Here is a 144,179-nt window from a genome sequence, read left to right on the forward strand (position 1 = left end):
GCTCTAGATTGGTTCCGCTCAAGTTCCGCCTCGTGGCGGCGGCGATTCCTCCCGAAAGCCTCCTCCTGATTTTTCTGGCACGAAACCCTTCTTGTAGCAAAAGAGGGGGCCCACCAGGGTGCCCACAAGCCCCCTAGGCGCAGCCAGGTGGGCGCGCCTAGCAGGCTTGTGGCCTCCTGCTTGCTCCCCTCTCGTACTTCTTCGGCCCAGTATTTTTTATAAATTCCAAAATAAATCCTCGTTGATTTTCACGGATTTTGGAGTTGGACAGCATAGGTATCTCAAACTTGCTCCTTTTTCAGGACAGAATTCCAGCTGCCGGCATTCTCCCTCTTCATGTAAACCTTGCAAAATAAGAGAGAAAAGGCATAAGTATTATACCGTGAAGTGCAATAACATCCCATAAAAGCGATAAATAACAACATGAAAGCATGATGCAAAATGGACGTATCAACTCCCCCAAGCTTAGACCTCGCTTGTCCTCAACCGAAAGCCGAGATCAATAAATATGCCCAAATGTTTAGAGAGAGAGATATTGAAAACAAGATACGGACATGCAGCCATCATGATCATATTCAGAACAGCAATACCATCATATGAACTCTTATGCCAAAGTGATAATTCCTTCACAAGATAAAGTATGGATCAAGAACCTTTCTGACAATTAACAACCGATAGCCTTTAGTCATTGAAACAATTGCAATTTATCATAACATCGGAAAGAGTCAAATAAGAGATTGTAAAGCAAATCCACATACTCAATCATCCTTTCGTCTTCTACAATTGCTGCAACTCACATGGTACTCATGAGATCAAAGTTTCAGTTGGACACAGAGAAAGATAGGGGCTTATAGTTTTGCCTCCCAACTATTTACCTCAAGGGTAATGTCAACAATAATAGTTCATGAATACTTACTTCCAAGTTGACATACGAATATAGATCTTTCCCTAGCATATGACGTTAGCCAAGATAAAGGCGAAATAAGGAATTAGTGTAGATCAACATGTCTCTTACAAGGAAAAAGTAAAGGTACAAGAAAGGCCCTTCGCAGAGGGAAGCAGAGGTTGTCATGCGCTTTTGAGGTTTGGATGTGTGTCCTCTTAGTGCGAAGGAACGTCACTTTATATTGCCTCCTGTGATAAAGAACTTTATTATGCAGTATGTCGCTTTTATGTCTTCCTCATCACAGGTTCGTACAAAGCTTATTTTCCACACACTAATAGATCATACATATTTAGGGAGCAATTTTTATTGCTTGCACCGATGACAACTTACTTGAGGGATCTTATTCACTCCATAGGTAGGCATGTTGGACTCTGAAGGCAAAACTGGGTTGAAGGTTTATGGATGCACAAGTAGTATCTCTACTTAGTGCGGAAGTTTTGGCTAATAAGAGGTGGAAGCAATCGTCACATGCTAAGGGATCTCTAGTCATATAATCATTGTTCAGAACCAAGAAACACAATTCATTATGTTGTCTTCCTTGTCCAACATCTACTTCTAAGCATGTAATAGTTTAGTGAGTTCTCACAATCATAGATGGTGTTAAAGGTGATATATTTATATGTGAACCTCTCCTTCCTTATCACTTCCTATTAATTGCAACAATGACCAAGGTCTACGTTTGACCACCCTTGCTACTTCTCAAACAACAACGCCAGAAATTGACACGTTGACGGAGACTTGCTTGCGTTGGTTTTTCCCTTGAAGAGGAAAGGGTGATGCAGCAAAGGAGAAGTAAGTATTTCCCTCAGTTTGAGAAACAAGGTATCGATCCAGTAGCAGGGTCTCGTCAAGTCCGGAGTACGTGTGCAAACACAAACGAGCTTGCACCCAACGCTTCAAAGGGGTTGTCAATCCCTTCAATATTGTTTGCAAAGTGGGATCTGAAGGCGGAAAGTGCAACGAAGTAAAAAGTGTAAGGCTGAAAATATGGTGTGGAGTAGACCCGGGGGCCATAGTGAACAAATTACTATCGAGCAATTGATAGAACCGCGCAAAGTCATGACGATATATAAGGCAATGATCATATATATATGCATCACGTCCGAGACAAGTAGACCGATACTTTCTGCATCTACTACTATTACTCCACACATCGACCGCTATCCAGCATGCATCTAGTGTATTGACTTCATGACAAACAGAGTAACGCCTTAAGCAAGATGACATGATGTAGAGGGATAATCTCAAACCAATGATGAAAACCCCATCTTTTTACCATTGATGGCAACAACACGATCCATGCTTCGTTACCCCTTCTATCACTGGGTGAGGTCACCGCACGGTATGTACCCAAAACCAAGCACTTATCCCATTGCAAGAGTCATAGATCTAGTTGGCCAAACAAAACCCACAACTCGAAGAGAATTACAAGGATATGAAATCATGCATAAGAGAGATCAGAAGAAACTCAAATAAGATTCATAGATAATCTGATCATAAATCCACAATTCATCGGATCTCGACAGACACACTGTAAAAGAAGATTACATCGGATAGATCTCCATGAAGATCATGGAGAACTTTGTATTGAAGATCCAAGAGAGAGAAGAAGCCATCTAGTTACTAGCTATGGACCCGTAGGTCTATGGTGAACTACTCACGCATCATCGGAGAGGTCATGGTGTTGATGAAGAAGCCCTCCGTATCCGAATCCCCCCTCCGGCAGGGCACCAGAACGTGCCCCAGATGGGTTCTTGCGGAGACAGAAGCTTGCGGCGGCGAAAAAGTACTTTCAATGATCTCCTCCTTTTTTGTGGAATTTTTGGGGATATATAGGCGCAAAACCTAGGGCAAAGGGGCCTCAGGGAGCCCACAAGCCAGGGGGCCGCGGCCTCCCCCCTGTCCGCGCCATGAGGGCTTGTGGGGTCCCTGGTGGGCCCCAGCCCTGATTCTCCGGCTCTCCGATCTTTTTCTGTTCCAGAAAAAATCTTTTTGGCAGTTTCATTCTGTTTGGACTCAGTTCAAAATCCTCCTCTGAAAGGGGTCAAAAACATGGAAAAAACAGGAACTGGCACTTGGCACTGAGTTAATAAGTTAGTCCCAAAAAATATATAAAAGGCATACAAAACATCCAAAGTTTGACAAGATAATAGCATGAAACCATCAAAAATTATAGATACGTTGGAGACCTATCAAGCATCCCAAAGCTTAACTCGTGCTCGTCCTCGAGTAGGGAAGTGATAAAGAATGAATTTTTGATGTGGAATGCTACCTAGCATAGTTGTCCTTTGCAACTTCTTTCACGTGACATGAATGTTCAGATCCGTAAGATTCGAAACAGTAGTTTGCTATTGACATGAAAACAATAATACTTTAAGCAAAATAGCAAGGTAATCATGAACTTTCAAAATAACAAGGCCAAGGAAAGTTATCCCTACAAAATCATATAGTCTGGCTATGCTCCATTATCCTCACACAACTAATGTAAATCATGCACAACCCCGGTATTGGCCAAGTAATTTTTTTCGCACTCTTACTTTCTTAAACTTTTTATAACTATCACGCAATACATGAGGGTGAGCCATGGATATAGCACTATAGGTGGAATAGAGTGTGGTGGTGGTGGTGAGACAAAAAGGAGGAGATGGTCACATTGACTCGGCGTATCAAAGGGCTATGGAGATGCCCATTAATAGATATCAATGTGAATGAGTAGGGATTGCCATACAAGAGATGCACTAGAGCTAAAAGTATGTGAAAGCTCAAAAGTAGAACTAGTGGGTGTGCATCCAACTTGCTTGCTCACGAAGAGCTAGGGCAATTTTGAGGAAGCCCATCATTGGAATATACAAGCCAAGTCATATAATGAAGATTCCCACTAGTATATGGTAGTGACAAAGCAAGAAGCTCTCAATCATGAAGAACATGGTGCTATTATGAAGCACAAGTGTGGAAAAATATAGTAGCATTGTCCCTTCTCTCTTTTTCTCTCTTTATTTATTTATTTATTTGGGCACTTGGGCCTCTTTTTTTCTCTTTTCTTCCCTTTTTTTATTTGGGCTATTTGGCCCCTTTTTTTTATTTCCTCACATGGGACAATGCTCTAATAATGATGATCATCACACTTTTATTTACTCACAGCTCAAAGCTTAGAACGATGATGACTCTATAGGAAATGCCTCCGGCAGTGTACTGGGATGTGCAACGATCTAACATGGCGTATGACGTTGAAACATCTCGCTAGCTATCTTACGATCATGCAATGGCAATATGAGAGTGACAGCACAAGTCATGAGACGGAACGGTGGGAGTTGCATGGCAATATATCTCGGAATGGCTATGAAAATGCCATAGTAGGTAGGTATGGTGGCTGTTTTGAGGAAGGCATGTGGTGGGTTTGTGCACCGGCGAGAATTGCGCGGCACTAGAGAGGCTAGCAATGGTGGAAAGTGAAAGTGCATCTATACCATGGACTCACATTAGTCATGAAGAACTCACATACTTGTTGAGAAAGTTTTTATTAGTAATCGAAACAAAGTGCTAAACGCATACTCCTAGGGGAAGGGTTGGTAGGTGTTAACCATCGCGCGATCCCAGCCTCAACACAAAGGATGACAATCAATAGATCAATTATCCTCCGACTTCCTAACATAGCGGTTCACCATACGTGCATGCTACGGGAATCACTAACTTCAACACAAGTATTTCTAGATTCACAAAACCCTACTAACATCGATCTTAATATTACCAAATCCATGTCTCAAAACTAATTGAGAGGAATCAAGACTTCTCTTTCTACTCAATGCACATGAAGATGGAGGTTTTTGCATCCTCTTTGGGTACCTATCACCTTTGGGACTACTTTCATAGCATAAGCCAACTACCAAGTCACACACCACCGTGCTCTAAAAGATATAAGTGAAGCACATAGAGCAAAAGTATCTAGCTCAAAAGATATAAGTGAGGCACTATGAGCAATCTAGCAAAATCACGATGAGTGCATGTCTCTCTCTCTCTCAAAAAGGTGTGCATCAAGGATGATTGTGACACAACAAAAATAAAAGACTCCTAAGATACAAGACGCAACAAGCAAAACACATATCATGTGGTGAATAAAAATATAGCTCCAAGTAATGTTACCGATGGGTTGAAGACGAAAGAGGGGATGCCTTCCCGGGGCATCCCCAAGCTTAGGCTTTTTGGTGTCCTTGAATTTGGCTTGGGATGCCTTGGGCATCCCCAAGCTTGAGCTCTTTCCACTCCTTATCTCTTTGTCCATGAGAACATCACCCAAAACTTGAAAACTTCACAACACAAAACTTAAACAGAAACTCGTGATAACATTAGCACAAGAAAACAAACTACCACTTCTTTTGGTACTATAGAAAACTTGAATTCTATCTATATTGGTGTTGGGCTACCGTATTCTCACTTTTCCATGGCTAATAGCCCCCGATACTAACCATAGTTTCATCAAAACATGCAACCAACTCAACAAAAACAGAATCTGTCAAAAACAGACCAGTCTGTAGAAATCTGTATAATTCGTATACATCTGGTACCTCAAAATATCTAAAAAATTACGACTGCCTGGGCAAAAGGCACATTAACCAGCAGCGAAAAGAATCAACTCAAAAGCTCTTTCTGAATAAAAATGAAAAATCATCTCGTGAGCAAAATGTTTCTGTCTTTTTCCAGCAGGATCAAACAACCATTACCAAGACTAGTCATAAAGGTTTTGCTTGGCTCAAACACAAAAAACACAATCACAACAGAACTATGATGGTGTGGACGCAACAAAACAGAAAGAAAAAGATGAGTTCATTGGGTTGCCTCCCAACAAGCGCTATTGTTTAACGCCCCTAGCTAGGCATAAAAGCGATAGAATCACGTATCATCGTCTTTGGTGCTCAAACCATAACTGGCCGTCATCATGGATTCATAAGGAAATCTTATTTTTATTTCTAGGAAAGTGTTCCATGCCCTTCATTAAAGGAAATTGAAATCTAATATTTCGTTCCTTCATATCGATGATAGCACCGATAGTCCTTAGGAAAGGTCTACCAAGAATAATAGGGCATGTAAGATTGCAATCAATGTCAAGCACAATGAAATCCACGGGTACATAGTTCCTACTTGCAATAATAAGAACATCACTGATCCTTCCCATGGGTTTCTTGACAGTAGAATTAGCAAGATGCAAATTAAGAGAACACTCTTCAATCTCATTAAAACCCAGAACATCACATAAAGACTTTGGAATTGTGGAAACACTAGCACCCAAATCACACAAAGCATTGCATTCATAGTTTTTGATTTTGATTTTGACAGTAGGTTCCCACTCATCATGAAGCTTTCTAGGGATAGAGACTTCAAATTCAAGTTTCTCTTCAAGAGATTTTATCATAGCTTCGACGATATGATCGGTAAAGGCCTTGTTTTGGCTATAAGCGTGTGGAGAGTTTAACATAGATTGCATCAAGGAAATGCATTCAATCAAGGAGCAACTATCATAATTGAATTCCTTGAAATCCATAGTAGTAATTTCATTACTACTCAAAGTTTTAATATCTTCTACTCCACTTTCAATGCTTTTAGCATCAAGGTAGATGGACTCCGAATCATTGGGGCACTTTTCCAAAGTGGATCCATATCCAGCCCCATAATCATTAGGTTTGACACAAGAAAACAAAGATTCAATGGGAGTCACACCAAGCACTTTAATATCTTCGTGATTCTTATCACGAGAACACGCCTTTTTAAGCCATTCATGTCTAGCACGAATTTGGGCAGTGCTTTCTTTGCTCTCAATCATGGAAACACGCATAGCCTTCAAAGTTTCATCCATAATGATCTTGGGAGGAGCACATCTAACTTTCAAAGCATCAATATCACTAGACATTATATCAACGCTCTTAGCCAAATCGTCAATTTTGAGTAGTTTTTCCTCTATGGACGCGTTGAAATTTTTTTGTGAGTTGATGAACTCTTTGAAATTACTCTCGAGATCAGAGGGTAACCTATTGTTATTTCCATGAGTATTGTTGTAGGAGTTGCCAAAGTTATTAGAGGAGTTACTAGGAAAAGCCTAGGAACATAGTTTCCTCTAAAAGCATTGTTGTTGCCAAAATAATTCCTACCAAAAAAATTAACGTCCAAGCTAGCGTTGCTACTCTCAATCAAAGAAGACAAGGGCATATCAATAGGATCTAAAGGGGCACTTCTACACTACTGAAATTCAGAAATTTGCCGTCTGCCAAAGCGTACGGCAAAGGGTGCAACCACGGACGGCAAAGGCTTTGCCGTCGGTCAGCTGACGGCAAAGGCTTTGCCGTCGGTCAGCTGACGGCAAAGTAGACGGTAAAAAAAAATCCGGTGAAGAGGTTCTTTGCCGTCTGCTTTCCCAAAGCGGACGGCAAAGAATCTTTGCCATGAGGGGGCAGGCGGCAAATTAACTGGGACGGCATATATTGCAACGTCCCCGTTAAGTGTTAACGGCAGGTCTCCTCCCTTTGCCGTCTGCCTCCCCCCCTTTGCCATGTGGGGGCAGACGGCAAAGAGGGGAGAGAGAGGGGGTAGATTCCCCCTTTGCCGTCTGCCTCCCCCCTTTGCCATGTGGGGGCAGACGGCAAAGAGGGGAGAGAGAGGGGGCAGATTCCCCCCTTTGTCGTCTGCCTCCCCCCCTTTGCCATATGGGGGCAAACGGCAAAGAGCGGAGAGAGGGGGGCAGATTCCCCCCTTTGCCGTCTGCCTCCCCCCCTTTGCCATGTGGGGGCAGACGGCAAAGAGGGGAACCAGCCCCTTTTTTATTTATTTTTTCTTATATCCAGCATTTTTAACAATAATCAGGGTATATATATATATATTTGACATAAATAAATTTCTTTCCGTACTCATAACCATATTAAAATAACCTCGTATATCCAACTTTCAAGTTGCATCCACGTGCATACAAAGTTTCATATATTACACCAGTTTCATCCACGTGCATACAAAGTTTCATATATTCATATACTACAATAGTTTTAATAGAACCCATGGTACAAGAAATCATCTTCAAGCATTCCATCAATATTTTCCAAGATTCCCGTGAAGTGAAGGTAATCTGCAAAATGACAAATAAGAAAGTTAGAAGAATAATACTAGATGAAGTAGTGCATATATAGGTTATTTCAGAGAGAAATTAGCTAAGTATAAACCATTTAGGAGCTAACTAAGCTAATTATGTCATTTAGGTGGAACCCTAGCTAACTATAGGTCGTTTCGGAGCTAACTTGGGTAAAATAGGTCATTCTGGAGCAAACTATGCTTATTATAGACCATTTAGGAGCTAACTAAGCTAATTATGTCATTTCGTAGGATAATTAGCCAAGTATAGGTCATTTTTTATTAAATAGGTCATTTTTGAGCTAACTAAGCTAATTATGTCATTTAGATGGATAATTAGCCAATTTAGGCTTTCTTGGATGAGTCTAAGCTACGTAGAAGAAGAGAAAGAGAAGAAGAAGTAAAAGAAGGAGGAGGAGGAGGAGGAGGAGGAGGAGAAGGAGAAGGAAGAGGAGAAGAAGAAGAAAAGAAGAAGGAGAAGAAGAAGGAGGAAGAAGGAGGAAGAAGAAGGAGAAGGAGGAGCTCCTTCTCCTTCTTCTCCTCCTTCTTCTCCTTCTTCTTATCCTCCTCCCTCTCCTTCTTCTTCTTCTCCTCTTCTTCTTCTTCCTTCCTTTCATTTTTCCTCTTTCTTCTCCTCTTGTCCCCTTCTTCAGGTTAAATTGGCTAAGAATGCCTTTTTGGAGCTAATTATGTCATTTCGAGGGTAATTAGCTAAGTATAGGTCATTTTTTATTAAATAGGTCATTTTGGAGCTAACTAAGCTAATTATGTCATTTAGATGGATAATTAGCCAATTTAGCCTTTCTTGGATGAGTCTAAGCTACGTAGAAGAAGAGAAAGAGAAGAAGAAGTAAAAGAAGGAGGAGGAGGAGGAGGAGGAGGAGGAGGGGAAGGAGAAGGAGAGGAGAAAAAGAAGAAAAGAAGAAGGAGAAGGAGAAGGAGGAACAAGGAGGAAGAAGAAGGAGAAGGAGGAGCTCCTTCTCCTTCTTCTCCTCTTGTTCCCTTCTTCGGGCTAAGTTGGCTAAGAATGCCTTTTTGGAGCTAATTATGTCATTTCGAGGATAATTAGCTAAGTATAGGTCATTTTTTATTAAATAGGTCATTTTGGAGCTAACTAAGCTAATTATGTCATTTAGATGGATAATTAGCCAATTTAGGCTTTGTTGGATGAGTCTAAGCGACGTAGAAGAAGAGAAAGAGAAGAAGAAGTAAAAGAAGGAGGAGGAGGAGGAGGAGGAGGAGAAGGAGAAGGAAGAGGAGGAGGAGAAGGAGAAGGAAGAGGAGAAGAAGAAGAAAAGAAGAAGGAGAAGGAGAAGGAGGAAGAAGGAGGAAGAAGAAGGAGAAGGAGGAGCTCCTTCTCCTTCTTCTCCTCCTTCTTCTCCTTCTTCTTATCCTCCTCCCTCTCCTTCTTCTTCTTCTCCTCTTCTTCTTCTTCCTTCCTTTCATTTTTCCTCTTTCTTCTCCTCTCGTCCCCTTCTTCGGGCTAAATTGGCTAAGAATGCCTTTTTGGAGCTAATTATGTCATTTCGAGGATAATTAGCTAAGTATAGGTCATTTTTTATTAAATAGGTCATTTTGGAGCTAACTAAGCTAATTATGTCATTTAGATGGATAATTAGCCAATTTAGGCTTTGTTGGATGAGTCTAAGCTACGTAGAAGAAGAGAAAGATAAGAAGAAGTAAAAGAAGGAGGAGGAGGAGGAGGAGAAGGAGAAGGAAGAGGAGAAGAAGAAGAAAAGAAGAAGGAGAGGAAGAAGGAGGAAGAAGAAGGAGAAGGAGGAGCTCCTTCTCCTTCTTCTCCTCCTTCTTCTCCTTCTTCTTATCCTCCTCCCTCTCCTTCTTCTTCTTCTCCTTTTCTTCTTCTTCCTTCCTTTCATTTTTCCTCTTTCTTCTCCTCTTGTCCCCTTCTTCGGGCTAAATTGGCTAAGAATGCCTTTTCGGAGCTAATTATGTCATTTCGAGGATAATTAGCTAAGTATAGATCATTTTTTATTAAATAGGTCATTTTGGAGCTAACTAAGCCAGTTATGTCATCTAGCTATCTTTTATAAAACACTATAAATAACATACCTAAGTTAGGGTCAAGCACGGTGGCTCTGGCTTGTTTCACCTGGAGAAGGCTGCCCTGGAGAAGGCTCGACTGTAGAAGGGTCGTGCGATGCGTTTCGGGACATATTCTGCACCAAACATCGTTTGCAATGTGTAGTTTGCATGAGGACACTCTTAAGATCACTCCACTGAAATGAAACTCACCGTCCCCGCCACGTTAGTGACTGGCATCGGTGGAGGGACTTGGCCATTCTTCTCGCACATAGACTGTACATTTGGTTTCGACAAGTCAAACTTTTTATTTATTAATGAAACGGACATTCAAATGCAAGATTTGAAGTAACATGAAGAAGAAACTTACCATGAAGAGCTCGTATATGGCCCTGGTAGACGCATCATTCCGTGCCCTCTCCGCCTCCACCAATGCAGTCGTCCTCTCCTCCAGCTCCCTAATTTCCTTATCCTTCGCCGCCATAGCCGCCTGCATTGCCTCTCTCTCTTTCTGAATAGCAGCCTACAACACAACTCATTGTTAGCAATGTAATCATATTGGTTCCAACGCACAACATAATGCGGAAAGATAGTTGAGTCCATTAAACTAACTTCGATGGCGAGCTCGACTGGCCGTGGACGACGTGTTATCTCCGGACAAGAGCTCGTTTGGCGTGCCTTCATCTACCAGAGAGAGCTAGGACAACGTATAAGGCCGTCTCCAATGGCGATCGAGCCATGGGGCCTCCCGTTGCCAGCTATCATCACCAGCTCTGGATCAATAGGCCCCTCGCTCGGGTTAAAGTCCTCCCCTTTCCTCGCCTTCCCGTGATCTCTGTACTTCACGAGCTTGTCGTGGGAGGAGATGTTGGTGAAGTTTTCTGGATGCTCGAGGTCAGACTCAGAGAATGCCTTGACCTTCTTGTACGAGGCAGTATGGGCCATCGCATACAGGTCGTACATCTGTGGCGCCTCCGTCTTATTGTGACACGCCAAAAAGAGAGAGAGAGAGGAAAATTGTATTGGTAAAGGGCTCAAGATAGCATTAAGAATGAATTGCATGAGGCATGAAGCAAACCACATACCCAGTTCTCGCCAAATTGGATTAAGTTGACGCTCCCTTGATGGTGTGGCACGCCAACCATTTTGCAACGCCTCTCCTTGGCGTTGTTGTGGCTGGCCTCCCACGTTTCGGAGCACCACTGATCCACGAAGGCCTCCCAACAATCCATCTTATCCACACACCATCTCGGGGGCACCTAAGTTAATAAAGAGAAATTTGAGCGCGTAAGAACCAAATCAAGGAAACTAACTACAAAGCCTTAATAATATGTAATTACCTTCATGTAATGCTCCTTCTCCATCTTAGCATCACGGCACTTCTCCTTGTCAAGCCTAATACGCCGCGTGGCATAGTAGTCTCGAACAGCCTGCACCCGAGCCTCGTGCCGAAAGTTTTGAAGTAGGCGGCGACATTCGGTTTCGATAACCTTTGTCGCGTCCTCCTCGTATCCCTCCTCACACCTGTAGTAGGTATGCAAACGAGACAACACCGATTAGTACAATAAATAGCTATGGTTGATTTATAATTGTGTGAAAGAGAAATTACCCAGAACTTTCGGATCACCATGTCCGCCCTCGTGTCACACAAAACACCGTCGATCTCCACCTCCGGCGGGGCCGGGGCACCCAAGTAGTGCTCCCAGGTCATTCCTACCTCTCGCTCCCGACCGGGCAACGTAACAAACCCTGAGAAGTTTTGACGGCAAAGAACACCAAGGACGCTGTTGGGCTTGCGGACACCCTTGGCAACAATCCAACCCCTACAGTATGACAAATTAAAGCCAAAACATTAGATATTTGAGAAAACACGAAGGCAAAAGGTTAAATAAGAGTAAATTAACTTACTTGTCCCCATTTGGCCTAATCGACCACCTCTGCTTGGGGGTCGCTAGCACGAGCGGGAGCCCCGAACTACCACGCTGGTAGACGGTAGCCCCCTCACCCAGCTCCTCGTCGCTACCAGCATGGCCACTTGCCTCAGGTCAGGTATCCCACTGGGTCTCTTAGGACGTACCCTCATCCCTGCTTTGCTCCAGAGTCGCCTGGAAGGAAGCCTCTAGGACACGAGTCTCGTGGGCCGAAGGCTCGTCGACCCGAGGCTCATGAACCGGAGACCGTGTAGCCTCCACCTCACACGAATCCACCCTAGAAGTCCTGTGCTCAGGTGAATCAGCTTGGGGTGGTGGCGCAGACCGTGTAGCCCTACCTCTCCCGCGGCCACGTGTACCTTTAGTACAACATAAATACCAACATGAGTAATAAAATGTATATAAATACCAATATGCATACAACATGAGTACAACATAAATACCAACATGAATACAACGTATACCTTTAGTGCCTCTCGGCTTCGCGGGGGGTCGACCTCCTCTCACGGGGGGCGCTCCTTGCAAAGTAGAGAGCAACACTCTCTGAAGAGGCGAGGCAGGAATGGAAGTACCCATCCCATCACCCGCCGACGAAGAAGCAGCCGCGGAGTGCTTTCGACCCTTTCCCACCATCTTTCAACACCTGTCATAACAAAGAGTAAATGAAATTAGTACAACATAAATACCAACAGGAGTAATAAAATGTATATAATTTAAGTGTATCATCGTCATAAATACCAACATGACTAATAAAAATTGAATACCTAACATGAACTCAAAATTTATATATAGTATAATAGTTGAATACCTGACATGAACTAATAACAATCATCCTCGTCTATATATGCTTCGGGGTCAATAAATGCATCATGATCATCACTAGCATCAATAAATGCATCATCATCATCACTATCACGAAGAACATGTGGAAGGCCACCATTATGTAATCGGTCAAGAAGTGACAGGTCATCCGCAGCAGTAACCTCTTCTTCTTCCACCTCTTCCTGTTCGGGCTTAGGGGTTAAGACGGATTCACTGTCGCTGTCTACTTCAATGTTCTGGGGTGAAGTAGAGCGGTTCTTGAAACGTTTCTTGGACATACGTGTTTCTTGGAAGAATTCTCCTTCATATGTGTCTGGGTTAATGTGAGGTTCGTAATCCTCTTCATTGAGGGTAGGTGGTCTAAAATGTGGTGGCACTTCATAAACGACATCCCAACCTTTGAGATTTGGATCAGTTTGGCAGGCCCACGGTAGATAGAAAACTTGTGTCGCCTGTTGAGCCGTAATATAGACATCGGGAACATCTAAGTGGGTGTTTTGGTTGATTTCGACTAGTCCTATATTTTCATGAGTCCTTCTAGTCTCGCTCGGCTCAAACCAATAACATTTGAAGACTACGACGGTCGGTGGGTTTTCACCATAGAATAGAAGTTCATAAATTGCTTCAACTCTTCCATAATACAAGGTGTCTCCTTCGCCGATAGCAGAGACAGAACAATTTGTAGTCTTTAGGTCGGGCATAGATAGCTCTTTGCCAAAGGTACGAAAGTGATACCCGTTCATGTTGTATTTGTCAAATGAACGGACCTTATAGTCAAAACCATTAGCGACTTGTCTCAACTTGGCGTCCATTGACTCTGCATCAGCCTACAAGTTTAATACGAAAGAATGGATGCATTAGCCGCAAATTAGAGCAATAAATCAAGTGGGCCCTTAATGGTAATTAATTACCCTTTGTTTGAACCAAGAGATGAAACCGGGATAGTCGCCTCCATGCTTTGCGAGAAGTTCATACTCTTCGACGGAATCCTTTTCGATGACCGCTCCATCCGAGAATTCGGCGACGTATCGACTATATCAAATATCCGGGAATAAGAGTAGTTCAAAGCAATTAGAAGTTGCGGAACAATAAATTACCGAGAACTTACTCGATGTACGGCCGCACTTCTGTTAGGTTGGTGAAGATATACAATGAAATGGTCTGCCATTCTTCGACATCCAACGATTTCCCTTTCGAAGCACCGGATGGTGCGAGCTTACCTTTGAATAGGCTGAGGTTGGATTGAACTTTTTCTCGATCGCCATCATTGTACCGAGGCTTCGGGTTATGCAAATGATGATTTTTGGCTTCGTAGTGTGCTGTCACGAAGTTTGCCGCCTCCTCAGTAATGAATGCCTCGGCCATCGATGCTTCAATTCTACGTTTATTTTTACACTTAGCTCGAAGCGTCTTCTGCATCCTCTCAGTTGAGTAGCACCATCGATTTTGAACGCCCCCCCCCCCCCATTCTTGCCTCGGTCGGGAGATGCAAAATCAAATGTTGCATTGGATTAAAGAAGCCCGATGGAAAGATCTTTTCTAATTTGTAGATCAACTCCGGCGCCAACTCTTCCATTTCATCTAGCACGCTAGGCGATAGTTCTTCTGCACAAAGAGAACGGAAGAAATAGCTCAGCTCTGCCAGTACTAGCCATTCATCCTCAGGGATAAAGCCACGCAACATCATCGGCATTACCCGCTCAATCCATATGTGCCAATCATGACTCTTGAGCCCAAATATTTTCAATTTCTCAAGACTCGCTCCCCTCTTTAGATTCGCAGCATACCCATCGGGGAACATCAACCGCATTTTCACCCACAATAGCATTTCCCTCATAGTTGGCCTTTCAAGATTTAACCATGCCTTTGGCTTCGCTATGCTTTGCTTTCCTTTCCGTTTGTCGTAAGTTTTGCAACGGTCTATCACATAGAGCCTCCAGGCCGATTCTAGCCTTAGGATTATCTTTTGACTTCCCCTCTATGCCGAACAATGTACCAAAAATGGCCTCCGCAATATTCTTTTCAGTGTGCAACACGTCAATGTTGTGTGGGCAAAGGAGGTCTTTGAAGTAAGGGAGATCCCATAAGCATGACTTGTGAGTCCAGGCGTGTTCCGTATTATACCCTTTGAAGTATCCTGGACGCAAAGGATCAGGCTCGAGAGCGTTTAACTGATCAAGGGTCTGTTGGCCTGTCAACGCAGCTGGTGCAGTGTTTTTGACAACTCTACCTTTGATGAAATTCTTCTTGTCTTTTCTGAACTTATGGTCAGGATCCAGGAATTGTCTATGCATGTCGAAGCAAGAATACTTGCGACCAGCCTGCAGCCAACGGAACTGAAGAGCTGCCTTGCATGTGGTGCACGGGAACCTTCCATGCACACACCAGCCAGCGAATAGCCCAAACGTCGGATAATCATGCGTCGAGTACATGTACCACACCTGCATTTTGAAATTTGTTTTGGTAGCCGCGTCGTAGGTCTTGATCCCATTATCCCAGGCTTCTTGCAACTCATCCTTAAGCGGCTGCATGTACACATTCATATTCTTCCGCGGATAGTTGGGCCCTGGAATTATCAACGTCAGGAAAATCTTCTTTCTTTTCATAATCTCTCCGGGTGGCAAATTTAGTGGAATGACAAATACAGGCCAACAACTGTATTGTGCTGCCGTCATACCATACACATTGAAACCATCCGCGTTGATGGCAATTCTAGGTTGCCTTGGATCTTCCGATTTATCCTTATGTAATGCATCGAAGTGCCTCCACGCAAAACCATCTGAAGTGTGTACCAGCATCTTGTTCCCATCCGCATCTAGTTTGGTTCTTTTGCCCAATTTGTGCCATGTCATCTGTCTGGCCGTATCTTCGACCATGAAAAGACGTTGAAGTCTTGGTACGATTGGCAGATATCGAAGAAAACTAATGGGGATTTTGGTCTGATTCTTCTCACCCATGCCGTTGTCTACCACAATATACCTGGAAGAATTGCAAATGGGGCAATAGTTCAAGGCCGCATACTCAAGCCTAAATAAGGCACATCCATTCTCATAGGCATGTATCTTCTCATAGGGCATCCTAAGTACACGGAGGATTTTCTCTGATCGGTACAGGTTTGCAGGCAGTACATGGCCTTTGGGTAGAAAGCGTCCAAATATCGTCATCATCGCGTCGTCGCATTCTCTGCCTAGGTTGAATTGAGCCTTCAGAGCCATTACTTGCGCGATGGCATCCAGCTGACAAAGCTCAGTCTGCTCGTGGAGAGGACGTTTTGAAGACTCCAGCATTTCATAGAAGGCCTTTGCAGATTCCTCCATCTCATCGTTCGAATCACGAGCATCATCAAAGTCTTGCACCATGTCTTCAATCCCAGTACCATGCTCGTCGGTGCGACGACGAATCACCTCAGCTCTGGCACGTTGGTCAGACTCACCATGAAAAGTCCACACCGTATAATTAGGCGTAAAACCCCACTTCTGCAGGTGTTTACCCATTTCAAACTCTGTCTGCTTTTTCCAGTTGTCGAAGTTGGGACAGGGGCACCAAGTTTTTATGCTGGCCATTTGCAAATGCGGCTCTCACAAACCCCCTGGTTTTTGTTAACCATTCATGGGTCATGTCTTTCTGACTAGGGTGACGAGTGTACATCCAAGCACGATCACTCATGTTGCCTAGCTACCTATGGGGGCACAAGAAATAAATATATAATTCATCATCTATATTCATACGCTAATCAAGTTTGTCAGTTTTATTACATCCATGCAACCTACACGCTAATAGGTAAAGATAGGTCCTAATCCCACCTGGGTATGTGTAGACTGGGTTCGTTTTCCCATGCTCTGCTCCAGATGCAACGCAGAATTTCGGCAGCACCTCCCCGCTGTTCTCCTGATACATGTCTCGCAATAAGCAGAGAGGATGTGTACCCGGAGAACAACAGGGGAGGCACTGACGAAATTCCGCATCGGATCCGGAGCGCAGCATACGGGAAACAAACCCAATCTACACATACTCGGGCTGTCCATGGATAATGTTGGACAATTCGAAAGGATGGCGGTTATAAATATGCAAAGAAATGCATATTTATAGATGTCGCCCTTTCTAACGGGAGATGCATACTGGTCACGCATACTCATGATTGAAGAAACCTATAGCTAGCAAGTTTCATCGGCACGAAGACCGGGACAGAGAAAATTAAGGGGGTAGGAGGAGAAGCCATTTTTGCTCACCAACAAATGCAAGGGCGGAGCTCGTCCAAGGCACGTGGAGGTCGTCGAACAACTGCACATTGAAATTCACCCGATCAACACAAATATGATGTTTTTATAATTAACATAATCGGAAAATATGTGACCTAACTCATAATTTACAAAATTATGACCCCGTCGGCTTAGTGGCGTCGATGGTCGGTGGTGTCGGGTGTCGGTGGCGTCGATGGTCGGTGGTGTTGGGTGTCGGTGGCGTCGGCGGTCGGGGGTTAGTTGTGTCGGGGGTCGAGGGTTAGTGTTGTCGGGGGTCGAGGATCACTGGCGTCGGGGGTTGGGGTCTCTTTGGTCAACAAGAGGCCGAAGAGGTGTCGGGGGTCGGGGGTTGGGGGTCAATGGTGTCGGGGGTCGTGGGTAGGGGGCCGGGGGTCGAGGGTCAGGGGCGTCGGGGGTCGGGAGTCGAGGGTCAGTGGCGTCGGGAGTCGAGGGTCAGTGACGTCGGGCGTTGGGGGTCGAGGGTCGAGGGTCAGTGGCTTCTGTAGTCGAGGGTCAATGGCGTCAGGCATCGGGGGTCGGGGGTTAGTGGAGTCGGGGGTCAGGAGTCGGGGGTCGGGGGTCAGTGGTGTCGGGCGTCGGGGGTCGGGAGTCGGGTCTCAGTGGCGTCGGAGGTCGGGGGTCGAGGATCGGGGGTTGGTGGCGTCGGGGGTCGTGGGCCGGGGGTCGGGGGTCGGGGTCCTTTTCTTTCTTCTTCTCCTCTCTCCTCTTCTTCTTCTTCTTCTTGATCATCATATTATTATTATTCTTCTTCTTCCTCCTCCTCCTCCTCCTCTTCTTCTTCTTCTTTCTTTTATCTTTCTCCTCCTTTCCTCTTTCTTCTTCTTCTTCTTCTTCTTCCTTTTTCTTCTAGTTTATTATTCTCTTATTTTCTTCTAAGTTTTTTTTCTATCTATTGTTTTCTTCTCTATCTAATTTTTATAATGTTGTTGCTGCTACCTTTATTTTTTATTTTTTATCTTTCATATTTTTCATTGTGACAACCTCTTAATATTTTCAGCCATCTCTTCATAGGTACTACTAACTTGGAGGTCTTTATTATGTAGTCCAGTTTCTTCATGCTTGAATTTGTCCATATTTCTCTTTTATTTTCACCATTGAGAAGTTAAGATGCTGGTTTGGACGATATTCTGATCTTGGTTAGTAAGAGTAGGATATTCTGATGTAGTTGATCGTTTCCACGCTAGAGTTCATTGGAAAATATATATTGGAACTACCATCTGTGATGTTAGACGATGATAATGGTTTATTCTGTTTGACGTGAGATGAGCTAATCCGGGTGCTTGGTCTACAAGGTTAAGATGGTAGATGATGAAAATGATTCTTTTGAACATAAAAGTACACCAGAGATTCTCTCCTGACAATTGGAACACCACATTACCAAATGTTTTGGTCATCTTGGTTTCGATTTTTTAGTGATATTACTGTCTGTACTTTTCTCTCCATGATGATTAGCGCTGGTTTACGAGTACGGCGGCTCGATCATTGTCTGTTCATAGTCATTCAGGCATATTTTTGAAAAGAAAAAGAATCATGTGAAGCCTAAACATGACATGTGAAGCCTAAATAAATGACACACTATTGTCTATACTATCTATTGTGCACGTGCAAGGCTACTAGTTTAAAAGAAAACACAGGAAATAAAGAAAAAAAACAAAAAAAACTTACCTGCAGTGGGAGGAGGGCAGTGGGAGGAGGGCAGTGGGAGGAGGGGAGGGCGAGCTCCGGCCCTGGGCAGCGGGGAGGAGGGGCGTGGGGAGGACGTGTGCCGGGAGGAGGGGAGGGCGAGCTCCGGCCGTGGGGGTGGCGCCCCTTTGCAGGGAGGAGGGGAGCGGGGAGCTTCAGTCGTGGGCGGCGGGGAGGAGGGCCGCGGGGAGGAGGGCCGCAGGGAGGATGGACGTGGGGAGGAGGGGAGCGGGGAGCTCCGGTCGTGGGCGGCGGCGGTGGGCCGGAGCAGCGCAGGTGGTGGTGGCGGCGGCGCTGGAGTGGGTAGGGGCGCGCGCGAGAGAGGCAGGAGATCGAGGGGAGCGGGGGTGGAGCGTGCCGTTAGGGTAGCGGGGGTGGGGGCTGGGTGCCGTTAGGGGGAGCCCGCCTTTGCCGTCTGCAGAAGCTGGGAGGCAGACGGCAAAGGGGTGGGTGGGGTGGGGCGGGCTTCGGCAGTTAGGGTGGCGCCCCTTTGCCGTCTGGGTGCTCTTTGCCGTCCGCCTCTGGGGCCTTTGCCATGCGTCAGCAGACGGCAAAGAGGTGGCCGACGGCAAATAAAACCTTTGCCATCAGCAACCTCTTTGCCGTCTGCTTTGTGTTAGCTGACGGCAAAGAGGATCTTTGCCATGCGTCAGCTGACGGCAAAGGCATGGCAGATGGCAAATTTCTCAATTCCAGTAGTGCTACTAGCAACCAAATTCATTAACTCATCCATCTTAGCACTCAACGAGTTAATTTCTTCTATAGCGTGTACATTCTTACTAGTAGGTGACCTTTCAGTGTGCCACTGAGAGTAGTTCGTCATGATGTTATCTAGGAGCTTTCTAGCTTCCCCTAACGTGATTTCCATGAACATTCCACGTGAGGCGGAGTCCAAGATATTTCTAGAAGCGAAATTCAAGCCATCGTAAAAGATTTGAATAATCATCCAAAGACTCAAGCCATGAACGAACAATTTCTAATCATTAATTTCATTCTCTCCCAAGATTGTGCAACATGTTCATGATCAAGTTTCTTTAAATTCATGATATCATTACGGAGAGAGTTGATCTTAGCCCACGGAAAATACTTGGATATATAAGCATCTTTGCACTTATCCCAAGAATCAATACTATTTTTGGGCAAAGAAGAAAACCAAGTTTTTGCGCGATCTCGCAACGAGAAAGGAAAAAAGCTTCAATTTAATATCGTCATTATCCACATCTTTCTTCTTTTGCATATCGCAAAGCTCAATGAAGGTATTGAGATGGGATGGGCATCTTCACTAGGAAGGCCGGAGAATTGCTCTTTCTTAACAAGTTTCAGCAAAGCGGCATTGATTTCGTTTGACTACGCACTAGTGGCGGGACCAATCGAAGTACTAATAAAATCATTATTATTAGTATTCGAGAAGTCACAAAGTTTGGTGTTTTCATTCATGGTGACTTCGGCAAGCAAACAAGCACACAAGCGAACAAAGAGCAAGCGAGAAAAAGGGCGAATGAAAAGGCAAACGAAAAAGGCATATTGGTGAAGTGGGGGAGAGGAAAATGAGAGGCAACTGGCAAACAAAGTAAATGCAAGAGATGAGTTTGCGACACCTACTTGGATGAGTTCTTGACTTGATCTTCCTCCCCGGCAACGGCGCCAGAAATTCTTCTTGCTACTTCTCAAACAACAGCGCCAGAAATTGACACATTTACGGAGACTTGCTTGCGTTGGTTTTCCCCTTGAAGAGGAAAGGGTGATGCAGCAAAGGAGCAGTAAGTATTTCCCTCAGTTTGAGAACCAAGGTATCAATCTAGTAGGAGGGTCTCGTCAAGTCCAGAGTACCTGCACAAACACAAACGAGCTTGAACCCAACGGTTCAAAGGGGTTGTCTATCCCTTCAAGATTGTTTGCAAAGTGAGATATGAATGCGGAAAGTGCAACGAAGTAAGAAGTGTAAGGCTGAAAATATGGTGTGGAGTAGACCCAGGGGCCGTAGTGTTCACTAGAGGCTTCTCTCAAAATATCAAATATCACGGTGGGTGAACAAATTACTGTCGAGAAATTGATAGAACCGCGCAAAGTCATGACGATATCTAAGGCAATGATCATACATATAGGCATCACGTCCGAGACAAGTAGACCGATACTTTCTGCATCTACTACTATTACTCCACACATCGACCACTATCCAGCATGCATCTAGTGTATTGAGTTCATGACGAACAGAGTAATGCCTTAAGCAAGATGACATGATGTTGAGGGATAATCTCAAACCAATGATGAAAACCCCATCTTTTTACCCTTGATGGAAACAACACGATGCGTGCCTCGCTACCCCTTCTATCACTGGGTGAGGTCACCGCACGGTATGAACCCAAAACCAAGCACTTCTCCCATTGCAAGAATCATAGATCTAGTTGGCCAAACAAAACCCACAACTCGAAGAGAATTACAAGGATATGAAATCATGCATAAGAGAGATCAGAAGAAACTCAAATAAGATTCATAGATAATCTGATCATCAATCCACAATTCATCGGATCGACAAACACGTCGCAAAAGAAGATTACATCGGATAGATCTCCATGAAGATCATGGAGAACTTTGTATTGAAGATCCAAGAGAGAGAAGAAGCCATCTAGTTACTAGCTATGGAACCGTAGGTCTATGATGAACTACTCACGCATCATCGGAGAGGTCATGGTGTTGATGAAGAAGCCCTCCGTATCCGAATCCCCCCTCCAGCAGGGCACGAGAACGTGCCCCAGACGGGATCTTGCGGAGACAGAAGCTTGCGGCGGCGGAAAAGTACTTTCGATGATCTCCTGATTTTTTGTGGAATTTTTGGGGATATATAGGCACAAAACCTAGGGCAAAGGGGCCTCAGGGATCCCACAAGCTAGGGGGCCAAGGCCGCCCCCCTGGCCGTGCCATAAGGGCTTGTGGGGTCCCTAGTGGGCCCCTTCCCTGATTCTCCGGCTCTGTGATCTTTTTCTGTTCCGGAAAAAAATCTTTTTGGCAGTTTCATTCCGTTTGGACTCCGTTCAAAATCCTCCTCTGAAAGGGGTCAAAAACATGGAAAATACAGGAACTGGCACTTGGCACTGAGTTAATAAGTTAGTCCCAAAAATTTTATAAAAGGTATACAAAACATCCAAAGTTTGACAAGATAATAGCATGAAACTATCAAAAATTATCGATACGTTGGAGACGTATCAACCCTCAACAAGTTTCAATCAACATTCTTTTTATATGTGAAGCCATCACTTCCCATAAGATCATTACATGATTTTTCTTGCTTTTGTTCTTTTCTCATTCTTTTGATCATGGCTCACGAGCTCGAATACATTGGGGGTGACACAAAGCAAAACTCAAGCCTAAAACACTAAGAACTTTCTTCTACTAGAGAAAGATAAAACCAGAAAGGAATGAACTAAGAAAAGGTAAAGGCAAAAGATGTGATGGTGATACGATACCGGGGAAACTCCCCCAAGCTTGGGACAAGCCAAGGGGATTGCCCATACCCATGCTTAGTTGTCTTCCTTGTTGAGCACAGATTGCCCTTCGTCCAATGCCGGATTCTTCTCCTTACGTTTGCCCTTAGTTTCTTTAGGTAGCCTTTCCTTGGCCTCCATGACCTCCATTCTTTTCAGATCAGCATTTACTTCTTCATAGACTTGAGGGAGATCGTTCTCCCCCACAGATTCCTGAGACGACATCTTGCTCTAAATCTGCGGCAAAAAACAGACTCGAAACGAAAACAAAGGAAATTTGCGTGATACGAGGGTCAGACCTTTCAGGAGAATATATGATGATTTTTTTCTGACCAGAAGGAGTACTCGCAAGAAAACGGAGTCCGGGAGGCACACGAGGTGGTCACAATTCCCCCAGGCGTGGCTAGGGGGTGGCCCGCGCCTGGCAGGCTTGTTGCCTCCTCGTGCGCTTTCCGGACTACTTCAATTTTTTCTATCTTTCTAAAAATTCCAAAACGGAGAAAATACCTACTGGAAAAGTTTTGGAGTCGGTTTACTTACCGAATCACATACCTCTTCGTTTTCGGAGTGTGAAACAGGCTGATAAATATGCCTTATGTACTCCTCCGGAGTTATGGTATTGATAATATTGCTTTCAACATTTATGGGAGTACCTGAGATATAATGCTTGATTCTTTGCCCGTTTACCACTCTCGGAAAATTACCTTTCGTGTTGTTGGTCTTGATGGCACCGGAACGATATACTTCCTCAACGATGTAAGGACCTTCCCATTTAGAGAGAAGCTTGCCTGCAAAAAATCTTAAACGAGAATTATATAGCAAGACATAATCACCTACATTGAACTCACGTTTCTGTATCCTTTTATCATGCCACCTCTTAACCTTTTCTTTGAACAACTTGGCATTTTCATATGCCTGAGTTCTCCATTCATCTAGCGAGCTAATATCAAATAACCTCTTCTCACCAGCAAGTTTGAAATCAAAGTTGAGATCTTTGATTGCCCAATAAGCCTTATGCTCTAGCTCAAGAGGTAGATGACATGTTTTACCGTAAACCATTTTGTATGGAGACATGCCCATGGGATTCTTATAAGCAGTTCTATAAGCCCATAGTGCATCATCAAGCTTCTTAGACCAATTCTTTCTAGACCTATTAATAGTCTTTTGCAGAATTAGTTTAATCTCTCTATTACTTAGCTCTACTTGACCACTTGACTGAGGGTGATAGGGAGATGGAATTATATGATTGACATCGTACTTAGCGAGCGTCTTACGGAAAGCACCATGAATGAAATGTGAACCACCATCAGTCATCAGATATCTAGGGACTCCAAATCTAGGGAAAATAACTTCTTTAAGCATCCTGATAGAGGTGTTGTGATCAACACTACTAGTCGGGATAGCTTCTACCCACTTAGTAACGTAATCAACAGCAACTAGGGTATGAGTATACCCATTGGATTTTGGAAAAGGTCCATATAATCAAAGCCCCAAACATCAAATGGTTCAATGACAAGTGAATAATTCATAGGCATTTCCTCACGTTTACCGATATTACCTATTCTTTGACATTCGTCACAAGACAAGACAAACTTACGGGCATCCTTGAAGAGAGTGGGCCAATAGAAACCTGATTGCAATACCTTGTGTGCAGTTCTATCTCCCGCATGGTGTCCTTCGTAGGCCTCGGAGTGACACTTCTGTAGGATATGTCCCTGTTGATGTTCAGGTACATAACGTCTAATAACACCATCTACTCCTTCCTTATAAAGGTGAGGATCATCCCAAAAGTAATGTCTCAAATCAAAGAAGAATTTCTTCTTTTGCTGGTATGTGAAACTAGGTGGTATATATTTGGCAATGATATAATTTGCATAATCAGCATACCACGGTGCACTATGTGAATTATTGATGACATTCAATTGCTCATCGGGAAAGTTATCATCAATAGGTTATGGGTCATCAAGAACGTTCTCCAACCTAGACAAGTTATCTGTTACTCGGTTCTCAGCACCCTTCCTATCGACAACATGCAAACCAAATTCTTGTAGCAAGAGAGCCCATCTAATAAGTCTAGGTTTAGCGTCTTTCTTTTCCATAAGGTACTTAATAGCAGCGTGATTAGTGTGAATAGCGACTTTGGAATCAACTATGTAAGATCTGAACTTTTCACATGCAAACACGACTGCCAAAAATTCCTTTTCAGTAGTAGCATAGTTTCTTTGGGCAGTGTCCAGAGTTTTACTAGCATAGTGAATAACATTCAACTTCTTATCAACTCTTTGTCCTAGGACAGCACCAAGAGCATAATCACTAGCGTCACACATGATTTCAAATGGTAAGTTCCAATCAGGTGGTTGAACAATAGGTGCAGTTATCAAAGCCTTCTTAAGTATTTCGAAGGCTTCCTCACAATCATCGTCGAAAACAAAAGGAATATCCTTTTGCAAGATATTGGTAAGAGGCCTAAAATCTTAGAGAAGTCTTTAATGAACCTTCTATAGAAACCAGCATGACCAAGGAAACTTCTTATACCTTTGATATCTGTGGGGCATGGCATTTTCTCGATTGCATCAACCTTAGCCTTATCGACTTCAATACCTCTTTCAGAAATTTTATGTCCTAAGACGATGCCTTCATTAACCATAAAGTGGCACTTCTCCCAATTCAAGACAAGGTTGGTGTCTTTACATCTCTGCAAGACTCGATCAAGGTTGCTGAGGCAATCATCAAAAGAAGACATGTAAACAGAGAAGTCATCCATGAAAACCTCAACAATCTTTTCACAAAAGTTAGAGAATATAGCCATTATACATCTTTGAAAAGTGGCAGGTGCTTTATGATGACCCACAAGTATAGGGGATCAATCGTAGTCCTTTCAATAAGTAAGAGTGTCGAACCCAACGAGGAACAGAAGGCTCTGGTAAACAGTTTTCAGCAAGGTAATAACTGCAAGCACTAAAAGTAGCGGTAACAAGTGATTGTGTAGCGAGGTGAAATGTAGCAAACAAAAAGTAACAAGTAACAAGTAGTAGCAACGGTGCAGCAAGTGGCCCAATCCCTTTTGTAGCAAGGGACAAGCCTGAACAAAGTCTTCTAGGAGGAAAAACGCTCCCAAGGACACACGGGAATTTCTGTCATGCTAGTTTCATCATGTTCATATGATTCACGTTCGTTACTTTGATAGTTTGATATGTGGGTGGACCGGCGCTTGGGTACTGCCCTTACTTGGACAAGCATCCCACTTATGATTAACCTCTCTCACAAGCATCCACAACTACAAAAGAAGAATTAAGACAACGTCTAACCATAGCATTAAACTAGTGGATCCAAATCAGCCCCTTACGAAGCAACGCATAGACTGGGGTTTAATCTTCTGTCACTCCAGCAACCCATCATCTACTTACTACTCCCCAATGCCTTCCTCTAGGCCCAAATATGGTGAAGTGTTATGTAGTCGACGTTCACATAACACCACTAGAGTAAAAGACAACATACAACATATCAAAATACCGAACGGATATCAAATTCACATGACTATTATTAACATGACTTATCCCATGTCCTCAGGAAAAAAAGTAACTACTCACAAAGAATAATCATAATTATGATCAGAGGTGTAATGAATAGCATCAAGAATCTGAACATAAACTCTTCCACCAAGTAATCCAACTAGCATCAACTACAAAGAGTAATCAACACTACAAGTAACCTTACAAGTACCAATCGGAGTCGTGATACGGAGATTGGTTACAAGAGATGAACTAGGGATTGGAGAGGAGATGGTGCTGATGAAGATGTTGATGAAGATGCCTCCCCTCCGACGAGAGTAGTGTTGGTGATGACGATGGCCACGATTTCCCCCTCTGGGAGAGAAGTTTCCCCGGCAGGATCGTCCTGCCGGAGCTCTAGAATGGATCAGCTCAAGTTCCGCCTCGTGGCGGCGGCGAAACCACGAAAAAGCTCTCGATTGATTTTTTTTCTGGAACGAAACCCTTCATATAGCAAAAGAGGGGGGCTAGTGGGCCGTCAGGGAGCCCACAAGCTTGCCCTCCGCCACCAGGGGGGTGGCAGTGGCAGGGCTTGTGGTGCCCTGGCAGCCCTCCTCTGGTACTTCTTTTGCCCAGTATTTTTTATAGAATCCCAAAAAATTCCACATAACTTTTCAGGGCATTTGGAGATGTGCAGAATAGTGGACTAAGATTTGCTCCTTTTCCAGTCCAGAATTCCAGCTGCCTGAATTCTCCCTCTTCAAATAAACCTTGCAAAATAAGAGAGAAAAGGCATAAATATGGTACCACAAAGTAATATAACAGCCCATAAAGCAATAAATATCAACATGAAAGCATGATGCAAAATGGACGTATCAACTCCCCCAAGCTTAGACCTCGCTTGTCCCCGAGCGAAAACCAAGTTCCATAAACATGTCCACATGTTGAGGGACGAAGGTGTCGATAAAACCTAATACGGACATGAGGGCATCTTGATCACACATAGGACAGCAATACATCATAAAGATTCTTATGAGAAAGTAACAATTCCTTCACAAAGCAAAGCATGAAGCAAAAAACCTTACCGAGAAGTAACCAACAACAATCCAAAGTCATTGAAGCAATTGCAATTTATCACAACATCAGAAAGAGTCAAATAAGAGCTTGTAAGGCAGATCCACATACTTAATCATCTCTTTTGTTTTCCACAATTGTTACAACTCACGTGGTACTCATGGTGTCAAAGTTTCAGCTGGACACAGAGGAAGATAGGGGCTTATAGTTTTGCCTCCCAACGATTTACCTCAAGGGTAAAGTCAACAATAATAAATCATAAGTACTCAACTCCAAGTTGATATATGAATATAGATCTTTCCCAAGCATGTGACGGTAGCCAAGACAAAGGCAAAATAGGGAATTGGTGAAGATCACCATGACTCTTACAAGGGCAAAACGTAAATGTACAAGATAGGCCCTTCGCAGAGGGAAGCAGAGGTAGTCATGCGCTTTTGAGGTTTGAATGCGTGTCCTCTTAGTGCGGAGGAACGTCACTTTATATTGCCTCCTATGATAAAGAACTTTATTATGCAGTCTGTCAATTTTATGTCTTCCTCATCACAGGTTCGTACAAAGCTTATTTTCCACACACTAATAGATCATACATATTAGAGAGCAATTTTTATTGCTTGCACCGATGACAACTTACTTGAAGGACCTTATTCAATCCATAGGTAGGTATGGTGGACTCTCATGGCAAAACTGGGTTGAAGGTTTATGGATGCATGATGACCCACAAGTATAGGGGATCAACCGTAATCCTTTCGATAAGTAAGAGTGTCGAATCCAACGAGGAGCAGAAGGCTCTGATAAACGGATTTCAGCAAGGTAATAACTGCAAGCACTCAAAGAAGCGGTAACAAGTGATTGTGTAGCGAGGTGAAACGTAGCAAGCAAAAAGTAACAAGTAACAAGTAGTAGCAACGGTGCAGCAAGTGGCCCAATCCCTTTTGTAGCAAGGGACAAGCCTGAACAAAGTCTTATAGGAGGAAAAACGCTCCCGAGGACACACGGGAATTTCTGTCATGCTAGTTTCATCATGTTCATATGATTCGCGTTCGTTACTTTGATAGTTTGATATGTGGGTGGACCGGCACTTGGGTACTGCCCTTACTTGGACAAGCATCCCACTTATGATTAACCTCTCTCGCAAGCATCCGCAACTACAAAAGAGAAATTAAGACAAAGTCTAACCATAGCATTAAACTAGTGGATCCAAATCAGCCCCTCACGAAGCAACGCATAGACTGGGGTTTAAGCTTCTGTCACTCCAGCAACCCATCATCTACTTAGTACTCTCCAATGCCTTCCTCTAGGCCCAAATATGGTGAATTGTTATGTAGTAGACGTTCACATAACACCACTAGAGGAAAAACAACATACATCATATCAAAATACCGAACGAATATCAAATTCACATGACTATTATCAGCATTACTTATCCCATGTCCTCAGGAAAAAAGTAACTACTCACAAAACATAATCATAATTATGATCAGAGGCGTAATGAATAGCATCAAGGATCTGAACATAAACTCTTCCACCAAGTAATCCAACTAGCATCAACTACAAAGAGTAATCAACACTACTAGTAACCTTACAAGTACCAATCGGAGTCGTGAGACGAAGATTGGTTACAAGAGATGAACTAGGGATTGGAGAGGAGATGGTGCTGATGAAGATGCTGATGAAGATGCCTCCCCTTTGACGAGAGGAGAGTTGGTGATGACGATGGCGACGATTTCCCCCTCCAGGAGGGAAGTTTCCCGGCAGGATCGTCCTGCCGGAGCTCTAGATTGGACCTGCTCAAGTTCCGCCTCGTGGCGGCGGTGAAACCACGAAAAAGCTCCCGAATGTTTTTTCTGGACCAAAACCCTTCATATAGCAAAAGAGGGGACTAGTAGGCCGTCAGGGAGCCCAAAAGCCCCCACTCCGCCACGAGGGGGGTGGCGGTGGCAGGGCTAGTGGAGCCGTGGCAGCCCCCCTCCGGTACTTCTTTCGCCCAGTATTTTTTATATAATCCCAAAAAATCCACGTAACTTTTCAGGGCATTTGGAGATGTGCAGAATAGTGGACAAAGATTAGCTTCTTTTCCAGTCCAGAATTCCAGCTGCCTGAATTCTCCCTCTTCAAATAAACCTTGCAAAATAAGAGAGAAAAGGCATAAATATGGTAGCACAAGTAATATAACAGCCCATAAAGCAATAAATGTCAACATGAAAGCATGATGCAAAATGGACGTATCAACTCCCCCAAGCTTAGACCTCGCTTGTCCTCAAGCGAAAACCAAATTCCATAAACATGTCCACATGTTGAGGGACGAAGGTGTCGATAAAACATAATACAGACATGAGGGCATCATGATCACACATAGAACAACAATACATCAGAAAGATTATTATGGGAAAGTAACAATTCCTTCACAAAGCAAAGCATGAAGCAAAAACCTTACCGAGAAGTAACCAACAATAAACCATAGTCATTGAAGCAATTGCAATTTATCGAAACATTAGAAAGAGTCAAATAAGAGCTTGTAAAGCAAATCCACATACTCAATCATCTCTTTTGTTTTCCACAATTGTTACAACTCACGTGGTACTCATGGTGTCGAAGTTTCAGCTAGACACAGAGGAAGATAGGTGCTTATAGTTTTGCCTCCCAACGATTTACCTCAAGGGTAAAGTCAACAATAATAAAGCATAATTACTCAACTCCAAGTTGATATATGAATATAGATCTTTCCCAAGCATGTGACGGTACCCAAGACAAAGGCAAAAATAGGGAATTGGTGAAGATCACCATGACTCTTACAAGGGAAAAAAGTAAAAGTACAAGATAGGCCCTTCGCAGAGGGAAGCAAAGGTTGTCATGCGCTTTTGAGGTTTTTAATGTGTGTCCTCTTAGTGCGGAAGAACGTCACTTTATATTGCCTCCTGTGATAAAGAACTTTATTATGCAGTCTGTCGCTTTTATGTCTTCCTCATCACAGGTTCGTACAAAGCTTATTTTCCACACACTAATAGATCATACATATTAGAGAGCAATTTTTATTGCTTGCACCGATGACAACTTACTTGAAGGATCTTATTTAATCCATAGGTAGGTATGGTGGACTCTCATGGCAAAACTGGGTTGAAGGTTTATGGATGCACAAGTAGTATCTCTACTTGGTGCGGGAGTTTTGGCTGATATGAGGTGGAAGCAATCGTCACATGCTAAGGATCTCTAATCATATAACATTGTTTGGAACCAAGCAAACACAATTCATTATGTTGTCTTCCTTGTCCAACATCTACTATTAAGCATGTAATAGTTTGGTGAGTGCTCACAATTGTAAAAAGTGTCTAAGATGATATATTTATATGTGAACCTCTCTTTCCTTATTACTTCTTATTAATTATAACAATGGCTGAGTTCTATGTTTATTTATTCTCAACAAGTTTCAATCATCATACGTGTCATAAGTGAAGCTATCACTTTCCATAAGATCGTCTCATGATCTTTCACGTTATCGTTCTTTTCATACTTTTGATCATGGCACAAAGCAAAGCCCTTGACTAAGATACTCTTTATTATATAGCTCGCGAGCTCGAATACATCAGGGGAGAGACAAAAGCAAAAGACTCAAGCTAAACACTAATGACTTATTCCTGTAAGAGAATAAATAAAAACTGAAAAGGAAAGAACTAAAACAAAGGTAAAAGCAAAATATATAAAGGTGATACGATACCAGGGCAACTCCCCCAAGCTTGGCAGAAGCCAAGGGGATTTCCCATAGCAATGCTTAGTTGTCTTCCTTTGGTGGTGATGGTGGTGTTGTTGGAACAGTCTTGAGCTTGTCTAATTTCCACTTGAGCAAAAAGTTCTGCTCCCTTAGATCGTCATTTTCTTCGTCAAGTTTCAACACTCTATGGCAAAGTTCCTGCTTACTCTCCTGCAAGAAACGAGAAGGGATAAACAAGGTCTTAGGATTCTTCCTATGGTCAGGGAGGCTTAACTTCTTGAACTCCACATGGGTGTTTGCAGTTGAGGTAGAGGAGCCTCCTCTTCATCGGAACTCGTTTGCTCCTTCCCTTTGGGCTCATAGTCCTCTTCCTCATCAGTGGTCCAGCCATATGGTTCCAAATCCCCATAGACCTTGGGGTTAGCAAGGTAGTCAGCCACATAGCTCTCCCCCTCTGAATCCTGAGAAGACATCTTGACCTAGATCTGCGGCAGAAACAAGCTTGAAACGAAAATAGAGGAAAACTACGCGATACAGAGATCAAGACCTTCGGGCGAGTATATATTGATTTTTTTCTAGGCCAGAAGGATTCCTCCTCAAGAAAACGGAGTCCGGGAGGCACACGAGATGACCACAAGCTTGCCCTCCGCCACCAGGGGGTAGGGGAGGTGGCAGGGCTTGTGGCCGCCTCGTGCGCTCTCGGGACTACTTTTTATTTTTCTAATTTTCCAAAAATTCCAAAACAGAGGAAATTTCCTATTGGAAAAGCATCGGAGTCCAATTTCTTACCGAAACAGATACCTCTTCGTTTTCAGGGTCTGAAACGGGCTGATAAACATCCCTTATGTACTCCTTTGGAGTTATGACATTAATGATATTGGTCTCAACATTTATGGGAGTACCAGAGATGTAATGCTTGATTCTTTGCCCGTTTACCACTCTAGGAAAATTTCCTTCCGTGTTATTGATTTTGATTGCACCGGAAAGATATACTTCCTCGATAACATAGGGACCTTCCCATTTAGAGAGCAGCTTGCCTGCAAAAAATCTCAAACGAGAATTGTATAGCAGGACATAATCACCTACATTGAACTCTCGTTTCTGTATTCGTTTGTCATGCCATCTCTTAACTTTTTCCTTGAACAACCTGGCATTCTGATATGCCTGGGCCCTCCATTCATCTAACGAGCTGATATCAAACAACCGCTTCTCACCGGCAAGTTTGAAATAAGAGTTGAGCTCTTTGATTGCCCAATAAGCTTTGTGTTCTAGCTCAAGAGGTAAATGACATGCCTTACCATAAACCATTTTATACGGTGACATGCCCATGGGATTATTATAAGCAGTCCTATAAGCCCATAGTGCATCGTCAAGTTTGCTATACCAATTCTTTCAAGATCTATTTACGGTATTTTGTAGGATCAACTTGATCTCCCTATTACTCAACTCCACTTGACCACTAGACTGAGGATGATAAGGAGATGCAACTCTATGGTTGACATCATACTTAGCGAGCATCTTGCGGAAAACACCATGAATGAAGTGTGAACCGCCATCAGTCATCAAATATCTAGGGACTCCAAATCTTGGGAAAATGACTTCTTTAAGCATCTTAATAGAGGTGTGGTGATCACCATTTTTAGTGGCGATAGCTTCTACCCACTTAATAACGTAATCCACAGCAAATAAGATGTGAGTGTACCCATTGGAACTCGGGAAAGGTCCCATATAATCAAAGCCCCAGACATCAAATGGTTCAATGACAAGTGAATAGTTCATAGGCATTTCCTGACGCTTACTGATGTTCCCTATTCTTTGGCATTCATCACAAGACAAGACAAACTTACGGGCATCCTTGAAGAGAGTGGGCCAATAGAAACCTGATTGCAATACCTTATGGGCAGTTCTATCTCCACCATGGTGTCCTCCGTAGGCTTCGGAATGACACTTCTGCAAGATTTGTCCCTGTTCATGTTCAGGCACACAACGTCTAATAACACCATCTACTCCTTCCTTATAAAGGTCGGGATCATCCCAAAAGTAGTGTCTCAAATGAAAGAAGAACTTCTTCTTTTGCTGATAGGTGAAACTGGGTGGTATGTATTTGGCTACGATATAATTTGCATAACCGGCATACCACGGTGCACTATGTGAAGTGCGGATGACATTTAATTGCTCATCAGGAAAGTTGTCATCAATAGGTAGTGGGTCATCAAGGACATTCTCTAGCCTAGACAAGTTATCTGCTACAGGGTTATCAGCACCCTTTCGGTCAACGACGTGCAAATCAAATTCCTGTAGCAGGAGAACCCATCTGATTAGCCTAGGCTTATCGTCCTTCTTCTCCATAAGGTACTTAATAGCAGCATGATCAGAGTGAATAGTGACTTTGGAGTCAACTATGTAAGATCTGAAATTTTCACATGCAAACACGACTACTAAAAAGTCCTTCTCCATAGTGGCATAGTTTCTTTGGACACTGTCCAGAGTTTTACTAGCGTAGTGAATAACATTCAACTTCTTGTCAACTCTTTGTCTTAGAACAACACCAAGAGCATAATCACTAGCATCACACATGATTTCAAAGGGCAAGTTCCAGTTAGGTGGTTGAACAATAGGTGCGGTTATCAAAGCCTTCTTAAGTATTTCGAAGGCTTCCTCACAATCCTCATCAAAAACAAAAGGAACATCCGTCTGCAAGAGGTTGGTAAGAGGCCTAGAAATATTACAAAAGTCTTTAATGAACCTTCTATAGAAACCAGCATGACCTAGGAAACTTCGTATACCTTTGATATCTGTGGGGCAAGGCATTTTCTCAATTGCATCAACCTTAGCCTCATCAACTTCAATGCCTCTTTCAGAGATTTTGTGCCCTAAGACGATACCTTCATTAACCATAAAGTGGCACTTCTCCCAATTCAAGACGAGGTTGGTTTCTTCGCATCTTTGTAAGACTCGATCAAGGTTGCTGAGGCAATCATCAAAGGATGACCTGTAAACGGATAAGTCATCCATGAAAACCTCGACAATATTTTCACAAAAGTCAGAGAATATAGCCATCATACATCTTTGGAAGGTGGCACGTGCATTGCATAAGCCAAAAGGCATACGTCTATAGGCAAAGGTACCGAAAGGGCAGGTGAAAGTGGTTTTCTCCTGATCAGATTGTGCAACAGGTATTTGCGACAAACCTGAATAACCGTCTAGAAAGCAGAAATGTGTGTGTTTTGATAGCCTTTCTAGCATTTGGTCGATGAATGGCAAAGGATAATGATCTTTCCTGGTTTCCTTGTTCAATTTCCGGAAGTCTATCACTATCCTATAGCCGGTAATAATCTTGTGTGGGATTAGTTCATCCTTATCATTTGGAACGACGGTGATACATCCCTTCTTAGGTACGCAATGTACTGGACTTACCCAATCACTATGAGAAATAGGATAAATGATTCCTGCCTCCAGAAGTTTTAATATTTATTTTCTAATGACCTCTTTCATCTTAGGATTTAATCTCCTTTGATGATCAGCAACTGGTTTAAAGTCAGGATCAGTTTTAATCTTGTGCTGACATAGAGTAGGACTAATACCCTTAAGATCATCAAGAGTATATCCAATAGCAGCCCGGTGCTTCCTCAGAGTTCTTAGTAACTTATTCTCTTCGTGCTCTGAGAGGAGGGCACTAATAATGACACGATATATCTCCTTCTCATCAAGATAGGCATACTTAAGAGTATCAGGCAACTGTTTAAGCTCGAACACATGATCACCCTTTGGTGGGGGAGGATCCCCAAGCAGTTCAACAGGCAGATTATTCTTGAGAATAGGATATTGTTCTAAGACAATTTTATCTATCTCATCTCTCTCCTCCATATGCATATCATTTTCATGCTCAAGCAGATATTGCTCTAAAGGATCTGTAGGAGGTACGGCAATAGAGGCAAGAGCAATGATTTCATCCCTACCAGACGACTCTCTTTCATGGGGTTGTCTTCCAAACTTGGAGAAGTTAAATTCATGAGACACACCCTCGAAACTAACTGTGACAGTCTGCTTAATGCAATCAATGTGAGCATTGACAGTGTTGAGAAAGGGTCTACCAAATATGATGGGACAAAAGCTATCTTGTGCAGTACCAAGGACAAGGAAATTAGTAGGATACTTCGTCTTACCACACAGGACTTCTACATCTCTCACAATTCCCAGAGGGTAGATAGTGTCTCTATTAGCTAGCGTAATAGTGACATCAATGGGTTCTAACTCAACAGGTGCAATCTCATCTTTGATTTCATCATATAGAGAACGGGGTATTGCACTAACACTAGCTCCCATATCACATAAACCATGGGAACAGTGATCTCCTATCTTGACAGAAACAACGGGCAGGCCAACTACAGGTCCGTGTTTGTCTTTCGCGTGAGGCTTAGCAATTCTAGCGGAGTCTATGTCTTCGGCTAAGAGATCTTTGATAATAGCCACACTAGGTTCAACTCTAATCTCCTCAGGGGGTGCAAGTGGTCTAATGTAACCCCTAAGTGTCACACTTGGAGCTTTAGAATAATCCTTTATCCTAGAAGGGTATGGTGGTTACTCAGTGTAAGCACAAGGAACAACAGGATCACTAAAAGCAATGACTTTCTCCTCAACTAGATTGGTTTTGGCTATGTTGCTTTCTACAGGAGGATGATATTTAAACCACTTCTCTTTGGGAAGATCAACATGAGCAGCAAAAGATTCACATAGAGAAGCTACTATCTCAGAGTCAAGTCCATACTTAGCGCTAAAATCTCTAGAAGTGTTTGTCTCAACAAAATATTTAACGCAATCAAACTGGAAATTCATACCTGACTCCTTACCTTCCTCCAGCTCCCAATCTTCAGAGTTGCATTTGATTCTCTCCAATAAATTCCACTTGTGATCAATATCCTTCTTCATAAAAGAACCGGTACAAGAAGTGTCAAGCATGGTACGATCTTCATGAGAAAGCCGAGCATAAAATTTTTGAGTGATGATTTCTCTCGAGAGCTCATGATTGGGGCATGAATATAGCATTGATTTAAGCCTCCCCCAAGCTTGAGCTATGCTTTCCCTGTCACGAGGCCAAAAGTTATAAATAAAGTTCCGATCATGATGTACTAAATGCATAGGATAGAACTTTTGATGAAATTCCAATTTCAACCGATTGTACCCCATGGTCCAGTATCATCACATAGCCTATACCATGCCAACACCTTATCCTTCAAAGATAAAGGAAAGACTTTCTTCTTTACCTCATCCTCGGTCAAACCTGCAAGCTTAAATAAACCACAAACTTCATCTACATAGATCAGATGCAAGTCTGGATGTGAAGATCCATCTCCTGTGAAAGGATTAGCCAGCAGTTTCTCCAGCATACCCGAAGGAATTTCATAATAGATATTTTCAGTAGGTACCTCAGGTTGAGGAACAACTCCTCGTGCTTCCGTTCGTGGTGAAGATACCCCCAAACAAACTCCTCAAAGGAACAGTTTCCATAGTCACAAGTGACAAAAAAATTCAGCATAGTATAAAAATGTTTCCTTACCAATTTCCACTTACCAGGGGCGCTACACTCCCCGGCAACGGCGCCAGAAAAGAGTCTTGATGACCCACAAGTATAGGGGATCAATTGTAGTCCTTTCTATAAGTAAGAGTGTCGAACCCAACGAGGAGCAGAAGGCTCTGATAAACGGATTTCAGCAAGGTAATAACTGCAAGCACTCAAAGAAGCGGTAACAAGTGATTGTGTAGCGAGGTGAAACGTAGCAAGCAAAAACTAACAAGTAACAAGTAGTAGCAACGGTGCAGCAAGTGGCCCAATCCCTTTTGTAGCAAGGGACAAGCCTGACCAAAGTCTTATAGGAGGAAAAACGCTCCCGAGGACACACGGGAATTTCTGTCATGTTAGTTTCATCATGTTCATATGATTCGCGTTCGTTACTTTGATAGTTTGATATGTGGGTGGACCGGCGCTTGGGTACTGCCCTTACTTGGACAAGCATCCCACTTATGATTAACCTCTCTCGCAAGCATCGGCAACTACAAAAGAAGAATTAATACAAAGTCTAACCATAGCATTAAACTAGTGGATCCAAATCAGCCCCTCACGAAGCAACGCATAGACTGGGGTTTAAGCTTCTATCACTCCAGCAACCCATCATCTACTTACTACTCCCCAATGCCTTCCTCTAGGCCCAAATATGGTGAAGTGTTATGTAATTGACGTTCACATAACACCACTAGAGGAAAAACAACATACAGCATATCAAAATACCGAACGAATATCAAATTCACATGACTATTATCAGCATGACTTATCCCATGTCCTCAGGAACAAAAGTAACTACTCACAAAACATAATCATAATCATGATCAGAGGTGTAATGAATAGCAACAAGGATCTGAACATAAACTCTTCCACCAAGTAATCCAACTAGCATCAACTACAAAGAGTAATCAACACTACTAGTAACCTTACAAGTACCTATCGGAGTCGTGAGACGAAGATTGGTTACAAGAGATGAACTAGGGATTGGAGAGGAGATGGTGCTGATGAAGATGTTGATGAAGATGCCTCCCCTCTGACGATGGGAGTGTTGGTAATGACGATGGCGACGATTTCCCTCTCCGGGAGGGAAGTTTCCCCGGCAGGATCGTCCTCCCCGAGCTCGAGATTGGATTTGCTCAAGTTCCGCCTCGTGGCGGCGGCGAAACCACGAAAAAGCTCCTGAATGATTTTTTTTGGACCAAAACCCTTCATATAGCAAGAGAGAGGGCTAGTGGGTCGTCAGGGAGCCCATAATCCCCCACTCCCCCACCAGGGGGTGGCGGTGGAAGGGCTTGTGGAGCCTTGGCAGCCCCCCTCCGGTACTTCTTTCGCCCAGTATTTTTTATATAATCCCAAAAAAATCCACGTAACTTTTCAGGGAATTTGGAGATGTGTAGAATAGTGGACTAAGATTTGCTCCTTTTCCAGTCCAGAATTCCAGCTGCCTGAATTCTCCCTCTTCAAATAAACCTTGCAAAATAAGAGAGAAAAGGCATAAATATGGTACCACAAGTAATATAACAGCCCATAAAGCAATAAGTATCAACATGAAAGCATGATGCAAAATGGACGTATCAATGCACAAGTAGTATCTCTACTTGGTGCGGGAGTTTTGGCTAATATGAGGTGGAAGCAATCGTCACATCCTAAGGGATCTCTAATCATATAACATTGTCTAGAACCAAGCAAACACAATTCATTATGTTGTCTTCCTTGTCCAACATCTACTCCTAAGCATGTAATAGTTTGGTGAGTGCTCACAATTGTAAAAACTGTCTAAGATGATATATTTATATGTGAACCTCTCTTTCCTTATTACTTCTTATTAATTGCAACAATGACTGAGGTCTATATTGATTTATTCTCAACAAGTTTCAGTCATCATACTTGTCATATGTGAAGCTATTACTTTCTATAAGATCATCTCATGATCTTTCATGCTATCATTCTTTTCATACTATTGATCATGGCACAAAGCAAAGCCCTTGACTAAGATACTCTTTATTATATAGCTTGTAAGCTCGAATACATCGGGGGAGAGACAAAAGCAAAAGACTCAAACTAAACACTAAAGACTTATTCCTCTAAGAGAAGAAATAAAAACTGAAAAGGAAAGAACTAAAACAAAGGTAAAAGCAAAAGATATAAATGCGATACGATACCAGGGCAACTCCCCCAAGCTTGGCAGAAGCCAAGGGGATTGCCCATACCAATGCTTAGTTGTCTTCCTTTGGTGGTGATGGTGGTGGAGTAGTTCGAGTAGTCTTGAGCTTGTCTAATTTCCACTTGAGCAAAAAGTTCTGCTCCCTCAGATCGTCATTTTCCTCCTCAAGCTTCAACACTCTATGGCAAAGTTCCTGCTTACTCTCCTGCAAGAAACGAGAAGGGATAAACAAGGTCTTAGGCTTATTCCTTTGGTCAGGGAGGCTTGACTTCTTGAACTCCACATGAGTGCGTCCAGGTTGAGGTAGAGGAGCCTCCTCTTCATCGGAACTCGTTTGTTCCTTCCCCTTGGGCTCATAGTCCTCTTCTTCATCAGTGGTCCAGCCATCTGGTTCCAAGTCCCCATAGACCTTGGGGTAAGCAAGGTAGTCAGCCACATAGCTCTCCCCCTCTGAATCCTGAGAAGACATCTTCACCTAGATCTGTGGCAGAAATAAGCTCGAAACGAAAACAGAGGAAAATTGTGCGATACGGAGATCAAAACCTTCGGCCGAATATATATTGATTTTTTCTGGACCAGAAGGAGTGCTCCGCAAGAAAACGGAGTCCGGGAGGCACACGAGGTGCCCACAAGCTTGCCCTCCGCCACCAGGGGGTGGCGGTGGCAGGGCTTGTGGCCGCCTCGTGCGTCCTCCGGACTGCTCTTTATTTTTCTAATTTTCCAAAAATTCCAAAACGGAGGAAATTTCCTATTGGGAAAGCGTCGGAGTCCAATTTGTTACCGAAACAGATACCTCTTCGTTTTCAGGGTCTGAAACAGGCTGATAAACATCCCTTATGTACTCCTGTGGAGTTATGACAATGATGATATTGGTCTCAACATTTATGGGAGTACCAGAGATGTAATGCTTGATTATTTGCCCATTTACCACTCTAGGAAAATTTCCTTCCGTGTTATTGATTTTGATGGCATCGGAATGATATACTTCCTCGGTAACATAGGGACCTTCCAGTTTAGAGAGAAGCTTGCCTGCAAAGAATCTCAAACGAGAATTGTATAGCAGGACATAATCACCTACATTGAACTCTCATTTATGTATTCGTTTATCGTGCCATCGCTTAACCTTTTCCTTGAACAACTTGGCATTCTCATATGCATGGGCCCTCCATTCATCTAACGAGCTGATATCAAACAACCGCTTCTCACCGGCAAGTTTGAAATCGAATTTGAGCTCTTTGATTGCCCAATAAGCTTTGTGTTCCAGCTCAAGAGGTAAATGACAAGCCTTATCGTAAACCATTTTCTACGGTGACATGCCCGTGGGATTCTTATAAGCAGTCATATAAGCCCATAGTGCATCGTCAAGTTTGCATGACCAGTTCTTTCGAGATCTATTGACGGTCTTTTGTAGGATCAACTTGATCTCCCTATTACTCAAATCCACTTGACCACTAGACTGGGGATGATAAGGAGATGCAACTCTATGGTTGACATCATACTTAGCGAGCATCTTGCGGAAAACACCATGAATGAAGTGTGAACCGCCATCAGTCATCAGATATCTAGGGATACCAAATCTTGGGAAAATGACTTCTTTAAGCATCTTAATACAGGTGTGGTGATCAGCATTTTTAGTGGGGATAGCTTCTACCCACTTAGTGACGTAATCCACAGCCACTAAGATGTGAGTGTACCCATTGGAACTCGGGAAGGGCCCCATATAATCAAAGCCCAGACATCAAATGGTTCAATGACAAGTGAATAGTTCATAGGCATTTCCTAATGCTTACTAATGTTCCCTATTCTTTGGCATTCTTCACAAGACAAGACAAACTTACGGGCATCCTTGAAGAAAGTGGGCCAATAGAAACCTGATTGCAATACCTTATGGGCAGTTCTATCTCTAGCATGGTGTCCTCCGTAGGCTTCGGAATGACACTTCTGCAAGATATGTCCCTGTTCATGTTCATGCACACAACGTCTAATAACACCATCTACTCCTTCCTTATAAAGGTGAGGATCATCCCAATAGTAGTGTCTCAAATCAAAGAAGAATTTCTTCTTTTGCTGATAGGTGAAACTGGGTGGTATGTATTTGGCAACGATATAGTTTGCGTAATCAGCATACCACAGTAAACAATATGTGAAGTGCGGATGACATTTCATTGCTCATCAGGAAAGTTGTCATCAATAGGTAGTGGGTCATCAAGGACATTCTCTAGCCTAGACAAGTTATCTGCTACAGGGTTATCAGCACCCTTTTGGTCAACGACGTGCAAATCAAATTCGTGTAGTAGGAGAACCCATCTGATCAGCCTAGGCTTAGCGTCCTTCTTCTCCATAAGGTACTTAATAGCAGTAAGATCAGAGTGAATAGTGACTTTGGAGTCAACTATATAAGATCTGAACTTTTCACATGCAAACACGACTACTAAAAATTCCTTCTCCGTAGTGGCATAGTTTCTTTGGGCACTATCTAGAGTTTTACTAGCATAGTGAATAACATTCAACTTCTTGTCAACTCTCTGTCCTAGAATAGCACCAACAGCATAATCAGTAGCATCGCACATGATTTCAAAGGGCAAGTTCCAGTCAGGTGGTTGAATAATAGGTGCGGTTATCAAGGCCTTCTTAAGTATTTCGAAAGCTTCCTCACAATCCTCATCAAAAACAAAAGGAACATCCTTTTGCAAGAGGTTGGTAAGAGGCCTAGAAATCTTAGAGAAGACTTTAATGAACCTTCTATAGAAACCAGCATGACCTAGGAAACTTCGTATACCTCTGATATCTGTGGGCAAGGCATTTTCTCAATTGCATCAACCTTAGCCTTATCAACTTCAATGCCTCTCTCAGAAATTTTGTGTCCTAAGTCGATACCTTCATTAACCATGAAGTGGCACTTCTTCCAATTCAAGACAAGGTTGGTATCTTTGCATCTCTGTAAGACTCGATCAAGGTTGCTGAGGCAATCGTCAAAGGAAGAACCGTAGACGGATAAATCATCCATGAAAACCTCAACAATCTTTTCACAAAAGTCAGAGAATATAGCCATCATACATCTTTGAAAGGTGGCTGGTGCATCGCATAAGCCAAAAGGCATGCGTCTATAAGCAAAGGTACCGAAGGGGCATGTGAAGGTGGTTTTATCTTGATTAGATTGTGCAACAGGTATTTGCGAGAAACTTGAATAACCGTCTAGAAAGCAGAAGTGTGTGTGTTTAGATAGCCTTTCTAGCATCTGGTCAATAAACGGCAAAGGATAATGATCTTTCCTGGTTACCTTGTTCAGTTTTCGGAAGTATATCACCATCCTATAGCTAGTAATAATCCTCTGCGGGATTAGTTCATCCTTATCATTAGGAACGACGGTAATACCTCCCTTCTTAGGTACGCAATGTACTGGACTTACCCAATCACTATGAGCAACAGGATAGATGATTCCTGCTTCCAGAAGCTTTAATATTTCTTTCCTAACGACCTCTTTCATCTTAGGATTTAATCTCCTTTGATGATCAGCAACTGGTTTAAAGTCAGGATCAGTTTTAATCTTGTGCTGACATAGAGTATGACTAATACCCTTAAGATCATCAAGAGTATATCCAATAGCAGTCCGCTGCTTCCTCAGAGTTCTTAGTAACTTCTTCTCTTCGTGCTCTGAAAGGAGGGCTCTAACAATAACAGGATATATCTCCTTCTCATCAAGATAGGCATACTTAAGAGTATCAGGCAACTGTTTAAGCTCGAACACAGGATCACCCTTTGGTGGGGGAGGATCCCCAAGCAGTTCAACAGGCAGATTATTCTTGAGAATAGGATATTGTTCTAAGAAAATTTTATCTATCTCATCTCTCTCCTCCATATGCATATCATTTTCATGCCCAAGCAGATATTGCTCTAAAGGATCCGTAGGAGGTACGGCAATAGAGGCAAGAGCAATGATTTCATCCCTACCAGACGACTCTTTTTCATGGGGTTGTCTTCCAAACTTGGAGAAGTTAAATTCATGAGACACACCCTCGAAACTAACTGTGACAGTCTGCTTAATGCAATCAATGTGAGCATTGACAGTGTTGAGAAAGGGTCTACCAAATATGATGGGACAAAAGCTATCTTGTGCAGTACCAAGGACGAGGAAATCAGTAGGATACTTCATCTTACCACACAGGACTTCTACGTCTCTCACAATTCCCAGAGGGCAGATAGTGTCTCTGTTAGCTAGCGTAATAGTGACATCAATGGGTTCAAACTCAGCAGGTGCAATCTCAGCTTTGATTTCAGCATATAGAGAACGGGGTATTGCACTAACACTAGCTCCCATATCACATAAACCAGGGTAACAGTGATCTCCTATCTTGACAGAAACAACGGGCAGGCCAACTACAGGTCCGTATTTGTCCTTCTCGTGAGGTTTAGCAATTCTAGCGGAGTCCTCACAGAATTTGATAACATGCACGTCTACGTCTTCGGCTAAGAGATCTTTGACAATAGCAACACTAGGTTCAACTCTAATCTCCTCAGGGGGTGCAAGTGGTTTAATGTAACCCCTACGTATCACAGCTGGAGCTTTAGAATAATCCTTTATCCTAGCAGGGTATGGTGGTTACTCAGTGTAAGCACAAGCAACAATAGGATCACTAATAGCAATGACTTTCTCCTCAACTAGATTGGTTTTGGCGATGTTGCTTTCTATGGGAGGATGATATTTAAACCAGTTCTCTTTGGGAAGATCAACATGAGCAGCAAAAAATTCACATAGAGAAGCTACTATCTCAGAGTCAAGTCCATACTTAGCACTAAAATCTCTAGAAGTGTTTGTCTCAACAAAAGATTTAACGCAATCAAACTGGAAATTCATACCTGGCTCCTTACCTTCCTCCAGCTCCCAATCTTCAGAGTTACGTTTGATTTTCTCCAATAAATTCCACTTGTGGTCAATATCCTTCTTCATAAAAGAACCGGTACAAGAAGTGTCTAGCATGGTCGATCTTCATGAGAAAGCCGAGCATAAAAGTTTTGAGTGATGATTTCTCTCGAGAGCTCATGATTGGGGCATGAATATAGCATTGATTTAAGCCTCCCCCAAGCTTGAGCTATGCTTTCCCTGTCACGAGGCCAAAAGTTATAAATAAAGTTCCGATCACGATGTACCAAATGCATGGATAGACCTTTTGATGAAATTCCAATTTCAACCGATTGTAGCCCCATGATCCAGTATCATCACATAGCCTATACCATGTCAACGCCTTATCCTCAAAAGATAAAGGAAATAATTTCTTCTTGACCTCATCCTCGGGCAAACCAGCAAGCTTAAATAAACCACAAACTTCATCTACATAGATCAGATGCAAGTCTCGATGTGAAGATCCATCTCCTGTGAAAGGATTAGCCAGCAGTCTCAAGCATACCCGAAGGAATTTCATAAAAGATATTTTCAGTAGGTACCTCAGGTTGAGGAACAACTCCTCGTGCTTCCGTTCGTGGTGAAGATACCCTGAAGAAACTCCTCAAAGGAACAGTTTCCATAGTGACAAGTGACAATAAATTTCAGCACAGTATAAAAAAGTTTCCTTACCAAATTCCACTTACCAAAGGCGCTTCACTCCCCGGCAACGGCGCCAGAAAAGAGTCTTGATGACCCACAAGTATAGGGGATCAATCGTAGTCCTTTCGACAAGTGAGAGTGTCGAACCCAACGAGGAGCAGAAGGCTCTGGTAAACAGTTTTCAGCAAGGTAATAACTGCAAGCACTGAAAGTAGCGGTAACAAGTGATTGTGTAGCGAGGTGAAACATAGCAAGCAAAAAGTAACAAGTAAGAAGTAGTAGCAACGATGCAGCAAGTGGCACAATCCCTTTTGTAGCAAGGGACAAGCCTGAACAAAGTCTTACTGGAAGAAAAATGCTCCCGAGGACACACGGGAATTTCTGTCATGCCAGTTTCATCATGTTCATATGATTCAAGTTCGTTACTTTGATAGTTTGATATGTGGGTGGACCGGCGCTTGGGTACTGGCCTTACTTGGACAAGCATCCCACTTATGATTAACCTCTCTCGCAAGCATCCGCAACTACAAAATAAGAATTAAGACAACGTCTAACCATCGCATTAAACTAGTGGATCCAAATCAGCCCCTTACGACGCAACGCATAGACTGGGGTTTAAGCTTCTGTCACTCCAGCAACCCATCATCTACTTACTACTCCCCAATGCCTTCCTCTAGGCCCAAATATGGTGAAGTGTTATGTAGTCGACGTTCACATAACACCACTAGAGGAAAAGACAACATACAGCATATCAAAATACCGAACGGATATCAAATTCACATGACTATTGTTAACATGACTTATCCCATGTCCTCGGGAACAAAAGTAACTACTCACAAAGCATAATCATAATCATGATCAGAGGTGTAATGAATAGCATCAAGGATCTGAACATAAACTCTTCCACCAACTAATCCAACTAGCATCAACTACAAAGAGTAATCAACACTACTAGTAACCTTACAAGTACCAATCGGAATCGTGAGACGAAGATTGGTTACAAGAGATGAACTAGGGATTGGAGAGGAGATGGTGCTGATGAAGATGCCTCCCCTCCGACGAGAGGAGTGTTGGTGATGACGATGGCGACGATTTCCCCCTCTGGGAGGGAAGTTTCCCCGGCAGGATCGTCCTGCCGGAGCTCTAGATTGGATCTGCTCAAGTTCCGCCTCGTGGCGGCGCGAAACCACAAAAAAGCTCCCGATTGATTTTTTGTGGAACGAAACCCTTCATATAGCAAAAGAGGGGGGCTAGTGAGCCGTCACGGAGCCCACAAGCTTGGCCTCCGCCACCAGGGGTGGCGGTGGCAGCGCTTGTGGCGCCCTGGCAGCCCCCCTCTGGTACTTCTTTCGCCCAGTATTTTTTATATAATCCCAAAAAATTCCACGTAACTTTTCATGGCATTTGGAGATGTGCAGAATAGTGGACTAAGATTTTCTCCTTTTCCAGTCCAGAATTCCAACTGCCTGAATTCTCCCTCTTCAAATAAACCTTGCATAATAAGAGAGAAAAGGCATAAATATGGTACCACAAAGTAATATAACAGCCCATAAAGCAATAAATATCAACATGAAAGCATGATGCAAAATGGACGTATCACATTACATAAGCCAAAAGGCATACGTCTGTAAGCTAAGGTACCGAAAGGGCAGGTGAAAGTGGTTTTCTCCTGATCGGATTGCGCAACACGTATTTGGGAGAAACCAGAATAACCATCTAGAAAGCAGAAGTGTGTGTGTTTAGACAGTCTTTCTAGCATTTGGTCGATAAAAGGCAAAGGGTAATGATCTTTCCTAGTGGACTTATTCAATTTCCTAAAATCAATCACCATCCTATAGCCAGTAATAATCCTCTGAGGGATCAATTCATCCTTATCATTAGGGGCAACGGCAATACCTGCCTTCTTAGGGACGCAATGCACCGGACTCACACAATCACTATGAGCTACTGGATAGATAATACCTGCTTCCAGGAGCTTTAGTATTTCTTTTCTTACCACCTCTTTCATCTTAGGATTTAATCTCCGTTAATGATCAGCAACTGGTTTGGAATCAGGATCAGTTTTAATCTTGTGATGGCATAGAGTGGGACTAATGCCCTTAAGATCATCAAGAGTATATCCAATAGCAGCACGGTGCTTCCTCAGAGTTTTTAATAACTTCTTTTCTTCATGCTCTGAGAGGATAGCACTAATAACAACATGATATATCTCTTTTTCATCAAGATAAGCATACTTAAGAGTATCAGGCAACTATTTAAGTTCGAACACAGGATCACCCTTTGGTGGGGGTGGATCTCCGAGCAGTTCAACATGCAAATTATTCTTAAGGATAGGATATTGTTCAAAGACAACTCTATCTATCTCATCCCTTTCATCGATATGCATATCATTTTCATGCTCAAGCAAGTATTGCTCTAACGGATCAGTAGGAGGCACAACAATAGAAGCTAGGGAAATAGTTTCATCCTTACTAGGCAACTCTTTTTCATGAGGTTGTCTACCAAACTTGGAGAAATTGAACTCATGTGACACACCTTCAAAGCCAACAGTGACAGATTGCTTCTCACAGTCAATATGAGCATTGACGGTATTGAGGAAGGGTCTGCCAAATATGATGGGACAAAAGCTATCTTGCGTGGTAGAAAGAACGAGGAAATCAGCAGGATACTTCGTTTTACCACAAAAAGACTTCAACATCTCTAACAATTCCCACAGGGCAGATAGTATCTCTATTGGCAAGCTGAATAGTGACATTAATGGGTTCTATCTCGACAGGTGCAATCTCGTCTTTGATATCATCATATAAGGATCGAGGTATTGCACTAACACTAGTACCCACGTCACATAAACCATGATAACAATGATCTCCTATCTTGACAGAAACAACAGGCGTGCCAACAACAGGCCTATGTTTGTCTCTAGCATGAGGTTTAGCAATTCTAGCAGCATTTTCACAGAAGTGAATATCATGCCCTCGACATTGTCGGATAGAAGATTTTTGATAATAGAAATGCTAGGTTCAACTCTAATTTTCTCAGGGCGTGTAGGTGTTCTAATGTAGCCCCTGCGTATCATAGTTGAAGCTTTAAAATGATCCTTAATCCTAACAGGGAAAGGTGGTTTCTCAATGTAAGCACTAGGGACAATAGGATCATTATAGGCAATGACTTTCTCTTCAACTAGATTGGGTTTAACTACATTGACTTCTAAGGGAGGATGATATTTAAACCACTTCTCTTTAGGGAGATCAATATGAGCAGCAAATGATTCACACAATGAAGCTACTATCTCAGAGTCAAGTCCATACTTAGCGCTAAAATCACAAAAAGTATTTGTTTCAACAAAGGATTTAACGCAATCAAACTTGAAATTCATACCTGACTCCTTACCTTCATCAAGCTCCCAATCTTCAGAGTGGCGTTTAATTCTTTCCATTAAATTCCATTTGAAGTCAACATCTCTCTTCATAAAAGAACTGGTACAAGAAGTATCAAGCATGGTGCGATCATCATGAGAAAGCCGAGCGTAGAAGTTCTGAATGATAATTTCTCTCTCGAGCTCATGGTTGGGGAATGAATGTAACATTGATTTAAGCCTCCCCCAAGCTTGAGCGATGCTTTTTCTGTCACGAGGCCAAAAATTATAAGTATAATTCCGATCACGATCTACTAGATGCATAGGATAAAACTTTTGATGAAATTCCAATTTCAACAGGTTGTAGTTCCATGATCCAGTATCATCACATAGTCTATACCATGTCAATGCTTTATCCCTCAAAGATAAGGGAAAGACCTTCTTCTTGACGTCATCCTCGGGCAAACCTGCAAGCTTAAATAAACCACAAACTTCATCTACATAGATTAGATGCAAGTCTGGATGTGATGCCATCTCCTGTAAAAGGATTAGCCAACAGTTTCTCAAGCATACCCGAAGGAAATTCATAGCAAATATTTTCAGTAGGTGCAGCAGGTTGAGGAGCAACTCCTTGTGCTTCCGTTCGAGGTGAAGATACCCCGAACAAGCTCCTCAAAGGATTAGTTTCCATAGAAACAAGTGACAACAAATTTCAGCACACTATGTAAATGTTTCCTTACCAAATTCCACTTACCAAAGGCGCTTCACTCCCCGGCAACGGCGCCAGAAAAGAGTCTTGATGACCCACAAGTATAGGGGATCTATCATAGTCCTTTCGATCAGTAAGAGTGTCGAACCCAACGAGGAGCAGAAGGATCTGACAAGTGGTTTTCAGCAAGGTAATCTCTGCAAGCACTGAAATTATCGGTAACAGATAGTTGTGTGACAAGATGATTCGTAGCAAGTAGAAAGTAACAATAGTAACAAAGGTGCAGCAAAGTGGCCCAATCCCTTTTGTAGCAAGGGACAAGCCTAGACAAACTCTTATAGGAGGTAAAGCGCTCCCGAGGACACATGGGAATTTCTGTCAAGCTAGTTTTCATCATGTTCATATGATTCGCGTTCGGTACTTTGATAGTTTGATATGTGGGTGGACCGGCGCTTGGGTACTGCCCTTACTTGGACAAGCATCCCACTTATGATTAACCCCTCTCGCAAGCATCCGCAACTACGAAAGAAGAATTAAGACAAAGTCTAACCATAGCATTAAACTAATGGATCCAAATCTGGCCCTTAGGAAGCAACGCATAAACTAGGGTTTAAGCTTCTGTCACTCTAGCAACCCATCATCTATTTACTACTTCCCAATGCCTTCCTCTAGGCCCAAATAATGGTGAAGTGTTATGTAGTAGACGTTCACATAACACCACTAGAGGAAAAAACAAGATACAACACATCAAAATATCGAACGAATACCAAATTCACATGACTACTTATAGCAAGACTTATCCCATGTCCTCGGGAACAAAAGTAACTAGTCACAAAAAATAATCATATTCATGACCAGAGAGGTAATGAATAGCATCAAGGATCTGAACATATAATCTTCCACCAAGTAAACCAACTAGCATCAACTGCAAAGAGTAATTAACACTACTAGCAACCTTACAGGTACCAATCGGAGTCGCGAGACGGAGATTGGTTACAAGAGATGAACTAGGGTTTGGAGATGAGATGGTGCTGATGAAGATGTTGATGGTGATGAGTCCCCTCCGATGAGAGGAGTGTTGGTGATGACGATGGCAACGATTTCCCCCTCCGAGAGGGAAGTTTCCCCGGCAGGACGACCCTGCCGGAGCTCTAGATTGGTTCTGCTCAAGTTCCGCCTCGTGGTGGCGGCGATTCCTCCCGAAAGCCTCCTCCTGATTTTTTCTGGAACGAAACCCTTCTTGTAGCAATAGAGGGGGCCAGAGGGCCACCAGGGTGCCCACAAGCCCCCTAGGCACGGCCAGGGGCGCGCCTAGCACGCTTGTGGCCTCCTGCTGGCTCTCCTCTCGTACTTCTTTGGCCCAGTATTTTTTATAAATTCCAAAATAAATCCTCGTTGATTTTCATGGCTTTTGGAGTTGCGCAGAATAGGTATCTCAAACTTGCTCCTTTTCCAGGCCAGAATTCCAGCTGCCGGCATTCTCCCTCTTCATGTAAACCTTGCAAAATAAGAGAGAAAAGGCATAAGTATTGTACCGTGAAGTGTAATAACAGCCCATAAAGCGATAAATAACAACATGAAAGCATGATGCAAAATGGACGTATCACGCCGCTATGACACGTTATCAGTTCCTTGAGAGGGATAATGAATCCCTCCTATACCGGTTAATATTTAACCGACAACGTGTTTTCCATATTACCTTTCCTGCTCCGGCCTTCTTTGATTTTCAGGTAAAACGGAGATATTATATAACCAGAGGAAAGGCAGAGGAGTATGAGAGGGAGGCAAAGGCTGCTCGCCTCCGTGAGGCAGCTATTCAGGCGGTAACTGCCGCGATCCCGTACAACCCCAATCATGATTTTGGATATCATCCTAACCAGCCGTGGGAGTAGACCAACTTAGGCCAAAACCTAAGCTTGGGGTAGTACGTGTTTCTCATCGACTTTATATTCATGCTTACACTTTCTCTTTGATAGTCGGTGTTCACACCTTGCCATTGTATCATCCATGCTAGTTTATTTCTTTTTCTCGCTTTTTTATCGTGTGTTTGTTTAGACTGAGAAAAAAAAACAAAAAATAGTTTTAAGTTTACTTTTCTGCTTGCTTAGTAGTGTTTTAAAAAGAAAACCCAAAAAGATTTCCCTTTCTTTTTTTGCTTGTTGGGAGCTTTCCCGTGTAAATAGTTTTCTTTTTCTTTGGGTCAAGGTAGAAGACCATGGTTACAATGTTTAGTGGCTCTCGCATGCATATTTGTTTATCTGTCAAAGAGCCATATTATTTTGTCTTCCCCTCTATGTTTGCTTGCAGATTCCAGCTTAGTCGAATGCACGAACACTCTCATTATTATTCACATCCTTCGGTCGTGCAAGTGAAAGGTGATAATGACGATATATGATGAAGTGACTGAGCCTGGAAAAGCTGGTATGAACTCGATCTATTTTGTTTTTGTAAATATGACTAGCTCATCGTTCTTAATCCAGCTTTGTTATCAGAGAAACATGTTTGCAATGACAACTTAGAGATCATATTTTCTGATGCCATGCTTAATTAGCTAGGAGCTTATAATGGTTTGTCTTGGATGCCAACTTGAACTTCAGGATGATTATGATTTAGTATGATAGGATGGTATCCTCCTTTGAATGATTCAAGTGGCTTGACTTGGCACATGTTCACGCATGTAGTTGAAACAAAATCAACATAGCGTCTATGATATTCATGGTCATGGTGATTTATATCCTACTCATGCTTGCACTCAATGTTGGTTAATTTCAATGCATATTGATGACTGTTGTCGCTCTCTAGTTGGTCGCTTCCTAGTCTTTTGCTAGCCTTCACCCGTACTAAGAGGGAATACTGCTTGTGCATCCACTTCCATAAACCCAAAGTTGTTCCATATGAGTCCACTATACCTACCTATACGCGGTATCTACCTGCCGTTCCAAGTAAATTTGCATGTGCCACTCTCTAAATCTTCAAGTAATAATCTGTTTTGTATGCCCGAACCGCTCATGTGGTGACAAGGGGCGATCAGTATCTTCCATGTTAGGCGTGTTATCCTCGATACGTGTTTATTCACTATCACTCACGAGAAAGGGGCCGGTAATTGGAACGTCGGATGCTCAATTCGAAAAGATAATTGCAAACAAAACTCCCCCCTGGATTGTTGTTGGTATGGACGGCACCCGAGGATTCGGCTAGCCATAGAGTGTGATTGCTTGGTGGGGGAGTCAAAACTTTACTTTTCTGTTTGGGAACCGCCTATAGTATGTGTAGCATGGAAGATGGTAAAAACTCTTGGTCATCGCGTTGACAATGAAAGCATGCCATCCAAAATTATTTATCTCTCTTTTAAAAGCCTGAGCAGTGGCACCTCTGCAAATCAATGATTCCCTTTGCGAAGGGCCTATCTATTTACATTTCTGTTGACTCATCCTCTTCTTATAAAAGGCACCAATTAAAGAGCACCTCTGTCATTTTCATGCTTTGCTATTAATTGATATTGAGTATGACTGTGACTGGATCTTCTTTGCCATGAATTACAATGTTCGGTCAGCCCTTGGTCTTTGAAGGTGCTCTGCATTTATGTTTTGCGGTCTCACAAAGAGCTAGCGAGATACCACCTGTTCATATTGCTTCATGATTGTTTTGTTTGAAGTGTTGATGTTTGAAACTTATTATTATTGCTCGCCAGTTGGTTATGCCATTGATATGAGTACTTCATGAGACCTATATGTCATTCTTACATGGGTAGCTTATGATCTTGCTGAGAAGCTGAATATGAGTTAGACATAATTACAACAACAAGATCAAACAGAGTTTGTAAAAGTTTTTCTTTTGTCTCTTTCAGTTTGTCAACTTAATTGCTTGAGGACAAGCAAGCCTTTAAGCTTGGGGGAGTTGATACGTCTCCATCGTATCTACTTTTCCAAACCCTTTTGCCCTTGTTTTGGTCTCTAATTTGCATGATTTGAATGGAACTAACCCGGACTGACGTTGTTTTCAGAAGAATTGCCATGGTGTTGTTTTTGCGCAGAAATAAAAGTTCCCGGAATGACCTGGAAATTTACGGGGATTTTTTGTGGAATATATAAAAAAACTGGCGCAAGAATCAATTGGAGGGACGAAGCCAGGAGCTCACAAGCCCACCAGCCCCCCCCCTGGCCGGGCCTGGCAAGCTTGTGATCCCCTCGGGGCTCCGCCGCCTCCAATATCAGCTCTATATATTCTCCTTCGACCGGAAAAAATCAAGGAGAAGAGTTCATCACGTTTTACGATACGGAGGCGCTGCCACCATTTGTTCTTCCTCTGGAGGGCAGATCTGGAGTCTGTTCTGGGCTCCGGAGAGGGGAGATCGTCACTGTCGTCATCACCAACCTTCCTTCATCGCCAATTTCATGATCCTCTTCACCGTTCGTGAGTAATCTCATCGTAGGCTTGCTGGACGGTGATGGGTTGGATGAGATCTATCATGTAATCGAGTTAGTTTTGATGGGGATTGATCCCTAGTATCCACTATGTTCTGAGATTGATGTTGCTACTACTTTGCCATGCTTAATGCTTGTCACTTGGGCCCGAGTGCCATGATTTCAGATCTGAACCTATTATGTTTCCATCAATATATGTGTGTCCTTGATCCTATCTTGCAAGTTGTAGTCACCTACTATGTGTTATGACCCGGCAACCCCGTAGTGACAATAGCCGGAACAACTCCCGGAGATGACCATAGTATGCATGTATTCACTATGTGCTAATGATTTGTTCCGGTTCTCTATTAAAAGGAGAACCTTAATATCCCGTAGTTTCCATTAGGACCCCGCTGCCACGGGAGGGATGGACAATAGATGTCATGCAAGTTCTTTTCATAAGCACGTATGACTATATACGGAATGCATGCCTACATTACATTGACGAACTGGAGCTAGTTACATATCTCCCAATGTTATAACTGTTGCATGATGAATGTCATCCGGCATAATTATCCATCACCGATCCAATGCCTACGAGTTTTTCCTGCTGGTCCTTGCTACGTTACTTTGCCGCTACTGCTGTCACTGCTGCTACTGTTACTGCTACTGTTGTTACTGCTGCTACTGTTACCGTTGCTACCGTTGCTATCACGCTACTTTTGCTACTGAAACTTTGTTGCAGATACTAAATCTTTCAGGTGTGGTTGAATTGACAACTCAGCTGCTAATACTCAAGAATATTTTTTGGCTTCCCCTTGTGTCGAATCAACAAATTTGGGTTGAATACTCTAGCCTCAAAAACTGTTGCGATCCCCTATACTTGTGGGTTATCAGTCTTCATGTTATATGTGGGAACCAATATGGGCATGCAGATCCCACTATTGTTTATTGACCTGCGAGGTGTCTCGGTCATGTCCACATGATTCTCGAACCCATAGGGTCCGCACACTTAACGCTCGATTGAGGCTAGAGTAGTATTGGGATATGTACGTTGGTGACCGAATGTTGTTCGGAGTCCCGGATGAAATCCCGTATTTCACTAGAAGTTCCATAATGGTCCGTAGGTAAAGATTTATACATGGGAAGTCCTATTTTGCCTACCGAAAAAGTTTCGGGCAATGCCGGTAGTGTACCGGGGTGCCAAAAGGGTTCTGGGGGTCCACCTGCCATGTGGGCCCACATGGGATGTAGGGGTGACACCCTAGGCACCCTAGGCAAGGGGCACCATCCCCTAGAGGCGAATTGGCCTTGGGGGCAAGAGTCCAAAAGGGACAAGGCACCCCGGAAGTGCCTTGGAGGAGGGGGACTCCTCCCTTCCTTGTGGAGGGAGGACTCCACCCTAGCCGCCAACCCTCCTTGGAGGAGGGGCCAAGGGCTGCGATCTAACCCTCCCCTTACCTCCCTATATATAGTAGAGGAGAGGGGGAGGGCTGGACACTACAATTCCCATGCCCTACGGCCTCCCCTCTCTCACGTTCTTCCTCGTTCGCAATTCTGGAGGCGCTTGGCGAAGCCTTGCTGGGATTTCTCCACACCATCTCCACCATGTCGTCGTGCTGGTTGAGATCACATCTACTTCTCCTTCCTATCTTGCAGGATCAAGAAGGAGGATACGTCATCGAGCCGCACGTGTGTTGAGCGTGAAGGTGTTGTCCGTTCAGTGCTAGATCGGATCGGATCGCGATTGGATCGTGACGAGTGCGACTACATCAACTGTGTTATATACGCTTGTGCTTAGCGATCTACAAGGGCATGTAGATGCACTCCCCCTCTCGTAGTTGTTGTTCTCCATAGATAGATCTTGGGTGCGCGTAGGAAATTTTTTGTTTCCCGTGCAACGTTCCCCAACATTAATTTCACAATATCATTCTCCATGTCCTTTTTGTTTTGCATATCACAAAGTTCAACAAAGATATTAAGATGAGCACTAGGATCCTCATTAGGGCTTCCTGAAAATTGTTCGTTCATGACAAGATCCAGAAATGCAACATTAATATCAAAAGCCTCCGCACTAGTGGCGGGTGGTATAGGAGTACTAATAAAATCATTGTTGTTAGTATTTGAGATGCCGCACAACTTAATAGTATCTTGAGACATGATGACCAAGCAAGCAAAGTAACAAGCAGGACAAGTAAACTAGCGAGCAAAAAAGTAAAGTAGTGACAAGCAAACATAAATATTTTTGTATTTTTGATTTTTATGAAACAAGCAAAATACAAGTGAATTATAATTTTTGTGAAGGTACTTCATAGTTGGTGATGATATTCCCCGACACGGCGCCAAAAATCCTTCCTTATACTTGTGATTTGCGTTGGGTTTTCCGTGAAGAGGAATGGGTAATTGCACCATAATACATGTAAGTATTTCCCTCAGTAAAGAAACCAAGATTAATAGAATCAATAGGAATATCAATCGTCAACCGTCTCAGCGGCTGCACACAAAAGAGCAAACAACTTGCATCCAACGCACGCAAGAGGTTTGTCAACCCCCTTGATCTCATTATTTGCAAGAGAATGAGGTGTGTAGATAATTGTAGATAATTTTAAATTGAAGAATAAAATAAAGGACAAATAAAGGCGGCAAGGTAAAGATAAGTTCTGTAAATATAGAAGTGAATAGACTCGGGGGCCATAGTGTTCCCTAATGGCATCTTTCATGAAAGCAACATACGGTGGGTAAACAAATTACCGTTGGGCAATTTCAGAAACACACATAGAAATGCAATTTTCACGGCAATGATCATGTGTATATAGGCATGACGTCCGTAAGCAAAAAGGCCGACTCCTGCGTGTACCTACTACTATTACTCCACTTCAAGAGCGCTTCTATGCTTGCCTCTCTATGTATTAAGTTCATGACAAACAGAGTAATGCTTGGAGAAAAATGAGATGATGTAGACAAAGTAAACTCAATAAATATCAATAAACCACATGGTTTATCCTTAGTAGCAACAACACAAAGACGTACCTTGTCCTCCTCTGTCACTTGGATATGGAAACCCGTTAGGTTGAACCCACTACAACACACCTCTCTAACTGCATAACTTTCAAGCTAGTTGGCCAAAGCAATTCGATAGATCAGAGAGATTTATGAAGCTACGATGATCATGCAATTAAGAATCATAATAATCAGAGGTGACTCAAATACTTTTTATGAATAATCTGAACATAAACCCACCATTCATCGGATTCCAACAGACGCACCATACAAAAGTATTACATCAGATGGATCAAAACGGAGATGCGATGATCATTGTATTGAAGATCAGAGAGAAAGAGAGAGAGACATCTAGGTAGTAACTATGGACCCGTAGGTCTGTGGTGAACTATCCCACATCATCATGAGGGCAACAAGGTTGATGACGAGGCCCTCCGTGATCCATCCCCTCTGGCACGGTGCTGGAACGGAGCTCCAGATAAGATCGTCACAAAACAGAGACTTGTGATGGTGAAAAAAGTGTTTCGCGATCTTCTTGAGGGTTTTTGGAATCTATGTGAATTTATAGGCCAAAGAACGAAGGTAGGAGGGCCACCATGAAGGGGCAAGACAACAGGGCACGCCGACCCCCCTAGCCTCCGGTCTTCTCCCGAGGCTTCCAGGTCTTCTTTTGGTCCACAAAAAATCATAAAAACGTTTTGGGGAAGTTATACTTTGTTTGGTACTATAAATCTGAAAAGTAAAAAAACACGCAAGAAACAACAACTGGCACTAGGCACCAGGTTAATATTTTAGTGCTCAAAAATAATATAAATTGGTAAATTATTACTCAAAAACTATCCTAGAATAATAGTATAATAGCATGAAACAATCAAAAAATTATCCTGGAATGATAGTATAATATCACTAGGCATTGGGTAGATGTTGATTCACGTCTAAGCCGACGGTACTAATTCCATTTGTTATGATGGAACCAGAAAATTATCCTAGAATGATAGTATAATATCACTAGGCATTGGTCGATGTTGATTCACGTCTAAGCCGACGGTACTAATTCCATTTGTTATGATGGAACCAGACGATCCCAATTCCAAGTTCCCGCTATTATGAAACGAGATCCCGCTAAATGAATCAAGCAGAAAATAATTACCTATTATTCTTCTATTTACATTTAGAAAGAAGGACCCACCAACATTTACTGTGACACCGAGACTTGTCGCAGAAAATGAACATGCCTAATGACGGCCCAATACGTCGCCAAAAATCAGCTTGAAACATCGCCAAAGTTATCGAGGGCGCTCCCTCGGGGTAAAAACCTCGTGACGGTGGACCATCACTGGAAATGAACTTTGACGATGTTTCATGTTTCGTCACTAGTATTTTTGTCACTGAATAAAGCATATTTTGTAGTGCAAGTACTTGCAACATTCGATGCGGCAAAACAAAGGACGATTGAGACACTAAGAATTTGTAAATTGTCCCTCAGTACCACCATACTTCCTATGGTTAGACAAAATCTAGGGTCTCGAGGAAAAAAGACATGATACTACAAGGATCCTATCTAGATCGAGGTAATTATCACCCCTTATAGAATCACAAATGATCGTACAAGAAAAGACGTACAAATGGAAAGAAGAAACCAAATAGGTGCATAATGGTTGACAAAAATACTACGATGTTGACGATTACCATGAGGCGGCATACATTTTAACATGACACTCATGTCCACAACATAGATACCTCCACTTGATGTGTCATTTCCACACTAACACGTGAGTATTTGCTACTAGTTGGAAGGTTATGTGAAATAAACAGGCGTTTTTCCTCACGAGAAATGTCTCATTGCCTTAGAAATCAGAAGGATAATATGGATTTTTTAACTCCAAAATTGCTTTATAGCAAGAAAATAAGTTGAATCAAACCTTTGGGCAAATCTTTGTACCATTTGACAAAAATAAAGATTTTCCTTTCAAGGTGATGACCACTAATTGCTATTTTAGTGCGACAGGCATCATTGTTTTCCTAATATGGTAGAGTCGATGGGATATAATCCATTTGTTTCGTACTCGCTTTCTTGCCCCCAAGATATATTGTGCGTTGTCATCTTTACATAAGAACAAGCGTTGTCAATATTGGTTCATTTGAGGCACCTAGTTCCGTTTATGTGATTAGTTTTTTTTCTCGATACATTAGCCAACATTTTCCCAACTTACAAAACCATAATGATAAGAATAAAAGACGCGTGGCCACTGAATAAGACCCAATATGATTTTTGGGCCAAAATTCCACGTAACAACAATAGAAATGAGTGCTGCCGCCGGCCCTTCACTCACTTACAAACCCTAACCCTATAAGAGAACATATGTCAACCCTTGGATCCAATCCAACGGTTCTCATTATCTACACCCTCATATATATACCTTCTCTATCTCTAATCCTAGACTCCAAACCGATGGACCGCCGCCACCCACATCTTCTTCTAGTTGAAAACCTAGCCTACAATTCACTCGTCGTGCTCACCTCGATGCTAGCAACAATACCATACCACTCAAGTGAGCCTCCTCTCCGATATTGCCGTCACATCTTCTTTCATGACTCGTCAATTTCCCTCCCATTGATCGGATCTGGTGCCAAACTCTTTGGAGAAGTTGGCATACCCCTTACGGAGTCCCTTTAAAATTGTCGATATGTTGGGCTCTAGCGAACCCTAAAGATCCGTCGATGCGTTGACGTTCACGGTTCTATCAAATCAGCAGAGGTACCCACGAAATCCCCTTTCCATTTGTGACAATGAACAACCCATTTCATTTGTTTTATTTGCTATAATTCCAACACGGGTGGTGACCCGATATCAAATCAAATCCGAAACAAGCGATTTCAAAAAGGAAAGGAAACCCTTGATGCGGAAAGAACCAGTCCATTTCACCACCATGACAAAGAAGGAATTTAGAAAGACAAGGAACAGAGCAAATATACACACACCACCATCAAATCCTTGTGTGGTAGTGATAGTAGTAGTAGAAAAGGAAAAAAAATCCCCTTTCTCCAAGAGCCGCAGGGGAGTGATCGGACGAGGCATGCCGCTGCGCCGCGCCGAGGAGAGGAGAGGAGCGGCGCACATGCCTGTGCTGCGGGCGCGGGCCCACCTACCCCGCCCTAATATGCTCGCCCGAATCCCCACCTCCCCCAGCCCAGCTATAAAGCCCGCGCCCCTCCTCCTCTCCCCTTCCACGCAGCGACCAGTCGCCGTAGGTAGCACGCCCCCCCACCCCACCCGCAAAGTCCACCGCCGGCCCGCCGGATCGGGATCGGTCGACCGATCGTCTCCTCCTCCGCGCCCGTCCGTCGCCGCCGCCTCGGGCTCGCTTGGTGCAGATCGGGACCCTCCGCCCGCCCCGAAGGGCCGGATCCCGCCTTGCACCAAGTGAATCGGAGCCGGCGCAGCGACCACCGCCACCGCTTTCGCTCCCTCCCCGCGCCCGCCCGAATTGGTCGGTGCTCTGGCGCCTGCCTGGTTCGATCGGTCGGAGGCTGGTGGCTGATTGCTGCTACTCGCTGCCGATTTCTATGCGCGATCCCGTTTTTTTGCTCGAGGCGTCCTGATGTTTGCCTGGATTAGGAAATTCGCTAGATCCAGATCCGGCGCCCAGCTTTAATTGTTGTTGCTTGTGCGATCTAACGGAATTCGGCGATGTGCCTGACCGATCTAATCCTCTCTTTTTGTGTGTGTCAGGATTCGTTCCAGGTTGTAGTGCAAGTTGAGCCGACCCAAATCGAAGGATTCGTTCCAGGTTGCGGTGCAAATTGAGCCCCCCAAAATAATTGTGCTGTATGGGATGCTACGAGATGGTTCGAATAATCTAGCCATGACGCGAATTTCGATTTGGATCGTGGGGCGGGTCTCGTGCACATGTAAATAGTAGATTCAGTATTTGGCCTGATACCCTGATTGAAGTGTGCACAACATTTATTGATGTAGATGGATGCTGCTATCATTTTACTACATGTAGTAGGGGGGCTAGCAGCTCTCTGCTCTGCAGATAGATACTGGGAATTGTGGACGACTTCTTCTGGGAGGATACATGGGCTGCATGTGTCTCCATATGCTTTATTTAGCACATTTGCTGTACTCTGCTCTGAATTGCCTTCAGGACAGATTCTAATTCCAGATATTTGAAACATGTAATGTGTAGAGCCCTGTTCTTTTCTTTGGCAGAATTTCAGCCTTTTGATTCCAGACCTATCATATTCGTTGAAGAGCTTATGACCTGTAAGGTGCAATGATGAAGTGAATGGGCACAAGTATCAAAGTGTACATAGGGATAGGAGTGTAGGGAGCTCTTTTTTGTATGCTTCTTTTGACCACTACACTGCACAGGATGTAGCGGGCTAATCTCGATCCTATCTGTGATCCAATTTTTCTTTTTGAAATTGTGCCAGGTTTGTGCTCTTCTGTTGCTTCCTGGATATTTCGATAGTTGTGTTGTACCATGTGGTTGTATCAGAATGAACTTGCAACCTGGTTTTGTGCAAACAGTTGACTGTAGCAAAACAGACAAGTGAGTTTGTAACAGTAAACTGGTCGAATCCAAAGTGACTCTTCCGTTGTATGCAACTTCAGATTAGATGTTCATAATCATTTCCTGGCTCGTCAACAGTATTTCCTCTGTGGGTTGAATTGACAGTGTGCATCTGATTGTTGGGACGTGAGTCTTCCTGAATGGCCGTCATATTTTCTGAATAGCGATTGATTATGACATGTGCTGTTGATATGAATAGTGAATCTAGTGATATGAACCATTGTTAAGCAAATAATTGCCTATTTTTAGTTGGAATCTTTCACCATTCAATGAGCTAGTTTTGTACTAGGTGACTCCTTTTGCCCCATAAACCAGGGCGGATTTAACGGGACAATTGTTTGTTTTGACCTTTTGGCCTAACAAAATTCAAAATTGATCTTACTTTTAATAAAATTCCGAATCTGACCTACCCGCGTCTGGTACCGACTTGCATGTTCAACTGATCTGTTAAGTCTCTGACGCGTCAAAGGGTTGACGCCAAGGACCCTATGTGCCTTTGATGTTTGGTACTAGATGCCAGAGTCCCGACGTCTCGCTAAGGTCCTTGATGTTTGGTACTAGACGCTAGAGTCCCGGCGTCTCGCTCGCCCTTTGACACATCGAAGACTCAACGGATCAGCCGGTCATGCAAGCCCGTACCACATGCAAACCAGACGTCAGAGGTGTTGGCGTCAGCAAAAGAGACCAGACTCAATAATAATAATTAAAAGTGACGTTGATTTCAGAATTTGTTAGCATAAAATGTCAAAACCAAAAAACTTGTCCGATTTAACCAACCTTTGCTGTCATCTACAATGACTTAGGCCCTGTTTGGAACCATAATAGATTATGATAATCTGGATTATGAAGATAAATTATATAATCTGGTTTATAAAAATAATTTAGGTGAACATGTTTGGAGGCCTATCTACCCTCTGTTTTTTTAAAAGAGGAGGGTAGCGGTGGTAGAAATGTTATTATCTCCAACTTTACAAGGGTAATGGGTCATTAGCAATCCATAATCTGATTTTAGCTAGTATAGAGTAGATTATGAGTTTTTAATAATCTATCCATCTAGTTTTTATAATCTACACTATAAGTTATCCTGTTTGAAAACATAATAGATTATAAAAACTGAATTATATAATCTAGGTGGTTTCAAACAGGGCCTTAGCTATCGGCAATCATTCTGAATGAAACCTGAAGACCATGCTTTTGTTTGGCTACTCGGGCGCTCTTTTCACTGTACAAACATGCAAAGTTCCCAGGCATCACTGTACAAACACGAATAAAACTCGATCGTTTTCGTTGTACCGCGCATGCCAAGTTTCCGGACATGGCTTTCGCCGTCGCCGCGATCTGACCCCAAACTCAATTAGCTGAGTAGACACTCACATAGGAGCTAAAAAGCGGGCCGGCATTAGGCTCCTCCTCTCCTCTCCTTTCCTCGTTGTTTTGCATGCCAAAAGACTGGGTGAGTGGTGATCACTGATTAGGTGTCGAGGAATATATGCTCCTCCCTCCTGGATCGAGATTCTTTGGTGGATCGGCAAGCGAGCGAGGAGAAGAGACAAGGAGCCGATTGGCACTAAGCAGCTGGTCGACCTTGTGAAAGCGGATTCCCTCTCCCGCTGGTGCTGATCGCAGTGTATGCGATCCTTTTTAGCGGTTAGAATATGGTGGCAGCCTTGATGAGAACGTGTCCTGCAAAGCTGTCACGGAATATAAATTTTACCTGACGTCGTGGAGTTGAATGGATGAGGCAGGCGGAGCAGGCGGAGAATGGTGGAATTCCAGCTCTGGTCGGACTGGTGGTGCTGCCGGTGGCAAAAGATTTTGAGGCCGTTTGGTTTGTGATTAATTTGACCAGGCTAAAGCGTGGCAAACCCATAAAAATAGGGCGCTGAGGGCAACTCTAACCGGTCGAACCAGACGGACGGTCATTTTGTTCGTTATTTGTCTGTTTGGGTCGTCCGCCGGCTCTGTGTCGGCCAGTTTATGATTTGGGTCGGCAGCGCGTCCAACGCGTTGATCCATATTTGTCTACGTAGCCGGCTAGCCGTCGGTTTTCAACAAATACAAATGTTTTGCATGTTTTCAAAAACAAATGATATAGCATAGTTTCATAATCAAAAATAAAATATAGCAAAGTTTTACAAGTCCAATAAAAATTAAGTTGTCTACAAGATACACCTATTGATTGTCAACATGATCCCACATGTGCTCAATTTAATCATCTTGCAACTGCATATGAGTTTTGAAATCACGCATTTCCTGATGAAATTAGATGAACTGTGCAAACAACGCCGCTTCTTTGCCATGCTGAGGCACCACATTGTCATCCTGAAACTCAAACCCTTGATTGCGGAGATGTTTCGGACGCTCATCCTCTACTATCATATTGTGCATGATCACACAAGCAATCATCACTTTCCACAACTTCTTGGTGCTTCAAGTTCTAACACGATACCGAACTATATATGCTCCATCGAGATTGCAGAACATCAAAGGCACGCTCGACATCCTTCCTAGCACTCTCTTGCTCTTCGGCAAATCTTTTCCTATTCTCTTCGACGGGGTTGGAGATTCTCTTCACAATAGTGGTCCACTGTGAATAGATTCCATCAGCTAGATAGTATCATTTGTTGTAGTTGTGACCGTTGATGTTAACATTGACCAGCGGGGTGTTGCCTTCGGCAAGCCTTGCAAACACCGGCGAACGTTGAAGCACGCTTGATATCATTTTGTGATCCGGCCATGTCAAAGAAAGAGTGCCTGATCCAAAGATCTTGAGGGGGCACGACCTCAAGTATGAGAGTGCAAGCCTTGACATGAACCTTGTACTGGCCTTGCCAAGTAGAAGGGTAGTTCTTCCACTCCAAGTTCATGCAATCTATGCTGCCAAGGATCCCTGGGAAGCGCCGGCTGGCATTGGTCGCCAACAAACGGGTTGTGTCTGCAGCAGTCGACTCTCTCAAGTACTCAGGGCCAAACACTGCAACCACAGCCTTGCAGAATCTATACAATGACTCTAGGCATGTAGACTCACTCATACAAACGTACTCATCGATAAGATCACCGGGTACTCCGTAAGCAAGCATCCGGATGCCTGCAGTGCATTTTTGATAAGATGAGAAGCCAATTTTTCCAATGGCATCCTCTTTGCACTCGAAGTAGTCATCGTATCCAACCACCCCCTCTCGAATCCGGTTGAAAACATGCATAGCCATACGGAAACGATGCCGGAATTTCTGATATTTTAATAGCGGGTTGCTTGTGTCAAAGTAATCCTTCCATAGAAGGAAGTGGTCGCTCTATCGATTCGATTCAACACCGGAACATGCTCCGGAATCGAGCCTAGAATAACAGCCGCTGCCTATTAAGGTGATCATGGACCAACACGGCAAGCAGCATCTCCTCATCGTCGGATGAGGAATCGTCGGAGTCGCACATAATATTATGGAAAAAGAACTCGTCGACGCAGTCCATTTGTACCTTGAGGAAAACGGTCGAACAACTTGCGGGCATGGACGTCGAAGCAGACCGGCGACGGCGGATTGGGGTTGGGAAAGCTGTGGTGGCTCGGGTGACTATGCGGCCGTCAGCGTGGGTAGGCGCTGGTACGGGTGGAGGCACCGGAACTGGGCGGCGCCGACGATGGGGTTGGAAGCGAGGCGAGGGCTAGCTGTCGGCGCTGTCAGTAGGGGTGGAGAACGACCAATGTGCTATTGACTGGCGGGCAAGGGATGGAGAAAGCGTGCGTTGTCTGCGTTCGCTTTGTGTCCGCACCGACCCAAATCAGGCTCAAAATTGGGCTGGGAATGGACCGGCACGCGAACGAAAAGCGGACGCGCGTCCATTTGGGTCGGCGCGTTGGGCCAACTTTTTGTATGCGCGGACCCAAACGGACGTCGGCGGACGAAATGGGTCACCCCATTGGACTTGCTACAATAACGGCCACACGTGTGGTGTCGGCAACATCCACCCACACACCTATAACACATAGATTGCAGTCACGTCACAGCATGTATACATGTGGGAATCTTTTTGCACTCCTAGTTTTTAAAATGTTTTATCTTTTAAATAAAAAATCTGATTGAAGATCCGTTTTCACCATTAAATCCATCGCAACGAGATCTTCGAAACTAGATCTCATATCAATATGTTTCGATGACTTTTTTTTGTTAAAAGCTGCCATGTCTATTGCACATGAATTGTCATGATGTTTACACTCAAGTTGTCATGATATGTTTCAGCTATTTTTTCTTCTACCTTTAAAAGTAATTTTGACATATTATGAAACGGGGTATTAAGAAAATAGACTTACCATGAACAATAAAGTAAAATCGCCATGGTGAATTATTTTTTTAACACAGTACAGATGCGAGCGCTTATACATACACACATTGCTACCTCTTGAGCTTGCGTTGGTTTTTTCCCTTGAAGAGGAAAGGGTGATGCATGACAGTAGCAGTAAGTATTTCCCTCAGTTTTGAGAACCAATGTATCAATCCAGTAGGAGTATCAAGATGAAGTACCGATGTACCTGCGCAAAAACAGCAAACTTGCACCCAACGCTACAAAAGGGTTGTCAATCCCTTCACGATTGATTGCAAGGTGAGATATGAAGGCGGAAATTGCAACAAAGTAAAAGTGTAGGGCTGAAAATATGATGTGAAGAAGACCTGGGGGCCATAGTGTTCACTAGAGGCTTCTCTCAAAATAGCAAATATCACGGTGGGTGAACGAATTACTATCGAGCAATTGATAGAACCGCGCAAAGTCATGACGATATCTATGGCAATGATCATACATATAGGCATCACGTCCGAGACAAGTAGACCGATACTTTCTGCATCTACTACTATAACTCCACACATCGACCGCTATCCAGCATGCATCTAGTGTATTGAGTTCATGACGAACAGAGTAACACCTTAAGCAAGATGACATGATGTAGAGGGATAAATTCATGCAATAGATATAAACCCCATCTTTTTACCCTTGATGGCAACAACATCATGCGTGCCTCGCTACCGCTTCTGTCACTGGGTGAGGTCACCTCACGGTATGAACCCAAAACCAAGCACTTCTCCCATTGCAAGAATCATAGATCAAGTTGGCCAAACAAAACCCACAACTCGAAGAGAATTACAAGGATATGAAATCATGCATATAAGAGATCATAAGAAACTCAAATAAGATTCATAGATAATCTAATCATAAATCCGCAATTCATCGGATCTCGACAAACACACCGCAAAATAAGATTACATCGGGCAGATCTCCATGAAGATCATGGAGAACTTTGTATTGAAGATCCAAGAGAGAGAAGAAGCCATCTAGCTACTAGCTATGGACCCGAAGGTCTATGGTGAACTACCCACGCGCACATCATCGGAGAGGTCATGGTGTTGATGAAGAAGCCCTCCGTATCTGAATCCCCCCTCCGGTAGGGCACCAGAACGTGCACCAGATGAGATCTTGCGGAGACAGAAGCTTGCGGCGGCGGAAAAGTATTTTTGTGGATCTCTCCCGTGATTTTGGATTTTTTGGGGATTTATAGGCGGAAGAAGTAAGGCAGACGAGCCACAGGGGGCCCACAAGCCTGCTAGGCGCGGCCCCCCTGGCCACGCCTAGGGGGCTTGTGGCCTCCCCTGGTGGGCTCTGCCTTGGTTCTCACACTCCCTGCATATCTTCTGTTCCAGAAAAAATCTTTTCGGAGGTTTTATTCCGTTTGGACTCCGTTTAATATTCTCCTGTGAAAAGGGTCAAAAACACGGGAAAACAGGAACTGGCACTTGGCACTGAGTTAATAAGTTAGTCCCGAAAAAAGATATAATAGGCATACAAAACATCCAAAGTTTGACAATATAATAGCATGGAACCATAAAAAATTATAGATACGTTGGAGACATATCAAGCATCCCCAAGCTTAACTCCTGCTCGTCCTCGAGTAGGGAAGTGATAAAGACTGAATTTTTGATGTGGAATGCTACCTAGAATATTTGTCCTTTATAACTTCTTTCAGGTGACATGAATGTTCAGATCCGTAAGATTCAAAACAATAGTTTGCTATTGACATGAAAACAATAATACTTCAAGCAAACTAGCAAGGTAATCATGAACTTTCGAAATAACAAGGCCAAATAAATTTATCCCTACAAAATCATATAGTTTGGCTATGCTCCATCATCCCCACACAACTAATTTAAATCATGCACAACCCCGGTATTGGCCAAGTAATTGTTTTCGCACTCTTACTTTCTCAAACTTTTTCAACTCTCACGCAATACATGAGCGTGAGCCATGGATATAGCACTATAGGTGGAATAGAGTGTGGTGGAGGTTGTGAGACAAAAAGGAGGAGATGGTCACATCGACTCGGCATATCAAAGGGCTATGGAGATGCCCATTAATAGATATCAATGTGAAAGAGTAGGGATTACCATGCAATGGATGCACTTAGAGCTATAAGTATGTGAAAGCTCAAAAGGAGAACTAGTGGGTGTGCATCCAACTTGCTTGCTCACGAAGACCTAGGGCAATTTTGAGGAAGCCCATCATTGGAATATACAAGCCAAGTTATATAATGAAGATTCCCACTAGCATATGGTGGTGACAAAACAAGAAACTCTCAATCATGAAGAACATGGTGCTATTATGAAGCACAAGTGTGGAAAAGATAGTAGCATTGTCCCTTTTCTCTTTTTCTCTCTCTTTTTTTCTGTTTGGGCTCTTTGGCTTCTTTCAATATCTCTTTTTTCGTGGGCAACTTTGGCCTCTTTTTTTATTTCCTCACATGGGACAATGCTCTAATAATGATGATCATCACACTTTAATTTACTCACAGCTCAATGCTTAGAACGATGATGACTCTATAGGGAATGGCTCCGGCAGTGTACCGGGATGTGCAACGATCTAGCTTGGCGTATGACGTTGAAACATCTCGCTAGCTGTCTTACGATCATGCAATGGCAATATGAAAGTGACGACACATGTCATGAGATGGAACGGTGGGAGTTGCATGGCAATATATCTCGGAATGGCTATGAAAAATGTCGTAGTAGGTAGGTATGGTGGCTGTTTTGAGGAAGGCATATGGTGGGTTTGTGCACCGACGAAAGTTGCGCGGCACTAGAGAGGCTAGCGATGGTGAAAAGTGAAAGTGCATCTTACCATGGACTCACTTTAGTCATGAAGAACTCACATACTTATTGCGAAAGTTTTTATTAGTAATCGAAACAAAGTGCTAAACGCATACTCCTAGGGGAAGGGCTGGTAGGTGTTAACCATCGTGCGATCCCGACCGCAACACAAAGGATGACAATTAATAAATCAATTTTTCTCCGACTTCCTAACATAACGGTTCACCATATGTGCATGTTACGGGAATCACTAACTTTAACACAAGTATTTCAAGATTCACAACAGCCTACTAACATAACTCTTAATATTACCAAATCCATGTCTCAAAACTATTTGAGAGGAATCAAACTTCTCTTTCTAATCAATGCACATGAAGATGGAAGTTTTATTGTATCCTCTTTGGGTGCCTATCACCTTTGGGACTACTTTCATAGCACAAGCCAACTACCAAGTTACTCAGGGAGATCACTCTCAAAAAGATATAACTGAAGATCGAGAGTTCTTATTTCTCCAAAATATGACACCGCCGTGCTCTAAAAAGATCGAAGTGAAGCACTAGAGCAAAGTTATCTAGCTCAAAAGATATAAGCGAAGCACATGTGAGCTAAATTGCCTAACTCAAAAGATATAAGCGAAGCTCAAAGAGTATTCTAGAAAATTCACTATGAGTGCATGGCTCTCTCAAAATGTGTGCAGCAAGGATGATTGTGACACAACAAAAGAAAAGACTCCTACGATACAAGACGCTCCAAGAAAAACACATATCATGTGGTGAATAAAATATAGCTCCAAGTAATGTTACCGATGGATTGAAGACGAAAGAGGGGATGCCTTCCCGGGGCATCCCCAAGCTTAGGCTTTTTGGTGTCCTGGAATTTGGCTTGGGATGCCTTGGGCATCCCCAAGCTTGAGCTCTTTCCACTCTTTATCCCTTTGTCCATGAGAACATCACCCAAAACTTGAAAACTTCACAACACAAAACTTAAACAGAAACTCGTGATATCATTAGCACAAGAAAACAAACTACCACCTCTTTAGGTACTGTGGAAAACTTGATTTCTATTTATATTGGTGTTATATTACTGTATTCTCACTTTTCCATGGCTAGTACCCCCTGATACTATCCATTGTTTCATCAAAATAAGCAATCAACACAACAAAAACAGAATCTGTCAAAAACAGACCAGTCTGTAGCAATCTGTATACTTCGTATACTTCTGGTATCTCAAAAATTCTGAAACATTACGACAGTTTGGAAAATTGGCATATCAACCAGAAGCAAAAAGAATCAACTCAAAATCTCTTTCTGGATAAAAATGAAAAATAATTTCGTGGGAGAAAAGTTTCTGTCCTTTTCCATCAGGATCAAACAACCATCACCAAACTAGTCATAAAGGTTTTACTTGGCTCAAACACAAAAAGAAACACAAAAGACACAATCATAACATAATTATGATGGTGTGGACGCAACAAAACAGAAAGCAAAAAGCAAATATAAATTCATTGGGTTGCCTCCCAACAAGCATTATTGTTTAACACCCTTAGCTAGGCATAAGGTGATAGAATCACGTATCGTCGTCTTTGGTGCTCAAACCATAAGTAGGGTGAACACTCATCATCTTAAGGTCTTCATCTCTCTTAATAGATGGTTCACCACTATTTTTAGGAACAAAAAAAACTTGGTGGCCTTATTCTGGGCAAAAATTGGAGTGTTCTGCACAACGGCAAAAGCGGAACCCAAGTTGGTTATAACATCCTCTAGTTTGCCAATCCTAGCAGAATCATGACCTAGTTTTTCGTTAACTGTGGGTTCCCTCTCCTTTAGATTTTTCAAAGTCATTCCCACCTTGGATCCGTACTGAGTGATTTGATTGTGGATCTTTTTATCCAAATTCTCAATGAGTTCAATCGTAGCAACTTTATTTTCAATGATATCCAGCCTACGCATCACATGTTCCAAAGTTAAGGTGGTTCCATTAACCATGAGTGGGGGTGAGCCTACCAAATTTATCAAAACACCGTACGAATCAACGGTATGGCTACCCAAGAAGTATCCGCATATGATGGTGTCAAGAACATACCTATTCCAAGGGGAAATACCCACATAAAAGCTGCGAAGTAGGACGGTAGTGGATTGCTTATGAGTAGATCTATTCTGAGCATTGCAAATCCTATACAAAGCATCCTTTAAATTTTCTTCCTCATTTTGTTTAAAATTGAGAACTTCGCTCTCGGGAGTATCGTTCGAAGCGGTGGGTCTAGCCATGAGGACAGGTAGACTATCCCACTCAAGCAGGCAGAAAGCAAGCGAAGGAAAAGGACGAACGAAAAAGGAAAATATTTTTGTAAATTTTTGTTTTTCAGAAGTGGGGGAGAGGAAAATGAGAGGCAAAAAAGTAAATGCAAGAGATGAGTTTGTGACACTTACTTGGATAAGCTTCACTTGATTCTCCCCAGCAACGGCGCCAGAAATTCTTCTTGCTACCTCTTGAGCTTGCGTTGGTTTTTTCCCTTGAAGAGGAAAGGGTGATGCAGCACAGTAGCAGTAAGAATTTCCCTCAGTTTTGAGAACCAAGGTATCAATCCAGTAGGAGTATCATGATGAAGCACCGATGTACGTGCGCAAAAACAACAAACTTGCACCCAATGCTACAAAGGGGTTGTCAATCCCTTCACGATTGATTGCAAGGTGAGATCTGAAGGCGGAAAGTGCAACAAAGTAAAAGTGTAGGGCTGAAAATATGATATAAAGTAGACCCGGGGGCCATAGTGTTCACTGGAGGCATCTCTCAAAATAGCAAATATTACGGTGGGTGAACGAATTACTGTCGAGCAATTGATAGAACCACGCAAAGTCATGACGATATCTAAGGCAATGATCATACATATAGGCATCACGTCTGAGACAAGTAGACCGATACTTTCTGCATCTACTACTATTACTCCACACATCGACCGCTATCCAGCATGCATCTAGTGTATTGAGTTCATGACGAACATAGTAATGCCTTAAGCAAGATAACATGATGTAGAGGGATAAATTCATGCAATAGATATAAACCCCATCTTTTTACCCTTGATGGCAACAACACGATGCGTGCCTCGCTACCCCTTCTGTCACTGGGTGAGGTCACCACACGGTATGAACCCAAAACCAAGCACTTCTTCCATTGCAAGAATCATAGATCAAGTTGGCCAAACAAAACCCACAACTCGAAGAGAATTACAAGGCTATGAAATCATGCATATAAGAGGTCAGAAGAAACTCAAATAAGATTCATAGATAATCTGATCATAAATCCACAATTCATCGGATCTCGACAAACACACCACAAAAGAAGATTACATCGGATAGATCTCCAAGAAGATCATGGAGAACTTTGTATTGAAGATCCAAGAGAGAGAAGAAACCATCTAGCTACTAGCTATGGACCCGAAGGTCTATGATGAACTACTCACGCATCATCGGAGAGGCAATGATGTTGATGAAGAAGCCCTCCGTATCCGAATCCCCCTCCGACAGGGCACCAGAACGTGCCCAAGATGGGATCTTGCGGAGGCAGAAGCTTGCGGTGGCAGAAAAGTATTTTTGTGCATCTCTCACGTGGTTTTGGATTTGTCGGGGATTTATAGGCGGAAGAAGTAGGGCAGACAAGCCACAGGGGGCCCACAAGCCTGCTAGGCGCGGGCCCCCCTGGCCGTGCCTAGGGGGCTTGTGGCCTCGCGTGGTGGCCTCTGCCTTGGTTCTCACGCTCCCTGCGTATCTTCTGTTCCGGAAAAAATCTTTTCGGAGGTTTTATTCCGCTTGGACTCCGTTTAATATTCTCCTCTGAAAAGGGTCAAAAACACGGAAACAACAGGAACTCGCACTTGGCACTGAGTTAATAAATTAGTCCCAAAAAAGATATAAAAGGCATACAAAACATCCAAAGTTTGACAAGATAATAGCATGGAACCATCAAAAATTATAGATACGTTGGAGACGTATCACGCATACACTCACATAATGAATTACTTAAATTTGTCATTATACATGCACTTAAATTTGCCATGGTTCATAAAAAATTAATTTCCATATTCAAAGTACTCGAATTGTCATGGTCAAAATACTAAAATGGCCATGATGGATTACTAAAAATTGCCATGATCCATTCATTAAATTTGCTGAGGTTAATTACTAAAAATTGCCATGGTCAATTAATAAAATTGCCATAAAAGTAGTTGAAAATATAACGATAGCTTTAAATCTAGAAGAAAAAACAGATAGAACATGTCATGGCAACTTTAGTGTGAACACTATGGCAACTACTTTGTAAACATCATGGCAACTTTTGGCCAAAAAACATTTCATCGAAATATATCAACATGGGATCTAGTTTTGAAGATCTCGTCGAGGCATATTTAATAGCAAAATGGATTTTTTATTTTGGTTTGCAACTAGGAGATAAAACCTTTTTAAGCCGAAAACCAAAAAGATTTTTGCTGATGTCATGTGTTTTGACGTGGCAAAATGGATGATAATGGAGGTGTTTGGGCCATATTGCTTCGTGCCACACGTGTGGGCGTCAACATTTACGTAAAAATATGGGCCAGTCATAAAGTATGGTTAATAAATTAAACGCCAAACTTTGGCAAAAGTTGACAAAAAATTGACTCTATGACAAATGGACTAGAGGAGCAATAAAATGTGGCAAACCAAACTGTAATAAAAACCAAACACATGCCAACTAAAGTGTGGCTGCGAAGTATGGTTGTGAACCAAACAAAATTTTTGTTTTATCTTTTTGAGGGTAACCTATTCTTTTTCTGTCCTTTGGAAATACATATGGCTCAGATAAATTAAAAATATAGTTTCAGTTGATTGTAAAACATCCAAAATGATAATATAGTAGCATGGAACAATCATAACTTATAGATACGTTCGAGACGTATCAGAGCGGTACACACTGTACATCAAGACAAGAGGACTCCTTCCATTCATTCAGCTTGTGAGCCGGTCAACGCCCAACCCGAACGCTGCGGCAAGCACCGCACTTACGGATTGGTGGAGGCCGGAGACCCATAGTTTTCACCTCCGAACCGAAGAGATGACCATGACTCTTCAGGATGTTTCCATGATCACCGCACTTCCAATCGAGGGGAAGCCTCTTTGTATGAGCACTGATTCTGAGGGATGGGGCAACAAATGGAGGCCCTTATTGGTATGTCTCCTCCAGACCGGAAGCGGTAGACGGAGCAAAGAAAGACAGAGTCCCGGCCGTCGCTCCTTTCACTTGGATTGCAGCCAACAATGCGAATTGTCCTGAGGACGCCAATAAAGATGTGATTCAGATTTATGCTCGCGTGTACATGTGGTATGTTATCTCTAGGACTATCTTCGCTGACGGCGAGAGGAAGAACAATCAATGGATGTGGCTGAAGGCATTCACAGTTTTCGACCACACGTTCAGCAAGGGGTCGGCCGCATTAGCCTACTTGTTCCGGTACGTAATAAATTGTTCATAGTAATTTTTTGTTTGGCTTTCACTTTTGCCCTTAACTGATCCATGTTTGGCTTTACTTGTAGTTGGACGAAGCATGTCACGGGTCCACAAGAGACGACGAAATTGGTGGTTGTATGCTCCTACTTTCGGTATGAAGCTGGAAATGCCTTCCCGTTGGACGCCCTAGAGAGGTAACATTCAAGGCCTAGGATGACGCGACAACCATGGATGACTTCCCACCCGGGCTTACAAGTGGGACGTGGTATCGGAGGTGACGAGAGATGTAAATATTTTGTACAAGCAATACATCAACGACACTACTAGAAAAACGGCTATAGCTAATATGGACATTAATGGCGCACCATGTATGTGGTGCGCCACTGCTATATAGCAGTGGCGCACCAGATAGAGGTGCGCCATTAATGGCCATATTACTAATGGCGCACCTGGTGTGTGGTGCGTCATTACTAGTTTTGTCCTGGCCCCCCACCCTTCCCAGACTTAGCAGTCGCGCACCAGGGGAAAGTGCGCCATTACTAGTTTTAACTAGTAATGGCGCACCACTCCCAAGGTGCGCCACTACTAACAATTTTTTTTTAGTTTTTTTTTGAAACTAGTAATGGCGCATTCTTACGAGGTGCGCCATTAGTAACCCTAGTTACTAATGGCCCATTCTTTGGAGGTGCGCCATTGGTAACCTGAGAGCAGCTAGATATTTTTGACAGCCACTTACCACACTCACTCCCCACCCACTTCATTCTCTCCACCTCTACCAAGCTTGTTGGTCTCGGCTGCCTCCTCCTCCTCACCTCATTTGCACCATAGATTCACCCAAATTAAGTGGTTAAATTTCCTTTTTTTGATAGGTAAGTAAGGGGAAATCTTTCTTTATGTTCTAGATCTACTTTTTTCTCCCTCCAACGTACACACTTTTTATGGCCTAGATCTACGTATGTTTGTGGTGTTGCATATGTTTGTGTTTGCCGGTACCGGTATTTGAAATGCGATAGTTGCCAATATTTTGCCGGAATGTTGATTCATTTCCGTTTCGGCGAGAATTTGGCACTATGCATTCTTTTTGGTCCTGTTTTTAGGCAAAGTCATGCCAAATTTTTTTTTGGTTCTAAAATATCGTTTTTCTCTACCCTGTAGACTGTTGGAATTATGCCCTAGAGGCAATAATAAATATAGTTATTATTATAATTCCTGTATCAAGATAATCGTTTATTATCCATGCTATAATTGTATTGAATGAAGACTCATTTACATGTGTGGATACATAGACAAAACACTGTCCCTAGCAAGCCTCTAGTTGGCTAGCCAGTTGATCAAAGATAGTCAGTGTCTTCTGATTATGAACAAGGTGTTGTTGCTTGATAACTGCATCACGTCATTAGGAGAATCACGTGATGGACTAGACCCAAACTAATAGACGTAGCATGTTGATCGTGTCATTTTGTTGCTACTGTTTTCTGCTTGTCAAGTATTTGTTCCTATGACCATGAGATCATATAACTCACTAACACCGGAGCAATACTTTGTGTGTATCAAACGTCGCAACGTAACCGGGTGACTATAAAGATGCTCTACAGGTATCTTCGAAGGTGTTCGTTGAGTTAGTATGGATCAAGACTGGGATTTGTCACTCCGTGTGACGGAGAGGTATCTCGGGGCCCACTCGGTAATATAACATCACACACAAGCCTTGCAAGCAATGTGACTTAGTGTAAGTTGCGGGATCTTGTATTATGGAACGAGTAAAGAGACTTGCCGGTAAACGAGATTGAAATAGGTAAGCGGATACTGACGATCGAATCTCGGGCCAGTAACATACCGAAGGACAAAGGGAATGACATACGGGATTATATGAATCCTTGGCACTGAGGTTCAAACGATAAGATCTTCGTAGAATATGTAGGATCCAATATGGGCATCCAGGTCCCGCTATTGGATATTGACCGAGGAATCTCTCGGGTCATGTCTACATAGTTCTCGAACCCGCAGGGTCTGCACACTTAAGGTTCGACGTTGTTTGATGCGTATTTGAGTTATATGGTTGGTTACCAAATGTTGTTCGGAGTCCTGGATGAGATCACAGACGTCACGAGGGTTTCCGGAATGGTCCGGAAACGAAGATTGATATATAGGATGACCTCATTTGATTACCGGAAGGTTTTCGGAGTTACCGGGAATGTACCGGGAATGACGAATGGGTTCCGGGAGTTCACCGGGGGGGGGGGGGGAAACCCACGCCGGGGAAGCCCATAGGCCTTGGGGGTGGCACACCAACCCTTAGTGGGCTGGTGGGACAGCCCAAGAAGGCCCTATGCGCCATAGGAAGAAAATCAAAGAGAAAAAAAAAAGGAGGAGGTGGGAAAGGAAAGAAGGACTCCTCCCACCAAACCAAGTAGGACTCGGTTTGGGGGGGGGGAGACCTTCCCCCCTTTGCTCGGCCGACCCCCTTGGGGATCCCCCTCCCCCACCTATATATACGGAGGTTTTAGGGCTGATTTGAGACGTTTTTTCCACGGCAGCCCGACCACATACCTCCACGGTTTTTCCTCTAGATCGCGTTTCTGCGGAGCTCGGGCGGAGCCCTGCTAAGACAAGATCATCACCAACCTCCGGAGCGCCGTCACGCTGCCGGAGAACTCTTCTACCTCTCCGTCTCTCTTGCTGGATCAAGAAGGCCGAGATCATCGTCGAGCTGTACGTGTGCTGAACGCGGAGGTGCCGTCCGTTCGGCACTAGATCGTGGGACTGATCGCGGGATGGTTCGCGGGGCGGATCGAGGGACGTGAGGACGTTCCACTACATCAACCGCGTTCACTAACACTTCTTCTGTACGGTCTACAAGGGTACGTAGATCTCACATCCCCTCTCATAGATGGACATCACCATGATAGGTCTTCGTGCGCGTAGGAAATTGTTTGTTTCCCATGCGACATTCCCCAACATAGACGACCATGGTCCGCACGATGACCGAAGGCATCGTGAATAGGTTTTTGAGCTCCGCGAAGGCCAAGATGCTTCAAAAGAACGAGACTGAGATAAGATGTTCGTGTCGAAGATGCAAGCTGAAGAGCCTTAAGGACCCAGATTCCAGACAGGTGCGGGACCACCTGCTCGTGCGTGGTTTCATGGATGGCTATCGGTGGCAAGGTGATGAAGATGATTATGAAGTCGTCCATGGGGGCCGGGCAAGAAATAAGGAAGGGCAGCAAGAAAATAGCGGCGAGGGCGGGCGAGAAGACGAAGAATCTCCAAGACATGATCACGAAATAGATGCAGGACACAGTCATCATGTAGAAGATGCCGGACATGATGATGAGGAAGATCAAGACGAAGGGCATGATCATGAAGACAAATATGCCGGAGCAGACGACGATGGACCATCGATGGGCTGGGTGCAGGACCCTCATATTCAAGAGCTGCTTCTCAAGCAGACGGGTAACGCAAGAGCTGCCGCCCGAGAGAAAGCCAAGCTGGATCAAGTGGAGATAGACGCGGTTACTCCATTGTATGAAGGATGCAGGCCCGAGGATACTCGCCTGAAAGTAACGCTCATGGCTCTGGAGATGAAGGTAAAACACAAAATGACTGACGCATGCTTCGATGAGAACATGTCATTCTGGCAGGAACGTCTTCCCAAGGGGAACAAGTGCCCGACCAGTATCGAGGAGGCAAAGAAAATCATGCGTCCTCTGGATTTACCGCACGTGAAATACCATGTGTGCATGAACGATTGCATCATTTATCGGGACGAGCACGCGGAGTCTACCATATGTCCGGTGTGCGGCGTCACTCGATACAAGAAGAGGAAGAAAGCTCCTCGAAAAGTGGTGTGGTACTTTCCGATCACTCCTCGTCTACATCGGTATTTGGTGGACCCTAAGCAAGCAGAGCTCCTGCATTGGCACGCGGATAGGGAGGAGAAGAAGCGAGAAGATGACGGAAATGACCCGGAGATAAATAAAAAAGACAAGATGCCGAGTCACCCGAAGGATGCGAGCCAGTGGCAAGCGTTGAACTTCGAACACCCAGAATTTGGGGACGATCCAAGGAACATCATGCTGGGCGCGAGCACCGATGGAGTCAATCCGTTTGACAGCCAGAGAAGCACACATAGCACCTGGCCTGTGTTTGTGTGGATGTACAACCTTCGCCCTGGATGTGCATGAAGAGGAAGTACATTCACATGATTATGCTAATTGAAGGGCCGAAACAACCACGGAATGACATCAATCTGTATCTGGGGCTGCTGAAAGAGGAGCTAGAGACGCTGTGGAAAGCGCCAGCCAATACGTGGGACGCCGCACCAAAACAATATTTCCCTATGAGAGCCGCACTGCTCACGACGGTGCACGACTATCTCGGTTACGGATATGTCGCGGGGCAGGTGGTCCACGGATTTTGTGCATGCGTCACGTGCATAGATGACTGATAACCCACAAGTATAGGGGATCGCAACAGTTTTCAAGGGTAGAGTATTCAACCCAAATTTGTTGATTCGACACAAGGGGAAGCCAAAGCATATTCTCAAGTATTAGCAGTTGATTTGTCAATTCAACCACACCTGAAAGACTTAGTATCTGCAGCAAAGTATCAGTAGCAAAGTAGTGCGATAGCAACAGTAGCAATGGTAACAGTAGCAGAAGTGACAGCAGTAGCGGTAACAATAGTAGCAATAGCGGTAACAGTAGCAGCGGTGACAGTAGTAGCGGCAAAGTAACGTAGCAAGGACTAGTAGGAAAAACTCGTAGGCATTCGATCGGTGATGGATAATTATGCTGGATGACATTCATCATGCAACAGTTATAACATGGGGAGATATGTAACTAGCTCAAGTTCGTCAATGTAATGTAGGCATGCACTCCGTATATAGTCATACGTGCTTAAGGAAAAGAACTTGCATGACATCTATTGTCCATCCCTCCCGTGGCAGCGGGGTCCTAATGGAAACTACGAAATATTAAGGTTCTCCTTTTAGTAGAGAACCAAAACAAAGCATTAGCAATTAGTGAATACATGAACTCCTCATACTATGGTCATTTCCGGGAGTGGTTCCGGCTATTGTCACTCTGGGGTTGCCGGGTCATAACACATAGTAGGTGACTACAACTTGCAAGATAGGATCAAGAACACACATATATTGATGACAACATAATAGGTTCAGATCTGAAATCATGGCACTCGGACCCTAGTGACAAGCATTAAGCATGGCAAAGTAGTAGCAACATCAATCTCAGAACATAGTGGATACTAGGGATCAATCCCCATCAAAACTAACTCGATTACATGATAGATCTCATCCAACCCATCACAGTCCAGCAAGCCTATGATAAGATTACTCACGAACGGTGAAGAGCATCATGGAATTGGCGATGAAGGAAGGTTGGTGATGACGACGGTGACGATCTCGCCTCTCCGGAGCCCAAAACGAACTCCATATCTGCCCTCCAGAGGAAGAACAGGTGGTGGCGGCGCCTCCGTAACGTAAAACACGATGAACTCTTCTCCTTGAATTCTTTTTCTGGGCGAAATGGACTAAATAGAGCTGGAGTTGGAGGCGGTGGAGCCCCGAGGGCCCCACAAGCCTAATAGGCGCGACCAGGGGGGCCTTGCCTTCTGGGCTTGTGGGCTCCTCGCTCCACGCCTCCGGTTGATTCTTGCGCCAGTATTTTTTATAAATTCCACAAAAAATCCTCGTAAATTTCTAGGTCATTCCGAGAACTTTTATTTTTGCGCAAAAACAACACCATGGCAACTCTGTTTGATCTTCTTGTTGTAATTATGTATAACTCATATTTAGATTTTCAGCAAGATCATAAGCTAACCACATAAGCAATGACATTTAGGTCTCAATATGTACTCATATCAATGGCATAATCAACTAGTGAGCAATAATAATAAGTTTCAAACGTCAACACTTCAATCAAAACAATCATGAAGCAATATGAACAGGTGGTATCTCGCTAGCTCTTTCTGAGACTGCAAAACATAAATGCAGAGCACCTTCAAAGACCAAGGGCTGACTGAACGTTGAAATTCATGGCAAAGAAGATCCGGTCACAGTCATACTCAATAACAATTAATAGCAAAGCATAGAAATGACGGAGGTGCTCTCTAATTGATGCTTTTTCAAAGAATAGTATGACTCAACAGAAAACATAAATAGATAGGACCTTCGCAGAGGGAAGCATTGATTTGTAGAGGTGCCAGAGCTCAAGCTTTTAAAACAGAGATAAATAATTTTGGGTGGCATGCTTTCATTGTCAACGCGATGACCAAGAGTTTTCACCATCTTCCATGCTACACATGCTATAGGCGGTTCCCAAACAGAAAAGTAAAGTTTTGACTCCCCCACCACCGATCAATCATACTCCACGACTAGCCGAATACTCGGGTGCCTTCCATACCAACAACAATCCAGGGGGAGGTTTGTTTACCATTATCTTTTCGATTTGAGCATGGAACTGGGCACTCCAATTACCGGCCCCTTTCTCATGAGTGATAGTGAATAAACACATATCAAGGATAACACGCCTAGCATGGAAGATACTGATCGCCCCTTGTCACCACATGAGCGGTTCAGAATGCAAAACAGATTATTACTTGAAGGTTTAGAGAGTGGCACATGCAAATTTACTTGGAACGGCGGGTAGATACCGCATATAGGTAGGTATGGTGGACTCATATGGAACAACTTTGGGTTTATGGAAGTGGATGCACAAGCAGTATTCCCTCTTAGTACAGGTGAAGGCTAGCAAAAGACTGGGAAGCGACCAACTAAAGAGCGACAACAGTCATCAATATGCATTGAAATTAACCAACATTGAGTGAAAGCATGAGTAGGACATAAATCACCATAAACATGAATATCGTAGAGGCTATGTTGATTTTGTTTTAACTACATGCGTGAACATGTGCCAAGTCAAGCCACTTGAATCATTCAAAGGAGGATACCATCCTATCATACTGCATCATAATCATCTTGAAATTCATCTTGGCAATCAAGACAAACCATTATAAGCTCCTAGCTAATTAAGCATAGCATCAGAAACTATGATCTCTAAGTTGTCATTGCAAACATGTTTGTCTCATAACAAAGCTGAATCAGGAACGACGAGCTAATCATATTTACAAAAACAAAATAGATCGAGTTCCTACCAGCTTTTCCAGGCTCAGTCACTTCATCATATATCGTCATTGTTGCCTTTCACTTGCACGACCGAATGATGTGAACAATAATAAGAGTGTTCGTGCATTGGACTACGCTGGAATCTGCAAGCAAACACAAAGGAGAAGACAATGTAATATGGCTCTTTGACAGATAAACAGATATGCATGTGAGAGCCACTAAACATTGTAACCGTGGTCTTCTACCTTGACCCAAAGAAAAAGAAAACTATTTACACGGGAAAGCTCCCAACAAGAAAAAGAAGAACATGAAATATTTTTGGTTTTCTCAATCTAAACAAACACACGAGAAGAAGGCGAGAAAAATAAATAAACTAGCATGGATGATACAGTGGCAAGGTGTGAACACCAACTAACAAAGTGAAAGCGTGAGCAAGAATATAAAGTCGGTGAGAAACACGTACTCCCCCAAGATTAGGCTTTTGGCCTAAGTTGGTCTACTCCCAAGGTCAGAAGTAACCGTCTCCGAGGTACTTCGGAGTGTACTGAGGGTGCCACTGCTGGGTGAGCTCCTCTGGCTCCCACTGATAAACTGGCGTCTGGTACTCGACTGGTAGCTCGGGCACGGGCGCTTGTGGTGACGCTATGCCCCAATATGCGTAGATGACTGAGGGATAATAATGTACCTGCCTAGGTGAAGATTGAACAAAGGAGCAGGCAAGGTAATAGTCTCACAAGTAACCTCACTAAATACCAGGTTATAAATCATCCTCTTATTTATATCTTTATCAAGAAAGTCACGGCGAACCATGCTATCATAATCTAGATATCTCTCAGGAAGAAGCATCTCTTCTTCCTCGTGCAGTCTAATAGGTATCTTAAAGTGTCTAGCAAGACGGGTAGCATAGATACCTCCATAAACAACACCTTTAGTACGGTTCATGTTCAACCGTTGAGCTACTATAGTGCCCAAGCTATAAGTTTTATCATTATAAAGAGCTTCACGCAAGACCGCAATATCTAGGGAGATAAGGGCTCCAGCTTTCCCACGGCCAATCAAACATTTTCCCACGAATAATGAAAAGTACCGAAGCACGGGAAAATGTATGCTAGCAACTCTAGCGCAAGATACTCCTCTCTCCTCTCCTACAACAATAGTATCAATGAAAGCCTCCAAGTCCCGTGAACGAGGTTCATGAATATTCCCAACATAAGGTAATTAGCAGACATTGCAAAAATCCTGAAGTGACATGTGCTCGGGGATATCATATAACTTGAACTCAACCATAGGAGGGTTCTTCCTTGGATAGAAGTTAAAGCTTTGCACGAAAATATTAGTGAGGAGGAGGTATTGTGGACACTTATCTTCAACGAATGCAGTAAGGCCTGCGTTCTCCACCAAGTAATAAAAATCCTCATAAAGACCGGCGGCACGTAAGAACACATCGCTTGGCCACACGCACGCTCGAACTTCCGCAACTCGTGGGACTGGATACTTGGGTTTCTTCTTCTCATTTTCATCATCCTTGGGGTCACGGCTTGAAGAGCCTCTTAGAAACTTCCTCATCTTTTCCTTTTTCTTTCCTTGAAAATTTCTGAAATTTTTAGTGACTCAAGGGAAAAGTGAACAAGGCTCAACAACACTCATAGCAACTACTCCTACAAGTGCCTAGAGGCCATATCATGCATAAGAACTGCTTGGGACCAACTAAAATTAGCATGCAAATCTCAAGAACAGGGTCACCAAGGCAGCAAAAATACGCAACGAATAAGGCACTAGAGCAAAAACTAATTGGACCAATGGAGGATGGAGATGTATCAATGACACAAGGTATCACCAGCTAGATAGAGATCCTGGGTCTTCGAAAACCGTGTTCATGTGACATCAAAGGTGGCTTCGCGACGATGACGCATGGAGAAAACGCAAGGATCTGTTCGATGGTGAAACCGAACCCCGAAGGCCCCCACGTACGAGGAGCGGCGAGGAAATAGACGAGCTGTTGAAAAATTGGAAAGAGTGCCCACCGTCGGGAAAGAAGCGAAAGGCGCCAGAGCCACTGCAGAAGGTATGGAAAACGAGGTCTGTTTTCTGGGACTTGCCATACTGGAAGATCCTCTGTGTGCCTCACAGCCTAGATGTCATGCATATCACGAAGAACGTCGGCGAGAGTCTGCTTATTACCCTGCTCAACATGCCAGAGAGGACCAAAGATGGGCCGAACAAGAGCAAACTTGCAATCAATGGGCATCAGGGAGGAGCTTCACGCAAAACACCCTAATGATGATGATGATGATGATGAGGCGAAGGACACGTAAAGTTGTCGCAAAGGCATAAAGGCCAAGAAGATCGAATATGACTGCCCTCCGCGTTATTGGGGATATTACCTGTTAATAACCCGCCCCAGTTGGGCCGGGTCAGCAAATCAGGCGATTCACCTAAGCGTGGTTTGGGCCTTGGCCTGGCAAGACCAAAGGTTGTATGGCGGTTTATAATTTCCGGAAGGTCTCCAAGCTTTAAAGGATGGCGACTTAGAGACCGCAGAGGTCACGATTTGTAGGAAGAAAGTATCCTTGTAAAATCCTAGGGGTTTGACCTGTATATAAAGGCGAGTCCCAGGGAAGAAGAGGGGAGGTTAGAAATCATCGAGTGCTAGGTTTGGCGAGTTACGTCCTCCTTGTAATCGAAACCACATCAATACAACTCAAAGCAGGACGTAGGCCTTTACCTCCTCACGAGGGGCCGAACCTGGGTAAATCGCCGTGTCTCTCCCGCTCAACTCCTTTGAGTCGCCACCAAGGTGCGATGGCTCCAGTACTAAGTCCTTTCACGAGGACATCTGCCGTGACAAAACCACGACAGTTGGCGCCCACCGTGGGGCCTACGCACGGTGGAGTTGAGTTCTCAAAGGGAGCCCTACCAGGGTTTGGGATTTACGCGACGGGGCTCATGACCCGGAGCCGCCGCGGGAAGATCTACATCGACAACCAGCAGTGGGGGCCCAAAGCAGACTCGATCGAATCTGGTTACAGGGCCCCTTCGGCAAGATCAACGTCTTCATCGACATGATCGGATCATCTGTGCCTGAGCTGGACATCTCCACCGACATCGTCGAGCCGGCCAGGTACGTTCGCCCAGTGGTGACGCCGAATCTGACTTGCCCGGTTTTTGTTGGGTTCACGCAGGGATCAGAGGAGCCAGAGCGTTCGGCGACCCAGGAAACCACGCCGGTCAACTCTGATGACTAATCATCCATGGGCGACTCAGATTCAATCCGGTCTCTACATGGGGATTGTCTTGGGGGCTTGACGTTAGCCATGGACCCCGAAGTCCTTGACTGAACCCGCCGCCAGATCGCCATTTATATGGCAGGGGCGACTCAGCCTTCGCAAAACCCTACCAGAAGCGATGGGACCGGCGAGACGTCCATAATCCCGGCCGCTGTCCTGGTGGAATTAGCGGCGGAGATCACAAGGCTGATGGCGACTCCCCTCACACCAGAAAACCAGGAGGGAATAAACGTGGAGCTGGCAAAACTGAGAGAGGCAGTGGCAAAGGCTCATCGGGATGCCGAGGTGGAGTCCGCCAGGATCGAGACTCGGCAGGCTCAAATTGCGGACGAAAGGATGCGCTTAAATACTGACAACTGGCGGCTCGAAAGACACCAGCGCGCATCCGACGCCGTCCATCAACGGAGACACCAAGGTTGCCTGCCCCATGATCTCAACCCGACTCGCCTGTTCGACACTCCACGAACCCCCGGGGCGGGAGCCGCCCCGGTTCAGACGGCCGAGGATCGCATCCCCCGATTCCGGACGCCTCAAGGCCACTTTTCCAACCCGGTGGACAACGTCCTCGCTGCAACTCGCCATTTGGTGTCTCTTCCGATCCACGGCAACACCCCTGCCGAGATAGAGGCAAGGAACGCCATCGAGATGTTGAAGACGGCGGTGGTTCAAAACGCCCAATTCTCACATAGCCTAGATAGGCTGCATTCCACCCCCTAGGGGAGTTACACCAGGAGTCGGCTAGAGGACTAGCCCGCCGTGAACAGCGGGACGCGACCCGTCCCTCAGGACAACCCGCCTGATCATCAGAACCCGCCGGGCCGGGATCTCCCGAACACCGAAGTCGCCCCGACCCCTCTCGTCGGGAGCGGTGGGCGAGTAGGGGTGCCATGCTTGGCCTCCGCCCTTCGTAACGAAAAGATGCCCAAAGATTTTAAGGGACCTAGAAAAGTGCCTAACTACACCCCGGACCTTGAGCCGGCATCGCGGGTCGAGAGTTATGAAATCGCCATGGACATGCTCGATGTAAACGGGGCAGTTTGCGCTAGGTACTTCACGATGATGCTCGAGGGGTCAGCACGTACTTGGTTGAAAAACTTACCCCCCAACTCCATCCAGACCTGGGCCGAGTTGAAAGAGCGATTCATCAAGAACTTCCGAGGAACTTGCAAACGTCCGATGACGATCGTCGATCTGCAGCATTGTGTTCAGCGCCCTGATGAGTCGGCCCACCATTGGTCACGACGGGTTGCGGAAATTATCCATTCCTCAGACGGTATTACAGCGGCTCAGGCTGTGTTAATCCTCGAGCAGAATTGCCACTATGAACCCTTGGTGAAAAAATTAGGGCGACTCAAGCAAAAGGTCCAAGACATGGGAGAACTGATGGACACCCTCACTACATACGCTGAAGCGGATGACACCAAAGATCCTGGCGAGGATGGTAAGGCCAATTCGCCCAAGAAGGGCGAGTCATCCAAAAATCATACCCGGTTCCAGGGACGTAATTGTTGGAAATATGCCCTAGAGGCAATAATAATTAGTTATTATTATATTTCTTTGTTCATGATAATCGTTTATTATCCATGCTATATTTGTATTGATTGGAAACACAATACTTGTGTGGATACATAGACAAAACACTGTCCCTAGTAAGCCTCTAGTTGACTAGCTCGTTGATCAAAGATGGTCAAGGTTTCCTGGCCATAGGCAAGTGTTGTTACTTGATAACGGGATCACATCATTCGGAGAATCTTGTGATGGACTAGAGCAAAACTAATAGACGTAGCATGTTGATCGTGTCATTTTGTTGCTACTGTTTTCTGCGTGTCAAGCATTTGTTCCTATGACCATGAGATCATATAACTCACTGACACCAGAGGAATGCTTTGTGTGTATCAAACGTCGCAACGTAACTGGGTGACTATAAAGATGCTCTATAGGTATCTCCGAAGGTGTTCGTTGAGTTAGTATGGATCAAGACTGGGATTTGTCACTCCGTATGATGGAGAGGTATCTCGGGGCCCACTCGATAATACAACATCACACACAAGCCTTGCAAGCAATGTGACTTAGTGTAAGTTGCGGGATCTTGTATTACGGAACGAGTAAAGAGACTTGCCGGTAAACGAGATTGAAATAGGTATGCGGATACTGACGATCGAATCTCAGGCAAGTAACATACCGAAGGACAAAGGGAATGACATACGGGATTATATGAATCCTTGGCACTGAGGTTCAAACGATAAGATCTTTGTAGAATATGTAGGATCCAATATGGGCATCCAGGTCCCGCTATTGGATATTGACCGAGGAGTCTCTCGGGTCATGTCTACATAGTTCTCGAACCCGCAGGGTCTGCACACTTAAGGTTCGACGTTGTTTTATGCGTATTTGAGTTATATGGTTGGTTACCGAATGTTGTTCGAAGTCCCAGATGAGATCACGGACGTCACGAGGGTTTCCGGAATGGTCCGGAAACGAAGGTTGATATATAGGATGACCTCATTTGGTTACCGGAAGGCTTTCGTTCATTACCGGAAAAGTTTCGGGCTCATCGGTAGTGTACTGGGAGTGCCGGGAGGGGTGCCGGGGACCATCAAAGGGGGTGTCACGCCCCAAGGGGTCTCATGGGCTATGGGAAGAGATAAACCAGCCCCTTGTGGGCTGGAATAAGTTCCCACTAAGGCCCATAAGGTTTGAGAAGGAAAAAAACACAAGGTGGAAAGAGTTTCCAAGTGAGAAGGTGGAATCCTACTCCAAGTAGGATTGGAGTAGGACTCCTCCACCTCCAATTTCGGCCAAACCTTTAGGTTTTGAGGCTGCCTCCTCCCCTCCCTCCCTCCTATATATACTGGGGTTTTAGGGCTGATTTAAGACAACTTTTGCCACGGCAGCCCGACCACATACCTCCACGGTTTTACCTCTAGATCGCGTTTCTACGGAGCTTGGGCGGAGCCCTGCTGAGATTAGATCACCACCAACCTCTGGAGCACCATCACGCAGCCGGAGAACTCATCTACCTCTCCGTCTCTCTTGCTGGATCAAGAAGGCCGAGATCATCGTCGAGTTGTACGTGTGCTGAACGCGGAGGTGCCGTCCGTTCGGCACTAGATCGGAGAGGATCGTGGGACGGATCGCAGGACGGTTCATGGGACGGTTCGCGGGGCGGATCGAGGGACGTGAGGACGTTCCACTACATCAACCGCGTTTCTTAACGCTTCTACTGTGCGATCTACAAGGGTACGTAGATCGGAAATCCCCTCTCGTAGATGGACATCACCATGATAGGTCTTCGTGTGCGTAGGAAATTTTTTGTTTCCCATGCGACGTTCCCCAAGAGTGGCATGATGAGCTAGGTTCATGCGTAGATGTAATCTCGAGTAGAACACAAAAGTTTTTGTGGGCGGTGATGTGCGTCTTGCTTCCCTCCTCAGTCTTTTCTTGATTCCGCGGTATTGTTGGATTGAAGCGGCTTGGACCGACATTACTCGTACGCTTACGAGAGACTGGTTTCATCGCTACGAGTAACTCCGTTGCTCAAAGATGACTGGCAAGTGTCGGTTTCTCCAACTTTAGTTGAATCGGATTTGACCGAGGAGGTCCTTGGATAAGGTTAAATAGGAATTCATATATCTCCGTTGTGGTGTTTGCGTAAGTAAGATGCGATCCTACTAGATACCCATGGTCACCACGTAAAACATGCAACAACAAATTAGAGGACGTCTAACTTGTTTTTGCAGGGTATGCTTGTGATGTGATATGGACAACGACGTGATTTGATATATTGGATGTATGAGATGATCATGTTGTAATAGTTAATATCGACTTGCACGTCGATGGTACGGCAACCGGCAGGATCCATAGGGTTGTCTTTAAACTAACGTTTGTGCTTGCAGATGCATGCGTTTACTATATTGCTAGGACGTAGCTTTAGTAGTAATAGCATGAGTAGCATGACAACCCCGATGGCGACACATTGATGGAGATCGTGATGATGGAGATCATGGTGTGACGCCGGTGACAAGAAGATCGTGCCGGTGCTTTGGTGATGGAGATCAAGAAGCACATGATGATGGACATATCATGTCACTTATGAATTGCATGTGATGTTAATCTTTTATGCACCTTATCTTGCTTAGATCGACGGTAGCATTATGAGGTGATCTCTCACTAAAATTTCAAGCTCAAATTGTGTTCTCCCCGACTGTGCACTGTTGCGAAAGTTCGTAGTTTCGAGACACCACGTGATGATCGGGTGTGGTAGACTCAACGTTCACATACAACGGGTGCAAAACAGCTGCACCCGCAGAACACTCGGGTTAAGCTTGACGAGCCTAGCATGTGCAGACATGGCCTCGGAAAACATGAGACCGAAAGGACGAGCATGAATCGTATAGTTGATATGATTAGCATAGAGATGCTTTGTAATGCCCCAAGTGTAAACCTTCCCTATTTGGAACCTATTGCATGTGGGTCCACCGTGTGAGAGATTGTGATGTTAAAGTTGGTGCCATGATTTCATGTGTGTTCCTTGCTATTTCCTTCTCATGCATGCATGCATAGCATATCATTGCATGCCTTTATCTTGTGGTGTTGCACTATGATTTCTTGGGGTGCTGCTATGATGTCATGTGTTGGAGTACTAAGAGTAGTGGTGGTTGTCATATTTTTTTTTCAACACCCTCTATTTAGTTACAAACCCCTTTTCTCTCTTCTTTCTCAAGTTAAAAATTCCACCTTATTATCTCTGCTTTAAAAATGTCTTATGTTTGGGGATTATTGTGAGTGTGTAGTTGTGCTAGCTTGGTGGTTTTTGAGAGTGTTTTAAGAAGGTGCAATGATAACAAAACAGAGGCATTAATTCTGTTTTGTGAAATATTGTTTGCTCCTAAAAATCTTGTAATTGTTTTATTTAAATAGGTCATATTTTTCTAAGGCCAGGGGGTATTTTCTTTTGATTTTTCCCTACTAGTTGGCTTTGTATATTTCTTTTCTTTCAGGCCTTTCTTTAATTAGAACACCCTCACGGCTTCTTTCTCTCTACTTGGCGCCAACTTGGGCCACAACCCTCCTCCCGTGGCCCAGCTTCCTCCTCTCTCGCTCCAGTAGCCCATCCCCGCGCCTCCTTCTCTTTTCTCTAACGCCGTTGTCTGCCTGTCTCCTTTCCGTCTCGTCGGCAGAGAGAGCGAGGGCGTGCGCCGTCAGGCACAGCCGTCGAGGCACCCCATAAAGCATGGGCGTCCGTGCCTCCCTCCCCTCGCCTAGCGTTCCCTCCTTCCCTCAGCCGCCGCCGCCACCTCTCCCATAACTATCTCCATCTCTCCCTTCCTCCCCAAGGTAGCTTCTATAGCAGGAACAGGTAAGGAAGGCAACAGCTCCTCGCTGGCGCCCGCTGCGCCCCCATCTCCGTTCGCCGCCGTCGTCATGCCCGGGAGCTCGGGATGGATCCCCGCGATCCATTCCCGGCGCTAGGGGCCCCGGGGACCGACCACAACGACGGGGCCAAGCTCGTCTAGGGCGCGCCCACGGTGTCCTCTCCCTCTCCTTCGGTTCGGCAGCAAGATTCGTCTCGTTTGGCGTCGGTTCTTCTTCCCTCCAGCGCCTCTTCCTCCGCAGATCGTTCTCCTTCCTTCCCCAAGGTGAGGGACGTCTTCCCCTTGCTTCTTCCTCCTCGGATCCGTCTTAGAACCGCCGTGGAAGGGGCTCGCTTTCCTCTGTTCTTAGCCTGCAGTAGCAGGGCGTGGTGTAGTTGCAGGTGCAGTAGTTTTGGGCGCTCATCAGGCTGGTGTGTAGCAGTCTCGGCCGAGGGCAGCAATAGCAGCAGATCGAGTAGGAGTCGTGGTGGTTTCGGTGTTACAGGTAGCAGGTCTCCCTCCCCGCGTAGCTGTCGGCTAGTAGCAGCGTGCAACAGCAGCAGGTTCAGGTCCGGCCGGCGATCTATGTTGCCGGGTGTCCCTGACCCGAGCAGTCCCGTAGGTATGTGATGTGCGGTGTACCTTGTTGTGCTCGTGGTGTAGCTAGGTGGAGAGAGCTAGCTCCGGGTAGCAGCATGCAGTAGCGTAGAGGAGATGTACGAGGTGCCACAGTATCGCAACACAAAGCCACGGCGTCTTCTCTGTCGCCGGCGCGCAGTTGTGGAGCAGAGACAGCGATGGTCTTGATATTTCTCGCTTCAGGTCCTTCCTTTATCAACTGTCGATACAGTAGCGCAGTGGTGGTGACTCCTGTTGGTCATCGTCAGGTGCAGGGTTCGATCCCATGCGTTGCACCCCCTTTTATATGCCTGTTTTCTTTCCTGTTTTGCAGTAGGGCAGCACAACAGAGTATAACCTCTGCTTGGGCCCTTCTCCGTCGAGCCCCATGGGCATATCAGAGTGGGTTGTTGCAGTAGAGAGCACTAGGAGGTTCAGGGTTCAAATCCTGACCCCTCTTGCTATTCTTTTCTTTCCCTTTTGTTTTTTCCTTGTGCTGCAATTTTTTTTTACTCCCTTCTTGCTATTGCTGATCTTGTGCCAACCAAAGGTGGCCATGGCATTTTGTATTTTTTTCCTTTGCTGTTATAGTTGTGCTAGGTGATGTAGTGTGTGTGGATGTGCTTGTGAGAGATGTGCATGTGAGTGTGCTTCCCTTGTGCTTGGAGTTGGGCTCTTGCACCATGTGGGGCTAGTGTGATTGTGTGTGTGTGATCCTCACACATGCCAAGGCATGATGTGCCTTGATGTGCACATGAGGAAGCTAGGGTGTGTAGGTGTTGGAATCAAATGTGAGTGTAGTTAGTGTATGTTCTAACTAGCATGGGTAGGACTAGCTATATGATGTGCTTGACATATGTGTGAGTGTGGACCTTCCCACCTTTGCAAGTTGTGCACCTCCTCATGTTTAATATGAGAGAGAGCATGTTGTGTGTGGGGTTGGCTTGTGATAGGTATTGGTGTTGTTGATGTGCATGACACAAACATGGGGTTCAAACCCCCATGTCACTTTGTCATTGTGCACATGAACTCAACCTTTAGTTGTTGTCTTAGTAGGATACTTTATGGAGTTGCATATTCAGTTTTGTTGCAAGTTTGATCTTTGATTCCATGGAATAGGTGGAGCCCAAGGGCATGAGCTTTTGTCTGATAGTAGTAGGGGTCTAGCTTTACACCATAGTGGTGTCAATTATCTCTTGGTGTTATGTGTGTGCAAACTATGCCTAGACAAAGTGGGCATGTGGCTGAAAAATTCCAGTTTAGTGAAATCTGAAATTTCACTAAGTCTGGGATTCTGGAAACATTATCTTGCCCTATAGATGAGGATGTGCTGGTCATTCTGTTGAGAACTAGCCCTAGCTCAGTGCTAGCATTTTGAACCTGGTAGGTTTGTGAAGCTTCCTGGAAACTTTCAAAGAATTTGGAGTAGAGTAGGTTGTGTTGTGATTGTTGTCAAAAAGCTTCAGAACAGAGACAGAAACTCAGGTGCAGGAATTTTCACTAAGTCCGTGAGATCTGATGGTTTTAGGAAAGTTTGTGGCCTTGTATCTTCTAGAGTTTAATTCCTTTTGCCGTTATTCTTGCTGGTGCTTGTATTGTTCTTGGTTGGCAACAGCCACATATATTATTTGTCATGTTTGAAGACCTGTAGCTATGTTGCATGCAACTCCCAAATAGCTAAGATGCAGTTTATGGCAGATTATGTAGTTTTGTCATTTTGATCAAAGTGTGTGCTTAATTGATGTTGTGGTGTTCTACCTTGCTCCAAATCATTCATGTTGGGTTGTTACATGCCTTGGCAACCTGGGAATACCAGGTTTGTGCCAAATGTGAGTGTGGTGTTGAATCTTCCACGTAGAGCTTCATATCTTGTTTCGTTGATTCCCGTTGATCCGTAGCTCCGTTTGCAATGTTCTTTATATGGTTTTGCACCGTTTTCACGAGCTGCATCTGTTCATGTCATTCCCATGCATGTCAAAATATCTTAGTGCATAGTTCTGTCCAGAAACTTGCAGTAGTTTATTTTGCTTGTGCTAGTGATAGAAATAGTGGTGCATGCTCAACTTTCATCTCATGCATCATGTGATTGTTGCATCTTGTTGTGCTACTGTTCATTGGCTGTTATTCTTATGTTGGGTAGCACCGGGAGCGGAGAACGAATACGTGGAGTCAGGAGAGTACGTGCAGGACGATCCAGAACCATTCCAAGCTGAGGATATCACAGGCAAGATGATATGACCTTGATTCCATCTCTAGACTTGTTATGTTAGTTTCGTTTCCATGTCATATTGCTCGCTGCCTACCACTGAAACTAAATTGCCTCTTCTTATGCCGTGAGCCCAAACACCGTTCTCCTTACTAGCAAACTTGTGTGGCTAAGTAGGCTTGCTCAGCTACTAATGTTAGCATTGCTAGTTGCAGGTGCTTTGCCTCATGTGATAACATGAGCTTGATATCATTATCTTAAATTATGTTATTTATTTAATGCACCTATATACTTGGTAAATGACGGGAGGCCTAGCCTTTTGCCGGGTGCTTTGTTCCGTTATTGCCGCCGTAGTTACCGGTTACCGGTGTTTGATTCCATAATGATCGCTCCTAACACGTTCGGGGTTGTTATGGGGACCCCCTTAATTAATCGCGTAGTGCTAAGGCTTGTCCGGCAGGACCCAACTTTGGTTTTAATCTGCTAATCACATAATAATCTGCATAGGGAATAGCTACCCCGAGGAATTTAATCAACAACCCGGGCCAGTGCTCCTCATGAGTGTTAGCCCCACCTGAGCGATGTCCGGGGCCCCACTGGTCACCCAGAGGTTTAGTCATCCTGACGTCTAGCTCATCTGTCGTGTCCTCAGACTGAGATACGCGGCTCTTATCAGGGTCGTCGACACGACGGGAGGTCCTGCTAGCCTTGTCTTACCTTACCGGTATATCTTGCGTATAGGAATCCCAGTGAAGCTTTGGTTTCCCCCAGAGTTGAGGTTTTCCTCTAAGGAATCCGACGAGATCACGAGATTCGTGATAGAGGATGCCTTTGCGGCCTGTGTTCGTTTGTGATGGACTAGTTGGAGCACCCCTGCAGGGTTTAATCTTTCGGAAAGCCGTGCCCGCGGTTATGTGGCAACTTGGAATATTTTGTTTACATCTGGTATTAGAGAACTTAAACATAAACTAATAAAACTGCCAACTGTGTGCGTAACCGTGACTGTCCCTTCGAAGATCTCTCTTCGATCGGGAACACGGTGGGGTTATGAATGCCGTAGGTAGGTGTTCAGGATCACTTGATGATCAAGTAATCCCAACCGTTAGCAGACCACCTTCAATTCTCCTTTGCGTAAGTTAGCCACTTATTCAAACATAGGTTGCAGCAGCCTGATACACTTCTCCCTTCCCTACCCAATAACATGACTAGTTCTGGCACCAAGGTCTTAGATTGCCGAGTCCCCGTGGCTCACGGATTCCTCCAAAACTCCCAGCAGGTACAGGTACCCCAGAGACAGATGATCCCGACGGCACCCAGCTGGCGTGGCAGTACGACGAGGAGACAGACCGCCTCTACGTGAACTATCCAGAGGACTAAGCCGTGGTCGTGATCGTGGGCCTGCAGCAGGGTAGCATAGCATTTTCCATGTTTTGTAGTCCGTACCGGAACTACCTTGTTTGTATCTCTGTTGTACCCTGAGTTATTAATAAGAAGACAGTTGAATCCTGAATTGTGTACTTGTATTATTATTTTGTGCTATGTTACTTGCTTGCGAAACGCTTATATGCGCTTCTTCCCTATTCGGGGGCCTCGACCCCCAGATCGGAAAGGACCGCATCTTGGTCATTACAAGTTGGTAATCAGAGCCTTACGACCATAGGAGCCTTTGTGTGATCGTATCTGGCTGAGTCGAGTCTAGAAAATGTTTTGAGTCTTAGTTATATCGGAGAGTAGGTTTCTTTTTTCTCCTCTTCTATGCTCTGGTGAGGTTTCCGTCTTAGGATGTCTTTAACTCTACTCCTTTTCTCGCTCAAATTTTTTTTAGGTTCACGCGGGTATTTCTGAAATATATATGATTTTGATGTGACGGAATCATGTCCTGGTGCCTCCTATCTTCTCTAAGTATCACGGGAGTTGAGCTCCAGGGATTATCGCGCACATCGCCATCATTCAGATTTCTGAGTATCTAAGTACGGAGGGTGTTCGTTATTGCTTCAATACGGGTAGTGGTGAGATAACCCCGATGTCCCCAGTACTGGTGTAGATTGTTCGGGGGTATTACCACACTTTGTATCGTTGTGATCACGAGGATCTGTTGTAGATGAAGGTCCGAGATGCTAGTCGTGTGTTGAAGGATGTGATACAGGTGACGGGTTAGTTTAGGAGTTGTGTGAAATACTCCTTGTATCCGTGTGCCTGATTGCATGACCAGTTATTTCAGGAATTCATAGGTGGGATATCTAGTAGTATCTTATAGGACTATCTTCCTACACACGCTTGATTGAGGTTTGGGAAATCTCGGTCTTATGTTTGTTCCGAGCAGTTCTAGCTCACACTCGTTTGCAGTGGCCCTTATCGGAATTTTGTCGTCTGTTACTTTGAGGATGCACTCTTGCTATGTTGTTCGAGTGCAATGCTAAATTCTATTCAGATATCCTATCTTTTGATTCAGCAATATCTTCAATTGTTCTATGGACTAATATGCTGTCCGTATTCAGGATGGCTCCACCAACTCGTCAGACCCCAGCGCATGAGGATATGCCGCCTCCACCTCCTCCTCCTCCTCCACCGCCGCCTCCTCCTGCAGAGGCCTGGCAGGCGATGATGGCAGCTACTAATGCAAACACTCAGATGTTGTTGCAGTTGATCCAGGAGAGAGCCAATCATGAGTAGGGCAATTTCCAGCAGGGTGGCAATCACTTCGCCAGTCTGAGTCAGTTCCTGTCAAACCAGCCTAAGACGTTCACTTCTTGCGACCAGCCGTTTGATGCGGAAGATTGGATCCTTGATATGAACAAGCATTTCAAGTGTAGCAATGTGCGTCCGGAGGACTATGTCAAGTTTGCAACGTTTCAGTTGAAGGGGCAGGCTTCTATTTGGTGGCAGCAGCTTAAGGACTCCAGAGGTGGCAGGGTGATGTATTGGGACGAGTTTTGTCGTGACTTCAGGTACCACTACATCCCTTCCAGTTTTGTTGAGGAGATGCGTGAGAAGTTCAGGCGTTTGAAGCAGGGAAGCAATTCTGTGTACAAGTACAATGTTGAGTTCCACGAGCTGGCCCGTTACGCGCTGCAGGATGTTGGCAGCAGCTTAAGGACTCCAGAGGTGGCAGGGTGATGTATTGGGACGAGTTTTGTCGTGACTTCAGGTACCACTACATCCCTTCCAGTTTTGTTGAGGAGATGCGTGAGAAGTTCAGGCGTTTGAAGCAGGGAAGCAATTCTGTGTACAAGTACAATGTTGAGTTCCACGAGCTGGCCCGTTACGCGCTGCAGGATGTTCCGGATCAGAAGAGCAAGATCTACCACTTCAGGGGTGGCTTAAAGGAGGATTTGCAGTTAGCACTTGCCTTGCACGATCCTGAGGAATTTGACAAATTCTACAACTTAGCTCTCCGAGCAGAGGCAGCCTTGCTCAGGGTGGAGAACTCCAAGAAGCGCTTCAGAGATTCCAGCTCTTGCTCGACCCAGGTGGTTCAGAAGCAACAGAGGTTTTGGGTTTCTCCTCCTCCTCCTCGGCACTCGCAGCAGCCGAAGCACTCAGGTGGACGTGGTTCTTCCCGCCCACCCAACCCTGGCTTCCAGCAGAGATACCAGCATTAGAAGCAAGGGCCTCCTCAGATTCAGTTCCGGCAGCCAGTAGATGTCACTTTGTCACAAATGTGGGCAAAAGGGTCACTATGCCAACAAATGCACTTCTCAGCTCCGTCTGCCGCCTCCTCCTCCAGGCAAACCTCCAAGCAACACTCTTGTGAAGTTCAACCCCAGATCAGCTCGAGTCAACATGGTGAATACAGCTGAGGCAGAAAATTCATCGGATGTGATCATGGGTAACCTCCTTGTCAATGATAATCCTGCTAAAGTCTTGTTTGATTCTGGTGCTTCGCATTCGTTCCTCTCCATTCCATTTGCATCCAAGCATAATGTTCCTGTTGAAGAGCTTCCTAGTCCGTTGTCAGTAGTTTCACCAGGCAAGTTCATGCATGCTAGCACCCGTGCTCCCGATGTTTCTATCAAGATGGGCAATTATTCTTTTCTGGCCTCTCCGTATGTCTTGCGGAAGTCCGACATTGATTTGATCCTTGGTATGGACTGGTTGGCCATGAACAAGGCGTCGATTGATTGTGAAGCTAAAGAAGTGAAACTTACCCACTCTTCGGAGGATGTGATTATATTCGCGGCGCGTGATGACACAATCCGCTTGTTCTCCTTGAATGAAAAGGGTGAGATCAATCCCATTGAGCAAGTTCCAGTAGTCTGTGAATATCAAGATGTGTTTCCTGAAGAGCTGCCAGGCATGCCTCCGCACCGCAAAGTGGAGTTCGTCATTGAGCTTGAGCCAGGCACAGAGCCAGTGTGCAAACGACCGTACAAGCTGGGTCCAGAAGAGTTGAAGGAACTCAAGAGGCAACTCGATGAGCAGGAGCGTTTGGGTTTGATCAGACCAAGCTCGTCTTCGTGGGGATGTGGTGTTCTGTTTGTCAAGAAGAGGGATGGTTCGGACCGGCTGTGTGTCGATTACCGCTCATTGAACAAGAAGACAATCAAGAACAAATATCCACTTCCAAACATAAATGAGTTATTCGAACAGTTGAAAGGTGCTAAAGTATTCCCCAAGCTTGATCTCAGAATGGGCTATCATCAGATTCACATTCGCGAGGAAGACATTCCGAAGACGGCATTCAGGACCAGTTTTGGCTCGTATGAGTATACGGTCATGTCTTTTGGTCTGGCTAATGCTCCTCCGACTTTTTACCGATTGATGAACTATATTTTCTCGCCATTTAAGAATGAGTTTGTCTTGCTCTATCTCGACGACATTCTGGTTATTTCTGAGGATGAGGAAGAACATGAGAAACTTCTCAGGTTGGTGCTTAATAAACTGAGAGAATACAAGTTGTATGCCAAGTTTTCCAAGTGCGAGTTCTGGCTGAAAGAAGTGGTTTATCTTGGGCATATTATCTCTGCCGAGGGCATTAAGGTTGACCCGTCCAAGGTTCAAGCCATTGCTGAATGGGAACCTCCGCAGAATGTGAAGCAGCTTCGAAGCTTTCTCGGTCTTGCCGGATATTGCAGAAGATTCGTTGAGAACTTCTCCAAAATCGCCAAGCCGCTCTCTAGTCTTCTTCAGAAGGGTGTCAAGTATGTTTGGTCTCCAGAGTGTCAACAGGCTTTCGATACACTCAAAGAGAAGCTTATCTCCACTCCCGTATTGGCTCCTCCGGATGATTCCAAGCGGTACGAGGTCTTTTGCGATGCTTCTCTCCAGGGTTTCGGTGCAGTCTTGATGCAAGATAGGAAGGTGGTTGCTTATACCTCCAGGCAGCTGAAGCCTACGGAGAAGAACTATCCTCTGCACGATCTCGAGCTAGCAGCTGTTGTGCACGCCTTGATGACTTGGAGACATCTCTTGTTGGAACGTAAGGTTGAAGTTTTCACCGATCACAAGATCCTCAAGTATATCTTCACTCAGCCTAACTTGAATCTTCGGCAAACACGTTGGGTGGAAATTCTCCAGGATTTTAATGCGAGTGTTGAGTACACGCCAGGCAAGGCAAATGTTGTGGCAGATGCATTGAGCAGGAAGGCATATTGCAACAGTCTGATTCTGCAACCTCTCCAGCCGTGTCTTTCTGAGTCTTTCAGGAAGCTCAATCTTCAGCTGGTTCCTCAGGGTTTTCTTGCGAACCTTCAGATCTCTCCTACCTTGGAAGATCAGGTCAGAGCAGCTCAGCTACTTGACACTATGGTGAAGAAGGTCAAGATTGGTGTGGGAAAGAGTCTTCCCAAGTATAAGTGTTTCACTGTTGATGCCAGGGACACTTTGTTTTTCGAGGACCGCCTTGTCGTTCCGAAAGGTGATCTCAGGAAGGTGATCATGGAAGAAGCTCATAACTCTCTGCTCTCTATTCATCCTGGAAGTTCCAAAATGTACCATGACTTGAAGCAGACTTTCTGGTGGACTCGGATGAAACGTGAAATTGCACAATTCGTAAACGAGTGTGATGTATGTCGAAGGGTGAAAGCAGAACATCAAAGACCAGCGGGCCTCTTGCAGCCTTTGCCGATTCCCGAGTGGAAGTTCGATCACATTGAGATGGACTTCGTCACCGGGTTTCTGAAGTCCAAGAAGGGCAATGATGCTATCTTCGTCGTCATCGACAAATTGAGTAAAGTGGCGCATTTCCTTCCAGTCAAGGAGTCCATTTCAGCAGCTCAGCTGGCAGAATTGTACACCTCCAGGATTGTCTCTCTGCACGGTGTACCTATGATGATCTCATCAGATCGCGGAAGTATCTTCACTTCCAAGTTCTGGGACTCCTTTCAGTCTGCTATGGGCACGGAGATCCGCTTCAGCACAGCGTTCCATCCTCAGACTAGTGGTCAAGTGGAGAGAGTGAATCAAGTTCTTGAGGATATGCTGAGAGCCTGTGTTATCTCTTTTGGCATGAAGTGGGAAGATTGTCTGCCTTTCGCGGAGTTCTCGTATAAGAACAGTTATCAAGCTAGTTCTGGCAAGGCTCCGCTTGAAATTCTCTATGGCAGGAAGTGTCGTACTCCGCTCAACTGGTCCCAGACAGGCGAGCGTCAAATCCTTGGCAATGATATGATAGAAGAAGCTGAGGAGATGTGTCGGATCATTCGCGACAACCTCAGAGCAGCGCAGTCCCGTCAGAAGAGCTATTATGATAGCAAGCACCGTGACATGTCATATGAGCTTGATGATTTTGTCTATCTCAAGGTGTCGCCTACGAAGGGTATGCAGCGCTTTGGCATCAAAGTCAAGCTTGCGCCTCGTTTCGTTGGTCCGTTCAGAGTGGTCGGCAAGAGGGGCGACCTCGCGTACCAGCTCGAGCTTCCGTCAACCTTTGCAAATGTCCATGATGTGTTCCATGTTTCTCAGCTCCGGAGGTGTTTCAAGAACCCCGAGCGCACTGTGCATCTTCAAGATATCGACCTTCAGCCTGACCTTTCTTATCGTGAGCATCCAGTTGCGGTTCTCGAGGCAACTGAGCGCAAGACCCGTAACAAGTCTGTCAAGTTTCTCAAAGTGCAGTGGTCACACCATTCTCATAAAGAGGCTACGTGGGAACACGAGGATCACCTCCGTTCCGAATTTCCCGATTTCTTTCAGTCTTAGATCTCGAGGGCGAGATCTTCTTTGTAGTGTGGGAGAGTTTGTAATGCCCCAAGTGTAAACCTTCCCTATTTGGAACCTATTGCATGTGGGTCCATCATGTGAGAGATTGTGATGTTAAAGTTGGTGCCATGATTTCATGTGTGTTCCTTGCTATTTCCTTCTCATGCATGCATGCATAGCATATCATTGCATGCCTTTATCTTGTGGTGTTGCACTATGATTTCTTGGGGTGCTGCTATGATGTCATGTGTTGGATTACTAAGAGTAGTGGTGGTTGTCATATTTTTTTTCAACACCCTCTATTTACTTACAAACCCCTTTTCTCTCTTCTTTCTCAAGTTAAAAATTCCACCTTATTATCTCTGCTTTAAAAATGTCTTATGTTTGGGGATTATTGTGAGTGTGTAGTTGTGCTAGCTTGGTGGTTTTTGAGAGTGTTTTAAGAAGGTGCAATGATAACAAAACAGAGGCATTAATTCTGTTTTGTGAAATATTGTTTGCTCCTAAAAATCTTGTAATTGTTTTATTTAAATAGGTCATATTTTTCTAAGGCCACGGGGTATTTTCTTTTGATTTTTCCCTACTAGCTGGCTTTGTATATTTATTTTCTTTCAGGCCTTTCTTTAATTAGAACACCCTCAGGGCTTCTTTCTCTCTACCTGGCGCCAACTTGGGCCACAACCCTCCTCCCGTGGCCCAGCTCCCTCCTCTCTCGCTCCAGTAGCCCATCCCCGCGCCTCCTTCTCTTTTCTCTAACGCCGTTGTCTGCCTGTCTCCTTTCCGTCTCGTCGGCAGAGAGAGCGAGGGCGTGCGCCGTCAGGCACAGCCGTCGAGGCACCCCATAAAACCTGGGCGTCCGTGCCTCCCTCCCCTCGCCTAGGGTTCCCTCCTTTCCCTCAGCCGCCGCCGCCACCTCTCCCATCCCTATCTCCATCTCTCCCTTCCTTCCCAAGGTAGCTTCTGTAGCAGGAACAGGTAAGGAAGGCAGCATCTCCTCGCCGGCGCCTACTGCGCCCTCATCTCCGTTCGCCGCCGTCGTCATGCGGGGAGCTCGGGATGGATCCCCGCGATCCATTCCCGGCGCTAGGGGCCCCGGGGACCGACAACAACGACGGGGCCGAGCTCGTCTAGGGCGTGCCCACGGTGTCCTCTCCCTCTCCTTCGGTTCGGCAGCAAGATTCGTCTCGTTCGGCGTCGGTTCTTCTTCCCCTCCAGCGCCTCTTCCTCCGCAGATTGTTCTCCTTCCTTCCCCAAGGTGAGGGACGTCTTCCCCTTGCTTCTTCCTCCTCGGAGCCGTCTTAGAACCGCCGTGGAAGGGGCTCGCTTTCCTCTGTTTTTAGCATGCAGTAGCAGGGCATGGTGTAGTTGCAGGTGCAGTAGTTTTGGGCGCTCATCAGGCTGGTGTGTAGCAGTATCGGCCGAGGGCAGCAACAGCTGCAGATCGAGTAGGAGTCGTGGTGGTTTCGGTGTTACACGTAGCAGGGCTCCCTCCCCGCGTAGTTGTCGGCTAGTAGCAGCGTGCAACAACAGTAGGTTCAGGTCCGGCCGGCGATCTGTGTTGCCGGGCGTCCCTGACCCGAGCAGTCCCGTAGGTAAGTGATGTGCGGTGTACCTTGTTGTGCTCGTGGTGTATCTAGGTGGAGAGAGCTAGCTCCGGGTAGCAGCATGCAGTAGCGTAGAGGAGGTGTACGAGGTGCCACAGTATCGCAGCAGAGAGCCACGGTGTCTTCTCTATCGCCGGCACGTAGTTGTGGAGCAGAGACAGCGATGGTCTTGATATTTCTCGCTTCAGGTCCTTCCTTTATCAACTGTCGATGCACTAGCGTAGTGGTGGTGACTCCTGTTGGTCATCGTCAGGTGCAGAGTTCGATCCCACGTGTTGCACCCCCTTTTATGTGCCTGTTTTCTTTCCTGTTTTGCAGTAGGGCAGCACAACAGAGTATAACCTCTGCTTGGGCCCTTCTTTGTCGAGCCCCATGGGCATAGCAGAGTGGGTTGTTGCAGTAGAGAGCACCAGGAGGTTCAGGGTTCAAATCCTGACCCCTCTTGCTATTCTTTTCTTTCCCTTTTGTTTTTTCCTTCTGCTGCAATTTTTTTTACTCCCTTCTTGCTATTGCTGATCTTGTGCCAACCAAAGGTGGCCATGGCATTTTGTATTTTTTTCCTTTGCTGTTATAGTTGTGCTAGGTGATGTAGTGTGTGTGGATGTGCTTGTGAGAGATGTGCATGTGAGTGTGCTTCCCTTGTGCTTGGAGTTGGGCTCTTGCACCATGTGGGGCTAGTGTGATTGTGTGTGTGTGAGCCTCACACATGCCAAGGCATGATGTGCCTTGATGTGCACATGAGCAAGCTAGGGTGTGTAGGTGTTGGAATCAAATGTGAGTGTAGTTAGTGTATGTTCTAACTAGCATGGGTAGGACTAGCTATATGATGTGCTTGACATATGTGTGAGTGTGGACCTTCCCACCTTTGCAAGTTGTGCACCTCCTCATGTTTAATATGAGAGAGAGCATGTTGTGTGTGGGGTTGGCTTGTGATAGGTATTGGTGTTGTTGATGTGCATGACACAAACATGGGGTTCAAACCGCCATGTCACTTTGTCATTGTGCACATGAACTCAACCTTTAGTTTTTGTCTTAGTAGGATACTTTATGGAGTTGCATATTCAGTTTTGTTGCAAGTTTGATCTTTGATTCCATGGAATAGGTGGAGCCCAAGGGCATGAGCTTTTGTGTGATAGTAGTAGGGGTCTAGCTTTACACCATAGTGGTGTCAATTATCTCTTGGTGTCATGTGTGTGCAAACTATGCCTAGACAAAGTGGGCATGTGGCTGAAAAATTCCAGTTTAGTGAAATCTGAAATTTCACTAAGTCTGGGATTCTGGAAACATTTTCTTCCCCTATAGATGAGGATGTGCTAGTCATTCTGTTGAGAACTAGCCCTAGCTCAGTGCCAGGATTTTGCACCTGGTAGGTTTGTGAAGCTTCCTGCCAAATTTCAAAGCATTTGGAGTACAGTAGGTTGTGTTTGGATTGCTGTCAAAAAGCTTCAGAACAGAGACAGAAACTCAGGTGCAGGAATTTTCACTAAGTCCGTGAGATCTGATGGTTTTGGGAAAGTTTGTGGCCTTGTATCTTCTAGAGTTTAATTCCTTTTGCTGTGATTCTTGCTGGTGCTTGTAGTGTTCTTGGTTGGCAACAGCCACATATATTATTTGTCATGTTTGAAGACTTGTAGCTATGTTGCATGCAGCTCCCAAATAGCTAAGATGCAGTTTATGGCAGATTATGTAGTTTTGTCATTTTGATCAAAGTGTGTGCTTAATTGATGTTGTGGTGTTATACCTTGCTCCAATTCATTCATGTTGGGTTGTTACATGCCTTGGCAACCTGGGAATACCAGGTTTGTGCCAAATGTGAGTGTGGTGTTGAATCTTCCACGTAGAGCTTCATATCTTGTTTCGTTGATTCCCGTTGATCCGTAGCTCCATTTGCAATGTTCTTTATATGGTTTTGCACCGTTTTCACGAGCTGCATCTGTTCGTGTCATTCCCATGCATGTCAAAATAGCTTAGTGCACAGTTCTGTCCAGAAACTTGCAGTAGTTTATTTTGCTTGTGCTAGTGATAGAAATAGTGGTGCATGCTCAACTTTCATCTCATGCATCATGTGATTGTTGCATCTTGTGGTGCTGCTGTTCATTGGCTGTTATTCTTATGTTGGGTAGCACCGGGAGCGGAGAACGAATACGTGGAGTCAGGAGAGTACGTGCAGGACGATCCAGAACCATTCCAAGCTGAGGATATCACAGGCAAGATGATTTGACCTTGATTCCATCTCTAGACTTGTTATATTAGTTTCGTTTCCATGCCATATTGCTCGCTGCCTACCACTGAAATTAAATTGCCTCTTCTTATGCCGTGAGCCCAAACACCGTTCTCCTTCCTAGCAAACTTGTGTGGCTAAGTAGGCTTGCTCAGCTACTAATGTTAGCATTGCTAGTTGCAGGTGCTTTGCCTCATGTGATAACATGAGCTTGATATCATTATCTTAAATTATGTTATTTATTTAATGCACCTATATACTTGGTAAATGACGGGAGGCCTAGCCTTTTGCCGGGTGCTTTGTTCCGTTATTGCCGCCGTAGTTACCGGTTACCGGTGTTTGATTCCATAATGATCGCTCCTAACACGTTCGGGGTTGTTATGGGGACCCCCTTGATAAATCGCGTAGTGCTAAGGCTTGTCCGGCAGGACCCAACTTTGGTTTTAATCTGCTAATCACATAATAATCTGCATAGGGACTAGCTACCCCGAGGAATTTAATCAACAACCCGGGCCAGTGCTCCTCATGAGTGTTGGCCCCACCCGAGCGATGTCCGGGGCTCCACTGGTCACCCAGAGGTTTAGCCATCCCGACGTCTAGCTCATCTGTCGTGTCCTGAGACTGAGATACACGGCTCTTATCAGGGTCTTTGCGAATTATGATGTAGCTTGTGCTATAGCTCTACTGTTTTTATATGTTCCTAGATAAAATTTAGTTGAAAGTTGATAGTAGCAAACTTTGTAGACCGAGTCTGTAAAACCGAGGATTGTCCTCGTTGCTGCGCAGAAGGCTTATGTCCTTAATGCACCACTCGGTGTGCTGCACCTCGAGCGTCGTTTATAGATGTTGTGAACATCCGACATACACGTTTTTGATGACTACACGATAGTTCAGTACAAAATACTTAATGGCTTAGAAGCATGGCGCCGAAGACGTTTTGAAACGTTACGGAACATAAGAGATGTTCTAAAGAGATGAAATTGTGATTTTATGCTTGTGCCCTTGTTAAGAGGTATGAGACCTCCGAAAAAATTCTTTGTCCACGAAGTAAAGGAGAAAATCTCAATCGTTGAGCGTGTGCTCAGATTATCTGAGTACGACAATCGCTTGAATCAAGTGGGAGTTGATCTTCTAGATAAGATAGTGATGGTTCTCCAAAGTCACTGCCACCAAGCTGTGAGAGCTTCGTGATGAACTATAACATATCAAGGATAGATACAATGATCCTTGAGCGATTCACGATGTTTGACACTGCGAGAGTAGAAATCAAGAAGGAGCATCAATAGTTGATGGTTAGTAAAACCACTAAGTTTCGAGAAAGGCAAGGGCTAGAAGGGATACTTCGTGAAACGACAAAGCAGTTGCTGCACTAAAGAAGAGACCCCAGATTAAACCCAAGCCCGGGACTAAGTGCTTCTATTATGAGGGGAACGATCACTGAGGCGGAGCAACTCTAGATACTTGGTAGATAAGAAGGCTGGCAAAAGTCGAAAGCAGTATATTTGATATACATGATGTTGATGTGTACTTTACAAGTACTCCTAGTAGCACGAGGGTATTGGATACCGGTTCGGTTGCTAAGTGATTAGTAACACGAAATGAAAGCTACGGCATAAATGGAGACTAGCTAAAGGCGAGGTGACGATACGTGTTGGAAGTGTTTCCAAGGTTGATATGATCAAACGTCGCACGCTCCCTCTACCATCGGGATTGGTGTTAAACCTAAATAATTGTTAGTTGGTGCTTGCGTTAAGCATGAACATGATTGGATCGTGTTTATTGCAATACGATTATTCATTTATAGAGAATAATGGTTACTCTATTTTCTTGAATAATCACCTTCAATGGTTTATTGAATCTCGATCGTAGTGTTACACATGTTCATGATATTGGTGCCAAAAGATACGAGGTAATGATGATAGTACCACTTGTGGCACTGCCGCTTGAGTCATGTTGGTATAAATTGCATGAAGAGGCTCCATGCTGATGGATCTTTATACTCACTTGATTTTGAATCACTAGTGACATGCAAATCATACCACATGAGCAAGGCCTTGTTTTCATTGAGATGAAACAAGATAGTAACTTGTTGGAAGTGATACATTTTGATGTATGCAGTCCAATAGGTGCTGAGGCACGCAGTGGATATCATTATGTTCTTACTTCAATGACGATTTGAGTAGATACAAGAGTATTTACTTAATGAATCACAAGTCTGAAATATGGAAAAGTTCAATTCTGTTTCAGGAGTGAAGTTCGTCGTAATAAGAGGATAAACTGTTTACGATATGATCATAGAAATAAATATCTGAGTTACGAGTTTTGGTACGCAGTTAAGACAATGTGGAAATTGTTTCGCAGTTCATGCCACCTGGAACATCATAGTGTGATGATGTGTCTGAACGTCATAGCCACGCACTATTTGGTATGGTGCATGCTATGATGTCTCTTATCGAATTACCACTATCGTTTATGGGTTTTGCATTAGAGACAACCGCATTCACTTTAAATAGGGCACCGCATATTTCCGTTGAGATGACGTAGTATAGACTGAGGTTTAGAGAAATCTAAACTATCGTTTCTTGAAAGTTTGGGGCTTCGACACTTATGTGAAAAAGTTTTAGTCTGATAAGCTCGAACCCGAAGCGGATAAATGCATCTTCATAGGATATCCAAAACAGTTGGGTACATCTCCTATCTCAGATCCGAAAGCAAAGTGTTTGTTTCTAGAAACGGATCCTTTCTCGAGGAAAGGTTTCTCTCAAAAGAATTGAGTGGGAGGGTGGTAGAACTTGATGAGGTTATTGAACCATCACTTCAACCAGTGTGTAGTAGGACGCATGAAGTTGTTCCTGTGGCGCCTACACCAATTGAAGTGAAAGCTGATGATGGTGATCATCGAGCATCAGATCAAGTTACTACAAGCCTCGTAGGTTGACAAGGTCGCGTACTACTGCAGAGTGGTACGGTAACCCTGTCTTGGAGGTCATATTGTTGAGCAACAGTGAACCTACGAGTTATGGAGAAAGCAATGGTGGGCCCGGATTCCGACAAATGGATGGAAGCCATGAAATCCGAGAGAGGATCCATGTATGAAAACAAAGTGTAGACTTTGGAAGAACTACTTGATGGTCATAAGACTATTGAGTAAAGATGGATCTTTAAAAGGAAGATGTTTCCGACAAGATCAAACAGTTGACTATGATGAGACTTTCTCACTCGTAGCGATGCTAAAAGTCTGTTAGAATTATTTTATTAGTTGTTGCATTATTTATGAAATATTGCACATAGGATGTCAAAACATTGTTTCTTCGACGGTTTCGTTGAGCAAACATTGTATGTGATACAACCAGGAGGTTTTGTCGATCCTAAGGATACTAGCAAGTATGCAAGCTCCAGCGATCCTTCAATGGACTGGTGCAAGCATCTCGGAGTTGGAATATACACTTTGATGAGATGATCAAAGATTTTGGGTTTGTACAAGGTCTATGAGAAACTTGTATTTCCAAAGAAGTGAGTGGGAGCACTATAGAATTTCTGATAAGTATATGTGGTTGACATATTGTGGATCAGAAGTAATGTAGAATTTCTGTAAAGCATACAAGATTGTTTGAAAGGAGTTTTCAAAGGAATACCTCGATTGCGCTACTTGAATGTTGAGCATCAAAGATCTATGGAGATAGATCAAAAGCGCTTAATCGAAGTTTCAACAAGATGCATGCCTTGACAGGTTTTTGAAGGAGTTCAAAATAGATCAGCAAAGAAGGAGTTCTTGGTTGCGTTGTAAGGTGTGAATTTGAGTAAGACTCAAAACCCGACCACAACAGAATAAAGAGAATAGACGAAGGTCGTCTTCTATGCTTTAGCCGTAGACTCTAAAGTATGCCATGCTGAGTACCGCACCTGATGTATGCCTTGCAGCAAGTCTCTTAAGAGGTACACAGAGTGATCCAGGATTGAATCACTAGCAGCGGTCAAAATTTATCCTTAGTAACTGATGGACTAAGGAATTTTTCTTGATTATGGAGGTGGTTAAAAAGTTTGTCGTAAAGGGTTACGTCGATGCAAGCTTTGACACTAGTCCGAATAACTATGAGTAGTGAAACGGATTCGTATAGTAGAGTAGATATTTGGAGCATTTCCGAATAGCACGTAGTAGCAGCATCTATAAGATGACATAAAGATTTGTAATGAATGCACGGATCTGAAAATTTCAGAACCGTTGACTAAAACCTCTCTCACGAGCAAGACGTGATCAGACCCCAGAACTATATGGGTGTTGGATTCGTTGAAATCACATGGTGATGTGAACTAGATTATTGACTCTAATGCAAGTGGGAGACTGTTGGAAATATGCCCTAGAGGCAATAATAATTAGTTATTATTATATTTCTTTGTTCATGATAATCGTTTATTATCCATGCTATAATTGTATTCATTGGAAACACAATACTTGTGTGGATACATAGACAAAACACTGTCCCTAGTAAGCCTCTAGTTGACTAGCTCGTTGATCAAAGATGGTCAAGGTTTCCTGGCCATAGGCAAGTGTTGTTACTTGATAACGGGATCACAGCATTAGGAGAATCATGTGATGGACTAGACCCAAAATAATAGACGTAGCATGTTGATCGTGTCATTTTGTTGCTACTGTTTTCTGCGTGTCAAGTATTTGTTCCTATGACCATGAGATCATATAACTCACTGACACCAGAGGAATGCTTTGTGTGTATCAAACGTCGCAACGTAACTGGGTGACTATAAAGATGCTCTATAGGTATCTCCGAAGGTGTTCGTTGAGTTAGTATGGATCAAGACTGGGATTTGTCACTCCGTATGACGGAGAGGTATCTCGGGGCCCACTCGGTAATACAACATCACACACAAGCCTTGCAAGCAATGTGACTTAGTGTAAGTTGCGGGATCTTGTATTATGGAACGAGTAAAGAGACTTGCCAGTAAACGAGATTGAAATAGGTATGCGGATACTGACGATCGAATCTCAGGCAAGTAACATACCGAAGGACAAAGGGAATGACATACAGGATTATATGAATCCTTGGCACTGAGGTTCAAACGATAGGATCTTCGTAGAATATGTAGGATCCAATAAGGGATCCAGGTCCCGCTATTGGATATTGACCGAGGAATCTCTCGGGTCATGTCTACATAGTTCTCGAACCTGCAGGGTCTATACACTTAAGGTTCGACGTTGTTTTATGCGTATTTGAGTTATATGATTGGTTACCGAATGTTGTTCGAAGTCCCGGATGAGATCACGGACGTCACGAGGTTTTTCGGAATGGTCCGGAAACGAAGATTGATATATAGGATGACCTCATTTGGTTACCAGAAGGCTTTCGTGCATTACCGAAAAAGTTTCGGGCTCATCGGTAGAGTACTGGGAGTGCCGGGAGGGGTGCCGGGGACCATCAGGAGGGGTGTCATGCCCCAAGGGGTCTCATGGGCTATGGGAAGAGATAAACCAGCCCCTAGTGGGCTGGAATAAGTTCCCACTAAGGCCCATAAGGTTTGAGAAGGAAAAAAACACAAGGTGGAAAGAGTTTCCAAGTGAGAAGGTGGAATCCTACTCCAAGTAGGATTGGAGTAGGACTCCTCCACCTCCAATTTCGGCCAAACCTTTAGGTTTTGAGGCTGCCTCCTCCCCTCCCTCCCTCCTATATATAGTGGGGTTTTAGGGCTGATTTAAGACAACTTTTGCCACGGCAGCCCGACCACATACCTCCACGGTTTTACCTCTAGATCGCGTTTCTGCGGAGCTCGGGCGAAGCCCTGCTGAGATTAGATCACCACCAACCTGTGGAGCGCCGTCACGCTGCCGGAGAACTCATCTACCTCTCCGTCTCTCTTTCTAGATCAAGAAGGCCGAGATCATCATCGAGCTGTACGTGTGCTGAACGCGGAGGTGCCATCCGTTCGGCACTAGATCGGAGCGGATCGTGGGACGGATCGCGGGACGGTTCATGGGACGGTTCGCGGGGTGGATCGAGGGATGTGAGGACGTTCCACTACATCAACCGCGTTTCTTAACGCTTCTGCTGTGCGATCTACGAGGGTACATAGATCGGAAATCCCCTCTCGTAGATGGACATCACCATGATAGGTCTTCGTGCGCGTAGGAAAATTTTGTTTCCCATGCGACGTTCCCCAACAGTAATCGCCACAATCAAGGAGCCAATGGCAAGCGAAGACCGCAAGAGGAGCCCTCGGATTTAATCGCCAACACCAACGCCAACACTGGCAACCAACGCCAGAAGAAAAACAGGGGCTTTAGCGGAAAGAGGCCGCGTAACTATGAAGAACTACTCAAAGGCCCTTGCCCGCACCATGCCACAGTGGACGGTCCGGAAACTCACTCCTAGGAGAACTGCTTCGTGATGCGGGAGTTTCGGGCAGAGGCGATCAAGAAAAGCCAAAGTGATGACCCGGACCAACGCAGGAGCAGTTCGCCGCACCCAACCAACGACAGAACCCCTTCGGCAGTTTTCCTGAACAGGGGCCTCAGGGAAGCCCGCAGCCAAGCAGCGGCCTATATCCGGTACATCATCAGCGGCGGTATAACCCGCCAGGAGCCTTTCAGCAGCCGCCCCCATAGGGGGCTCCGCAGGGTCAGGATGACAACGGAGGTTTCCGCAGCAATCCCAAATAGTTAAGCAATGGGCAGTATCACGTTTTCACCACCAACGCTTGCAGACGTGATAAGAAGGTGAGTCACCGGGCTTACATTGTGTCTGAGCCGGCCCTTCCTAGGTACCTCCACTAGTCTGAACAAACCATATCATGGAGTAGGGAGGATCACCCGCCAAGAGTTGACAATCCGGGCGATTTAGCGTTGGTCGTGGCTCCCCAAGTTGGGGGCTACACCCTCTCCAAAGTGCTAATGGATGGTGGCAGCAGCATTAATATCTTATACTTTGACACTTTCCAAAGGATGAACCTATTGGAAAAGGACCTAATGCCTTCAACCACAGTTTTCCACGGAATTGTCTCGGGCAAGTCGGCCTACCCCATAGGCCGAGTCAGACTCACAGTAGCGTTTGGAACGACGCAAAATTACAGGTCCGAGTCACTGATCTTCAAGGTGGTCAAATTGAAAAGCCCATACCATGTGTTATTTGGGCGGCCGGCTTATGCCCGCTTCATGGCTCGCCCATGCTATGTTTACCTTAAGCTCAAGATGCCCGGTCCCAAGGGACCCATCACGGTCGAAGGGGATAGAAGGATTGCAAAGGAATGTGAAGAAGGGGATGCGGCTTATGCGGAAGTCGCCTGCGCTACGGAGGAGCTCAAACACCATCGGGCCAATGTTGACCCGGCAGACATGTCACCCCTGAAGAAGCCAACGACAGATGCTGAGTCGCCCCTCAAGTTCAAGCGAACGGATGACACTAAGACAATCGATTTCGTTCCTGGCGACTCATCCAAGCAGTTCACTATCGGGACGGGTCTGGACCCCAAATAGGAAAGCGCGCTCATCGAATTCATCCGTGAGAATCGGGACATCTTCGCATGGAAACCCTCTGACATGCCTGGTGTGCCGAGAGAATTCGCTGAGCACCATCTTAATGTTGACCCAAAGGCAAAACCTATTCAGCAGTATCTTCGCAGGTTTAACGAGGAACGACGCAAAGCGATCGGGGAAGAAGTCGCCCGTCTCTTAGCCGCCGGATTCATCGTGGAAGTTTTTCACCCCAAATGGTTGGCTAACCTAGTTCTGGTGCTCAAGAAGAACGGTACCTTCCGTATGTGCATTGATTACACGGACCTCAACAGGGCTTGTCCAAAAGATCCCTTCGCTCTTCCCCGCATCGACCAGATCATTTACTCGGTGGCGGGATGCGAACGATTGTGCTTTTTGGACGCCTACTCAGGATATCACCAGATCAAGATGGCCGTGGAGGATCAAGAGAAAACAGCTTATATAACCCCCTTTGGGGCCTTTTGCTATGTGTCCATGCCTTTTGGACTCAAGAGTGCGGGGGCGACTTACCAGCGCTGCATCCAGAATTGCCTTCACAGCCAAATCGATCACAACGTCCATGCCTATGTCGACGATATTGTGATCAAAACCCACCTGGGGGAGACGCTGCTGGAGGATCTCAAAGAAACTTTCGATAATTTGCGAGTATATCAGATGAAGCTGAATCTTACCAAGTGTGTTTTTGGTGTTCCTGCAGGGAAATTGTTGGGCTTCCTGGTGTCAGAGCGTGGCATTGAAGCTAACCCAGACAAAATCGAAGCAGTTACATCCCTTGGAAAGCCGGCAAATGTTAATCAAGTTCAACGACTGGCGGGTCGCATTGCGGCTCTGAGTCGCTTTGTAAGTCGCCTGGGTGAAAAGGCGATTCCTCTTTATCAGTTACTAAAGAAATCTGACCGGTTCATTTGGACAAACGAGGCACTCGAAGCTTTGAAACGGCAATTGGTTAACCCGCCGGTCCTGACCGCCCCGGCTGAAAAGGAGCCCATGCTTCTGTATATTGTGGCAAATTCCAAAGCAGTAAGTGTGGCAGTGGTTGCTGAAAGAAAGGAGGAAGGGAAGGAGTACCCAGTGCAATGCCCGGTGTATTTTATCAGCGAGGTGCTAACCCTTTCCAAGCAACGTTACCCACACTGGCAGAAGTTAGTGTATGGGGTGTTTATGGCGAGTCGGAAACTTAAGCATTATTTCCAAGAACACCCTATCACAGTGGTTAGCTCTGCTCCCCTTGGGGACATCATCCAGAATCGGGAGGCAACAGGGCGAATTGCCAAGTGGGCAATTGAACTTGGGCCGCATCACGTGCAGTACACCCCGCGCACCGCCATCAAGTCTCAGGCTTTAGTTGATTTCGTCAATGACTGGACGGAGTTGCAGGCTCCAGAAGACAGGCCTGATCTCACTTACTGGACTATTTATTTTGATGGATCTAGACAGTTGGAAGGCTCGGGGGCTGGTGTGGTACTGGTATCTCCTCAAGGAGATAAATTCTGTTATGTTCTCCGACTCATGTTTCCATGCACTAACAATGATGCAGAATACGAAGCTTTGCTTCATGGTTTACGACTCGCCAAAGAGATGAATCTAACGCGAGTCAGGTGTTTTGGCGACTCTGATTTGGTGGCACAACAAGTTTCGGATACCTGGGATTCTCGGGACCCCATGATGGCGGCTTACAGAAGAGCCGTGTCTGACGTGGAGGGTCATTTTGATGGTTATCAGGTGGACCACATTGATCGGCGCCTCAACGAGGCGGCTGACGCCCTCTCACGACTTGGTTCCCAGCGAAAGCCAGTTCCTCCCAATGTTTTTCTGGACATTTTGCAGAAACCATCCGTGATTTTACCATCGGAGGAGGAGTTGGCACTACCGGATCCTGAGTCTCAGCTCGTAGCGGCTCTCCACGCCACGCCGGATTGGGTTCTTCCCTATCTGGCATATCTTGCCCGGGGCGAGTTACCAACAGACGAAGTTTCGGCCCGTCAAATCGTTCGGCGCAGCAAATCCATGGTGAGCATCAATGGCGAGTTATATAAACGAAGCGCCTCGGGAGTTTTTCAACGATGTGTTTCCTCCGAAGAACGATGCATAGTCTCAAATGACATTCATTCTAGAGATTGTGGGCATCATGCCGGGTCATGCTCTCTTGTGTCAAAAGCTTTCCGTCATGGTTTCTTCTGGCTGACGGCTCATGCAGATGCAGAGGATATAGTTCGCCGGTGCGAAGGATGCGAGCGTTATGGACGACAGGCTCATGTGCCGGCTCAGGAATTAAGAATGATTCCCATCACTTGGCCTTTTGCGGTCTGGGGGTTAGACATGGTCGGCCCCTTTGAAATGTCTTCCAATAAGAAAACCCATTTGCTGGTGGCGGTTGATAAATTCACCTAGTGGGTTGAGGCGGAACCTATTGGAAATTGCGATGCGGAGACGGCGGTCAAATTCTTGAAGAAGCTGATCTTCCGGTTTGGATATCCACATAGTATCATTACTGATAATGGTACTAACCTGTCCCAAGGGGCGATGCAGGAGTTTTGCCGTCGAGAGCATATCCGGCTTGATGTTTCTGCGGTTGCTCACCCACAATCTAATGGGCAGGCAGAACGGGTGAATCAGGAGGTCTTACGAGGAATTAAGCCCCGACCCATGGCTCCCCTGGAGAAAACCCCAGGATGTTGGGTTGAAGAATTGCCTTCGGTGCTGTGGAGTATCCGGACCACCCAGAACCGGTCCAGGGGTTTTACCCCTTTCTTTTTGGTCTATGGAGCAGAAGTCGTTCTTCCTACTGACATAAGGCATGATTCGCCTAGAGTCGTCGCGTATGTGGAGCAAGACAATGAGCTGGCGCGTCAAGATTCCTTGGACGCCTTAGAAGAAGCATGTGACCTGGCTGCGGCCCGTTCGTCCATCTATCAACAGGATCTACGGCGTTATCACAACCGCCGGGTTAAAAGCCGGACCTTTCAGGAAGGCGACTTAGTTCTTCGGTTAATACAGGATCGTGCTGGCATGCATAAGTTGTAACCACCATGGGAAGGACCTTTCGTCGTCAGCAAGAATCTTCGCAATGGCTCTTATTATCTGGTGGATCTTCGGCCTAACCGACCAACCACGGAGATTGAGTCAACTCGCCCTTGGAATATTGCCCACTTGCGGCCTTATTACACTTGAGCTCTTAAGCTCTGCATTTTGTAAGTTTTTCATTTTCATCATGACGTAATAAAATTAATATGCTTCCCGACTTGGGGGCCTCTTCATTAAAAATCAATTTTGTCATCCTATTGCGACCTTATAAGCCGACAGAATTATCATCTTAGGGTGCGGACTTGAGCTTTCTGACTCGCCCCATCCTGTCGCGACCTTAGGAGCCGACGAAACCATCTTAGGGTGCGGGCCTGAGTTTTCTGACTCGCCCCTTCCTCTTGCAACCTTATGAGCTGACGAAACCATCTTAGGGTGTGTGCTTGAGCTTTCTAACTCGCCCCATCCTGTTGCGACCTTATGAGCCGACGAAACCATCTTAGGGTGCGCGCCTAAGCTTTTTGACTCGCCCCATCCTGTCACGACCTTATGAGCCGACGAAACCATCTTAGGGTGCGGGCCTGGGCTTTTTGACTCGCCCCATCTTGTCGCGACCTTATGAGCCGACGAAACCATCTTAGGGTGCGAGCTTGAGCTTTCTAACTCGCCCCATCCTGTCGCGACCTTATGAGCCGACGAAACCATCTTAGGGTGTGTGCTTGAGCTTTCTGACTCGCCCCATCCTGTCACGACCTTATGAGCTGACGAAACCATCTTAGGGTGTGTGCTTGAGCTTTCTGACTCGCCCCATCCCGTCGCGACCTTATGAGCCGACGAAACCATCTTAGGGTGTGTGCTTGAGCTTTCTGACTCGCCCCATCCTGTTGCGACCTTATGAGCCGACGAAACCATCTTAGGGCGCGGGCCTTAGCTTTCTGACTCGCCCCATCCTATCGCGACCTTATGAGCCAACGAAACCATCTTAGGGTGCGGGCCTGAGCTTTGTGACTCGCCCCATCTTGTCGCGACCTTATGAGCCAAGGAAACCATCTTAGGGTGCGGGCTTGAGCTTTCTGACTCGCCCCATCCTATCGCGACCTTATGAGCCGACGAAATCATCTTAGGGTGTGTGCTTGAGCTTTCTGACTCTCCCCATCCTGTCGCGACCTTATGAGCCGACGAAACCATCTTAGGGTGTGTGCTTGAGCTTTCTGACTCGCCCCATCCTGTTGCGACCTTATGAGCCGACGAAACCGTCTTAGGGTGTGTGCTAGAGCTTTCTGACTCGCCCCATCCTGCTGCGACCTTATGAGCCGACGAAACCATCTTAGGGTGTGTGCTTCAGCTTTCTGACTTGGCCCATCCTGTCGCGACCTTATGAGCCGACGAAATTGCTATTTTTATTCATGGCGTTGCCGCGAGATTTTCCAAACCTTTTTCCTGATTTATCTTGAAAATATTTGTTGTCTAGTTTCACATATGTTTTTTTCTAGCTTAAAACAGGTTGATAATCAAAATCACTTCATCCATGGCGGATTAAGCATTATAAAGGATTTTCAAACGACGGATCCAACATTTCAAATCGCCTTAAGGGCGATATAAAGATTGTTTCGAAAGTATCACAAAAACAGTACTGACTCATAAAAAGGACCTATTACATGGCTCCTAGGCCAACTCGATGAAATTTATTCTGCTGGCGCCCTTGGATCATTTTGCTGCGAGCTTTGGCCGACCTCAATTTGCAAGTCGCCCAGTACCCAGTTGCACTTGGCTAGAGCCGTGAAGTCATCTTCATCGGTCAGAATTGATGCAAGGTCCGCGTCCAAATCAAAAGGGTTCTTGGGTCGCCGTGGAGTTAAGCTGGTCGTCATAAAGATTGGCGGGTTGACCTTCTTGTTCTTGCTATCATAAGCAGCCTGATATTTTGATAAGTCCACACTTCCAGCAAGTTGAGTCGCCGCCAGCCGGGAGTCCTTGACGACACGCTGATAGTCCTCTTCGACGAATTCTGACCCGTCATCTTTGACTTGAGGAAAGCCTGCCGCCACCTCTTCTGGGTTGATCTCTGGAGCATACGCCAAGCAGCGAGTTAAGGTAGTCAGTACCCCCTTCCGGGCGGCTGACCGAGTCAATTCGCCAATCTAAGGGGGAAGCGTAGATAGGCAGCCAAGCATCTTTTTTATGGAAGTCATAGGCTCCTTGGCACCCATCACAACTTTAACAGTTAAGACACTGCCGGTATACAACTGCTCTGTCAGCGTGTAAATCGCCTTCAACATTAGCACACAATCATCCTGAAGGTTGGCGGCTCTCGGACCTGTGCAAAGGTTCATGATAATCAGCGACTCACAATAAGAATTATTGGTAAAAAAAGAGAGAAATCAAAAGTTTGAGTATTTTACCAAAGACAGCTTGCGCCATGTTTGAGATATGACGCTTCAAGCCGGACAGTTCTTGTTGTACAATAGCCAGCCTGGCTTCAGCCTTCTCTGCTCTTGTTGTTGCAGCATCTTGGTCAGCCTGAGCCCTTTTTAAATCGGCTTTGAGCTTTTCCATCTCAGCCAGGACCAATTGATGCTTCTCCTCCGACTTAGCTCGGGCATCTTGCTGATCAGATAAGTTTTTCTTTAAATCGCCAAGCGCCAATTCAGTGTGAGTAAGAGTTTCCTGTTGAAACTACATGATAAAGGGGCAAGTCTCAGAACTATTGCAAGCAATATCCCTGACACTTGGGGGCTAATGTATAATTTTATCTGAAAAATTATACAAAATCAAGACCCTCACCTTTTTACTTGTGGCCCGGCCCTTGGGGGTTACTGGTCGAAAGTTTTTTCTAAATTCATAAAGACCCAGCTCATCTTTTTACTGATGACCCGGCCCTTCGGGGTTACTGGTCGAAAGTTTTCTCTAAATTCAGCAAGACCCGGCTCATCTTTTTACTGATGACCCGGCCCTTGGGGGTTACTGGTCGAAAGTTTTTTCTAATCTATCAAGACCCGGCTCATCTTTTTGCTGATGACCCGGCCCTTGGGGGTTAATGGGAGTAATATAATGTATAACAAAGCTTACCTCATGTTTATTCTTTAGCATCCGGAGCAGGCTTTTCTCCATCTCATAACTCGCCTCCAGGTGACTCGCAAAACCAGAGCAGACTTCTTGGAATTCCAGGTGTTCATATTCAGAAAGCTTAGCCTTGGAAAGTTCAAATTCAGGGATGTTTTGAGAGGATGATGGTGCATGTTTTGATAAAACCGTTGTGGCCGGTTTAGAGAAGCTGGTGCCAGTGATAACCACAACATCCGGGTCTTCTGCTGTCGTCAATGGACTTGGCGGCTTAGGGGCATCCGTTGTGTCCTTGGGCGAGTCAGGAAGATCCATTTGATCCTCAGGCTCGCCTTGATCCGGGTCATCTTGAATTAGCGCTGACTCTTTGATGGGCTCTGAAATTACGACAGGAGTTGACCCGCTGGTCTTCCTCTTCTACGCATGCGCCCTAAAAAGGGGAATGGCGCATTAAAAACTGGTAATTCATTATCCTCAGATTCAAAGTAAAATTGTCAAAGGACTTACCCTGGGACTCGAATCATTGGCGGAAGTGTCGATATTACTGAATCGCCAGATGTAGGAGGAGAATTCTGCAAGAACTATACGTCAAAGATATAGGCGGATTACGGATGCGATCCAAAGAAACACGAGGAAGTATCGTTCATGGGTACCTCGTTTGGTTTCCTCTTGTTCTTTGATGGTAAGACGGACACTAGATCACCAGAGTGACTTTAGGTCTTCCAATTTGAGGTATGTTGTGCTTTCTTCAATAGAAAATTGGGGTCCAAACAAGCATTTGGATGTGAGAAGGGAACTTTCCCACAAATTCGCCTGGCCGGCTTAGGTGGAGAAGGAGATGAATCGGAGGAAACAGAAATTACCTCTACAGAATCTTCCTGGCTTTCGTTGCCTTCATTCTATTCAAGAGAGGCAGAGGCATAAATACAAAGTTAACAATAGCGGATAGCGAGTGAAAAAAAGATAGGTTTTTACCTTCGAAGGTGCGTCGCCGACTTGAGATTCATCGGCTTCGGATGGCTCAGCCACAACAGCTTTGCCCTTGCCCTTGGTTTTCTTTGAGGGCGGCTTAGCTTGCTTCATGGTTGGCTTTCGGGTTTCTTGGACCAAAATTTATCACCTTTCTGGAATGGTATATATTATAAAAGGCCACAACTTGAATGAAACATAGGAAATCGATACAAAAGGCGGGTTAAAATCGCTTACCTTGGGCGCAGGATTAATTTTGCACAAGGGTTTGAGGCCGATTTGGCCACATTTTCCCGCAGGCTTGCCGGTCAATTTCTTGATAATAGTGACAATATCCTTTTCCGTTAAAGCCGTATGGAAATAACATTGAGGATGATCTAAGGTGCCATCAAATTCGCACATAAGCCCGTCCCGGCGACTCAGAGGAAGGATCCGCCATTCGACCCAACAGCGAATCAAGTCGACCCCAGTAAGGCCATTGTTCGTCAAAGATCTTAACTCGGACAATACTGGGATAAATCTGATTCATGCTCTTCGGTGAGCTTGTCCGGAAGTTTGAAGTTTGTTGGAAGTCGGTCTTTCCTATAGCCCAGAAGCTTGTTTTCTCCTGCGGGTGATGTCTCTTGATAGTAGAACCAAGACTCGGCCCAGCCTTTGGGATGGCTTGGAATGGCAAGTGAGGGAAACGGGCTATCTCTGCGGCGCTGAACATTTACACCGCCAAGTTCCAGGCTGGGACCATTGTGAAATTCCGTCTGGCGATTTAGGTGGAAAAAGTACCAGAATAAGGGAACTGAGGGTTCCATCCGCAGATAAGCCTCACAGAACACTTGGAACTGGCATAGGTTACTTATCGAGTTAGGTCCCAAATCCTGGAGGCGGACGTTCATGAAAGCCATGGCGTCTCTAAGAAACTTTGATCCGGGCGGCTTAAAACCTCGCTCAAGGTGTTCAATGAAAACGACTATCTCCCCTTCTTTGGGGTTAGGGAGATCTTCTCCGAACCCGGTACGCCAGCCGATAACATTTGAGGGTCCAAGTTGCCCGTTTTCACATAATCTGCTAGTATGGAGTCATCGACTTTGGTAGGGAGACAATCACTTTTGAAAACGGCGCCCATGCTACAAAGGAGTAAAGTATGGGTGAATTTACACGCCTTGAATATCAACCGTAAAGGGTGAAATAAGTTCATTTGATTCGCCAAGTAATTTCTTCATGGACTAAGGGAAAAGCTTAACCCGCCATATAAAGATCCGGGTTGGGTTACTATGGCGACTTACGAAGTTTGGCTATTCACAAGAGTTATGTTCTAAAGGTGTCGGAGACATTTGCTCGAAACGGTGAAGTGTGAAGACTACAAACAGCTTTACGCAATGAGCTGGTAAACTATGGATATACTGGACAGTCGAAAAAACATGAGAAAAATGACTGGATGCAGCAGTTTACTACCAGGATAACGTGATATCGTTCGTTTGACGAAATATTGTTCTAAAAACATGCAAGTCAAGGGCGGATAAATGAATGTATTAAAAACATTGGCTATCTCATCAACGTTTGCATTAATCAGTCAAGGACAGGTAGCAGATATTCACGAGAGGCATCAAGAACATGGCAATGTTGAAACTTCGAACAGGGTTGGGATCTGTTCTTAAGTGAGCGGTGACCTAACCTGATGATTTCGGTCGGAAGTGATCGACGGCAACGGAGACTGTTGGAGTAGCACAGAAGTCTTGGTGAGCGCAGAGATCTTCGGCGGCGAGGGAGTGCTTGGCGGACAGCGAGGTGGTCGACGGCAACGCGGTGGTCGATGGCGGCAAGCAGATCGGCCGCGGTACGAGGCTTGACGGCGGCGAAGATCTATGCGCGGCGCCGAAGCTTTCGGGCGACGACAGGAACTGCGGTCGGCGGTGGAGCCCTCGGAAGGCGGAGTGGTTTCCTCGCTATGATAATGGGGAGGAGATTGATGAGACTGGTAGGTGGGAAGCGCCAGTCCTGTCCCCCCACCTATTTAACAGGGCGGGCGCTGGAATCGAGGCACCGTGAGCGGGAACCGCCGGAGGATAAAAAGATTCGCTATAATGGCGCTCCAAAAATTTTGGGATAACGACACCAAAGGATCCGTTGGGATTATGTCAGTCTTCCCAGAATTCAAGGGATAAGAAGAGGCTGACGAGAAATGGTTTGGTGATTTAAAGATTTTCAGCACCGGATGGCGGGTTAAAGTTTCTGACATATAGACAAGAATGAAGAATGAATCACCTTTAACTGAGCGGAAATATTGGCGTGAAAAGAGTTCAAGTCAATCTGGGGCCTAATGTTGGGGATATTACCTGTTAATAACCCGCCCCAGTTGGGCCGGGTCAGCAAATCAGGCAATTCACCTAAGCGTGGTTTGGGCCTTGGCCTGGCAAGACCAAAGGTTGTATGGCGGTTTATAATTTCAGGAAGGTCTCCAAGCTTTAAAGGATGGCGACTTAGAGACCGCAGAGGTCACGATTTGTAGGAAGGAAAGTATCCTTGTAAAACCCTAGGGGTTCGACCTGTATATAAAGGCGAGTCCCACGGAAGAAGAGGGGAGGTTAGAAATCATCGAGTGCTAGGTTTGGCGAGTTACGTCTTCCTTGTAATCGAAACCACATCAATACAACTCAAAGCAGGACGTAGGCCTTTACCTCCGCACGAGGGGCCGAACCTGGGTAAATCGCCGAGTCTCTCCCGCTAAACCCCTTTGAGTCGCCACCAAGGTGCGATGGCTCCAGTACTAAGTCCTTTCACGAGGACATCTGCCGTGACAAAACCACGACGCGCATGCTTCACTCTAAGTCAGAAGGAGATCGAGCAGTTTTTCACCTGCCTCATAGGAGTAAAACTTCCTTACGGTTACTCGGGGAAGATAAGCAGATACCTAGACTCAGCGAAGCCAAAGTTCAGCGGGATGAAGTCTCACGACTGTCACGTGCTGATGATGCAGATACTTCCAGTTGCAATCCATGGGATCATGGACGCGCACATCCGTGAAACGCTATTTGGCCTATGCAACTTTTTCGACGTCATCTCTCGGAAGTCGGTTGGCGTGAGGCGACTCAGAAGGCTAGAGGAAGATATTGTTGGAAATATGCCCTAGAGGCAATAATAAATTATTTATTATTATATTTCCTTGTTCATAATGATCGTTTATTATCCATGCTAGAGTTGTATTGATTGGAAACTCAAATACATGTGTGGATACATAGACAACACACTGTCCTTAGTGAGCCTCTAGCTGACTAGTTCGTTGATCAAAGATGGTCAAGGTTTCCTAGCCATAGGCAAGTGTTGTCACTTGATAACGGGATCACATCATTAGGAGAATCATGTGATGGACAAGACCCAAACTATGAACGTAGCATATTGATCGTATCGTTTTATTGCTATTGTTTTCTGCGTGTCAAGTATTTGTTCCTATGACCATGAGATCATATAACTCACTAGCACCGGAGGAATACCTTGTGTGCATCAAAGGTCGCAATGTAACTGGGTGACTATAAAGGTGCTCTACAGGTATCTTCGAAGGTGTCCGTTGAGTTAGTATGGATCAAGACTGGGATTTGTCACTCCGTGTGACGGAGAGGTATCTCGGGGCCCACTAGGTAATACAACATCACACACAAGCCTTGCAAGCAATGTGACGTGATCTTGTATTACAGATCGAGTAAAGAGACTTGCCGGTAACGAGATTGAAATAGGTATGCGGATACCGACGATCAAATCTCGGGCAAGTAACATACCGAATGACAAAGGGAATGACATACGGGATTATATGAATCCTTGACACTGAGGTTCAACCGATAAGATCTTCGGAGAATATGTAGGATCCAATATGGGCATCCAGGTCCCACTATTGGATACAGACCGAGGAGTGTCTCGGGTCATGTCTACATAGTTCTCGAACCCGCAGGGTCTGCACACTTAAGGTTTGGTGGCGTTTCGGTATAGTTGACTTATAGGTGTTGGTAGCCGAAAGTTGTTCGGAGTCCTAGATGAGATCCAAGACGTCATGAGGAGCTCCGGAATGGTCCAGAGGTAAATATTTATATATAGGAAGTCCTGTTTTGGTCTCCGGAAAAGTTTCGGGCTCATTGGTAGTGTACCGGGAGTGCCGGGAGGGGTGTCACGTCCCAAGGGGTATCATGGGCTATGGGAAGAGATAAACCAGCCCTCCACCTCCAATTTCGGCAAAACCTTGAGGGTTTGAGGCTGCCTCCTCCCCTCCCTCCCTCCTCTATATACTAGAGGTATTGAGGGTTTTTTAGACACAACTTTGCCACGTGCTGCTCGACCCTATACCACACAGTTTTTCCTCTAGATCGTATTTCTGCGGAGCTTAGGCGAAGCTCTGCCGGAGTAGATCATCACCACCACCGGCGCACCGTCTCGCTGCCGGAGAACTCTTCTACTTCTTCGCCCCCTCTTGCTGGATCAAGAAGGTGGAGATCGTCATCGAGCTGTACGTGTGCTGAACGTGGAGGTGACGTCCGTTCGGCACTAGATCGGAAAGGATCGTGAGACGGATCGCAAGACGGTTTGTGCGATGGATCGTGAGACGGTTCGTGGGACGGATCGTGGGACAGTTCGTGGGACGGATCACGGGATGGTTCGTGGGACGGTTCGTGGGGCTGATCTAGGGACGTGAATACGTTCCACTACATCCACCGCGTTTCTTAACGCTTCCTGTTGTGCGATCTACAAGGGTACATAGATACAAATCTCCTCTCATAGATGGACATCACCATGATAGGTCTTCGTGTGCGTAGGAAATTTTTTGTTTCCCATGCAACGTTCCCCAACAGTGGCATCATGAGCTAGGTTCATGCGTAGATGTTATCTCGAGTAGAACACAAAGGGTTTTGTGGACGGTGATGTTTGATTTGCTGCCCTCCTTAGTCTTTTCTCAATTCAGCGGTATTGTTGGATTGAAGCGGCCTGGACCGACATTATTCGTACGCCTACGAAAGACTGGTTTCATCGATTGACATGCAACCTCGTTGCATAAAGATGACTGGCGGGTGTCGGTTTCTTCAACTTTCGTTGAATTGGTTTTGACCGAGGCGGTCCTTGGAGAGGTTAAATAGCAATTTGCACATCTCCGTTGTGGTTTTTTGCGTAAGTAAGATGTGATCTACTAGATACCCATAGCAGCCACGTAAAACATGCAACAACAAATTAGAGGGCGTCTAACTTGTTTTTGCAGGGTATGCTTGTGATATGATATGGCCAATGACGTGATATGATATATTGGATGTATGAGATGATCATGTTGTAATAGTTAATATCGACTTGCACGTCGATGGTACGACAACCGGCATGAGCCATAGGGTTGTCTTTAAACTAACATTTGTGTTTGCACTAGCTTTTACTATATTGCTAGGACGTAGCTTTAGTAGTAATAGCATAAGTAGCACGACAACCCCGATGGAGACACGTTGATGGAGATCGTGGTGTGGCGCCGGTGACAAGAAGATCGTGCCGGTGCTTTGGTGATGGAGATCAAGAAGCACATGATGATGGCCATATCTTGTCACTTATGAATAGCATGTGATGTTAATCCTTTTATGCACCTTATTTTGCTTAGAACGACGGTAGCATTATGAGGTGATCTCTCACTAAAATTTCAAGACGAAATTGTGTTCTCCCCGACTGTGCACCGTTGCTACAGTTCGTCGTTTCGAGACACCACGTGATGATCGGGTGTGATAGACTCAACATTCACATACAACGGGTGCAAAACAGTTGCACCAGCGGAACACTCGGGTTAAACTTGACGAGCCTAGCATGTGCAGACATGGCCTTGGAACACAAGAGACTGAAAGGTCGAGCATGAATCGTATAGTTGATATGATTAGCATAGCGATGCTTACCACTGAAACTATTCTCTACTCACGTGATGAGCGGACTTGAGTTAGTGGATTTGGATCATGTACCACTCAAATGACTAGAGAGATGTACTTTTTGAGTGGGAGTTCTTAAGTAATATGATTAATTGAACTAATTATCATGAACATAGTCTAATGGTATTTGCGAATTATGATGTAGCTTGCGCTATAGCTCTACTATTTTTATATGTTCCTAGAGAAAATTTAGTTGAAAGTTGATAGTAGCAACTTTGCAGACTAAGTCCGTAAAACTGAGGCTTGTCCTCATAGTTGCGCAGAAGGCTTATGTCCTTAATGCACCACTCGGTGAGCTGCACCTCTAGCATCGACTGTGGATGTTGCGAACATCTGACATACATGTATTTGATGACTACGTGATAGTTCAGTGCATAATACTTAATGGCTTAGAAGCAAGGCACCGAAGACGTTTTTGAAAATGTCACGGAACATAAGAGATGTTCTAAGAGATGAAATTGAGATTTCATGCTCGTGCCCTTGTTGAGAGGTATAAGACCTCCGACAAGATTCTTTGCCTACAAAGTAAAGGAGAAAAGCTCAAATCATTGAGCATGTTCTCAGATTATCTGAGTACAACAATCGCTTGAATCAAGTGGGAGTTAATCTTCCATATGAGATAGTGATGGTTCTCCAAAGTCACTACCACTAAGCTGCTAGAGCTTCGTGATGAAATATAACACGTCAAGGATTGATATGATGATCCTTGAGCGATTCGCAATGTTCGACACCGCGAAAGTAGAAATCAAGAAGGGGCATCAATTGTTGATGGTTAGTAAAACCACTAGTTTCAAGAAGGGCAAGGGCTAGAAGGGATACTTCATGAAACGGCAAACCAGTTGCTTCTCTAATGAAGAAACCCAAGATTGAACCCAAACCCGAGACTAAGTGCTTCTGTTATGAGGGGAACGGTCACTGAGGCGGAGCTACCCTAGATACTTGGTAGATAAGAAGGCTGGCAAAGTCGACAGAAGTATATTTGATATACATGATATTGATGTGTGCTTTATTGGTACTCCTAGTAGCACGAGGGTATTGGATACCGGTTCGGTTGCTAAGTGATTAGTAACTCGAAATGAAAGCTACGGTATAAACGGAGACTAGCTAAAAGCGAGGTGACGATATGCGTTGGAAGTGTTTCCAAGGTTGATGTGATCAAACATCGCACGCCCCCTCTATCATCGGGATTGGTGGTAAAACCTAAATAATTGTTATTTGGTGTTTGCGTTGAGCATGAACATGATTGGATCATGTTTATTGCAATACGATTATTCATTTAAAGAGAATAATAGTTATTCTATTTGCTTGAATAATTACCCTTAATGGTTTATTGAATCTCGATCGTAGTGTTACACATGTTCATAATATTGGTGCCAAAATATACAAAGTAATAATGATAGTACCACTTAGTTGTGGCACTGCCACTTGAGTCATGTTGGTGTAAAATGCATGAAGTAGATCCATGCTGATGGATCTTTGTACTCACTCATTTTGAAACGTTTGAGGCATGCAAACCATACATGTTGGTATAAACGCATGAAGAAACCCCATGCGGATGGATCATTTGGATTCACTTGATTTTGAATCACTTGAGACATACAAACCATGCCACATGAAACAAGAGAGTAACTTGATGAGAGTAATACATTTTTGATGTGTGCAGTCCAATAAGTGCCGAGGCACGCAGTGGATATCGTTATGTTCTTACTTCACTGACGATTTGAGTACATACATGAGTATTTACTTGATGAATCACAAGTCTGAAATATTGAAAAGTTCAAAGCTATTTCAGAGTGAAGACCGTTGTGACAAGAGGATAAACTGTCTATGATATGATCATAGAGATGAATATCTGAGTTGCGAGTTTTTTGGTACGCAGTTAAGACAATGTGAAAATTGTTTCGCAGTTCATGCCACGTGGAACACCATAGTGTCATGATGTGTCTGAACGTCATAGCCACGCCCTATTTGATATGGTGCATACTATGATGTCTCTTATCGAATTACCACTATCGTTTATGTGTTATGCATTAGAGACAACCGCATTCACTTTAAATAGGGCATCGCGTATTTCCGTTGAGATGACATAGTATAGACTATGGTTTAGAGAAATCTAAACTGTCGTTTCTTGAAAGTTTGGGGCTTCGACACTTATGTGAAAAAGTTTCAGTCTGATGAGCTCGAACCCAAAGCGGATAAATGCATCTCCATAGGATATCCAAAACAGTTGGGTACATCTCCTATCTCAGATCCGAAAGCAAAGTGTTTGTTTCTAGAAACGAATCCTTTCTCGAGGAAAGGTTTCTCTCGAAAAAATTGAGTGGGAGGGTGATAGAACTTGATGAGGTTATTGAACCATCACTTCGACTAGTGTGTAGGAGGGCACAAGAAGTTGAACCATCACTTCGACTAGTGTGTAGGAGCTCGAACCACATTGTCTTACTTCACTAACGATTTGAGTAGATACAGGAGTATTTACTTAATGAATCACAAGTCTGAAATGTTGAAAAGTTCAATTCCGTTTCAGAGTGAAGTTCGTCGTAACAAGAGGATAAACTGTCTACGATATGATCATGGAAATGAATATCTGAGTTACGAGTTTTGGTACGCAGTTAAGACAATGTGGAAGTTGTTTCGCAGTTCATGCCACCTGGAACATCATAGTGTGATGATGTGTCTGAACGTCATAGCCATGCACTATTTGATATGGTGCATACTATGATGTCCCTTATCGAATTACCACTATCGTTTATGGGTTAGGCATTAGAGACAACCGCATTCACTTTAAATAGGGCACCACGTAATTCCGTTGAGATGACACCCTATGAACTATGGTTTCGAGAAACCTAAGTTGTCGTTTCTTGAAAGTTTGGGGCTGCGATGCTTATGTGAAAAAGTTTCAGTCTGATAAGCTCGAACCCAAAGCGGATAAATGCATCTTCATAGGATATCCAAAACAGTTGGATACATCTCCTATCTCAGATTCGGAAGCAAAGTGTTTGTTTCTAGAAACGGGTCCTTTCTCGAGGAAAGGTTTGTCTCGAAATAATTGAGTGCGAGGGTGGTGGAACTTGATGAGGTTAGTGAACCGTCACTTCAACCAGTGTGCAGCAGGGCGTAGGAAGATGTTCATGTGGCGCCTACACCAATTGACGTGGAAACTGATGATGATGATCATTGAGCTTCGGATCAAGTTACTACAAACCTCATAGGTCGACAGGGTCGCGTACTGCTGCAGACTCGTACGGTAACCCTGTCTTGGAGGTCATGTTGTTGAACAACAATGAACCTACGAGCTATGGAGAAGCTGTAGTGGGCCCGGATTCCGACAAATGGCTGGAGGCCATGAAATCCGAGAGAGGATCCATGTATGAAAACAAAGTGTAGACTTTGGAAGAACTACTTGATGGTCGTAGGACTATTGAGTAAAGATGGATCTTTAAAAGGAAGACAGGCGATGATGGTGATAAGTCACTATTAACAAAAGCTCGACTTGTCGCAAAGATGTTTCCGACAAGATCAAATAGTTGACTATGATGAGACTTTTTCACTCGTAGCGATGCTAAAAGTCTGTTAGAATTATGTTAGTAGTTGCTGCATTATTTATGAAATATTGCACATAGGATGTCAAAACATTGTTTCCTCGACGGTTTCCTTGAGGAAAGATTGTATGTGATACAACCAGAAGGTTTTGTCGATCCTAAAGATACTAACAAGTATGCAAGCTCCAGCGATCCTTTCATGGACTGGTGCATGCATCTAGGAGTTGGAATATACGCTTTGATGAGATGATCAAAGCTTTTGGGTTTGTACAAGGTTTATGAGAAACTTGTATTTCCAAAGAAGTGAGTGGGAGCACTATAAAATTTCTGATAAGTATATGTGGTTGATATATTGTTCATCGGAAGTAATGTAGAATTTGTGTAAAGCATAAAGGTTGTTTGAAAGGGGTTTTTCGAAGGAAGACCTGGATAGAGCTATTTGAACATTGAGCATCAAGATCTATAGAGATAGATCAAAAACGCTTAGTAGAACAGCAAAGAAGGAGTTCTTGGTTGTGCTGTAAAGTGTGAATATGAGTAAGACTCAAAAGCCCGACCACGCCAGAAGAAAGAGAAAGGACAAAGGTCGTCCCCTTTGCCTTAGTCATAGACTCTACAGTATGCCGTGCTGTGTACCTCACGTGATGTGTGCCTTGCCACAAGTCTGTTAAGAGGTACAGAGAGTGATCCAGGATTGAATCACTGAACAACGGTCAAAGTTATCCTTAGTAACTAATAGACTAAGGATTTTTTTCTCGATTATGGAGGTGGTCAAAGAGTTCGTCGTAAAGGGTTACGTTGATGCAAGCTTTGACACTAATCCGAATAACTATGAGTAGTAAGAACGGATTCGTATAGTAGAGTAGATATTTGGAGTACTTCCGAATAGCACGTAGTAGCAGCATCTATAAGATGACATAAATATTTGTAAAGCACACACGGATCTGAAAGTTTCAGAACCGTTGACTAAAACCTCTCTCACAAGCAAGCCGTGATCTGACCCGAGAACTATATGGGTGTTGGATTCGTTAAAATCACATGGTGATGTGAATTAGATTATTGACTCTAGTGCAAGTGGGAGACTGTTGGAAATATGCCCGAGAGACAATAATAAATTAGTTATTATTATATTTCCTTGTTCATAATGATCGTTTATTATCCATGCTAGAATTGTATTGATTGGAAACTCAAATACATGTGTGGATACATAGACAACACACTGTCCTTAGTGAGCCTCTAGCTGACTAGTTCGTTGATCAAAGATGGTCAAGGTTTCCTGGCCATAGGCAAGTGTTGTCACTTGATAACGTGATCACATCATTAGGAGAATCATGTGATGGACAAGACCCAAACTATGAACGTAGCATATTGATCGTGTCGTTTTATTGCTATTGTTTTCTGCGTGTCAAGTATTTGTAACTATGACCATGTGATCATATAACTCACTGGCACCGGAGGAATACCTTGTGTGCATCAAACGTCGCAACGTAACTGGGTGACTATAAAGGTGCTCTACAGGTATCTCCGAAGGTGTCCGTTGAGTTAGTATGGATCAAGACTGGGATTTGTCACTCCGTGTGACGGAGAGGTTTCTCGGGGCCCACTCGGTAATACAACATCATACACAAGCCTTGCAAGCAATGTGACTAAGTGTAAGTCATGGGATCTTGTATTACAGAATGAGTAAAGAGACTTGCCGGTAACGAGATTGAAATAGGTATGCGGATACCGACGTCAAATCTCGGGCAAGTAACATACCGAATGACAAAGGGAATGACATACGGGATTATATGAATCCTTGACACTGAGGTTCAACCGATAAGATCTTCGGAGAATATGTAGGATCCAATATGGGCATCCAGGTCCCGCTATTGGATATTGACCGAGGAGTGTCTCGGGTCATGTCTACATAGTTCTCGAACCCGCAGGGTCTGCACAATTAAGGTTCGGTGGCGTTTTGGTATAGTTGAGTTATAGGTGTTGGTAACCGAAAGTTGTTCGGAGTCCTAGATGAGATCCAGGATGTCACGAGGAGCTTCGGAATGGTCTGGAGGTAAAGATTGATATATAGGAAGTCCTGTTTTGGTCATCGGAAAAGTTTCGGGCTCATTGATAGTTTACCGGGAGTGCCGGGAGGGGTGCCGGGGACCATCAGGAGGGGTGTCTCGCCCCAAGGGGTCTCATGGGCTATGGGAAGAGATAAACCAGCCCCTAGTGGGCTGTAATAAGTTACCACTAAGGCCCATAAGTTTTGAGAAGGAAAAAACACAAGATGGAAAGTGTTTCCAAGTGGGAAGGTGGAATCCTACTCTAAGTAGGATTGGAGTAGGACTCCTCCACCTCCAATTTCGGCCAAACCTTGAGGGTTTGAGGCTGCCTCCTCCCCTCCCTCCCTCCAATATATACTAGAGGTGTTGAGGGGTTTTGAGACACAACTTTGCCACGTGCTGCTCGACCCTATACCACACAGTTTTTCCTCTAATCGTATTTCTGCGGAGATTAGGCGAAGCCCTGCCGGAGTAGATCATTGACAACCCACAAGCGTATGGGATCACAACAGTTTTCGAGGATAGAGTATTCAACGCAAATTTGTGGGTTCGCCAAGGAGAAGCGATAGAATATTCTCAAGTATTAGCAGCTGAGTGTGTCAAATTCAACCACACCTGAAAGATTAGTGTCTGCAAGCAAAGTATCAGTAGCAAAGTAGTATGATAGCAATGGTGCCAGAAACGATCTGTTGACGATAGACTATTCCTAACTGTTGTATCAATGGCGCCAGTAAAAAGCACATTGACGGGGGACTATTCTTCCCCAGCAACTGCTCCAGAAAAGGTCTTGCACTAAGTAGCAGCGGAGTAGCAAGGAACAACAGTAGCAGCAGCAGCAAAGTAATAGCAGTAGCAACAGTAGCAACAAAGTGACAGCACTAGCAAGAGTAGCAGCAAAGTGGCCCAATACCTTTTGTAGCAAGGGACAAGCCTAGACAAAGTAACATAGCTAGGACCAGTAGTAAAAGACACGTAGGCAGTGGATCGGTGATGGATGAGTATGACAGATGTGATTCATCATGTAACAGCTATAACACGGAGAGATATGTAACTAGCTCCCGTTCATCAATCTAATGTAGGCATGTATTCCGTATGTAGTCATACGTGCTTAGGGAAAAGAACTTGCATGGCATCTATTGTCCATCCCTCCCATGGCACCGAGGTCCTAATGGAAACTACGGGATATTAAGGTTCTCCTTTTAATAAAGAACCGGACCAACGCGTTAACACGCGGTGAATACATGAACTCCTCATACTATGGTCATCTCCGGGAGTGGTTCCAGCTATTGTCACTCCGGGGTTGCCGGGTCATAACACATAGTAGATGACTACAACTTGCAAGATAGGATCTAAAACACACATATATTGGCAACAACATAATAGGTTCAGATCTGAAATCATGGCACTCGGGCCCTAGTGACAAGCATTAAGCATGGCAAAGTAGTAGCAACATCAATCTAGAACATAGTGGATACTAGGGATCAATCCCCGTCAAGAACTAACTCGATTACATGATAGATCTCATCCAACTCATCACCGTCCAGCAAGCCTACGATGAGATTACTCATGAACGATGAAGAGCATCATGGAATTGTCGATGGAGAAAGGTTGATGATGACGATGGCTACGATTTCCCCTCTCCGGAGCCCAAAACGGACTCCAGATCTGCCCTCCAGATGAAGAACATGATGTGGCGGTGCCTCCGTATCGCAAAACGCGGCGAAACCTTCTCTCTGATTTTTTCCCAGGCGAAACGGAAGATATAGAGCTGAGTTTGGGGGCGGTGGTGTCACGTGGGCCCCACAAGCCTACACGGCGCGGCCTAGGGGGGTGGTTGCGGCCTGTGGGCTTGTGGCCCACTGGCACGCCCCCTCTGGTGGATCTTTGCGCAGGTATTTTTCTTTTATTCCAGAAAAATCTCCGTAAATTTTTAGGACATTCCGAGAACTTTTATTTCTGCACAAAAACAACACCATGGCAATTCTGCTGAAAACAACGTCAGTCCGGCTTAGTTCCATTCAAATCAGGCAAATTAGAGTCCAAAACAAGGGCAAAAGAGTTCGGCAAAGTAGATACGACGGAGACGTATCAACTCCCCCAAACTTAAAGCCTTGCTTGTCCTCAAGCAATTTAGTTGACAAACTGAAAGAGACAAAAGAAAAACTTTGACAAACTCTGTTTGATCTTGTTGTTGCAACTATGTCTAACTCATATTCAGAGTTTCAGCAAGATCACAAGCAAACCACATAAGCAAATGACATCTAGGTCTCACGGTAAACTCATATCAATGGCATAATCAACTAGCGAGCAAATAATAATAAGCCTCAAGTGTCAGCACTTCAATTAAAACAACATGAAGCAGTACGAATAGATGGTATCTCGCTAGCTCTTTCTAAGACCGCAAAACATAAATGCAGAGCACCTTCAAAGACCAAGGCTGACTAAACATTGTAATTCATGGCAATGAAGATCCAGTCATAGTCATACTCACACAATTAAAAGCAAAGCATAAAAATGACAGAGGTGCTCAATAATTGGTGCTTTTGTAAGAGGAGGATGACTCAACAGGAACATAAATAGACAGGCCCTTCGCTGAGGGAAGCATTGATTTGCAGAGGTGCCAGAGCTTAAGCTTTGAAAACAGAGATAATAATTTTGGGAGGCATAATTTCATTGTCAACGCAATGACTAAGAGTTCTCAACATCTTCCACGCTACACATGCTATAGGCGGTTCCCAAATAAAAAAGTAAAGTTTTGACTCCCCACCACCAATCAATCACACTCCACGGCTAGCCGAATCCTCGGGTACCGTCCATACCAACAACAATCCGGGGGGAGTTTTTTTTGCAATTATCTTTTCGATTTGAGCATGGAACTGGGAATTCCAATTATCGGCCCCTTTCTCGTGAATGATAGTGAATATACACATGTCGAGGATAACACGCCTAGCATGGAAGATACCAATAGCCCCCTGTCACCACATGAGCGGTTCGGGCATGCAAAACAGATTATTTCTTGAATATTTAGAGTGGCACATGCAAATTTAGTTGGAACGGCAGGTAGATACCGCACATAGGTAGGTATGGTGGACTCATATGGCACAACTTTTGGTTTATGGAAGTGGATGCACAAGCAGTATTCCCGCTTAGTACAAGTGAAAGCTAGCAAAAGACTGGGAAGCGACCAACTACAGAGCGACAACAGTCATCAAAGTGCATTGAGATTAACTAACATTGAGTGCAAGCATGAGTAGGACATAAATCACCATGAACATGAATATCATAGAGGCTATGTTTATTTTGTTTCAACTACATGCGTAAAAATGCGCCAAGTCAAGCCACTTGAAACATTCAAAGGAGGATACCATCCTATCACACTACATCATAGTCATCTCAACATTCATGTTGGCAACCAAGACAACCATTATAAGCTCCTAGCTAAGTAAGCATGGCATAAGCAACTATGATCTCTAAGTTGTCATTACAAACATATTTCTCTCACGACAAAGCTGAATCAAGTATGATGAGCTAGTCATATTTACAAAAACAAAATAGATCGAGTCCATACCAGCTTTTCCAGGCTCAGTCACTTCATCGTATATCGTCCTTATTGCCTTTCACTTGCACGACCGAATGATGTGAACAATAATAAGCGTGCTCGTGCATTGGACTAAAGCTGGAATCTGCAGGCAAACACAAAGGGGAAGACAAAGTAATATGGCTCTTTGAAAGCTAAACAGGTATGCATGCAAGAGCCACTAAACATTGTAACCAATATCTTCTACCTTGACCCAAAGAAAGAGAAAACTATCTACACGGGAAAGCTCCCAACAAGCAAAAGAAGAAAAAGAAAATCTTTTTGGTTTTTCTCAAACTAGACAGACACACGGAAAGAAAACGAGAAAAAGAAAATAAACAAGCATGGATGATACAGTGGCAAAGTGTGAACACCGACGAACAAAATGAAAGCATAAGCAAGAATGTAAAGTTGGTGAGAACACATACTCCCCCAAGATTAGGCTTTTGGGCTAACTTGGTCTACTCCCAAGGAGGGAAATAACCAGCTCCTGGGTACTCCGGAGTGGACTGAGGATGCCACTGCTGTGTGAGCTCCTCTGGCTCTCACTTATAAACTGGCGTCTCGTACTCGATTGGTGGCTCGGGCACGGGCACCTGTGGTTGGGCTAAGCCCCAATATGCGTAGATGTCCGAGGGCATAATAATGTACCTGCCTGCATGAAGATTGATCAAAGAAGGAGCACGCAAAGTAATAGCCTCACGAGTACCCTGACTAAATACCAGGTTATAAATCATCCTTCTATTTATATCTCTATCAAGAAAGTCATGGCGAACCATGCTATCGTAATCTAAATATCTCTGAGGAAGAAGAATCTCTTCTTCCTCCTCCGGTCTAATAGGTATCTCAAAGTGTCTAGTAAGACGAGTAGCGTAGATACCTAAATAGACAACACCCTTAGAACGGTTCAGGTTCAACCGTTGAGCTACTATAGCGCCCAAGCTATAAGTTTTATCATTATAAAGGGCTTCGCGCAAGATCGCAAGATCTGGGGAACTAAGTGACCCATCTTTCCCATGGCCAATCAAACATTTTCCCACAAATAGTGAGAAGTACCGAAACACGGGAAAATGAATGCTAGCAGCTCTAGCGCAAGACACTCCTCTCTCCTCTCCTACATCAATTGTACCGATGAAAGCTTCCAAGTCCCGTGGACGAGGTTCATGAATATCCCCAACATAAGGTAATTTGCAAACATTGCAAAAATCCTGGAGTGACATGCGTTGGGGGATATCATAAAGTTTGAACTCAACCATAGGAGGATTCTTCCTCGGATAGAAGTTAAAGCTTTGTACAAAGATATTGGTGAGGAGGAGGTATTGCAAACACTTATCTTCAACGAAGGCGGTAAGGCGTGCATTCTCCACCAAGTGATAAAAGTCCTCATAAATTCCAGCGACGCGTAAGAACACGTCGCTTGGCCACTCGCACGCTCGAACTTCTGCGACTTGAGGAACGAAATACTTGGGTTTCTTCTCACTCCCATCATCCTTGGGGTCATGCTACTTCAACAAAAGACCTTCCAACGGCACGAGAAACAAGCGTGCTGACGGGAGACTTTTCTTGTCTTGATACTCCTCAGCAATGGCACGAGGAATGCTTCTGCTACGGCTACGCCTTTAGGGACTTCCTTGGCAGATATGCAAAGGATTCCCCCATGGCCTTGGAGCCTTGCGTTGGTGTTCCCTCGAAGCGAAAAGGGTGATGTAGCACAGCGGCGTAAGTATTTCCCTCAGTTTTGAGAACCAAGGTATCGATCTAGTGAAGGATTATCACAAGTACCTGCACAAACACAAAGAGCTTGCACCCAACGCTATGAAGGGGTTGTCAATCCCTTATAGATTGTTTACCAAGTGAGAACTGAAAGCAAAAATAAACAAAGCAAAGTAAAAGCGAAAGAGGAAACGATAGGTGTGAATAGACCCGGGGGCCGTAGTGTTCACTAGTGGCTTCTCTCATGAAAGCAAGTAGACGGTGGGTGAACGAATTAATGTCGAGCAATTGATAGAACCGTGCAAAGTCGTGACGTTATCTATGGCAATGATTATATATATAGGCATCACGTCCAAAACAAGTAAACCGATACTTTCTGCATCTACTACTATTACTCCACACGTCGACCGCTATCCAGCATGTATCTAGTGTATTAAGTTCATGAGAACAGAGTAACGCCTTAAGCAAGATGACATGATGTAGATGGACAATCTCATATCTACGATAAAAGCCCATCTTGTTACCCTTGATGGGAACAACACGATGCGAGCCTTGCTGCCCCTTCTGTCACTGGGAAAGGTCACCACACGGTATGAACCCAAAACCAAGCACTTCTCCCATTGCAAGAGATCTAGTTGGCCAAACAAAACCCAAGACTCGGAGAGACTTACAAGGATATCAAATCATGCATAAAAGAAATCAGCAAAGACTCAAATATATATCATAGATAATCTGATCACAAATCCACAATTCATCGGATCTCAACAAACACACCGCCAAAGAGGATTACATCGGATAGATCTCCATGAAGACCATGGAGAACTTTGTATTGAAGATCCAAGAGAGAGAAGAAGCCATCTAGCTACTAACTACGGACCCGTAGGTCTGAAGTGAACCACTCACGAGTCATTGGAGGGGCGATGATGTTGATGTAGAAGCCCCCCAACTCCGAAGTCCCCTCCGGCAGGGCACCGGGAAGGGTCTTTAGATGAGATCTCGCGGAAACGGAAGCTTGCGGCGGCGGAAAAGTGTTATCGTGGATTCCCTATTTTTTCTGTATTTTAGGGAATATATAGGCGAAGGAGCTAGGTCAGGGGGGCGCCAGGGAGGCCACAAGCCTGGTAGCCGCCGCCCCCTGGTGGCGGCTACACGACTTGTGGCCCCCCTGTGGCTCTCCTGCCTTGGCCCTCAAGTCCCCTGATCTTCTTCCGTTCTGGAAAAATTTATTTCCGGGATTTCATTCCGTTTGGACTCCGTCCAAAATCAGATCTCAAAAGAGTCGAAAACACAGAAAAAACAGGAACTGGCACTTGGCACTGAATTAATAAGTTAGTCCCAAAAAAGATATAAAAAAAGGTACATAAAACATCAAAATTTGACAAGATAACAGCATGAAACCATCAAAAATTATAGATAAGTTTGAGAGGTATCAAGCATCCCCAAGTTTAACTCCTGCTCGTCCTCGAGTAGGGAAGTGATAAAGAATGAATTTTTGATGCTTTCATGCTACCTAGCATAAATGTCCTTTGTAACTCCTCTTATGTGACGTGAATGTTCAAATCAATTATATTCAAAACAATAGTTTGCTATTTACGTGAAAACAATAACACTTCAAGCAAACTAGCAAGGTAATCATGAACTTTCAAAATAACAAGGACAAAAGAAAGTCATCCCTACAAAAGCATATAGTCTCACTATGCTCTATCATCATTGCACAATGAATTTAAATCATGCACAATCCCGGTATTGGCCAAGTAATTGTTTTCACACCTTTACTTTCTCAAACATTTTCAACTCTCACGCAATACATGAGCGTGAGCCATGGTTTAGGCACTATAAGTGGCGTGGAGTGTGGTGGAGGTTGCAAGACAAACAAGGAGAAGATGGTCACATTAACTAGTTATATCAATGAGCTGTGGAGATGCTCATCAATAGATATCAGTGTGAATGAGTAGGGATTGCCATACAAATGATGCACTAGAGCTAAGAGTATGTGAAAGCTCTTAAAGAAAACTAGTGGGTGTGCATCCAACTTGCTTGCTCACGAAGACCTAAGGAAAATTTGAGGAAGCCTATCATTGGAATATACAAGCCAAGTTATATAATGAAAATTTACCACTAGCTATATGGTGGTGACAAAACGAGAGACTCTCAATCATGAAGATCATGGTGCTTAATAAGCACAAGTGTGGAAGGATAGTAGCATTGTCCCTTCTCTCTTTTTCTCTCATTTTTTTGGTGGGCTCTTTGGCCTCTTTTTTTATTTATTTATATTTTGGTGGGCATCTTTGGCCTCTTTTTGTATATGGGCTTCGCTGGCCACTTTTATTTCCTCACATGGGACAATGCTCCATCAATAATGATCATCACACTTACAACTCAAAACTTAGAGCAACGATGACTCTATATGGAATGCCTTCGGTAGTGTACCGTGACAATGATCTAGCATGGCATAGACATCAATGGAAACATCATGCTAGTTATCTTACGATCATGCAATGGCAATGTAAAAGTGGTGGCACGTGTCATGGTGGTAGTTGCATGGCAATATATCTCGGAATGACTTTGAAAAAGCCATAGTAGGTCGGTATGGTGGCTGTTTTGAGGGAGGCTAATGGTGGGTTTTGTGCATCGGCGAAAGTTGCACGGCACTAAGAAGATAGTGATGGTGGAAGGTGAAAGTGCATCTAAACCATGGACTCAACATTAGTCATGAAGAACTCATATACTTGTTGCAAAAGTTTTAGTAGTAATCGAAACAAAGCATTCAATGCATACTCCTAGGGGAAGGGTTGGTAGGTATAAACCATCGCGCGATCCCGACCGCCACACAAAGGATGACAATCAATAGACTAATCATGCTCAGACTTCATCACATAGCGGTTCACCATACGTGCATGCTACGGGAATCACTAAATTCAACACAAGTATTTCTAGATCCACAACACCTTACTAGCATAACTTCAATATTACCACAACCACAACTCAAAACTAATTGAGATCAATCAAACTTCTCTAACTATTCAATGCACATGAAGGTGGAACTTTTCGTATCCCTTTGGATAACTACCCCTTTTGAGACTACTTTCATTGCATAGATCAACTACCAAGCCACGCACCGCCGTGCTCTAGAAGATATAAGTGAAGCACATAGAGCAAAATCAACTAGCTCAAAAGATATAAGTGAAGCACATGTGAGTTAAATTGTCTACCAAAGGATATAAGTGAAGCTCGACAAAATCACGATGAGTGCATGTTTCTCTCTCTAGGTGTGCAGCAAGGATGATTGTGACACAACAAAAATAAAAGACTCCTATGATACAAGACGCTCCAAGTAAAACATATAACATGTGGTGAATAAAAATATAGCCCCAAGTAACGTTACCGATGGATTGAAGACGAAAGAGGGGATGCCTTCCCGGGGCATCCCCAAGCTTAGGCTTTTACGGCATACTTGAATCATCTTGGGGTGCCTTGGGCATCCCCAAGCTTGAGATCTTGCCATTCTTTATCTCTTTGTCCATAAGAACTTCACCCAAAACTTGAAAACTTCACAACACGAAACTTAAACAGAAACTCGTGATAACATTAGTATAAGAAAGCAAACCACCACTTCCTTAGATACTATAGAAAACTTAAATTCTAATTATGTTGATGTTGGGTTACTGTATTTTCAATCTTCCATGGCTAATAACTGTTAAGCTTCATGCACTAGCCAACGCAACCAAAAGTCCGAACTGATGGAAAGGGCTAGTGCAATCCACATATACTATAAGACCCCCTATCACGTGTGACGGGGAAGACAAGTCAACACGTGCAACCGGAAGAGAGCGCATGCGCGCGAAACTCACGTGTTAAGCTTCATGCACTAGCCAACGCAACCAAAAGTCCGAACTGATGGAAAGGGCTAGGCAATCCACATATAGTGTAACACCCCCTCTCACGTGTGACGGGGAAGACAAGTCAACACGTGCAACCGGAAGAAAGGGACGGCACGCGAAGCTCATGTATGACTCAAGAGACCTCTACGTGGACACAAAGGGGGGCTACCAGCAATTTTTAATAAATTGCGAAAGCCAGGACTTGAACTCAAGACCTTAGCTCTGATACGATGATAAGCTTCATGCAGTAGCCAACGCAACCAAAAGTCCGAACTGATGGAAAGGGCTAGGCAATCCACATATAGTGTAACAATACCCCCCGATACTATCCATAGTTTCATGAAAAGAAGCAACCAACTCAACAAAAACAGAATCTGTAGCAATCGGTATGCTTCGTATACTTCTGGTACTTCAGAAATTCTGAAAAATTACGACAGTCTGAAGAATTTGCGTAGCAATCAGCAGCAAAAAGAATCAACTCAAAAGCTCTTACATAAAAAAAACGAAAATTATTTTGTGAGCAGAAAGTTTCTGTCTTTTCCAGCATGACCAAACGATCATCCCCAAGACTAATCATAACGGTTTTGCTTGGCACAAACGCAAAAAGAAACACAAAAAACAGAATTTTAACAGAATTATGAAAGTGTGGAAAACACAAAACAGAAAGAAAAAGGATAGATTCGTTGGGTTGCCTCCCAACAAGCGCTATTGTTTAGCGCCCTTAGATAGGCATAAGGATTTCAATGATGCTCACATAAAAGATAAGGATTGAAGCAGAATGAGACCATCATGGAGCATATGGCTAGCACATTTAAGTCTAACCCACTTCCTATGCATAGGGATTTTGTGAAAAAAGAACTTGTTGGAGCAAGAATCAACTAGCATAGGAAGGCAAAACAAGCATAGCTTCAAAAATTTCTACACATGGAGAGGAAGCTTGATACTATTGCAATAAGTAGAAGCATATGATCCTCTCTCATAGCAATTACATGTGGGATCATAATCAAATTCAACAATATAGCTATCGCAAAGGATATTCTTTTCATGATCCACATTCATGCAAAGTTGACGCTCTTCAAAAATAGTGGGATTATCATCAACTAAAGTCATGACTTCTCCAAACCCACTTTCAATAATATTGCAAATATCATATTCATCATTAGGCTTAAACAAATTTTCAAGATCATAAGAAAAATCATCGCCCCACTCATGATCATTGCAACAAGTAGCGGACATAGCAAAACTAGCATCCCCAAGCTTAGGGTTTTGCATATTTTTAGCATGATTGTCACTAATAGAATTTATAGTAAAACCATTGCAATCATGCTTTTCATTCAAGGAGCCCTCGTGAATCACTTCATAAGTTTCTTCATCACGATTTTCAGATTCACGCATCTCAAGCAAAACTCCATAGAGAAAGTCAAGTGCACTCAACTTACTAGCAATTGGATCAACATAATTGGATCTTTTAAAGAGATTGGCAAGTGGATGAGTGTCACGCCCAAGATGTGACCCTATCCTCAATTTGCCACGAAGGCCTCGTCAGGGATAGAAGTGCATCTCGTCGTGTTGCAAGAATGGATATCGTTACAAGTACATGTACTGAAAAAAGAGATATATATATATATATAGAATTGGATTACACTCGCCACAAGCTACATCAGAGTCACATCAGTACATTACATAATCATCAAGAGTAAGAGAGGGTCCGACTACGGACAAAAACAAATGACAAAAGAAGAACGACGTCCATCCTTGCTATCCCAGGCTGCCGACCTGGAACCCATCCTAGATCGATGAAGAAGAAGAAGAAGAAGCAACTCCAAATGAACAGTCCACGCGCTCGCGTCAAGTAACCTTTACATGTACGAGCAACGGGTGTTGTAGTAATCTGTGATCCACAGGGGACTCAGCAATCTCATTTCCAAAGGTATCAAGACTAACAAAGCTTGTTAGGTGAGGCGTCGTTAAGTGGTGAGGTTGCAGCAGCGGCTAAGCATATATGAGGTGGCTAACTTACGAGTACAAGAAATAAGAGGGGGAAGTTCTACTCATAGTGGACGTGACTACTGATGATCAAATGAATAATCCTGAACACCTACCTACGTCAGACATAACCCCACCGTGTCCTCGATCGGAGAAGGAGCTCACGAAAGAGACAGTCACGGTTACGCACACAGTTGGCATGTTTTAATTAAGTTAACTTCAAGTTATCTAGAACCGGTGTTAAAAAAGGTTTCCACGTTGCCATATAATCGCGGGCCCGGAAAGATTTAACCCTGCAGGGGTGCTCCAACTAGTCCATCACAAATTACCACAAGCCGCATAGAAATCCTCGATCACGACACTCGCGATCTCGTCGGACTCCTTAGTGGAAAACCTCAACTCTGAGATTACCCAAAGCATCACCGGAATCCCGATGCACAAGATATCTCGTCAAAGGTAAAACTAAATCAGCAAGGCCGCCCGACGTGTCGACGATCCCGGTAGGAGCCGCGTATCTCGTTCTCAGGACACGACGGATAAGCGAAGCGTACGGTGGCCTGATAGAAATCTCCCGAGTTGCCCCGGGTTTGCCCCGCACGGTGCTCTGTTTTCGACCAGCACCATCAGCGCTCAATTATGGAATATAACACCGGTAGCCGAAACTAAGGGGGCAAAGGTGGAACAAAACACCAGGCTAGAAAGGCCGAGCCTTCCACCTTTTACCAAGTATATAGGTGCATTAAATTAAATAGCATTTAATATGGTGATATGACAAGGGACTCATGTTATCACATGGAAGCAACTGCACCTGCAACTAGCAACGCTAACACAGGGTTAAGCAAGCGGTAACATACCCAATCAATGGTTTGCTAGGTTGAACAGGTTGAAGGTTTTCATGGCATTGTTGAGAGGCTGATATTTAACATGTGGTAGGCAACGAGACATAAACGGTAGAAACGGTAAACCTAGCATGGCAATGATAGTAATGGTATTTGGGGAAATGGTCATCTTGCCTAAGATCCCGCTTGGAAGAAGAATGCCTCCGTGAAGCAGACGAACCGATGTAGTCGAACGGGTCCTCACAATCCGACACGCTTGCGGAACTCTATCGAGACGAAGGAAACCAGAAACAAGAATCAACACACGATATTCACCACAGGATGCACAACACAAATGATGCATGAGCAGTTGAACACATGCAAGACACGACATGACAAATCACACAATCAAACAGTACACATTAAGTGAAGTTCAATATGCAATGAGTTGCATATTGACGAAACTCCACATACGAATTCTTTAGTTCTATCCCGATTAGGTACACGTTTATATTAAATGTTGTTAAACATGACGAGAGGTGAAATGCAATTAATCTACCTATCTAGGCATTTTAAATGAGGTCGGAAATGACATATAGCATCTCCGAAACGACCTCACATGTTAATTCTTAATTCTGTCCAGATTTGTCCTAATGACATTTTAGGTTTGTTAAACGGCAAAACAAAGTGGTTCACGTGATTCTACTCGTCGTTCTGGTCCATTTACATATATGGCACATCTCCAACGGAGCTACGGACAAAATGTTACGACCTAAACCGTTTTCAACACGTCGACATGCAAACCGATGCAAATAGCACACTAAACAGTTCTAATTATGCATGAGAGTTGGAAATTATTAACCTACGCAAAAGTCTAGTCAAGCTATAAATTTGAATCACTCCGATCCGATGCACGGTTTAGAAACAACGCTCGTTTGAAAAACAAAGCTTTTCCTGAAATTAGCAAAGTCCTTGGAAATTGGAAAAAATCACACAACGTTAAAAAAAACAATGGACCGAATTGCACTATTGTGCAGTGGCCCAGGGCTGAAATCGGCCCAAGTGGTGGTCTGGTGCGTGTACCAAAAATAAAAATAAAAGAAGTGCAAAATCTTGGGGGATCTAGATTCGAACCAAAAACCTTCAGAAATGCACTAGCGTGTGTTACCAGTGAGCTACCTTAGCAGTTATGGCATAACTTAGCGCTTGAACTAAGATTAAGGAGATAACAACTTGGGCAAAAAAATGATATTAAAAAGGTGAGCCCGTGGGGATTAGATCCCTGGTTGCATCGACTAAATCATGGAGGGCTAACCACTCTGCTGCTGGCGTGCTCGTGCTAATAGTGACATGGAAATCCTAATAAGGCGGACAATCAGAACGCATCTGGGCAAAACGAAGCAGAGTTCAGATCAGGGCGTTCTTACAGCACACACATGAAACCGGCGGGGATGCAGGCTACGATCGGTGCTAGGGCTTCGGCGCTGAAGGTACCAGCAAGGCGGAGGCTTGGGGATGTGCGTTGGATCACGGATCCGTCCGGAGGGAGCCAATTCCAAGCGACAGCGAGCTAGACTCGGGCCCAGGGGTTCCCATGGCTGCTGCTCCTAGTTCAGAAAAGTTCAGAGAAAAATATTAGAGAGAGAGAGGGAATCAACAAGAGGACGAAGGAGAGGAGGAAGGAGAGGGGAACAGGAGAGGTTCTGGCCTGGAGCGGCTTCTGGCTGCGCGGGGTCGCCGATTCCGACCTCCGGCGAGGGCACGAGGCGGCGGGGCTGCGGGGCTCATGCACGAATGTTCATAACGAGGCACATAAGGCAGCTCGGGGTGGGCTCGCTTGATGCACAAGGAGACGTTCCTGCGCGCTACACCGGTGCAGAGCAGCGGGCTCGCGCGGGCGGACGCGACCAGGCGCGCAGGGGAAGGGGGAGCTGTTAGCGCAGTTGGTTCCCTCGAGAGAGAGGGATTAGGGAGAGAAGAAAGGAATAAACAGAGGAAGGGGAAGACCGGGCATGGCATGGACCTGCGGCAAAGCTTCCATGGGTGTCGGATGCTGCTGCTCCTGCTCCATGCTTTTGACGGCGCTGCAGCTGGAGGAGCTCCTCGTACGCGGGGTAGGGGTCGATCTGGAACCGACCATGGCGAGGATGAAGGAGGCCGGGGGCGGTCAAACAGAGCTCGTCGGATGTGGGCGAAGGCGGGGGCTCCAGCATTGTGGCTCGAACGAGGCTCGGGCGCATGGGTGCTGCCGGGCACGGGGCATGGCTCCGATGGCTGGCTGCATCTGGGGATCCCGAGGTAGAAGATAGCAGGTGGCCGCGCTGATGCGAGATGGAGGGGATTGGCTCGGTGTGGAAATTGAGAGAGGAGGAGACCAAGTGGTGTGCGGCGGCCGCGGATTGGACAGGGGAATTTGTCCCTAAATTTTAGGGTCGGCACGGTTGATATATATATATATATATATATATATATATATATATATATATATATATATATATATATATATATATATATATATATATATATATATATAAAGTGTAAACTAGCTCAGGACCCTTCGATTTAATTAGACGGTCGGAAATAGGCAGGTTAGGGAGTCCAGTGGACAAATCGATGACGATTTGCGGTAAAACGGGGTTGATCCGGATCCAACGGTCACGACCGTCCGGTTCGGGTCCGGGGGAAGTTTCGATCTAGGTTGCGGGCAGGTCGGTGCACTGTGTAGAGGGGCTAGGCGGGGATGAGAGGGAAAACGGGTGGCCCAGCAATGATTTTTAAAACACCGACAACCTTCCGACGGTAGTCCGAATACGGTGCTGCTACGGTCGACCGTTCGGGTACCATACGAACTCCGATTGCGATGAAATTTGACAGGCGGTCTTCCTACATAAAAATAAGACCGCACGCCAAGTTTCAACTCAATCAAAGAGTATTTTACATGCACTTTTAAAACAGGTTTTGACGATGCCACGGGCGCGTGCGAGTGCGGTCGGGCTCAGAACGGACAACGACGAGAACCGGCAACTAACAACGGTTGCAAGTTTTTGAAAACTGGCGGCAACGGGATGCCGATGCAATGCTGATGATGCGACAAAAGAAAATAGGCACACGACGAAAATGGAATAGAAGGGGAATCTTCTGGAACGTCGGCATCGGGATGTCACAACTCTCCTACACTACAAGAGGATCTCGCCCCGAGATCCAAGAATGAATGGGGGAGAGGTTGAAAAAGAACAAGAGGTACAAATTTAGTCGCTTCTTTGACAAACGAGTGAAACCAACGATCATTGAAGGTTGCAAAGAGATGAGGAATGATATGAGAAACAAACAAGAATTCACGGAGAATTTCGACAACACTTCGGTAGGAAAATGGGACAAAAATTCGATAAGATGGAAGAATTATACAAGATTCATAACAAACAACAAAATTAACAAGGGAACAACATGATCTTGAAAGAACAACAGGATTGACCCAAAAGAGCAACATCACAATACCTCCGGAACAAGAGAATAAAAATAGATCATACGGAAGATGAGAAAGAAGAAAAGAATGACAACTACTAACTCAAATGAACTTGGCAAGTATCCTTGCAAGAAGAACTAAACGGAGTTGTTGGAAAAACAACAACGAAAAGAACAAGATAGTAGTGGGCTTATGGAACCCTTTTCGAACTAATGAAGTGACAACCAGCCACTAACAGAAACAAGGATTGTTTCGGAAAACAAGATAAGCAAAACTTCTTACACCAAGAGGATACATTCAAAACTAGGATTAATGGCAACACCATGATAGTAACAATCCTTAGGAAAGGCTTTAGGTGAAAACTAAACCAAGATACTCAACCCAGAAATCATGAGTTGAAAAAATATCTCATGATCATAGAATTGGTGGATTTAATTATCTCCTTCTTGAAAGGAAAACTCTTCGAGGCTCCTACACTAACAAGAATGCTATAATACCACCTCAAAGGATAAAGGAACAACAAACGCACTGGAAATGCAAGAGAAAGAATACTTGAGGTTCTCCAATAAGAATCTTGAAGAACACCTGAGAATGAATTGAAACCTTGATGAACCACCATGAAAGACCTCCG

The sequence above is a fragment of the Hordeum vulgare genome, chromosome 6H, assembly GCF_904849725.1.
Source record: "Hordeum vulgare subsp. vulgare chromosome 6H, MorexV3_pseudomolecules_assembly, whole genome shotgun sequence".
NCBI classification, from domain to species: Eukaryota; Viridiplantae; Streptophyta; class Magnoliopsida; order Poales; family Poaceae; genus Hordeum; species Hordeum vulgare.